This window comes from Apodemus sylvaticus, chromosome 14, assembly GCF_947179515.1.
Source record: "Apodemus sylvaticus chromosome 14, mApoSyl1.1, whole genome shotgun sequence".
NCBI lineage: Eukaryota > Metazoa > Chordata > Mammalia > Rodentia > Muridae > Apodemus > Apodemus sylvaticus.
In genome coordinates, this window is record NC_067485.1 from 84,593,971 (window position 1) to 84,738,149 (window position 144,179).

The 144,179-nt window shown below is 45.0% G+C and overlaps 2 protein-coding genes across 4 annotated transcripts; one reads left to right on the top strand and one right to left on the bottom strand.

Moving 5' to 3' along the window:
- Positions 1–13,482: 13,482 nt before the first annotated feature.
- Positions 13,483–48,917, top strand: Pitrm1 (pitrilysin metallopeptidase 1). 2 transcript variants are annotated; one of them, XM_052157019.1, is made up of 27 exons: positions 13,483–13,574; positions 14,981–15,083; positions 17,611–17,717; positions 18,173–18,324; positions 19,765–19,879; positions 19,963–20,059; positions 20,947–21,107; positions 22,196–22,322; positions 22,570–22,658; positions 24,522–24,650; positions 27,176–27,289; positions 29,012–29,108; positions 30,474–30,608; positions 31,812–31,950; positions 32,864–32,980; positions 35,584–35,716; positions 37,120–37,240; positions 37,355–37,431; positions 37,658–37,823; positions 39,046–39,146; positions 41,422–41,542; positions 43,964–44,035; positions 44,641–44,753; positions 46,313–46,438; positions 47,418–47,563; positions 48,341–48,443; positions 48,574–48,917. In XM_052157019.1, exons 1-27 carry the CDS (start codon positions 13,519–13,521, stop codon positions 48,665–48,667), a joined length of 3,111 nt encoding a protein of 1,036 aa, XP_052012979.1. In that variant the 5' UTR covers positions 13,483–13,518; the 3' UTR covers positions 48,668–48,917. The 2 variants fall into 2 exon arrangements, with proteins under 2 accessions (XP_052012979.1, XP_052012980.1); XM_052157020.1 differs by having other exon boundaries at positions 14,984–15,083.
- A 1,725-nt stretch (positions 48,918–50,642) lies between these two features.
- Positions 50,643–115,680, bottom strand: Pfkp (phosphofructokinase, platelet). 2 transcript variants are annotated; one of them, XM_052156672.1, is made up of 23 exons: positions 115,480–115,680; positions 101,666–101,739; positions 89,755–89,832; positions 86,465–86,654; positions 84,810–84,975; positions 83,435–83,479; positions 83,096–83,204; positions 78,663–78,758; positions 76,854–76,946; positions 76,260–76,385; positions 73,648–73,712; positions 73,385–73,454; positions 73,016–73,162; positions 70,929–70,999; positions 67,937–68,024; positions 67,046–67,198; positions 61,916–62,068; positions 57,170–57,334; positions 55,764–55,825; positions 55,045–55,156; positions 53,940–54,039; positions 51,762–51,864; positions 50,643–51,090 (listed from the first exon to the last, which is right to left on the bottom strand). In XM_052156672.1, the coding sequence occupies exons 1-23, from the start codon at positions 115,589–115,591 to the stop codon at positions 50,946–50,948; spliced, it is 2,523 nt and encodes an 840-aa protein (XP_052012632.1). In that variant the 5' UTR covers positions 115,592–115,680; the 3' UTR covers positions 50,643–50,945. The 2 variants fall into 2 exon arrangements, with proteins under 2 accessions (XP_052012632.1, XP_052012631.1); XM_052156671.1 differs by lacking the exon at positions 61,916–62,068 and having other exon boundaries at positions 115,480–115,678.
- Between the last annotated feature and the right edge of the window lie 28,499 nt (positions 115,681–144,179).

The window sequence follows — 144,179 nt, forward strand, 5'->3', positions numbered from 1 at the left end:
GAAAGAAAGAAAGAAAGAAAGGAAGGAAGGAAGGAAGGAAGGAAGGAAGGAAGGAAGGAAGGAAGGAAGGAAGGAAGGAAGGAAGGAAGGAAGGAAGGAAGGAAGGAAGGAAGGAAGGATCTGGTACAGAGAGCAGCGAGAAAGCCCTGATAAATGTCTCCAGGCAAGGCTGAGCCGCGTCCACTCCAGACTGCCCATTCAGGCCTTTCCTGCCAGAAACTTGATCACCATGCATTTATTTACATAATGCACAAGACCAAGTAATGCTGCATGGCAGAAACTCATTGTTTAAAAACTCCCTTTCACTTTCCATTTATTTACAGTGACATTTGCTTTGCTTCACTTATACCTCTTAAAATGTCAACCCAGCTGGATGAAGTGGTTGTAGGTTTGAGTCCTTGTCATGAAAGCAATTTTAGGAAAAATAAGTAAGGCCTGTAAAGGATGTATTTACTCAAAAGCAGAATCTTTGCCGAGGAGCCGGTGAGAAGGAAAAGATGGCCATCTAGTGGCCATATTGTTTTGTATCAATGAAATCTTGAAAGATTTGGAAACAGACTGACTTAAGGAGCATTATTCTATCAGCAAGAAGAAATAAAGTGTTAACAAAAAATAAGTTTGGTGTGACAGTACATGTTTGTAATCCTAGCAGTCAGGGCACTTGAGGCAAGGGGATGAGTTTGTCAAATTTCTGTTGCTGTCTTTCACAAATTGTAAATTATAAGTATTTAATTCACACTCGTATAACTCATTATAATACTTTTACGTTTAACATCCAGTCATGTGATCACAGATTAACCATGTAATATTAGCTGAAGAAGCAGAGTCCTCCCGCCCCAAATGTCTGACTTGCAGTTTCATTACTGGGAAGAGACACTATAATCGAGGCAACTTTTATAAAGTGGAACATTTCACTGGGGCTGGCTTAGAGTTGCAGAGGCTCAGTCCACTATCATCATGGTGGGAAGCATGGAAGGGTCCAGGCAGACAGGGAGCTGGAGAAGGAGCTGGGGGTTCTACATCCTGAACATCCTGAACCAAAGGCAGCAGGAAGAAACTCTCCTGTAGGCAGCCAGGAGGAGGGTCTCTTCCACACTGGGCAGAGCCCAAGCACTAGGAGCCCTCAAAGTTCACCTACACAGTGACACATTTCCTCCAACAACGCCACACCTATTCTAAGAAGGCCACACCTCCTACGGGCCAAGCACATTCAAGCCACCACACCGAATTTATCTCAAATATATCTCTCAAATTTATATCATACATAATATTATTTTATAAGTTTGAAATCAACTAAAATAAGAAATATATTTTCTTTCACATGATATACACATGTAAAAATCATAAATAAAACGGTAAACAAGAGGACAATTCTTGGCAGGCCTGGTAGCATTCCCGGGTATTTGGGAAATTCAGACATGATTACCTGGGCTATAAAATGGGTCCAAGGCCAGAATGGGCAATGTAGTAAAACCCCATATCAGTTTTTGAAATTTTAATTTTTTACTTAAAAAAGAGGGGTGGGGGAAGAACTGGGGCTCTTGTCCAGTGATAGAAGTCTTGCCTGGCTGGGAAGTGGTGGCGCATGCCTTTAATCCCAGCACTTGGGAGGCAGAGGCAGGTGGATTTCTGAGTTTGAGACCAGCCTGGTCTACAGAGTGAGTTCCAGGACAGCCAGGGCTACACGGAGAAACCCTGTCTTGAAAAATCAAAAAAGAAAAGAAGGAGGAAGAGGAGCGGGGAGGAGAATGAAGAGAAGGAGGAGGGGGAAGGAGGAGGAAGAAGAAGAAGAGAAAGAGGAGGGAAGAGGAGGAGGAAGAGGAGAAAGAGGAGGGAGGAGGAGGAGGAAGAAGAAAGAAAGAAAGAAAGAAGGAAGGAAGGAAGGAAGGAAGGAAGGAAGGAAGGAAGGAAGGAAGGAAGGAAGGAAGGAAAGGAAAGGAAAGGAAAGGAAGGAAGGAAGGAAAGGAAGGAAGGAAAGGAAGGAAGGAAGGAAGGAAGGAAGGAAGGAAGGAAGGAAGGAAGGAAGGAAGGAAGGAAGAAATCTTGCCTGGTGTGTGTAAAACCATGGGGAAAGTACAAAGAGTCTGTGAAACAAAGCTGTCATTCTCAGGTTTACAAACACATACAGCACCCCCTTATTCTGTCTGTAAGGCCATTTCTCAGTGTGTTAACTAAATTTACGGCATAGCAGGAGAGAAAGAGAGTAGAATCCTGGGGGCAAGGTGGGAACATGGTGGAGGGGTGGAAGGTGAGGTAGGATTCATTTCTATCCCGATATGCACAGGTTTCAAAGAAATCCTTGTTGGTAAGCCAGTGTTTGTCTTATTCTCCTCCTTGCCTGGAAAGAATGTCTGAGGAGAGCGCCTTCCAGAAGGAAGGGTCTGTGTTGATTCAGTTTGAGGGCACTGCCATTCATGGAGGGAGAACGCGGCGAGGGAGTAAGGCAGCAGCGGGTCACATTCCGTCTGCATCTGAGAAGCAGTGAGAGGCATGCCGGTGCTCAACTTACCTTCTTCTTGTTATTCTGTGTAGAACCCTAGCCCATGGATCACGCCGTCCATATTCAAGGTGAGCTATCCAACCTCAATCAATCCACTCTACAACCCCCCCTAACTGATGTGACCAGAGGTCTATTCACTGGGCGATTCCGGTCCTGCCAACGTAACATTAACCATCTGTTTATTACAGTAGGATTAGCTTATCAAATGATATAATTTAGGAGCAAAGAAGATTTTAAATGTCTTTTTGGCCCCTTGTATTTTCTACAAAAGTAAAGTGAAGACCAGGGGAGTTAAATAACTTCGTGAAGCTACAAAGCTCAGCAGTAGCGGGGCGTGACGCTGAGCACGGGGCTGGCTTCCTCGCCCACGCTCACCGGAGTTCAAGCCGCTGCTATCTTCAAACTGTAATTTAAAGCTACGATTTTGTTCATGGCCTTGCATGACAAAGCTTTATCGACGTTCAAGTGACACAAGCAAAAATGCCTGCCAAAAATGTAAGAAAGAATAGTTTATTTGTGAAACAAGCTAGGAGATGGCTTATATTTATGGGCCGGCCCTTTATGCTTTCCTCTGTTAACAGTTTTATTAAATTATTTTGAGATGTATTAGTGCTAATCTCCCATACTTGATTTTTTATATAATTTTCTACTTGGCAACAATAACTTATCATGTATAAATGTTCGTTATTGAAAAGTCTCTTCAAAAACAGATAAAATAGCCTATTATATTTAGGATCATCAGGAAATAAAATAATATCTTGAATATGAGGATTATATACCATGTGATTAACATTAAGGTAGACCTACCATTTATATCTTTACAAGCATTATGCTATTTTGTTATTTTTTAAGTGCCAAGATTTCATTGAAGAAATGATGAGTTAACTACTCGCATTTTGAAAACCCTTCAACACTTCTCATTCAAAATGAGGATTATCTAACCTCTGTGTGTCAGCCATGATTCAGGTCTGACCTGATTCAGTCTTCAGAGTAGACCCTTTCAGTGATGAAGGGTCAAAAGTGGGAAGGTGTTGTTCATTGTGAGCATGAGTGTGAGAGAATGAACATTAAAAATCACAGGAGAGTGAGCTTTTATGGAAGTCGGCTGTATTTCATATCCAAGGCAGTTGTAAAGAGCTGTAAAGAAAGACCCTGTGGCTTTTCTGTTAAGGAAACTCACTTACCCTGTAGTCTGTTACACTTGCTCATTTCATTTGCTTAGTCTTTGATGTCCACCATAAATAACTGGAGTGGGCTCATGTGCTGGCTAGCTAATAACTGTTGATCCCAAGTATTTGTGCAATGCCTATGGCATCAAGCCAAATTATAGGTTCAGACAAGCCAGGGAACACACTGTAAATAGTCCAGGGTTTTAGATACTCCTGTTAACTATGTCTTCCCCGGCCCCCAACAGAGACCTAATCGATTCTGGGGAGGGGCTGTGGTACAGCAGACTCGGTGTTTGATTTATCTTATATGTGCAATCATTTAAAGAAATACATTTTGAAACCTTTATAGAAATGCAAAACTAGGTTTTGTTAAATAGAATTCATTAAAGGGATAAAAAATACTCTGACAAAAGCAACTTAAGGAAGGAAGTGTTTATATTAGCTCACCGTTTGAGGTACAGTTGAATACAGCAAGGAAGTCAAGACAGCTGGAAGCACATTATGTCCACAGTCAGAAGAGGAAAGCAATGGACGTATATACTTCTAGCTAGCGCTTAGCCCCTTTCTCAATTTAAGTCCAGAAGTCCAAGGTCTCTGACAAGGAAAGGTGTCACCCTTAGTAAGTAAGTTTTCTTACCTCAATTAGATAGTCAAAATAACCCCTCATACACATGACTAGAGCCCACTTCCCTAATGAATCCAGATTCTGTCGGGTTAACAATCAATATTAACTAATCATCAGAGTATTGCTTATCTGCTCTTTCATTCTGCACAACTGTAGGGAAGTTGTGTTATTCATTTAGTGGCTTTGAAATTTAAAAATATTTGTCTAAGGATGCTGGAGAGGTGGCTCCGTGGTTAAGAACACTGGGTTGCTCTTTCTGAGGACCAACACATAATTCCCGCAACCCACATATTGGCTCACAACTCTGTAACTGTAGTTGCACGGGATCCAATGCCTCCTTTAGACCTCTGCAGGCACCAGGCACACATAGAGATACACATATACAAGTGGGCAACAGATACATACACACAATGTAATAAAATTAAAAAATAGTTTCAAAATTTTAAAAAATCTATAATAAAACTATAAAGCATGTGAAGTAAATTAATCCTATTGCTCAAAAAAAAAGTCTTGCTTCTGCTCTCAGATGCTAGAAGACCTCCTTTCAGATACTTGAAAGCTCTGTGTGTCACAAGATCTTGGGTAATATTGTTTAATTTTACATGAAGTCACGGGGCTTTGGGTCAAACAGGTGTTGATCTTGCGATGCTGACTCACAACCCTGAAGGCATTAGGATAAAAGGGCGTGGCTCTGGGAGGGGGAGTATAACCCTCACAAATGGATCTGAAGTGGAAAGGAGCAGGTTCTCACTCTTCTGTTTCTTCTGTCTTATAAGGAAATAATATTGCCCCTTCCACAGAATAGAGTAACAAAGTACCATCCTGAAAGCAGAGATCAACTGTCCCCAGACACTAAACCTGCTGATGCCTTGATTGTGGTCTTCACAGTCTTAATAAGAAATAACTTTATAGCCTTTATTCAACACAAATGGAGACTTAGACATCTGGGAATGAAGGTCAACCAAGAAGGCAGCCAACCATATATAACTGACCATATCCCAATAAAAATCTCTGGACACAATAATCTAGAAGCTTCTCTGTCTGGCAATATGGCTTATATGTTGTCATATATCATCACTGGGAAAAGTTAGGGCTGTTCTTGACTCCACAGAGAGGTCAGTTTAAAACTCTCTCTGTGAGATTCTCCACCCTTTACACACACACACTCTCTCTCTCCCTATCCCCCTCTCTCTCCCTCTCCCTCTCTCTTCCTATGACTGTTTTTAATCTCTCCCCTTCATCTGCAATAAACTGTCACTAAGCAACAGTCATTTTCTGTGACTTCTGTGAGACCTTCCAGTAAATTATCCAACATGAAGGTAGCCTTGGGGATTTGCAAACTTAAAGTATTATCACCTTCCTGAATATTTTATCTTTTGAAACATTACCTGGGAATAATTTCAAGAATTAGCTAAATGGCTTGGTTTTGCATGTGCTAAAGGTAATCAAGGTAGACTTCTGGAATTAACTTTCAGCTTATATCACTAAGGAGCTGGTTGACATTTCAGCAGCCTGTGGAGAAAAGGTGAGACTATATTCTACCTACCCATAAAGTTTCTTATAAATCCTTTTCTCTGCACTGAGAGTCTGTACGGAAGCCATTGATGTGTTGTGTTAGTTTCCTTGTCTGAAGCTGCCACAAATGTGCATGCGTGCATGTGTGCATGCATGTGTGTGTGTGTGTATGTGTATGTGTGTGTGTGTGTGTGTGTGTGTCATGATTACTGGGCTTGTACTATTTCTGGCTTGAAAGCACCTTGTTGGTAACTGCCTTCTGTAACTTCATGTTGGTCATGGAAGTCATTCATAGTGGGACCTCTTACATCAAAATGTAAAGGCTGCATTTCAGTGCTTCCCATTCCTCAACCCCCAGAGCCAAACACCAAACATTTAGTGGCTTTATATTCATTCTTAATCATTCTATCTCCAGATCTGTTTGCTGAGTTTTGTCTCAAACATGAGCTTGTTAAGCTCAAATTGCCACCCAGTCTAAGATCCAAAACTCCATTCCTGTACCTCCTCAGATCTATTTTTTTTATGCCTGTTATACCTCTCAGCTCACACTGCATGGGAGAAATGTGCTGTTGTTTTCTTTCAGAGGAACCAAGAGAACTTGCTGGGTGAGAATCTTTTCAGATCACTGAGAGCCCACTTGAAGAAGTGTCTCTCCTTGTAAAGAAAGTCTGTTTATAAACAGAACCGTTTTCTAATGATTCCATTTAAAATACTTCCTCAAAACCAGGATAAGTATTTCATTTCTTTAGAAACACATTTGGAATGACACAGTTTATAGCTTACGATTCAAAATGCCTAGATTCTGGCATCTGAGTTGGGCACTGAAATTCAGTCCTCTCTGAGTACTGTATGCTTTCTTTGGGGATGGGACAGAGAATTGCTGGACGAATATGCCAAAGTGGCTTCGTTCTTTGCTTGCTTTGATTTCTAAGCCTAGTGGAGTGGTACTTTAAAAAAATAAAGTAACTACTACAAAAAGAAAATAAATTCAAGTTTATAAAAATAAAGGAACTAAAGTAATTTCAAGTACCTTTACATTTTGTCTTAGATTTGAAGAAAATAATAAGACCTGGAGAAATGGCTCAGTGGTTAAGAACATTTGCTGTTCTTGCAGAGGAGGCAGGTTCAGTTCCCAGCAACTACAAGGCCCCCTCCCCCTCTGGAACTCCAGCTCCAGGGGATATGAGACCCTACACTGGCCTCTGTCCGCACTGCATGTGCATGGCACTCATGCATAGAAGCAGGTAAACACCCAGACACATAAACCTGAAAAATAAAGAGGAGAAGGGGAAAGAAAACATAGTTGTGTTAAAATGCAATGTTTCTATATCATGCAAATTTCACTTCTGTACCAAATGTACTCATTTTCTCAGGTCACAAGACCTAGATTCTAGACGCCAATTTCTTTTTCAGATGTCTTTACTGTAAATCTTGCATGGCAAAGATATGGGCCACCTCTACACAATGACACAAGTACTGTCTCAACCCCAGGAGGCATCCTGGATAGTTTGGAGGGCTCCTTTGTATACAGTTTGCACATTTGTATTTTGTATCATTTGAAGCCAGGTCTATTGAAAGAAATCAAAAATTTTTGAATTTAGTTTCATCTCACATAGTGATGGCTTGTGAACCAACAATTGAATCTGGTGCTCAGATTAAATAAATTTTTCTCTGAATCTGGTATGTACCTATTGAACAGTTCAATATCTACCATACAGTAAATGAACTCTGTTGGAATTACAACATCAGTCTTATGAAGCAATTAATCAGATCACCAATTAGTAGATTCAAAGCAATTACAGTGATAAACAAAAAAAGTACATCCAGACTCACTTATGACACATTTATTTCTTCTAAATCCTGGCCTTATGTGTACTTCCTTACAACTTGCCAAGAACTTAGGTAAGTACCCCATCAGAACAAGAATAAACATTTTGTTTCTCTAGAAATATATTTGAAAAGATACAAATGTAGAGGTCTGTCTGTTTATGAGTGAAAGCATCCTGAACTCCAGGAAACTTTTAAAATCAAGTCCTCTACCTGGGAACCACATGCTTATTTGGAGAACGGAAGTGGGGAGGCTGACGAGTGAATACACAAAGGAGGTGTGTAGAAGTCACGCAGGAGCTACTTCCATGGGAAGCTGTCTTGTTTCCTCTCCTCTTAGAATGTCAGTTTCATATTTCACTTCCATATTATCATGCTCACATCCCTTTGAAGACCTTGATGCTAAAATAGGATGATTCTCCACCTTATTTGAGACTACATGTAAAAGGGTGAGAAATTTGTGTCCTTGGGATTGTTATTTGGCACAAAATCACTGGAGTCAAACCCAAAACATTGTTACTGTTTCCTTCACAGGTCATCCCAATATTATCAAGACAGGAATGACTTAAATGATAACAGTATTGGCAGGTGTTGTAGGGTGAATCTATTTTGAAGATGTATCTTCTGAATCAATAAAAGACTTTTTCTGAGAAGTAACAAAAACAGCTTTTCTCCCATTGGGTTTTATGTTCTGTAAAGATGACACTGCCTGTGACTTGCTTGTACAAAAAAGACTTTTCTTTAATTCCTATCTCACCCTACAAACAATAATGCATAAATGGGTTCATAAATGCTATCAGAGGTGTCTGTTCCTTCCTCTATCCTCTTTCATATTCATAATTTCCCTTTTTATTGCAGACAGGTTTGGGGTTTCAATGCTCCAAAAATCAGTGTCTAAAAATTAAATTACATTCAGGATTTTTGTGTGTCTAATACATCAAATAAAACCAAATATTTTCTGAAAATATCAACAATTTACACATTTAGTCTATATATGAAACCTGCAAAATAGTGTCAGTTGGTAACAAAGGACTACCTTTTTTTTTTAAAAAAAAAGAATCTGTGTGTGTGTGTGTGTGTGTGTGTGTGTGTGTGTGATGGTGGAGGTATGTATGTGTCACCATGTGAAAGAGGAGGTCACAGGGCAACCTTTTCTGAGTTCTCTCCTCTCACCTAGTTGAGGTAGGGTCTCTCTTGTCTCTGCCATGATTCACACTGCAGACGAGCTGGCTAACCAGATTCCTGGACATTTTCTTCTCTTCATGTACCACCTCACCATAAGAGTTCCAGGATTATAGATGCTCAGCCTATTATGGAGGGTTTTATGTTTTGGGATCAACTGAGCTGAGTCATATCCCTGACTCCCAAAGACTACCCTTTTGGAATATTAATCTGCCTGTCTCACTTTTAAATAATAACAAATCAACAAGACATTACCTTTGCTGCACTAACAAACCTCTAGTTTTCACCTCCTGAGAGTGGAAATTATAAGCATGCTACACCATGACTAGATTCTAATCTTTTTTTTTAAGGCTCTTTTGGTATTTTATAAGCTCTGAAGCACTGTAGTAAACAGAACAACATCCAAAGATGTCGGTCTCCAAACCCCAAGAACCTTAACTAGATAAGTCACAGTGATCTGTGGAGGCAGAGCCAAGAGGATGTATGGGGATTGCTGGCCATCCAATGTAGTCAAATCAGTGAGCTCCAGGTTCAGTAAGAGACTCTGTCTACAAAAACGTGAGGAAGATACGCAGGCTCATCCATCCTCCACAAACAAGAACACACACACACACACATACACACACACACACACTACACATAAAACGTAGATACATATTTAGAAGCAGGAAGAAAATCTAACTAATCAAACTAATTTGAATTTATCTACATTTTCCTTTTTTTTTTTTAGAAAGAGTTTCATTAAGTGTCTCAGGATGACTTCACACTCACAATATTCGGCCTCTTGAGTGCTGGATTTACCTAGGAACATATGCACAACTGGACCAAGTTCAAATTAATTTTAGTTTGGAGTAGGTTTAGCAGCAGGGTCTCATGTAGCCCAGGATGGCCTCAAATTCACCATGTAGTTGAAGCTATCCTTAAATCCTGATCTTCGATCTTCGATCTTCACCTCTCAAGCTCTAAGGCTATAGGTATGTGCTACTATGTTGGGCTGCTTCTAATTTAGATTTCTTTTGGACAATATTCAATGGACAAAAAAAAAATAAAACTGAAAATTGAAGTCAGTGTTGTAATCAACATTATAAGTTTCTTTGCTGTGTCATTCAGTTTCATAATAATACAAAATAAAAAAAAATCCAGTAAGCATGGAGGTTTGTGTCAAAAACATGTGAACATTTTAGGTAAGGAATGTTAAAAAAGGAAAGCATATTTCAGATTAGAAATAATTTTATATAATAAAATAAGATTTGATCAGAGAAAAAATAGCTGGTGTGGTGGTTTGAATGTGCTTGGCCCAGGGAGTGGCACTATTAGGAGGTATGGCCTTGTTGGAGGAAGTGTGTCAGTGTGGGGTTGGGCTTTGGGACTTTCCTCCTAGCTGCCTGAGGTCAGTCTGCTCCTAGCTTCCTTTGGATCAAGATAGAGAACTCTCAGTTCCTCTATGCTCCTCGCCATGATGATACTGGACTGAAACTCTGAACCTGTAGGCCAGTCCCTATTAAATGCTGTTCCTTTTAAGAGTGGCCTTGGTCATGATGTCTTTTCCCGCAATGAAACCCTAAGTAAAACAGCAAGATTTTTTTTTTCAAAATAAAAAAGAGGAATGCAAAGGCAGGAAGTGTAAGTAACCATAAAAGGTCACAAAAGATTTGTAAAAGATAAAACTCAAACATGTCCCTTGTATGGTAAACATTGTTAAAATTCCTAGGGTCAAAATCCAGGTCATTGACGTAAAACTGAAACCTGCATTTTGCTGAAAGCAGTAAGGTTTTCCTAAGGTATTTATCTACTCAAGGTAACATTTACACGTACAGACCTAAAAAACAAAGGTTTTAGGGTTTGGTTTTTTTTTTAACATAATTACATATGTTTTGTTCTAGGTTTGTTAAATTTTTATCTATTTAAAAAGTTGTACCTTACTAAAATCAAGATTTATTTAAAAAATCTGTTGATCTTTTTTAAAACTTTGCTTAAATGCTAAATTAAGTTGAAATCCATTAGTTTTTCTGTAAAACTGACAAAACTTCTGAGTGTTCACCAACAAAAGTTTACAAGCCAAATCCACTGGGGCAGGAGGCTAAATAGATAGTCAATCTTCTGGCATTTCTCTCCAAGGTCAGGCCAGACCCACGGAGTGATGAGACTCTTCTACAGGGGTCTCAAATCTCCAGCAAGTCATAGTCCCTTTATCTGAGAGGCTAAGGATGCCCCAGATGCTGATCTCTAATCACCAAAGCCCTGGAAAGGATAAGGCTGGAGCCAAGATGTCTGCCACAGGTTAATTCTGAAGCTATGCTAGAATTCCTGTGTCTGTCCTAGCTTCCGGTGGCTTCCTGAAAATTCTAAACATCCCTTGGCTTATAGAAGCATTGCTGGCTTTATCTTATCTTCACATTGGGCTTTCTTGTGTCTACCTTTGTGCCATCTGAGAGAGAGAGAGAGAGGGAGAGAGAGAGAGAGAGAGAGAGAGAGAGAGAGAGAGAGAGAGAGGGAGGGAGGGAGAGGGAGAGAGAAAGAGAGAGAGAGAGAGAGAGAGAGAGAGAGAGAGAGAGGAGGAGGAGGAGGAGGGAGTAAGGGAGGGAGGGAGGGAAGGAGGGACAGAGGGACAGAGGGAGAAACATAGAGGAATAGACCCTACTCCTTATGCCTTCTTGGGGAGCTTGATGACCTGTGAGAAGCCTTTTCTTGAAACAATGTATTTGGGGTCAGGACTCCCATACCACTTTGTGGCATCTTACATAAGCCTCTAGAACCTCAGTACTCACTTGATTATCCTCATATGCGACAACTTATAATGCTAAACTTATAAAATAACCTACTTGCTAGTCGTACTAAAATAATGATTTCCACTGTGATACAGAACCTGCCTTTTGTAATATAGAAAATTGCAGCTGGTGGTATTCATTTCAATATTGCAACTGTTGTTATTAATAATAGTTGAGCTTACACGCAAGTCTTAATATTAGGCCAAATGCTACCTGGAATAAATATTTATAAATTCTGGCCCTGTGTATATCTAGGTTATCCACAGTGAGGTTGTGTCCTGTGGGAACATACTAGTAACCAGTAATTACTAGATTTATATAGTATCTATTCCTTAGAGAGAGAGATAAACACTATAATACCCACAGCCTCTGATTCCTGAGCACTCAAAACAAGGTTAATAACACCCAACTGTGTCCCTCAAGATCATAGAGTCCATGTGAAGCCTCATTAAAATACATCACTCCAATCCTCCATAGAAGAAAGGCGCACGGTGTGTTTGTAGGCACCCATAGCTTCCCGTCCTCATCTCTGACGAGGTTCATTTGAGTTCATCAACAGGAAGGTGCGTTAGCTGCAGCCAGGGCTGCAGTATAGCATGTTTTGGGTAGGTGTCCTACGGATTTTGAGCCTTCCATGCTTAAGCTGGAGTCTTTAGATGTTTAAACAGATTCCACCTGTCCATTAGCATTTTATCTGTATAAGTGTAGATTAAGGAAAGGGGAGATGCCATTCTGCTTTCATGAATGGGACAAGGGACAATAAGAGGAATGAAGGCCAAAAGCAAAGTTTGAGAAACTGAGGTCTGAAGTGTCCAGAAATTTTCCTAGCCCCACCCAAACACTCCCTAAGCGTAGTGAGTCCCAAATATCCCTTCCAATTCACGGGAGTAAGCCTAGCCTCACGCAGGCATTGACCTCCTCTGGTCTCCTGGTTTCTGAGAAGAGCCTGTTGGGACTTTAGAGACCCTAAGACACGCCCGTGTCTTCTTTCTAAACTCGAAATGAGCAAAGGAACAGAAAGAACGCATGCAGTGAACGACAAGTCCTTGCTGGAGCTCTGTGCTGTCTGGGGTGTGCTGGCGACTGTCTGTGAGGGGAATATTGTTAATGGTGACATCTCGGAGTTGAGGATTTGGGTTCCAGCTTGAAGCGCCACCCCAAGAGGCTGAGACACTGGCTATGTACCAGCTGAACCTTTTCCACCTATCACTCTAGTACTACAGACGGACGAAACAGGTTCACAGCTTCATTTGAGTTGGCCTAACAGGATTCAGGGTTCCCACCACTTCACTCCAGACAGTCCTGCACCGTGCTCCGCCCCCTCATCTGCTATGCTCCCCCAGAATAAGCCCCACCCCATATCTGCACCAACTTGATCCAAACCCTGCACTCCCACCACTCACCTGAGCCTGCCCCGCTCCTTACCTGCCTGGGACCGGTCCCATATCAGCAAAACTCTACCCATCACCTGCACAACTCCCTCTGCCTCCCAATACCTCCTCTTGCCTAGTTCTCACTAGCCCAAGCACCGATCCCCAGCACGCGCTCCGCCCCTTATTTGCTTACGCTGTGTTCTTACATTACTCTGACCCTCATTGTCCTTCATCAGCAAATGCCCAGTTTCTCATTGCTCGGGACTGGTCCCTTCCAGCAAAGGCCCCTGTTCTTGACATCACACCCCTTCCCTCCCCGCTGCCTCAAGCTCGGCTTTCTACTCGCTCCCAGGCTGGTTCTCCAGGGCCGCCCATCACTTATCACCCGCCCACCACCCTCCCTGCATCTCGCTCCTCCCCTCGGCGGAGGACCCTCCCTCCAGCCTATTAGAGACGTCGTCTCCATTCCACCTGTCCAATGAGAGTCTCGAGACCGTTCCCGCCCCGCGCCGTGCGTCAGGTTAAAGGCCCACGCCAGCCCCCAAGCTGGTCACAGGCCATGTGGCGCTTCAGCGGTCGGCGGGGACTGTGTGCTGTACAGCGACTGAGCTGCGGGTGAGACACGCCTGGTGGCAACAGCGGTCGGGCAGGGGCGGGGCCGGTACGAGAGACTTCAGAGTCTCTGCCATCTCTGGGCATGGGTGACAGCCTCTCTGGGGTTCCTGTACCTCCCGACTTCTTACTTGTGCCTCCAGGACCCCCAAACCTGCTTCTGAGCTCCCCAAACCAAGTATTCCTATGTCCTACTTACACCAGAGGAACCCTGCAGGACCTGTAAATCGGTCCTTCTTTCTGTGACGTGGTACACCACACTTTACCCAAGAAGCTGCTCTCCCAACTACCAGAGTTGGGGTGACACTGGTACTCCAAAGGGAAGCCAGGTCCAGGGCACTGTCCTGACCCACTTTCCCTTCTGGGACCTTTGGTGATCTCAGAGAGAGTGGGTGGTCCTGAATGTGGGTTACCAAGACTGTTTGAAGTAAAGATAGGCTTTGATGCGGATTTTAACTGTGTAATAAAAAGAAATTTATGGCTCATTAGTAGATGTGCGCCGACTCATTTTTGTTACAAGGCATCCTTTAGGGCTCCAAGACAAGCTGCTGTTTTGTGTGTAGAGTTGTGCCTCCTGGAGGCGAACATTGTGTGGGGACTCGATTTATGGAAAGAAATAAAGGTGCTTTTAAAGAGTGTTTGGCTTTCATGCTAATCCAAACCCTTATTTCAGAGTGTAGTCAAGCCCCCCACCCAGTCTAGATGAAGAGGCATGGGGTACAGGTTTCTGTGAGAGTGCGGGGTTCAGGAAGCGTTGGACCGTCACAGCAGCAGTTTTATTTGTGTATGTAGCTACCGGAATGTATAGTGAGTGATCCATCCTAGCTTCCTGTTCTTCAGCATGATCATGCATTGCCTCTCCTGGCGATCCACAATTGAGCATCTATATCTAGAATTTTCTGTCCGTGAGGAAAACCAGCTGATTTTAGCATATCTCCCTGAGGCTGCCAGTGGCTGCCCCCCCCTTTCTGCCCTTACAACTTCTAAAAGGGATATTTCTGAGATCTTAGCATAGAAAATGTCATAAAGCATACAATTTGAGAAAAATAATTATTTTCAGTGAGTACATTAATACTAGGCCAGATTGCCCTGACAAGATTGTAACTCTTTATCTGTTTGGGGTAGTCATGTACCCTAGACTTTTTCTATTTGCTTTTTTTTTTCTCTTTTTAATATCTGTGTAAAGTCCTACAGAAAGTTTACCTGCTGACTTGATACCCCGGTCAACTGGAAAAGCTTAACTGGAAATGAGTCTTCAGAAATGTCCAAGATTTTGGAAGATGTAGGATACAAGTTTCTTTTACTCTGTTGGCTTGATCCTAGGGGGTTATTTATATATACCACAAAGGTATCCCACCAAACAACTTTCCATGAGACTCACTAACTTTGAGAACTTTCTTTAAATCCAGCAGGGTGCACCACAAACTATGGAGGGAGAAGAGTGACCAAGCCTGTGCACGAGCCCTACAATATAAAGTGGGGGAGAAAATCCACGGCTTCACCGTAAACCAGGTACCCACCCATCTGTCCCACCATGCTCAGGGTCATCTAGAGGCAGCAGTTCTTGTCCTTGTATTCCCAGGACCTGGTAAATTCTCGACACACGGTGGGTGCTCCAGACAGCCTACGATGAAATGATATCCAAGCCTGACCCTTCAAAACTTCAGTCCTTTCAGACATTAGCAAACGATGCCCCCCTCTCCAGTAGGGCCTCTATGTAGTCTAAAACACTGGTATTTCTGCAACTGAACCTGATCTTTCATTGTGATCACTACAGATAGTATTTGCTGTCCCTAGGTCTGCTCATTGACATTCTGTCATCAAGTATAGTTGCCTTAGATGGACATAGAACCTTTGTTTAACCTATTTTATCTTAGAATTGTAAAGAAGAGACGGTAGACCAGTATTTACTTGATTTACGTTGAAAATGGGTTTTGTTGGCTCTTTTGCTTGTCTTTGTTTTTTTACCTTTAGATTAAAACTTTTACATTACTTTTTATTTAGCATAAGTATTGAAAAACTGGTATATGTCCTTGAGTTCAAGGTTATTTTTAATTATTTAGAAAGTTCATGGCCAGCCTGGGACACCCTGTCTGTCTTCAACACAGACACACACCACACACACACACACACACACACAGGAAAAAATCAACACTTGAAATTTTTGGTCACAGGCTTTGTACTGTGCTGGATGCTTTAACAAATACAAGAAGGCTAGGCCTTTAAGCTAGAAAGCCTTGTGCAACCGCAGCAGATGGCAGAATTTGATAAGCTTGTAGCAATAAGCAAGGTCAGTGACTGAGAGACGAGTCACGGAAGTGGGTGAGCGAGTATGTCATGCACTCTCTGAAAGGCCATACAGAGGAATTGAAGTTTGTGGTGTGAGTCTCTGGCATTGAAGACCTTGTTCAGAATGGTATGCTCTTTTCCTGATGTTTCAGACTAAAGAGAAACTTGAAAGAAGACAAGTTATGTACATGGTCTCCGAGAAAAGAGAATGATAACAGTATAGTTATCATATGGATAGTCTGTGACTGAAGAAAAGAGGACCAGCTGACATGAACATGTGGCAGGATATTGTGTGTGTGTGTGTGTGTGTGTGTGTGTCCCTGTAGGTGCCAGAGGTCTTCCTTAGGGGTCATCCTCAATCACAATATTTTTTTTTTTGAGGCAGGTTTCCATGTAGCCCTGGGTGAACTCAAATGCTCTTGTAACCAAGTTGAGGGATAACTTTCAATTTCTCCTATCTTCCCACCTCCATCCCAGGCCCTGGGATTACATGTGTGCCACCACATTGTGTTTTTTATGGTGCTGAGATTGGAACTCAGGGCTTCATGTACTGCAGACGCTCTGCCGATTGGGTTACATCCACAGCCTTGAGAAAGGATCTCTCACAAAACCTGGAGTTTACTGACTCGGTTAGGTTGACTGCTGGCCAGTGAACTGCACGAATATTCCTGTCTCTGCTCCCTTGGTGCTATGATTATAGACACACACACACCCTATTGTGTCTGGATTTCTGTTGATCCTGGGGTGAAAACTTAGGTCCTCTTGTGTGTTCAGCAAATTGAGATCATTTCTCCATCTGTCTCTTCCGCTGTTCTCTTCCTGGAGACTAGGGCCTATTCATTTTTATTGCAGGCATTTATGCCATAGTTCAGCAGAAAGACCATAGACACCAGGTGGACCTTAAGAGCATAGACACCAGGTGGACCTTAAGTGCCTAGACACCAGGTGGACCTTAAGTGCCTAGACACCAGGTGCTTCCTTGCTCAGTGGTCATTAACTCTGAGCCTCAGCTTTTCTCATCCATAAATGTGGTTGACAGTGTGTCCCTTGCAGTTTGCATGTGACAAGCTTGGAAGACTAGGTAACTAGACAGGGTGCAGTAGTGCACACTTTTAATCCTGGCACTTGGGAGGCAGAGGCAAGAGGATCTCTGAGTTTGCAGCCAGCCTGGTCTACAAATAAGTTCCAGGACAGCCAGGGTTATTATTTAAAAACAAACAAACAAACAAAACAGAACTGTCTCAAAAAAGCAATTAAGACTCATAATAGCACATACTCTCATTAGCCTTTAATTGAGTCTTAATTTCTTTGTCTGTTAGGTCAGGAATTTAGATAAGATGGTCTGTCCTTGCCAGGTTTCCTGGCATCTAGTTTAACACCAAACTGACAGTTCTTTGCCAGAAAAACAAAACAAACAAACAAACAAAAAAAAAAAAAAACAAAGAAAAAAAGCTTGGTGAAATAATTGAAAGAGGACCTAAGTTGGATCCTTAGAACTCATGTTAGAATAAAACAAAACAAAGAAACAAAAATAAATAAATAAATAAAAAGCCAAGGATAGTATCGTGTGTCTTCAATCTAACAGAAGAGGTAGGGAAAGGAATGGGCGGATTCCTAATGCTCGCTAGCTCAACCTAGCTTACTGCGCAAGTGCTGGACCAGTGAGCATGCGCACACATGAGAAGCTGGCGCTCCCATCCTGAGAGCCGTGCTGCGCTGCAGACGTCGGCTCAGTGTCCATCTCCCTCAGGTCACGTCTGTTCCCGAACTGTTCCTGACAGCTGTGAAGCTCAGCCATGACAATACAGGAGCCAGACACCTGCACCTGGCGAGGGAAGACAAGAATAACTTGTTCAGGTGTGTGCCTCGTCTGCAAGCATGTTCTTCAGTCTCTCCATCAGACATAGCTGTGCGCGTCCCAAAATGATAGGAAAACATGCCTTGCCAGGCAGCTCCCCCATAAAGTTGGTACTGGGGAGGCGGGAGCAGGAGGTTTGCTGCAAGTTCCAGGTGGTGCTAGGCCACATGGCGAGTTCCAGGCCAGAGTAAGCTAGAGTTCGAGAATATTTCCACTTCTCCCTCTCGTCCCAAAGAGGAAGATATATGAATTCATCTGAAGATTCTTTCATGTAGATACACTGAAATTTTACAGTATGACTCGGTGATTCACACATGATAGATGCATTTTATTAAAGGATTGCGATGTGAGAATGATGGTTTTTAGTGATTCAGGGTGGCCTCGGGTTCAGGAGTTATATTACAGGATATTAGGCTAACCCCATCACCTGTTCATTATCTTTCCTGACCCTCAGTGTACAGTTCCGCACGACCCCAATGGATAGCACTGGAGTGCCCCATGTTCTTGAGCATACTGTCCTCTGCGGCTCTCAGAAGTACCCATGCAGAGATCCTTTCTTCAAAATGCTCAACAGGTCACTGTCCACATTTATGAATGCCTTCACAGGTAAGAAGGATATCCTGAATCAAAACCACGTTTGGGGGCCTGGAGAGATGGCTCAGCGGTTAAGAGCACTGACGGCTCTCAATTCCCAGCATCCACAGGGTGGCTCACAACCATCTGTAATGGGATCTGATGCCCTCGTCTGGTGTGTCTGAAGAGAGCAACAGTGTACTCATAGAAGTCAAATAAATAAATCTTAAACAAAAAGAAAGCATGTTTGGTCCATCAGACACCAGTAGATTAATTATTTTCTAGGAACAAGAATGGACTTAATGTTGTGGAGTAATTTTTTTAATTGTATTTGTTTTATATCGCAGATGCAGTTTCCCCTCCCTCCTGTTCTCCCAGTCCTCTCCCTCTAACTGCCCCCAATCCCCAGCAACTCCTCCTTCTCCCTCCAGAACAAGGTTGTCCTGGTGGATATTAGTCAGGCCTGGCTGTCATATCAAGTTGCAGAAAGACTAGGCAGCCCCTCTTCTATTGAGGCTAGAAGAAGCTACCTGGCAGCAGGAGGGTCCCAAAGCAGGCAACAGAGACAGAGACAGCCCCTGCTCCCACGGTTAGGAGTCCCAGGATAAGAGCATAGCTGCACAACTGTATCATATGTACCGAGGCCTAAGTCAGTTATCAGTCCTCACACTAGGTGAAAGACATGAGAAGCTGAATTATTTTCGGAAAGATTATTGATTAGAATATTAAAATGTATGTACTAGGGACTGTCAAGATGGCTCAGTTGATAAAGTGCTCCCCTGACAAGCCTGCCGACTCACGTTTGGAACGCTAACACCCGTGAAAGCCAGGCAGGCGTACTGGTGTGTGCTTACCGTCCTAATGCAGGCGAGGTGGAGGCAGAAGGAGCTTTTGACTTTTCTAGCTGGTCTAGCTGAAGTGGCATGCTCCGGGTTCAGCGCAACACCCCGTGTCAAAATATAATGTGGCAAAAGTATAATTGGCAAAAGTATCAACGACAACCCGTGGCCTCCACATTCACACAAGCTCCTGTAGACATGCACCTAAGCATGCAAAACATGTGCACACTTACACATGTGCACACACAATTAACAAGTAGGTAAATGACCTCGGGAGTCTCAAACAATGGTGTGGGAATGTTTCCAGCAAAGTTCGGAACAACTTTGGCGCTATCTCTACAGGCTCCACAGGGTTGTGATTGATGTATTGCTTAAATTAAACCCGTTGCTCAATCTTATCAATTAAACAAATCAAGCAGCCGATCAAATCAAAGCATAAAGAAGGTAACTCAAGATTTGGTGCTGATGTCCATTCAGAGAAGACTTGGGATTTGGGAAAGGTCGAGGCTCAGGGTGATGAGCAGAATGGAAATGGCGCATGCGTAGCTTCTGCTTTCTGCTGTCACTGGAGGGAACTACTGAAGATGTCAGCGAGTGAGCCTTCAAAGTAACGTGTTTCAAAATCTCTCCCCAGCCAGCGATTACACAATGTATCCGTTTTCCACGCAAAATCCCAAAGATTTTCAGAACCTCCTCTCGGTATATTTGGATGCAACTTTCTTCCCATGCTTGAGGGAGCTAGACTTCTGGTACGTAATGATTAGTTCGAGGACTCGTGCTTCGGCCGTCTGCTCAGCTCCGTGATTTACTTATCCAACTATGGTTTGTTTAGGCAGGAAGGATGGCGCCTAGAACATGAAAATCCCAGCGACCCTCAGACGCCCTTGATCTTTAAGGGGGTGGTCTTCAACGAGATGAAAGGGGCGTTTGTAAGTCTTGCTCCTTGTTTCTGCTGTGTTAAGATTAACTTTTAAAGAGATCTGTGTGTTTGTTTGTAGCATGTTCGTGCGTGAATTCGGGCTCTAACATGCCACATGCATGTGGAGGTCAGATGGCGACCTGAGGTGTTAGCACTGGCCTTCCACCTTGATTGAGGTGCGCTCTCCTGTAGACAGTCTGGCCCATGAGGCTCTGGAGCGCAGCCTTTCCTCTACCTCCTGCCTTGCTATGGGAGTGCTGAGCTTACAGTGCGTTGCTAACACATCCAGCTTCATGTGTATACTGGGGATTTGAACCCAGATCGTCATGCTTATGCTTTAACCGCTGAGCCATCCGTTCAGCCCAGCTTTGTCAAGTTTCGAAATGTGCATGCAATATAGGAGACCTGTTGTTATTTAGCATCCTCACCTCCCTCCTTACTGTGAACACAACCCTTCAGTGGCAGAGGGGCCTGGTTTCATTATATATGATCTGGAGTGTGAAGGCCTGCCCTGCTTTTTCCTATTCTTCCAGAAGCACGTGGGTGGTTTGCATACTCCAAGGCACTCTGATTCTTGTAGCCTCTTTAAATAGCAAATTTGTTATCCTTTGTATTCTGCGTGGTATCGTGTTGTTCGTGAGACTCCATGATAGGAACATCTTTTGTCTGTGGACAGAGGAATTCTTGCTTATCTATCCTTCTGCCACCATTACTTTTCTCTCTGACTCAGCTGGGCTCTTGCTGGAAGACAAGCTGCGCAGTCAAGAGAGCCAGTCCTCACATCCCAGCCGCAGATTATGAGTGACTTGAATGCGAAGTTAAACTGTACCTGTGCAGCTCTGGGGTGGCATTTGATTGACAAGTATTTTCATTAACTTACTTATTTTCAATTTCAAGACAGACAATGAGAAGATATTCTCCCAGCACCTCCAGAACAAGCTTCTTCCTGATCACACATACGCTGTGGTTTCTGGAGGGGACCCACTGTGCATCCCAGAGCTCACGTGGGAGCAGCTGAAACAGTTCCATGCCACTCACTATCACCCAAGCAATGCCAGGTAGTGTTGGGTGCAGAGGTTTGGTGGTAGATCAACCAATAGTTGACCTGCGTACATTCTTACATTGAGTGATATGGCTTCATATTTAGTGAAGAGCCGTTTCCTGAACAGATCCATGACTCTGGATAAGACTGGAGTGTTTTAGATTGCCCACAGATCCTACAGGGGGAGCCACTGTAAACATCGACAGCCATAACCCTCAGTTTAGTGTTTAGTGGTTACGAACACCCTTTAAAGTCACCTCTGCTGGAGTCCCAGTTCCCCATCCTGGTCTCTGTCAAGGCTGTCCTATGTATAGATTGTAAATGGTAGTGTCCATTCTGGGACTAATGTTCACCAGACTCAGGAAGCCTTCTGTTGTCTTTGGCAGAATTGAACTTTATTTTTTGGTGTGTGTGTGTGTGTGTGTGTGTGTGTGTGTGTGTGTGCATGCACACACATGCATGAGTGTGTTTTAGTTGGTTGGTTTTGTGTTGTATTGTTTTTTGAGACAGGAGCTCACCGTGTAGCTCTGGCTAGTCTCAAGTTCACTATATAGATCAGGTGGCCTCGAACTCACAGATGTCCACCTGCTTCTGACTTCTCTAAGTGCTGGGATTAAAAGCATGTGCCACCATACCAGACTAATAGTTGAACATTAAATGGTAGCTCTGATGGAGGAGAAGGATTGCCTCTGGTATTTGTAGTCTTTTTTCCAGATGGTTCTGTAAGTGTAGTGTATTAAAAGCATGTCATGTTTTGTATGATTGTAGCCTGAAGTTGAGGTTTTTGAAGTTCCTTATTTAGAGTTGTCAATCTCAGTTACATTCTTATATACATTGCCTATTGTAGGATCTCATTTGGTTTCTGCAGTGCCTTTACAGCAGGTTCAAAATAAAGCTAAATAATTGTTGTTGCATTTAACCAAATCCTTCTGTTTGCTGTATGTAGTCAGATTGCCTTAAAACAGAAAAGTAGTCCTATATGCAGTTGATGATCATGGGAAGATTAGCTGGTATATCCTGGTACCGTCGGTGTCATGCAAAGCCTTTGATGTTGAACGGTGCTCATCTCAAGTGAGTAAGTGCTATGTTTCCCGGACTTCATAGGTTCTTCACCTATGGCAATTTTCCGCTGGAAGGTCACCTGAAACAAATTCACGAGGAAGCCCTGAGTAAATTTCAGAAAATGGAGCAGAGTACAGCGGTGCCTGCCCAGCAGCACTGGGACAAGCCTGTGAGTACCCCTCAAGCTGCTGTCAGTGTTTCGATCGTGCCTGTTACACGCACTGAAGTACTTGGACTGTGCAGTACAATGATGTTTTGAGAAGTTGTCCTGGGCTGCACAGTAAGCTTCTCAAGCCTGAGAGAATGGTTCTTGGTTAAAGCTGACTTACTGCCAAGTGTGTGCCACGTCCAGATAATCTGTGGTTGGTTCAGACCCTTTGTGCTCTGCCTGCCTGAAGTATCATATCCTTTTGCAGAGGGAATTCCATATAACATGTGGCCCGGATTCACTGGCTACAGACACTGCCAAGCAAACAACCGTCAGCATCAGCTTCCTCTTACCAGAGTAAGTATGTGTTGTAAAATGTATGCTTGTAGAAGTAAGGAGATCCACAGATTAGAAGGCTAGGTAATTCTCCAGGGCTAATGTAATGGACAGGTGGGAGGAGGGTTCAAGACCCAACCAAGGTTTATGAATAAAGAACAAATGCCAAGGTTTTAGTAACATCAGAAGTAGGAATGGGAAAATCAATTTTGCCATCCAATCAGAGAAAATATTTTCCTTATTGTGTACACACACACACACACACACACATGCACACACAAATACACATAGAGGCGCGCGCGCGCACACACACACACACACAAACATGGACATACTCATATACACACACATACACACATTCTCACACATATACAAACATACACACATAAATATACATACGCACACATACAAATATGAACATACTCATATACACATACAAGCACACAAACACACACACATATTCTCTCACACACACATTCACACTCACACACATTCTCACACACATATACACACATACACACAAATACACATATATGCACACACATACAAACATACTCATACATACACATACAAGCACACAAACACTCAAACACACATACACACACACATTCTCACACACACATACACACACACAAATATACATACACACACATATAAACATGAACATACTCATACACACATACAAGCACACACTCACACACACACATGCACCCGCGCACCGAAGGATGACCTTGAACTTCTCCCTGCCTCTACCTCAAGTGCTGTGATAATGAGTACATGACTCCACTCCTGGTTGTTAATGCAGTGCTGGGAAGTGAACCCAAGCTTTCAAGCCTGCCAGGGCGAGTACCCACCAACTGTCCCACCTTCCCTTTCCTACTTAGTGTACATTACTGTTAGTTAATTAATTAAATACTTCCAGACAAAGGACTGGTTTTGTTTAGTTTTTGCAGGGTGGGGTGGAGGAAAGTGACTGGTCCATGTCAGAAATAAGTATCCTGTGACTGTTGTCCCAGGAGAATATGCCACACACAAAACTCATGCCATGAAGAGCATGTAAGAAAGGAAAGATAGGGGCTCATATACGCTGCCTGAACTCTGGCTGCTGCCCATAACCCCACCTTCCCCTGTGGTACTGACGGTTCTGTTGCTGAACCTTACATATGTCAAGACATGGTAGACTATCTGGTCTACCATTTGGTACATAACTAATTCTCTGGTTCTAAGTACCCCCCCCCCATCCCATGAAGTTATTGAAATAAAGTAAAATGTAAGAATTTCTAGTAGAAATTAGGTTTGCTGGAGAAGCAGGTGCTAATTTAAGAGTAGTCGTAACTGACTGACTTTATGAGCTCTTAGGGCTGTTGAGATGGCTCCGCAGTAGAGTTTGTACAGTCTAAGCCTAGGAACCAAGTTCAGTCCCAGAGCTTTAAAGCTAGGAGTAGTGAGAATAGCTTGTACTCTCAGTGCTCAGGTGAGGGTGAGATAGACAGATCTTTGGGGTTCACTTTCCAGCCAGCCAAGCAGAATCAGAAACTTCAGGCAAAAATAGAGAGGCTGTCTGAGAAAGCAGGGTGGGTGGCGCCAACGATCAATGCACGGGGTTGGTTTCTGTTATGAGTGTGTGAACATGCACAACTACAAATACACATGTGTGCACATATACATTTTTAATGGAGAAAATATGCTACTACTACCAGAGGTGGATCTGAGGGAGGTGGGAGGTGGGGGACAGGGGAGACTGGGAGGAGTGGCCAGAGGGGGGCTGCAATCAGGATGTGAAGTAGGAGAGACTAAACGATTACATACATACAGCCAGCAGGAGTTGTTGTAATGTTCCCTTCTTGCCGACTGACCATCCCTTATGTTGTCCCTTCAATGAAGTATCACTGATACCTTTGAAGCCTTCACCTTGAACCTTCTGTCTTCCCTCCTGATTGACGGACCCAACTCCCCCTTCTACAAAGCTTTGATTGAATCTGGACTCGGAACAGACTTCGCTCCTGATGTTGGGTAGGTTGGTTGTATTCCTGTGGTTGGATTTGATTGACTGGATTAGTTTGACTTATACAAGTAGGATTCGATGTAGGTGACTAGTTGGTTTGGTTTAAATTAACATAATCAATTTAGTTAATTTGATTAATTGACTGAGATTTGCTCAGGTTGGCCTTGGCATTTTCAACCTCTGGGATAACTGGGATTATAGGCCTGTGTTCCAAGGCCTAGGTTTATTGGTCTTTTACATCAATACCTGTCTTAGTCAGGGTTTCTATTCCTGCACAAACATCATGACCAAGAAGCAAGTTGGGGAGGAAAGGGTTTATTCAGCTTACACTTCTGCATTGCTGTTCATTACAAAAGGAAGTCAGGACTAGAACTCAAGCAGGTTAGGAAGCAGGATCTGATGCAGAGGCCATGGAGAGATGTTCCTTACTGGCTTGCTTCCCCTGGCTTGCTCAGCCTGCTGTCTTATAGAACCCAAGAATACCAGCCCAGAGATGGTACCACCCACAAGGGGCCCTCCCCACCTTGATCACTAATTGAGAAAATGCCCCACAACTGGATCTCATGGAGGCACTTCCCCAACTGAAACTCTTTTCTCTGTGATAACTCCAACCTGTGTCAAGTTGACACACAAAACCAGCCAGTACAATTGACCCCTTGTCAACTTGACACACAAACACATCACTATTAAGCCTCAACCCTTACTTTCTTATTCATCCCCAAGATCTAAATTACTTTAAAAGTCCCACAGTCTTTACATATTAAAAGTTCAATCACTTTAAATGTCCAATATCTTTAAAATTCAAAGTCTTTTAAAAATTCAAAGTCTCTTAACTGTGGGCTCCACTAAAATACTTTCTTCCTTCAAGAGGGAAACACATCAGGGCACAGTCACAACCAAAAGCAAAACTCAAAACTCCAATGGTTCACTGTCTGGGATCCAACTCATCATCTTCGGACTCCTCCAAGGACTTGGGTCACTTCTTCAGCTCTGCCCTTTGTAGCACACAGCTTGTCTTCTAGGCTCCAGCTGCCTGTACTCCACTGCTGCTGCTGTTCTTGGTGGTCATCACATGGTACTGGCATCTCCAAAACACTGCTATCTTCCACTGTAATTAGGCTTCACCAATAGCCTCTCATAGGCTCTTTTCAGGGAGACAAGCCTCTGCTCCTATGCATGACCCCTTCAAGTCCTGGGCCATCAATTGCAACTGAGGCTGCACCTTCACTAATGGCCTTCCGAGGCCTCTCACTGGGCCAAGAGCCTCAGCTGCTCTTCATGACCCCTTCATGCCTTCAAAACCAGAACCATCTGGGTGTCTCTTACACAGTACCAAGTCCAGCTACAGCGCAAAATACAACTGTGGCTATGTCTGGAACTCAGCCTTTGTGCTCTCAGAAAACACTTTCCAGAAGATTTCACCTCAGTGATGCTGGTTTCTTCTTAATCACCACTAATTTCTTAGCTCCAGCTAACCAGCATCAATAGTCCCAGTAACACAAAGGTTTACTTTAGTGGTTCTGGTATCTTGTTAATCACAGCTGATTCTTCAGCCCCAGCTAACCAAAACCACAGAATCTTCACAATCAAAACATGGCCCCTTTAAGAGTCTTTAATCTTCCCTCTGAAATTTCACAAGCCAGGCCTCCATTTTCTGCAGTGTTCTTAATATTGTCTTCCAAGCTCCTACAGAACTTTCCACAGAGCTCTTAACATCCTAATGGCTCTTCTAGCTCTAAGTTCCAAAGTCCTTCCACAGTCCTCCCCAAAACATGGTGAGGTTGTCACAGGAATACCCCATTCCTGGTACCAATTTGTCTTAGTCAGGGTTTCTATTCCTGCACAAACATCATGACCAAGAAGGAAGTTGGGGAGGAAAGGGTTTATTTAGCTTACACTTCTGCATTGCTGTTCATCACAAAAGGAAGTCAGGACTGGAACTCAAGCAGGTTAGGAAGCAGGAACTGATGCAGAGGCCATGGAGGGATGTTCCTTACTGGCTTGCTTCCCCTGGCTTGCTCAGCCTGCTGTCTTATAGAACCCAAGAATACCAGCCCAGAGATGATACCACCCACAAGGGGCCCTCCCCACCTTGATCACTAATTGAGAAAATGCCCCACAACTGGATCTCATGGAGGCACTTCCCTAACTGAAGCTCCTTTCTCTGTGATAACTCCAACCTGTGTCAAGTTGACACACAAAACCAGCCAGTACAATATCACTTACTTTGTGTTTTAAAATTCATATCATTAAGTATTCCTCAAAATATTAGGGCATTGTAAAGCAGCAGTCCATTGTGTCTGGAATTCCTTTATCATAATATCAAAGGTTAAGTAGTACTGACTTTTGGACCTATTTAAAAGGGTATGATTGTACATTTGAACAGCTACGCACAGGAAGCAAGCGCCTGAAAACATTGCTTTAATGCATTCTCCAGTAAGACGTGATGTAAAAGCCTTCAGTCTCCATGTCAGTAAAGTACATCCACCTGACAGTGCTTGCTTCTGATGGTTTGCCTGTTTCTGCTTTCTAGATATAACGGCTATACACGGGAGGCTTACTTCAGCGTCGGGCTCCAAGGAATCGCAGAGAAAGATGTCAAGACAGTCAGAGAGCTCGTAGACAAGACAATCGAGGAAGTTATAGCGTACGTGTGTGTGTGTGTGTGTGTGTGCCCATGACAGTCTGCTTCCATCCTTCCTTCATGAGTGCTCCGTGAGTAGGAGGAGACTGAGCCATCTCCACCGCTGGCCTCCTCCCGATGTCATGGGATGTATGCTGGCTCAGTTAGTTCTTGTGTATTTGAGTTTTATTCTGGATTTCATTGGAGCACACAGAGTTATGGTTGTGACATTTCCATGCATTTGTGTGATTCATTCTCATTTTTCTTCCTCCTCATCACGCCCCGTCCCTCGCTGTTCTCCCTCCTTCCCCCACGTGCATGTGTATGTATATACCTGCAGTGCTGTTCTCCTTCCTTCCCCCACGTGCATGTGTATGTATATACCTGCAGCGCTCTTCTCCCTCCTTCCCCCATGTGCATGTGTATATATATACCTGCAGCGCTGTTCTCCCTCCTTCCTTCCCCCACGTGCATGTGTATGTATATACCTGCAGTGCTGTTCTCCCTCCTTCCCCCACGTGCATGTGTATGTATATACCTGCAGTGCTGTTCTCCCTCCTTCCCCCACGTGCATGTGTATGTATATACCTGCAGCGCTGTTCTCCCTCCTTCCTTCCCCCACGTGCATGTGTATGTATATACCTGCAGTGCTGTTCTCCTTCCTTCCCCCACATGCATGTGTATGTATATACCTGCAGTGCTGTTCTCCTTCCTTCCCCCACGTGCATGTATATGTATATACCTGCAGTGCTGTTCTCCCTCCTTCCCCCACATGCATGTGTATGTATATACCTACAGCGCTGTTCTCCTTCCTTCCCCCACGTGCATGTGTATGTATATACATGCAGTGCTGTTCTCCCTCCTTCCCCCACATGCATGTGTATGTATATACCTGCAGCGCTGTTTTCCTTCCTTCCCCCACATGCATGTGTATGTATATACCTGCAGTGCTGTTCTCCTTCCTTCCCCCACATGCATGTGTATGTATATACATGCAGTGCTGTTCTCCCTCCTTCCCCCACGTGCATGTGTATGTATATACCTGCAGCACTGTTCTCCCTCCTTCCCCCACATGCATGTGTATGTATATACCTGCAGCGCTGTTCTCCTTCCTTCCCCCACATGCATGTGTATGTATATACCTGCAGCGCTGTTCTCCCTCCTTCCCCCACATGTATGTGTATGTATATACCTGCAGCGCTGTTCTCCCTCCTTCCCCCACGTGCATGTGTATGTATATACCTGCAGTGCTGTTCTCCCTCCTTCCCCCACGTGCATGTGTATGTATATACCTGCAGCGCTCTTCTCCCTCCTTCCCCCACGTGCATGTGTATGTATATACCTGCAGCGCTCTTCTCCCTCCTTCCCCCACATGTATGTGTATGTATATACCTGCAGCGCTGTTCTCCCTCCTTCCCCCACATGTATGTGTATGTATATACCTGCAGCGCTGTTCTCCCTCCTTCCCCCACGTGCATGTGTATGTATATACCTGCAGTGCTGTTCTCCCTCCTTCCCCCACGTGCATGTGTATGTATATACCTGCAGCGCTCTTCTCCCTCCTTCCCCCACGTGCATGTGTATGTATATACCTGCAGCGCTCTTCTCCCTCCTTCCCCCACGTGCATGTGTATGTATATACCTGCAGCACTGTTCTCCCTTCTTCCCCCACGTGCATGTGTATGTATATACCTGCAGTGCTCTTCTCAGCATCTCATTTGTTAATTTGTGTGTCCTGTTTTTTAGGAAAGGATTTGAAGATGATAGGATTGAAGCTCTGCTTCATAAAATCGAAATCCAAATGAAGCATCAGTCAGCCAGCTTTGGCCTGGCCCTGACTTCTGTATGTGATCTTGTTTCTGTTTTCCCTCCTGTTTTGATTTTGGTTTTATATTTAGTGGTTCTATATGGTTTTTGTATTTGGGGGGTTTGATTTGTTTTTTGTTTTGTTGGTGTCCTGTATTATTCCTTTTTTTCTTCTCTTATTTATTTTGTAATTTTATTTTAGACAAGGTCCTGCCATGTAGCTATGGCTGCCTCCAAGCTCAGTTCCGCCTCAGCCTCCTGATGCCAGGGGTGCAGGCTGCACCACGATGCTTACCAGAACTGTGGTTCCTGACACCACTGAACATACTGGTCAATACTAATAACTGATTTTCTTCTGAGTCTTAAAATTTCTACTATGCTGGTTCAAATACAAATATATTTCTGATCTAGTTTCATTTTTCTTTTGTTTTAAGGTCTTTTTAAAATGTATGTGTATGAGTGAATGCCTATGAGAATTTATGCTCACTGTGTGCATTCAGGAGGCCCTGGGGGCCGGAGGAGGAGGAGGAGGAGGAGGAGGAGGAGGAGGAGGAGGGTATTGGATCCCCTGGGAACCAAACATGGGTCCCCTGCAGGAGCAGTAGTTCTCCTTAACACTGAGTCATCTTGCCAGTCCTTTTTGGTTGTCTTTTGATTAGCTAGCTTAATTGGCTGACAGTTTCATTTTCTTTTATTTGCTTGGGTGTATATATTTAAGTGTATAGGCATATGTTTGTATGAAGGTGTGTGTGTGTGTGGTGTGTATGTGGAGACTACTAAAGGCAAGCACGGATATTGTCCCTTAGCTGCTGTCCACAATTATTCCTTTTTTTCCTTAAGACCAGTCTCTCACTGGCTTGTCACCTAGTAAGCAAGGCTGACTGGACAGTAAGCCACAGGGACTCACCTGTCTCTGCCTCGCCTGCATGCATCACTGTGCTTGGCTTTTTTTTCTTCTTTATGTTGGTTCTGAACATCCAACAAAGATGGGTGTGTTTGCAGAGCAAGCACTTCACCAACTGAGCTGTCTAATCAGCATCTTAATCGGCTCTTTGGGAATATTATGTTTTTATATAAAATACTTATACAGCTAACATATTATATTTCCTAAGCAAAATAGAGTTAGTAGGCCATTCTCCAAACAAGTAATGACTTATACATTTTGTTATAATCAATATGTCTTGGGGTGGGTCAATAACACAGGGATTAACACAGGGCCTTGAACATACCAGAAAATTGCTATACAAGCTAAAGTATATCTCGAGCCCTTGACCATAGGGTTTTTGAGTAGACACTGCTATCACGATAGCCTATCATGTCTTTTATGTTTATGGGGGGAAGGGCAGCCTAGTTTTTCTGAGGTGATAACAGTGCACCGTGTATTTAAAATTCTTTGTTCTAGTATATAGCTTCTTGCTGGAATCATGATGGGGACCCTGTGGAGCTCCTGCAGATGGGAAGTCAGCTGACTAAATTTAGGAAGTGCCTTAAGGAAAATCCAAAATTTTTACAAGAAAAAGTAGAGCAATATTTTAAGGTAAGAAACTTAGAGAATCTGTTGTCTGTAACTTGGTAGTTAGATTTTAAAATATCGAAATGTGTAACAGTGAAAATTGTGAAGTCAAGATCATAATCTATATAAGTAGTTTCTGTTTATAGATTTTTTAATATGTTTGTATGTTCCTATGTTTATAAAAAGAAATACACAGCTTCAGTCCTATTTTTGAGACTATAGTGCAAGTGTAGTCCTTAGTCACAGTAATATGCATGTATAGAGTTCATTATTTGATGCTTGTCTCCCCGCTTTCTAGCAAGCTGTGCTTAGCTGTCCATTTTCTGGTACACTTTTCATTACCGAGTGTCACAGTGACCTCTTTTGAAAGCTTTCTTGTGATAATTGCTATTGTTTGGGACAGGAATATAATAATTTGTCCTATGATTCCTCTGTGTTCTGTATATCCACCCTTCACACACTTTGATTGATTTGAGCTCTGGCATACACACCCAAGGTAGCTTTGAATTTTTAACCTTCCTGCCTCTGCCTCCTGGGTTTTGGGATTACGGACAAACACCACCACTTTTAGCCATTGTGAGTTCTTCCTGGAATCTGATCCACTCACCTCTCCTCTGTGTAGAATCACAGCTGAGCGTCCCGTGCATATGCTGAACTGTTGAAGGAAATACCAGAACACCTTCTTTATATTTGCTCGATGCCTGTTTTGTCCACATAACTTATAAGCTGATGAATTGTCAGTGGCACATGCCTGATCCCAGAGCTAGGAAAGCAGAAGCAGGAAGATCAGGAGTCAAAGGTTATCCCTTTCTCTATAGTTAAGTTTGAAGCCATCCTGGGCTACTTGAGACCCTGTCTCAAAACAAACAAACAAACAAACTGAAAATTGTAGTTCTAATCTTTCAGGAATTCATAATGTTAGAGAAAAATTAATTTTTAAGTTGTCTTAATTTTAATGTAATTCAAGATATTAGAAAGTGCGGCTTTTCTTTACAATCAAGATGCACATTTTGGGAAACACAGGGATTACAATCGGCCTGATTGTAGAGCAAGTGCCTATGGTTCATGTACTGACCAGAGAACAGGTTTGCTTGTGAGGGTTTCCTATGGCCTCTGTGGCCCTAGCTGAAAACGGCCGTAATGAAGTTCCCACTGTTCTAACTCATTCAGATTTAGTGTCTGCCAATTGTGTCTTAATACGGGCTGTTGTTACCATGGTTCCCACAGAACAATCAGCACAAGCTGACTTTATCCATGAAACCAGATGACAGGTATTATGAAAAGCAAACTCAGATGGAGACGGAAAAGCTGGAGCAGAAGGTGAATTCTCTCTCCCAGGCGGACAAGCAGCAGATCTACGAGAAAGGTCAGATTCGGGGTGATGCGACTTTCTTATTCGACGTGTGTAGTGGATCCCATTTGTATGACTGGCTTGCTGTTCCTTGGGTGTGAACTGAGTCGGGGCTGTGTTCGAGCAAGGCAAGTGCTGTCACTCAGCAATGTGTCCAGCCATGCAGTGTTTATTTTGAGATGAGGTCTTACTTTCGCCCTACCTTAAGGTAGCTGGGATTACTGAGTTGGGCCTCCCTGCCTGGACACGCTGTTAGTGTCATCAGTTGTTCTCAAAGGCCACTGTGTGCATCTTCCCCTCCACAACCACAACCCAGTAATACCAATGCTTGGCAATAGGGGATTTTCGCTTGTTTCAAAGGCCATGTATCTGTCTTAATGCATGTGCATCCTCCATCCTCCATACAGCCCTGGTGCACTTTTTACTCCTAGTAGCTACAGGAAGGGTATTTTTGAACACGTACAGACTTCAGCTATATCATGATGGATTCCAACCATGACATTTGGTTGTATCGGCAGATTGACACTTCAGTTCATTTACTTAGATCAGCTCACAGTTCCAGGCTATGGGCAATCATAGGAGGGAGGCTAAGGTAGCAGGGATGTGAAATAGCTACTACAGCCCATCCAGATTCACCATCAGGGGGCAGTGTACACGCATCCGCAGCTGCCTGTGCTCGGCTAGCTTTCTTCACTCTTGCTAAAACCCTAAACCCTAAAACCTAAACCCTAACCCTAAACCCTAACCCTAACCCTAAACCCTAACCCAGACCCTAACCAACCCTAACCCTAACCCTAAACGCTAACCCTAAACGCTAACCCTAACCCTAACCCTAACCCTAAACCCTAACCTTACAGGCAGGCGGCTTCCTTTGGGTTTTGTTTTTCACTTTTTGTTTCTTTTTCTCTTTTCTTTTTTTCAACTTTAGGTTTAGAATTACAGACACAGCAAAGTAAACATCAAGATGCCTCCTGTCTCCCAGCGTTGAAAGTCTCGGACATCGAGCCCACCATGCCTTTCACCAAGTTCGATATCGCCCTTGCAGGTCCTCATCAAGCCTTTCCCAGGGGTGCTGGGGTTCTTCCATGATGTTAAATAGCAATTTGTAAACAGGCTAGGGCATGTGCTAGATGTTTTCATCTAACGCAGAAAACATCTCAATGAACAATATGAACAATATTTATATAGCTCTGCTGTTTGTATGCCTTGCAAATTATTATTGTATATGCATGCATGTGTAGTGCATGCATGCGTGCATGTATGTACGTGTGTATATGTATGTATGTGTGTGTCTCTGTATCTGTCTCTGCGTCTCTGTGTGTCTAGGCCAAAGGCCAATCTTGGGTTTAATTCTTCAGGTGCCATCTATGTCCTCTTTAGTACTTCGGGTTTTGCAGTTCAGTCAGGCTGGAGATGGAGAGAACTCTCTGTCTCCATCTCCCAGCTCGGGGATTACCAGTGTGCACCTCCACTTCTGGCTCCTTTTTATAAAAAAGTAGATTGTGAAGATCAAACTCAGGCCCTTGTATTCACCGAGCTTTTTCCCAGCCCTTGAGAATTATTTTGACTTCAGTGATAATAGATTTCTGTCTTCGCTAAGAAGCCTTATGTCTTCCCTATGTGTAGATTTGAAGGCATCAGGGGCATTCCGTGCTCCCGGAATCTGGTGAAGATATGAGTTACCCTGTTGTTGAATTTGGAATGGCTTTTGTCGGAATCCTCTAGGCTCTTACCTCTGTCTACCTCTTTAACTTGGCTGTTACCATTGAAGAGGGTGTGGTGGGATAGACACCTGGTGACGATGTTAGGAAGGGAAAGGTGCCTGGGTGCTCTTTACCTCCCATCTCACTCCCTAAGGGACCCAGGGCTGCTTGTGGCTGGGGAGAGACACAGTCACTTCTGTAATAGCATAGAAGAGACACAGTCACTTCTATAATAGCATTTTCCTGGAAGGTGATAGCAGGTAAATGAACTTGTGAGTGGCCGTGGATAGTTTTTATTGATTCAGACCAGGGTTGGGCTTTAATGTGCGCTGTGGAGGATAGGATGGGATTTGACTTGATGTCATCTTGGAACTGAGAGTCTCCTGTATGTTAAGCAAGCACTTGATGACTTGATGGCAACCCCAGGATAGGTACACTGTTTCCGGTGAGGCATCTCTGACCGCCTTGCATATTTTAGCAGTGATTATCTCACTTGTCACATCTGATATATTTGTAATAGATTTGTGTATGCAGCCGAGAGAGAGAGAGAGAGAGAGAGAGAGAGAGAGAGAGAGAGAGAGAGAGAGAGAGATTCTAGATATTGGAGTTAATATTTTGATCTTTTAATCTACAGATTTTTTTTTCCATTTTCATGTGTGGGTACATGTACGTGGTTGTGGGAACATGTGGGAACATGTCATGTGGAGGTTGACATTGGGAATCATTCTCCACTGACCTTGTTTATTATTTATTAAGGCAGGGTCTTTCAACCCAGAGTTGACTCCTGCTAGACAGCCTTTTCTGGGGAATCCCATCTCCAACCTTCACGGCTAAAACTACAAGTGGGCTGCTATGCCCATGTGACATTTTACATGGATGTCTGTCTAGAGATCCATGCTTGTGAGGTGGGAACCTTACCTACTGAGCAATCACCCCTGCCCCTCATATATTTTATTTAGAAGTAAATCTCATTAGGTTTCTCTATTAAGTTTCTGTTTCTTTAATAGGGACCATAAATCAGTCACCAGCAATGTTTTCATTCCTCTTTCACTGTAGGGCACTGTGTTGGGTGGAGATATATAAAATCGAATCCAGAAAACCTGCCTGCAGAGATGGGGAGACACCCTAAGGGTGTGGAAGGGTGGAGGGGACTCTATGCAGGAGAGCAACTGTGTAGAGCAGATGCTGCGATGGAGTCAGGTGTTAGCATGTCACTCTACGTGGACCCAACCATGCTGAGGAAGGGAAGCACCCAGCAGAGGGCTTGGTTGCCGATGACACTGGTGCTGAGATGCTGCTGAAATTAACTGTGGTCAGAAAGACAGGATCCTTCTCCATCTCGGTGCTTCAGCGATCAGTGATAATCAGTGATGTCTTTATACTGCAAAGAGTTTCGGTTTCATGCCCTTATGAAAGTGCAGTGGGAAACCTTTATCAGCTGCAAGGAATGAACTACATTTCTATGCTTTTCCAAGTTTTAAGCCTTCATCCTTGAAAAGCATTAGCATGATATATATCTTAATATATATATGTCTTAGTATATATATATATCTTAGTATATATGTATATATCTTAATATATATATGTCTTAGTATATATATATATCAGCATATATGTATATATCTTTATATATATATATATCTTAGTATATACATATATATATGTATATATTAAGAATGACTAGGGGCTGCAGGTATAGCTCAGTTGGGAGGATGCCTAGCATGCACAGAATCCTGTGTTCCCTCCTCAGCATCATATAAGTAGACCAGGTGTGAGGGCCCCTACCTATAATCCCAGCAAGAGAAGTCCAGAGTCCAAGGTGATCCTTCACCAAAACATCTAGTGTAAAAGCAGCCTTGGATACAGGAGACCCGGATTCCAGCAACAGCAACAAACCCCTTGAAATCTGATTCATTAAACCAAGACCATTGCTTTTGTGTTCCAGCTGGAGACATCCCTGTGCAGTACTGCCCGCAGCCCACCAACGGCATGGTGTATTTCCGAGCCTTTTCCAGCTTAAACACGCTGCCGGAGGACTTGAGGCCCATTGTGCCTCTCTTCTGCAGCGTGCTGACCAAGTGAGTTGTGAGTCACAGTAGATGCATATCCATGCTGCTCAGCGTGCTTGATGTCTAGTATCTGTCTGTCTGTCTGTCTGTCTGTCCTTTATGTATTTGTGTTATGTTCATGCCCTGGTTGTAGTCACCTTGCAGGGAGTCACTTTGTCTCTTAAACTTAGTGTCACAGTACATAAGCTATTTGCTCTCTTATAGTCATATTTTCTTATGTAAATAATGTTACAATATGAATTTATGGAAGGGATAATACTTTGGAAGGCATCTGTGCCACTGGATCTGCACAGATCTTGAAGAAAGGGGAACAGGAGCAATGCAGTGTAAGGAGTGGCTGCACAGAGCTTGAGGATGTCTGTGCATAGTGCGGTGGACGGCGAGCTCTCTGCTTCTCCCCCAGCTACGTGCCCCGGCTGCGTTCTCCCACAGGCCAGGGTGTGGGTAGCTTTGGAATCATGCTTAGAATTTTTCTTGACAGTGGTAAGCTGAGGGAAAGCAGCTGTGGAGCTGTCCCTGTTCTCCACCGTTTTACACCATCTTTCGGGGCCTCTGGGCTCAGGTGGATAATGTTTCTTCTAGACATACCAGCACACAGAATTTCTACATGTATTTCTCAGATCGCTCCCACCCCATTGCCAGATGTTTAAGTAAATGAAGTATGTGTGAATATATTTAGGAGGAAGAGAGTACTCATAAAAGATGTACAATCTGAAGGCTGGAAGGCACCTTCAGCCTGTTATCTTTAGCAAGGGACACCAGCTACCGAAGCGTTTAGCTAGTGTCCTGAGCACTGGACATGAGTTCCTAATGGAGAAATGGATTTCTTCCTCTGTGAGAGGATACTTGAGCTGTGTGGAAGGTTAATGCCAGTGTGTGTTCAAAACCATGCAGTGTACAGGAGGTACAGAGAGTTGCAGTTATGAATTAGCATATGTCACCTGTGGAGGGTTGAAAATGGTAGGCATGGTCGGTGCCTATGGTGCTCCCCAGATGGGCTGTGGCGACTCGGGTGTAGGCACAGTGGGTACCTAGGGTGCTCCCCAGATGGGCTGTGGTGACTCAGGTGTAGGCACAGTGGGTACCTAGGGTACTCCCCAGATGGGCTGCTGTGACTTGGGTATAGGCACAGTCGGTACCTAGGGTACTCTCCAGATGGGCTGCTGTGACTTGGGTGTAGGCACAGTCGGTACCTAGGGTACTCCCCAGATGGGCTGCTATGACTCGGGTGTAGGCACAGTGGGTACCTAGGGTGCTCTCCAGATGGGCTGCTGTGACTCAGGTGTAGGCACAGTGGGTACCTAGGGTGCTCCCCAGATGGGCTGCTGTGACTCAGGTGTAGGCACAGTGGGTACCTAGGGTGCTCCCCAGATGGGCTGCGTGCAGTAACTCAGGTGTTTCTTGCTTGTCAGGCTGGGCTGTGGCATCCTTAACTATAGAGAGCAAGCACAGCAGATCGAGCTGAAGACGGGGGGCATGACTGTCACGCCCCACGTGCTCCCTGACGACTCACAACTGGATACCTACGAGCAGGTCGGCAGCCTTCCACGCTCCATCATGCCGTAGTCAAAGGCTTGTCTCCAGGGTCTCCTCGTTTTCAGTGGTACCATAATTAATCTTGTCTTGTATCTTTCTTTGGTAATACAGGGTGTGTTATTTTCATCACTCTGCCTGGAGCGGAACCTACCAGACATGATGCATCTGTGGAGCGAAATATTTAACAAGTAACTTTACTCACACCTTATATTAATAAGTGGGAGTGTGACATATCTAACTCTGAAATGCTTTACCAAGGGATTTGCCTCACTTGTCAGATTCTAGTCAGGTTTTTCTGGTAATTAATTCCTAAGCACATAGAAACATTTGACAGATACTGTGTTCTTCTGTAATACCTTCCCCGTGGTATCAAGTGGAGCTGGGTCACTCTAAGACTTCCCTCTCCTTTTGTAGCCCATGCTTTGAAGAAGAAGAGCACTTCAAAGTGTTGGTGAAGATGACTGCACAGGAGCTCTCCAATGGCATTCCAGACTCCGGCCATCTCTATGCAGCCCTCAGAGCAAGCAAGACCCTCACGCCTGCTGGGGACTTGCAGGAGACCTTCGGTGGGATGGATCAGGTGGGCACTAGCAAGGCTTCTTGGAATGGGTAATTTTCTCCAGTAAGATGTGATTTTTCCTCAGATAGCTAACCTTAGAGACAGGTGAACCCCTGAGGATTGCTGGCTGGCCAGCCTAGCCTACGGGGAGTGACAGGCCAGGGACAGACAGACAGTGTCTCTTAAAAGAGGTGGGTGGTTCCTGAGAAATGACAGCTAGTTGAACATGCCCTCTGGCCTACACACACACACACAAACACACACACACACATGCACGTGCGCGCACAACCATGAAAATACTTGTACATGCATAACCACACACCCATACACTGAAGCCAGAAGGCTTTCTAACTTACTTCTGATTTCTAGTTTCCAGAGTTCATGGGGAAAAGTATTTGTTTCCTTTCTTCTTTGTACTACAAGTCGTTCAGCTTCACACAGGCTGGCAGTGAACATGCAGGTGCACATAAATCCAGGGCACAGCCAGTGTCCAGTCACCACCTGTGTTAGGGATGTTCGATATTCAGACCTGTCCAGTAAGAAACAAACAGCTGGAAACTATGAAATTACTACTGACATAAAAAATTACACAGTGTCAAAATAATTGCTGTGCTGTGCAAACCTACTTTTCTATAACAATGCTAAATTCCAGAGAATCATAAATCATACTCTTGCATTAGTTATTTATTTTCCTAATAGACTTGATAAAGTACCATAACCAAAGGCAATATAAGGAGGAAGAGATCTATTTTAGCTTATGGTTCCAAAAGGATAGATAGAGTCTATCCTGTAGGGAAAGGCATGGCATCACGAGGCAGAAGCAGACACCATATTTCCCTCTATACCCAGGAAGCTGAGAGAGAAGAGGAAGTAGGGCGAGACTATAAACCCTCCAAGCCCACCCCAGTGTATTTGTATTCTGTTCATGCCCTGATGGTGGTCACCACCCAGGAGTCCTCTCGTTTCTTAACCTTAGTGTTGTCACATTATGTACAAGCTATTTGCTTTCTTATAGTCATATTCACTTATTGTGATAGACCCCGTCCAGCAAGGACTCCCTAGGAGTCCATAATCACCTCAGAGATCACCCTCATCTTCCAGGGACCAAGTGTGTAAATAACTACTTGGCTCTTTGGAATACTTTTTGATCCCAAGCACTGCAGCGATCAGGTAAACTGTATTGGAACTGTGCAGTGTCTTGACTCTCAGTGTGGTCTGACTTGGTGTCTGCCTCCTGGTTCAGGTGAAAGTGATGAAGAGAATTGCAGAGATGACAGACATCAAGCCCATCCTGAGAAAACTGCCCCGGATCAAGAAGTATCTACTAAACTGTGATAACATGAGGTAGGTGTCCTGCCTGTCCCCACACAGCTCTCAGGAGTCACATCAGTTTGTCATGTGTCATTCTTAGGTATTTTTCATTTGAAGATAAAATTACCTGAATTTATCTTCAAAACAGAAAGTTTGTTGGCATAGGTGATAGGTTACAGGATTGACTCTAGACTTTAATGTCCTGAGGGAATGAAAAAAATTGCATTTTAATTTAGTAAAAGTTGCATGAGGCAGACAAGAGGCAACTAATTAAAGTCTAGAACTGCGGGCTGGAGAGATGGCTCAGCAGTTAAGAACAGTAACTGTTCTTTCAAAGGACCTGAGTTCAATTCCCACCAACCACATGGTGGCTCACAACCATCTGTAATCTTATGCCCTCTTCTGGTGTGTCTGAAGACAGCAACAGGGTAGTGTACTTACATAAAACAAATAAATCTTTAAGAAAAAATTCTAGAACTGCAAAGTAGACTTAGGGTACCAACTTAAAAGTTACTTTTTCCAAAGGTAACTGTTCATAAATAAGGACTCAGTGAGGCCTAGAGAAGGTTATCTTACGCAGTTTCAGTGCTCTGGTCGGGGTAGATGCTGCTGTGATGGAACACCATGATCCAACGCGACCTGGCACGAAAGGGCTAGTCACAGTCCACTGAGGGAAGCCAAGACAGGACTCAAGCCAGGTGGCAGCCTGGAGACAGGGACTGATGCAGAGGCCACAGGTGGGCCTTGCCAGCTGGCTTGTTCATTGTGCCTTGCTCAGCCTGCTCTCTTACAGAACCCAGCCCAGGATGGCACCACCCACAGTGGGTCCCCTCTCAGTCACTGATAAGAAGATGCCCCACAGTTGGCTCTTAAAAGCATTTTTCTCAATTGAGATACCCTGTCGGATGACTCTAGCATGTGTCGCAGTGATATAAAGCTTGCTAGGACAACCAGTGTCTTGAGACAGTTTGTGCACATTACTAAGTTATGTCTTGCTACCACTAATGCTGATTTCGTAGTCACTGACAACCAGCAGGACGATGCCTACTCAAAGCTGTTGTTTTGCAGATACCTTTCTCCAGTTGGTTCTAGAGAGTCACTAAGAGATGCCACAGGGCTGCGAGCTGGCAAGATAGGTGTCAGCGCTTCAGCCCTGGGAGCCCCGCAGGCCTGGCTTTTACTGCCTTCTCCCTTACCCCCGGCCAGCTGAATTAAGTTAGTCCAGCCTCCACCATAATTCCCCAGGCTAGCCTGGCCCAGCACTCACTCTCCCATCCCAGGCTAACCTTTCCCAGGGTTCATTGACACCCTAGCACTCAACTCTAGCCTGGGCTTGTTCCTCCTTTGGCCAGCTTCACACATTACTAAGTAAAGCGCCAGTGCTCAGCCAGCACCCACTCTAACACCCCAGACCAGCCTGGGCCTTCCACCACTGTACACTGGCTTCTTCCTTTCCGTAAAACTCTTTTTGCAGGTTTCTTACTTGTAATAAGTTGATAATAAACACAAGCAGTTAGTGTAGAACCTCTATGTAGTTAGCGGTGATTCAGTAGTGACTGATGTGAATTCAACCAACACCCAAAGAGGGAAACGCATGCACTGTCAGGACACGACAGGGTTCTGTGTGACGGGTGAGCTCGGCAAGTCTCTCCAGTTTGAAGAATTTTGTAGAAGTGTGTTTTAAAATGCTTTCGGCACCTTAAGTTTCTGTTCTGTGGGCCAGAGAGGGCTCAGTGGTCAGGAGCCTTTGCTGCTCTTACAGAGAGCTAGGGTTCAGTTCCCGAGCACCCAGCCCGAGCAGTGCCTTACAACTGCCTGTAACTCCAGCTCCAGAGAACCCGCTGTCTTCCCTGGCCTCCGCAGGCACCTCCACACATGCCCCATACCTAGGACGTGCAGACTTGCACACACATATATATTCATTTTGTTTATTCTCCACTTTAGCAGCAAGTGTGTGGTTTCAGATTGTTGAATTCTTTTGTGCATATTCGTATTTATTTTTTAATTTTCCACCTTTTGTTATAAATCTGACGGTATTTATGGAAGCTGTTAGTGTTCTCTCTCTTCTTAGCACCCTTCAGAAAGTCACTGTATTAACAGCTATGCAGCGGTGACGTGTCTGTGTGAGAAGCCCTGCGTGGTTGCACATCTGCCTACTGTCTCTCTTGAACAGCTTCTATGTATTGTGGCAAAAGCACTGTCAGTCACTTCACTGTCTATCTGTGTATGCAGATGTGATAAGGTAGTGAAACAGTGTGTGTGTGGGGGGGGATAGATGGATTTACTGGTGCGCCTTTCTTCCCTGCAGATGCTCCGTGAATGCCTCCCCTCAGCAGATGCCTCAGGCAGAGAAAGAGGTGGAAAGCTTCCTTAGAAATGTTGGCCGAAGCAAAAAGGAACGGAAGCCCGTCCGCCCCCATATCGTCGAGGTAAAGGGACCCTGTGTGTGTCTCACCTTGGCACGTGCCGCCTGACTCTCCGGTTTGCTGTGTAGACTGTGTGTGGGAGGAGTAAGTGCTTGCTGTTGCAGACCGAAGTCTGCTGCGGGATAGCCAGGATTCTTTGATCCAGGAAGATACGGGTCCGGTGGGAAATGACAAACTGACATGACCACAGAGGCGGTTTGAAATCTGAATGTATTTTCGGGTATCTCTCAAAGTCCAATCAAGTTAACATCTCAAATTAATCATCACATACATCTGTAAAAGGCTAGCTAGGCTTTCTCAGGCAATACAGGGTGTTTACCCAAAGTCCAGGGCACATGTGGCTAAACTGCTTCTTCATCTTGGTCTCGATGTCGCACCAGCCCGGGAGCTGAAGAAGGATGATTTCCGTGCCTAGCCTCCTGGCAAAAATGGCGGCATTGTAGAGCTTGGGAAGCTGCCTGGCTCAAGCTGTCTTTCAAGAGGCCTTCTGCCTAGTCTGCCCATGCATTTTTCTCTGTGCCATGCCTGGGGCCACCGTAGGCCCCGGGCAATCAGCTCTGGTGATTAGCTCTGGTAGCAGCCTCTAGCCTTCAACCAGGTCAAACTAACTGGCTGCAGTTTTTTGGGCCAGCCTGGTAAATTAATGGCTGTTAGCCCTTAGGCTCAGCCTGAATGAACTAGCTAGCTCACTCCTCCTCCAAGTGCCTCTCTGAGTAGAAAAATATCTACTGCCTCTCTGAGTAAAAAGTATCTACTGTCTCTCTGAGTCTAAATTGAGTCTTCCTGGGTATTAAGTATAAACTATATCCTGAATCACACTGGGATAAGCTAAGAAGGTTGTTTTTCTCAAGGACTCCCTGGGTGGGGCCTGTAACACAAAAGGCAGTTCCTCATAAACTTCCCTTGCTAGTCAGGTTGGCCTGAATAGAGATAGTCTGTCTGCATAACTAGCAAAATCAAGAGTAAAAGGCGGAACTGGATTAACTTGTGGGGAAAGGTAGCTATGGAACTAGGTACCAACTCAAATGTAAATTCTTTCTACCTTGCCCAATATTCATTAGTATTGAAAGGTTTTTTAGATGTAAATCTCCTTAGTCTGCCCTGAAAGGAAATTACTAAAAAGCAAAAAAGAACCTGTGACGAGAGTTCCAGGAATGCTTTTTCTACCATAATAACATAAATGGTTGGAGCGAAGCGTAGCAAAAATATTTTTGCTACAAGATGGATTCTTACATATCTATATTTGCTTGGTTATACTATGTCCCGGCCATCAGAATTGCCAATTGAGATTTTCAGCTTCTGAATGTAAGAGAGAGTTCCGTTCTTCCCAGGAGACATTTTCTCGCCTCTGCGTGTAAAATGTCATTTTACAGGCTTTACTGGGCCACCAGGGCAACTTGCCTAGCGTCAGCCTCCGTGAGTGAGTTTAGACCCTTTAGTTGGCCTTTGACCCTACACCTTGTGGTTTTGTTCACACTTGGTCGTGAGCTCTCTCCTAATATGCTAGAGCAGAGGTTGGCGTGGGACGCGGTGCCATAAACAGAGCCAGAAACCTTAATCCGATGACCTCGTCTCCTGCGGGTTGTTAGGCTCTGAACCCCACGTGAGCTCGTCAAAACTGTTCCCTGTGTCTCGTGTTTCATGGATTTTATCCTTGCGTACAATCCCTGTCGCAACGATCTCACCAGCCGGATTGATTCGCAGAGGTTGCTCTGGGTTTTACTTTCTGAGTCTGCGTCCCTGGGAGCCTCATTTGTCACTGCAGAAAGCTGTCACTCTACAGCTCTGTGGGAATTATACTTCCTTCAGGGTCATCTGTGCTGCAGGTCACATGCCCCTTTTCCATTTACCATTTGGTCTCATTGACCGCTTCCCCACACCTGCTGCTCTGTGGGCCCCTCTCTAGAGCTCGTCCTGTCACCCTAGTCACCCTAACCTCATGCTTTGAGGATACAAACGTGTATCTAGGTCATTGTTTTTATTGTTCCTGTTACATTTCTCTCTCTCTCTTCTCTGTATGTGTGTATATATGCATGTGTGTGTGTTTGTGTGTGTGTGTGTGTGTGTGTGTGTGTGTGTGTATGAAGGTCAGAGGACAACTTGTGGAATCAGTTGACTGTTTCCAACTTGTGAGTCCAGGCCCATTGAATCGTCTCTCTGGCCCTGAAAGATAGAGTTTTATGACTAGAAAGTACCAAGGGATGGTGGGGGAGGGGTGATTAAAATGCTTTTAAGTTGGTTCAGGGGCTGTCTTCATTAACTATTTGAAAAATGTGTTTTAAGCTTTCATCACTTTACAATCTGAAGGCTGTGCTATATGCCTTACTGACCCATGTCAGGAACTCTATAAACTTTATAGTATCTATGCCTTAATAAATATTTCAAGGAAGTTCTCTTCACTCTTGGATACCTTTTTATTTTCAGAAACCCACACCCAGTGGCCCCAGTGGAAGTGCACATGTCAGTGGGTCCCAGATCATCAGAAAGCTGATAACAGTGAGTGACCCAAGCTGCCGGGCGGGCAGAGCACCCTCTGACTCTAAGTCTTCTAGTGGGACCGTTCCAGCGCTGAGGCGCAGTCAGAGACCTGGGGACCCTGGGGATGCGCTGTCTCCTGTTACCACCCTGAGCCTTTTTCTCTTGAGACAGCCCAGAATGGGTGTCATATCCTTTCACAAGCCTCCACTTAGTGGGCCAGATGGTCTCATCTCCTCTCAGGTTACTTAAGGTAGCATCTGCTGCTTCTGTCCAGCAGCCACATGCAAACGGTTAGGCAGTAGCGTCACCCTCTCTACTTACAGTTTCCTCAGTTGTGATGCTTGATCGGGTCCCTTGAGTGGTAGTTCAATGTGTTCACGGAAATTGGCCCACAATCTGAAATGCCTTTAATGTAATAGCAATTTCTTTTTACTGCATCTTGTCCAATGTGGAGTGTTTCTTGTTAAAGTGTCCTATCACGTGAGGTTCTGCTCTCAGCAGGGCCTCCCTAGGGACTCCATGGAGCAGGAGATGCTGGGGTGGATGCTACTGTCTACGTTTACGCCCCGAGGGCCACACTGGGTTGTGCATCCTGGTCTGACCCGTAGGCCTCTGCCCTGTAGGACCCCACCTTCAAACCCTGCCAGATGAAGACACATTTCGTGCTGCCCTTCCCTGTGAATTACGTTGGCGAGTGTGTCAGAACCGTCCCGTATGCCAATCCAGATCATGCCAGGTAGGAAGAGGTAGGGAAGCGTACCTCCCTCTCACAGCTGGAGGGGGGAGCACATCCCCCTCTCACAGGTGGACTTGAGTGAAATTGTCCATGTGATAGAAGGCAGAAAGGGGACGAGCTGGGGAGATGGCTCTGTTGGTAAAGTGCTTTTTTTTGCAAGTGCGAGGACCTAAGCTGAGACCTCCATTACGCCCAGAAAAGTCAGATGTCCTGCATCTGTGCACAACTCCCATGCCACAGAGGAAAAGACAGGCAGACTTCTGGAGTGCACTGACCAGTGTAGCCAAATCAGCACACTCCAAGTTTAGTTAGAAACCCTATCTCCAGAAATAAAAAATGTTCTGTCAACCATGGTAACAGAACTTTCAATTCCAAATCAGCGAGCTTACTTTGTAGCATATGCCAATTAACAGTAGAAGAGCGAAGAACAAGCAGTTGACAGCAGAGTATCAAATCCTGCACTCACAATGTCCAGCATAAGTGACTGCATGTGCACCGTGGAAGCTCTGAGCTACAGTCCAGGTTCAGAGTCTTTGCAGAGTTTTCCCCCTGGGTGAGGCTCCTAGCTTCTGGAAATGCCTTGCCTTCCAGCTGTTCTTGGGGCACAATGTTTGCCGTATCCCTTGGGCTCTTCTCTTTTCTCCTTGTCGCAGAGCCAGGGGGCCAGCCTACCCCAGGATATAAGGTCTTCAAGGATACTTTGGAGGGGAACCTACGCTGGACACTAAGTCAGCTCTGAGCAGGCACAAGTAGCACATAACCATTTACTGATATGATTATAATAAGAAACTAGGAAGAAAAGATACCATTGATTTCTGGACTATACTTGAGTAAGCACGCCTGCACACGCATACACGTACACATACTCACAACCCTTCGTCCCTGCTGTGACAAGACATCTGACAGAAATGACTACAGAAAGGAGGGTTTATTCTGGTTCACAGTTGGCAGCTACAGTCTTTGAGGATGAGGAGGCCATGGCAGGATCTTGAAACCACACATAGTGTATCCACAGCCAGGTAGCAGACAGCAATTGCTGCTGGTACTTAGCACGCACTCCCTTTGTATGCGGTCGGGGACCCTAGCTCATGGGATGGTGGGCCCACATTTGGGTCTAGAAACTCCTTCCCAGCCATGTCCGTCAAGTTGACTGTCTCTCAGCCATCCTAGACAGAGTGTGAGAACTAAAGCAACATTTTGAAAGTGACAGATAGAGGCACAGGGACAGTGTACCTCAGGGGTCCTTCGGAGAGACCCGCCCACAGGCTGTCCTGAAGCCCCGAGGCTCAACCAACTAGAGGGATGTATTTCTGAAAGCAAGATATTGAAACAATTCCTCTGAGGAGTATTTGGAGTCCGTGCTCTGCTACGTCAGGAGCTTAGCAAGGCCATCGGTGATGGAGAGGAAGTCGGGGCGCTTAGAGGAGGTTGTACGCAGCCGACCCCGAGCTGGTCTTCACCCTCCCTCCCAGCTCTGCACCCAGCTCTAGGCTCTGGTTTTACAGTACGCTCCCTGAGCTATGTTCTCTCTAACTTGTCTTCTGCTCCCTTCATTTCAGCCTTAAGATCCTTGCCCGTTTAATGACAGCTAAATTCTTGCATACCGAAATTCGAGAAAAGGGGGGAGCTTATGGTGGAGGTGCCAAACTCAGCCACAGCGGGATCTTCACGCTATACTCTTACAGGTGAGTTTCTGAGTTATTATGTCTCCCATGTGCGAGCCCCCAAGGTGCAGCCACTGGCTCTCTTCTCTCAGAATGCAATCATGCTCTGCAGATGTTAGCACAGCAACGGTTACATCTGCTCTTTATTTGGTCGCCGTCTAGAACAACTAACCATAGTGAGCTGTTTCTTTCCTGTCTTGCTACAAGGAGCAGACACAGTTGTGTTGTTGTAAAGTCTACATGAGACAAAATTCTAGCTTTATAATCAGCCTGTTTTGGTGAAATGCAATCAGAATGGTTTCTGAACTTACTTCTGTGGTGGGAACGAATTGAGATACAATGTTGGGTTTTCACAGGAGTGAGACTGTTGCCACGTTCTGTGAATGGTTAGTTCCTGAGCCACTATTGGATTCTTGTGCACCAGAGTGCCAAGAGCGAGGCCTGCCCCCAATGGATGCCATTCTCCTCGTCCTGACTGTACCATAGAATTGCACTCTAAACAGAGGGACCCGTTGACACATCCCTTGATGGCGAGCCTAAAGGGCTAAGAGGAGCTTTGTCTTAAACACAATAAAGTGCTCCAGTGATCTCTCCCCCACCTCCAGCTAGCTTCTAGATTATTCTGGGTCTGTCTTAGGGAAGTAAGGGCTAGTTTAATGTGTATCTTCTCCGTGGCTCTTCTATAATGTCTTAGTATTCCTGACACCCCTCCGTTCATGGGACTTCCTTTACAGTCTAGCAGTGAGCTCAGCAGGTGAATTGCAGTATTAAATACAGTGTGTGTTGTGGGGCTTCCTGAGTCAGATGTAAACTGCTCCAGAGAGAGTGCTCTGTCAGTGGGTTATGTAGAGTGTAGACTCTCAGAGGAACTATCTAATGAACTGTTAGGTGTGCTGAGCACAGCAGCACTGCTCTCTGCTGCCTGTGAAGCCCGTGACTGCCACAGATCGGCTCCCCTTGTGATGTAATGCTTCACTACTGGCTCTTTTGGGTTTCCCAGGGATCCAAACTCCATAGAAACACTGCAGTCTTTCGGGAAGGCTGTAGACTGGGCTAAATCTGGAAAGTTCACACAGCAGGACATTGATGAGGCCAAGCTTTCTGTTTTCTCTGCTGTGGATTCTCCCGTTGCTCCATCGGATAAAGGTATCTTGGGTTCTGGGAACCTGGGTGCATGGTTTCCCCAGACAGAATTCCATACAGTGTTCTGAGTCACCTGTCTCTGTGCCCACATGAATGAAACATGGTAGCCACTGTGTTGTTTCGGTTTCTCCCATCTCTGTGTCTTACATAACATGATATTTTTAAAGTTCTTTTTAAGCAAAAATTCCGACCTTGGTTGAATCCATGTAAAAAGCCAGGCACTGTGGTAGGTGCTTTTTTATCCCAGCCCTGGGAAGTTGAGAACAGGCTCAGCAGTCAGCCAGATGACCCTACTTGTGAGCTCTAGGCCAGTGAGGGAGACCTCATCACAACAAACAAGGTGGGTGGGGCTAGATAGATGGCTCATAAATTAAGAGAGGCTATTGCTCTTGCAAATCTGAGTTTGGATCTCAGCACCTGAATCTGACAGCTAACACCCACTTGTAACTCTAGCCCCAAGGGAATCTGAGAGCTAGTTTGAGTAAAGGAAGACATTCTGACACAAGTCTGGCCTCATCATTAGTCAATGTTGCTTTAGTTTGTGGTATTGAAACCTTCATATGTGACCTATACTGAGTCTTCATCCATACTCTGAAAAAGGGAGCTGTGATGGGTCAGGTCCCATTTTGCAGAGGTGGACATCAAGCTTGATCTTCCTTGACCATCAGGCCTTTTGGTTGAAGAGCATACCCTAAAGTGACCCGTGTCCCCATTCTCCTTTGAGTGAAGAGGCTCCTGTGCAGTCTGTCTCCCCAGCCATACCTGTGGTTTAACTTTTAGGAATGGACCACTTCTTGTATGGCCTCTCCGACGAGATGAAACAGGCATACCGGGAACAGCTCTTTGCTGTCAACCATGACAAACTGACCTCTGTGAGTCATAAGTGAGTATCTGTGACCTGCCCTGGCTTCCTGTGTTGGCTCGGGGAAGGCTAACTCAGGAAGGTGAAGGCTTCCTGTTGACCACTAAATGCTTCAGATAGAAAACAGTCCAATGTGTCATCTCCTTTGCAGATACCTTGGCATCGGGAAGAGCACACATGGCCTGGCTATCCTCGGACCAGAGAACTCAAAAATTGCCAAAGACCCCTCATGGATCATAAGATAGTGTCACATATGTTGAATATGTGTAAGAAATCAGAAGCTCTTAACAGCTGAGCCTCTGAGCTAAATTTAATGTAGTTGATCACAAGAGTTAGTTTCTTTGTGCCGAAAATCATAGTTATTTATAAAAAAAAATCCAAAGGTGTTTACTGACTGGCAAAAACTCTTAAGGAAATATTGTGATCATGAAGAAATTCATTAATCATGAATTAAATGACAACAGTAAACAAATTAAACTTCTGAAGTATTACTAAGCCTAGAACACTTATTTTAATATAAAAGCCAACTCCAACCTACCTGGGCTTTAGTCATTATTTCAAACAATAATTTACTACATTAAAATTAATGTTTAGACCCTCATTTAGGAAAAATAACTTAGCAGCTAAAAAGCACTTACTGCTCTTGCAAGAAACCAGGTTTGGGTCATTAGCTTCCAAATAGCAGCTCGCAACCATCTCTAATCCCAGTTTCCAGGGATCTGATGTCCTCTTCAGGATTCTATAGGCACTTCATACATTTGGTGCACAGACATGCATGTAGGCAAAACATTCATACGCATAAAGACAAAGAACAAATAGGTCATTTAGAGTAAATACAAGAAGTGTAGCGCTCTGTGTGGTTGTGTGTGGTTTTGTGTGTGTGTGTGTGTGTATGTGGGGGTCACACCACAGGCCTGAAGGAGAGGGTAAATGCCCAGCTAGCACCCATGAGGTCCTGTTACGTCAGTTACCTCAAGCCTTTGCCCGTCTACTGAGACAGGAAGAAAACTCAGTGTCTGCTTCTTTTATTTATCCTCAAACTCAACTGACTCAGTCATCCCTTTTCTCTGTAAACATTCCCTCGTGACTGCTGCATGGCTATCTAGAGGATGCCTTTAAGCAGAAGTGAGAACATACAGACTAGTGGTAAGAGGCAGGGATGCTTTGCCCTGCAGACAACTCATCAGTCTGGGGCGCAGTGGGGTGGAGTGGATGGGCTTTTGCCAGTGACCTGATCATTAACCCTAAATAGTGAGTTAAAATCTTCCAGAGGAAGGTTGAGCAGAGTCTGAGGGAAAGACCGTCCAGAGACTACCCCACCCAGGGATCCATCCTATATGCAGGTACAAAACCCAGACACTATTGTGGATGCCCACAAGTGCTGGCTGACTGGAGCCGGATATAGCTATCACCTTGGAGGCTCTCCTAGTACATGACAAATACAGAGGGGGAAACTCTCAGGCAGCCATTGAACTGAGCACAGGGTTCCCAATGGGGGAGCTAGAGAAAGGACCCAAGGAGCTGAGGGGGTTTGCAGTGCCACAGGAGGAACAACAGTATGAGTCATCCAGTACTCCCAGAGCGCCCAGGGACAAAACCAGAGTACACATGGAGTAGTAGTTACCCATGGCTCCAGACACATCAGCAGCAGAGGATCCTTGTTAGACACCAAAGGGAGGAGAGGCCCTTGGTCCTGGAAAGACTTGATGCTGTCGTGTAGAGGAATACCAGGACAGGAAAGTGGGAGAGGGTTGATTGGGGAAGGAGAGATGGCTTATGGGATTTTCGGGGGAGGGGGAACCAGAAAAGGGGGCAACATTTGAAGTGTAAATAAAATATACCTAATTTAAAAAAAAAAATCTTCCAGAGGGTGAAGACCCAGCATCTTGGCTGCTTTTGAAGAAGAGGCCGATACCAAATTGTCCTTCTAAACCTTAGTGGCTTTTCTGGTGTACAACTAAGGCTGAAATTGAGAATCATTAATTCATAGTTGTCCTTTTAAAATTCTGTATGTGATCTGATTGGAAAAGATCATAAGCCTAGCTTGGAGTAGTAAGGTGAAGTAGTAGGCAGGGTCCCTGTCTCCATCTGTCCCTGGAGTATCTGTGGAGAGCCTACTGATCTCTGTCCACAAAACTGCTGAGGAATCCTTTGATGGCATAGAAAAAAATCATCTTGAGGTTTCAGACTCCTACATAAAATAATAAACTGAGTACCATGGAAGTTGTAACCAAATGTTTAATCTCACAAGACACACACATGGTAAAGCACAAGACAGTTCCCCACACAGTAGAAAACTGACACTCAGTCAGTCGCATGAGGCTGGGTTTCATGTCTTAGGGTCTGCTGCATCAGTGGTCATGGCAAGGGGTCCTCTCTGATTATTACCGCTGACAGTACTCGGTCAACAATTCTTGCTTGCATAAAGTGCTGATAAATAACTGTTACAAAAAAAGGATGGTCCCTGGAGAACGTTACAGGCTTCCCTAGGTAGGTGTGCAGGTCAGGCGATGGCATCCTCGGTCAGATGGCTGACAGTTCTCCATGGTGGTGCTGCAAGGACTCCAGCTTGCCTGCATCCGACATGTCATAGCTCGCCTTGTACTTAGCCAAGATCTTCATGATGGGCCGTAGTTTCAGCCACCACTGCTTCTTGGGGATACGGTGCCTGTCGGGAAAACAAGTCAGCTGTCAAATGCTATGTCTGCGGAAGACGATTTCCGACTGCTGCAAACTGCCGGTGTGTGTGTGTGTGTGTGTGTGTGTGTGTGTGTGTATCCCTGCAGATTAAACCTAGAGCCCAATACTAGCCCAAACTACGAAAGTGCTCTACTCCAGGCTAATCCGGACTCACAATGTTGTCCAGTCTGACCTTGAATTTAAGACTCATCTAAATGAGGCTGTGATTGCAGGTCTCTTCCACATGTCCTGCTTCACAGAGCAATTTCCATAGGTCAGATGAAACCATTACTTATGTTTTTTTTTTTTTAAATTCTGTCCAAGTTCATGTTCTCCCCCCTCCCTCCCTCTCTCTCCCTCTCTCTCCCTCTCTCTCTCTCTCCCTCTCTCTCCCTCTCCCTCTCCCTCTCCCTCTCTCTCTCTCTCTCTCTCTCTCTCTCTCTCTCTCTCTCTCTCTCTCTCTCTCTCTCTCTCGTCTGTGTGTGTGTGTGTGTTGTATGTATTTAACTAGCTTCTGAAAGGCTCATATGGTTACCTAAGACAGTTCAATAGTGAGTTCCTTACCGTACTCTGGATAGTACTGGTATCTGTCCTCAAAGCTCCTATTTCTCATTCCCCCTTGTGATGAAACTCAGATAAGATAACATGGCGTTGACTTACTCAAAGTCAGTTTCTTTCTTAAGCTCTGTCACTGGTTGAAACAGGATATCTCTCTTGCAAATTCCCAGGACACAAATGGAATCATCACTAACAAATTTTTTCCCTGCAAAAGTTAAAAAAAAAAAAAATCTAAGAGCACTCAGCATATTGAATAAGGGGATAAAAGCATGTAGGAGGGCCAGGGCAGTAAAGGGAGGCAAACCATCAGATAATAAATCCATGTATTAAGGAAAGAGCTGCAGCTCCTCAGAGTCCTGAAGTGTCCCACCTCTGTGCAAAGCCCACTCAGAATGTGGATTATGCCTGAGAAACCACTGGCCCATCTATTGTGGGGACTTTTAACGGTGACCAGGGTCCCTCCCAGATTGCCAGTACAGCCTTTTATGGGCTGTGTCTCAGGCACCCTCAAGGTTCCTTCAGGATGTGATACAAAGAGGCCTGGATTCTGCTGGAGTCTACCTTACATCACACACTTAAAGAAGGGCTGGTTACCTGCCACCCCCACACAGTACACCTACAGTATAATGGCCACCAGTGGGGGCGAACAGTGCTCGTCAAGTGTTTCACTAAATGGTGCAATAAGAAAATGTGACTTAAGTCACAGAAAGATTTCACTTTAGTAATTAAAGCTCAAGGACAAACTGGGAAATGAAATCTAGGCAGAAGAAAAGAATACAACAGCATCAAGTGATGTCAACAAATTATCAAGAGGAAAAAAAGCCAAGAGTTGGGACTCTGAAAATAGGAAAGGTCAGTTGGAACTATTGATATCTGTTCTGTAGGATGCCACTTTTGTAATCCTCATGGTGGACATCAAATAGGTCGATCCTGAGGAAATGACAGCATTGGCTCAGTCATACTCAGCCAGTATGACTGAGAAGGAGGCTCGACATCGGGAGAGGGCATCAAAAGCCTGGCCCAGACAGCCAATGTAAGAGGCAATGCAGTTTAGAAACGCAGGCCTCAAGAGGAAAGAGTATAAAAAGCTTCATGGAAACCTTTTGAAAATGTAAATGAATTTAAATAATTCTAGAAAACATAACTTATAGAAGTGATCGAAGGGGGGAAGCATGTAGTTTCATTGAGCATGAATGGGTTTGTTTTAACAGTCACATCTTTCCACAAAGGAAACTGGAGGTTTTGACAGGCGGTGGTTGCACAGGAAGGGTCTAGTACACATCCTGAAAGCTAAACTCGTATCTTAAACAGACTGAAGGAAGTCCCCAGCTTCAATTCCAAGCTTGAACCTGCTGTCTGACAAAGGCGATGCCAGTAGGGAAACAGCTGGCAGATAGCTTCCAGCACCGAAACTGATGGCCTGCCCCCAAAGATCTGCAACCTGTGAGAGGTCTGGGTGTCAGTCATGGGCCAGGTGGACATAAAGGAACACAGCGTGTCTAAAGAGTGACCATAAGGCAGCGCCTCTGCTGAGCCTACATCCGTGGTAGCTATGGCGTGGGGGAGACCTATGTTGAGTCAGCAAACTCAGAAACACATGAGGGTTAGTTGGTCATCATGCACCTCATCAAGGTGTGAACAAGACATCACACAAGTAGAGAAGTTCGCCATGGCCTTCCCTTCATACAACCTAGAAAACCGACCTAAACTGCACGTCTGAGGATGTGTTCATTTGCTCGTGATATTCTACAAGAAATCAAGGGAATGGCTGTCATCAAATCCTAAGGTTACCTCTGGAGGCGAGAAGAAACTGAAGATGAACAATATGGAGGGTCTGAAGAAGGAGACTAGGACACAGCCCCCTCCCCCAGTCAGTGGTGCATAGCCCCTGCTCCTGTGTAACTTGGCTACGAATCAAACCAATGAACAATTGTTAGCCTAAGTGTAAGGACTTTGGACGTGTTTCATGACACCACAGAAATAAATAAAAGCTCTGTTTTATAGTCTTGCTAATGGCAAGCAGTGTGTGCCAGGCAGTCTCCTAGCTACCAAACAACTTGTCACCCATCGCTAGCAGTAGAAATAAAATAGTTTTAGTCATTCTGTTTAATTATAACCTCTGGACACCATAAATAGTGTCCAGTATACAGAGGCAAGGACAAAGTATAGCATGACAGACATCTTAATGGCAAGTTTTGAGAAGGAGCAACACCATAGCTGTTACAACAAGGTTCTCAGTGAGGCACCAAGGCACATTTCCCAGTCCCCGATGCCCTTTACCTGTGCCCTGGGACCCCTTCAGTTTGGCTGTGATCCAGTCCATAGCTTTGGCAGAAATTTTGGTTCCAAAGTTTCTATCAAATGGAGAAGGTGCTCCCCCCTGTGGTTGGCAAGTTATATGAAATGTAAGTCACAGCAATTTCTCCCGATTTTTTTAAAAAAAGAAACCAATGAAAAATACCAAAACTTAATAACATGCATGTGGTGTTCAAGCCTGCAAACCAGCAAGCAAACCTGGTTTAGTTTTGCGTATCTAGGACAGGAGGGAAACAGGTCTGAAAATCCTGGAGCCTGACCTCAGCCTGCTACATAACCTTGTGGTATTCTCAACTAAACAAGTAAGCTGTCGTCTGTGTTGCTGCCTCTGTGTGTGTCTCTCTGTGTGGTACAGGCATGTGACTGTCACTGTGCTCTCCTGTGCAGAGGGCCGAGAACCACATCAGGTGTCTGCCGCTATGGCTTTCCGACTACTGGCTTCAGACAGGGTCTCTCACAACTAGAAGCTCCCTGCTCAGCTCAGGCTGCCTGTCCAGCTAGTTCTCCGGATCTGTCTCACACCCCAAGAATGGTGTTACAGGCACAGGCAGCCATGCCTGGCTTACTACGTGGGTGCTGGAGATTCAAATCCTGGTCTTCATTCTTGCAGAGCCAGGGCTGTTTACACACTGAGCCGGCTTCCCAGCCCATCTCTCAGACCAGGGATGAATCACAACTCTTTTTACTGATAAAAATCTGTGGGTTCACAAAAATGAGAATATGCATATTCGTACTTACTAACCCACCTCATGACTGCCCTCTACCACCCGTCTGTGGATCCAAAGCGACCAGCTGCCCCCGTGCCTTTCCTGCCACAGCTGGCTCTATCCCCTTAAACTGTGGGCCAACCTAAATCCTTCCTCTGTTATACTGCTTTTTGTCAGGTTGTCTGGTCACTGGCAAGAAACAGGGATGTCACAGACTACACTGAATCCTAAAGGTTCCATACGACTGGAAATTTTGCATACCTACAATAAGTTCAGAATGAATCTGTGCTCATGGCCCACAGAATGGCCCCGTTCTGAGGGGGACCCCTGGGGCTCGGAGATGACGGAAGACTTTGACCTACCTGCTGCATGTGACCCAGCACGTTCTTCCTGCAGTCAAACACGCCCTTGCCCTCCTCTGAGTAGAGCTGGTAGATGAAGTCAGTGGTGTAGTTCACACTGCAGTTTTCGTTTCTGAAACGGATGTGGAGAGTCAGGTTTCCGTGGGGCTGTGGAGAAGGGTTGAGGGCTCTCTGGAGAACCGCTCCAGCCAGCCAGCCTGCCTTGGGGCTCAAGGTAGTCAGTCATTTGCCACATCAGCCTCCTTTATCTCTGCCCCTACCCTGGCTGTGGACATTTCCGTCTCCTCAAAAAGGCCAGGGGGCTCAAGGAAATGAGGTGCAAGTGTCTTGAAAATAATTCCAAGCCAGTCAGTGATGGCACAGGCCTTTAATCCCAGCACTCGGGAGGCAGAGGCAGGCAGATTTCTGAGTGTGAGGCAGCCTGGTCTACAGAGTGAGTTCCAGGACAGCCAGGGCTACACAGAGAAACCCTGTCTCAAACCCCCCCCCCTCCAAAAAAAAAGGCTATAGAGCAAAAATAAAAAGTAAAAGGTATTTTGTTTAAATGAAGACCTGATTTTTTTTTTTTTAAACAACTCAGGTTTCTAAAGAAACCTGTGCTTCTTTAGCATTCACAGAACCAGTAGCAAAGGAAAGATCCTACTAGGGTTCAAATCACACAGCAACTTCTATCCAAGACCCTACACCTAAACTGGAAGACCAGAAACCCTTTCTGTTACCTGAGAACAAGGCCCCTCTGGATGCTGCTCTTCATTTTCTCTGTCAAGTGCATGACGTTGGCCTGGAAAAGATTGTTTAATCAGACAGTACACTCATTTGGCACCTACAATGACACCGTGTATGCTAGAATGCAGCACCGTGTGTAAGCACGTGCAGTCAGCTGTGTGTAAATGTTCTGGCGGTGTGTGTCGCAGTGCACAGGGGTGCAGGGGATGAGAAACGTGACGGAATTAGTAAATCAGACAAGTACGGAATGAGTAAGGGGTATGGCTATGCTACTGGGTATACTTGGTAAATGAATACTGCCCCACCTCCAACCAGGTTTTCCTTTTTAAAATACTTACTCTATACATTTGCCTAATCCACACAGTTTTATTTAATGTTCAAGACCGTGATGGTGAGTGTGCACTGTCAACGTGGTACATCCCTAAACACCTAAGAGAGTCTCTGTGCTGTCTAGATTAAGCTGGGCCTATGGGTGTGTTCATGGGGGTTAATTGTGGTGGGGAGAGGCACTCATTGTGGACGCATCATTCTCTAGGAAGGGGATTCTGAACTATAAGCAGGTGGTACTCAGCTGAGCACAAACACACATGCATGTCTTCTTCTTGTGCTCCTGACTACACATGAGAGCAGCTTCAAGTCCCAGCTTTGCTGATGTCTACACAGACCATGACCTGGAACTATTGGTGAAATCAGCCCCTTCTCCCTTAAGTTGCTTTGGCCTGGGTATTTTGTCATAACAACAGGAAACCAAAGCAGGGCAATGTCAACATTTCAGAAGGCCGAAGGGATGTTGTTCAAAACACTGAGTCCCACTACACAAGTCTTTTCAAGTGACTTAAGCCGAATACTGCAAAAGCAGTTCATGTTTCTCAAAATAGTGAATCATTTACAAATACATACACATACATAGACAGTATGTGATGTATGTGTGTGTGTGTGTGTGTGAGAGAGAGAGAGAGAGAGAGAGAGAGAGAGAGAGAGAGAGTGTGTGTGTTAAGCACCTTGAGAGCACTTTGCTGGTCTTGCAGAAGACCCAGCTTCTGTTCTCAGCGCCCATATGATGGTTTACAACCATCCTTATTTCCAGATCAAGAGGATCTGCCACCCTCTTCTGGCTACTGAGGGTGTGCACATACACACATACACACAAAATACTCACATGTACAAAATAAAAATAAATTTGCACACACACACACACACAAGAAGGGCCCTTAACTCTACCTAGTCATGGTCACCTATCCAAAGAATTCTAAGACTCAAGTACAAGCATCTGGATTTGAAGATGACAACTCTAAAAGGAACAGCTTGCAGTGTTTTGCAACACCATCTCTCCAGCCTTCAGAAAACCTAATGGGGAGTTAGTAAGTCAAGCATGCATGACATGCAGTCATTGACGTACCTGCAAATCTCGGATATCAAATGGCTCTTCAAAGATGTAGGCGGCATCAGCTCCCGCTGCAAGTCCCCCCATGTTGGCCAGGTAGCCACAGTATCCGCCCATGGTCTCAATGATGAACACCCGGCGCTTGGTCCCACTGGCTGACTGTTTGATGCGGTCACACGTCTGGTTGCGGACACAGAGATCCGTCATTTGAATCCAGGACCTTGGCTAGTGCCACACGTGCACCAGCCCAGGGCCTGCCCCCCCTCCCCCAAAACTGCAGCATGTCCCGCCACCAACCCCGAGCATGCGCGTGCAGAAGCAAGCAAGCACTGGCTATAGAGAGGCACAGTGGCAAAACTGCTCAGGTGCAGCCTGCTAGAATCTCTGTGATCACCCTCGGTGGGGCCCTGGCTAGGCCGTTACCCTGGAGACCAGGCACTCAAGACAGCTCACTTCCTGGACTGCTTGACTATGTCTTTGCTGAAAGTATGGGATTTTTTGTTTTTGCAAGTCAATATTTAGCTGATGTGAATTTATATTTCTATGGGAATGTTGATGATCTAACTCCCTATTTTCTCTCTTTACTTTTCTGATGTGAAAAGCTCTTTGTATGTTGGACGTTTTGTTTATCTTGGGTAGATCCTTGGGTCTTTCATATAGAGCAGCTTTGTTCAAAAAGAACAGCTTCTCGGACAAAGGCACCCAGAAACTTCTTCCAGGTACCCTCATATTGAAACTCACCACCAACACTTCTCCAAAAGGACCCAGGTTTAGGACTACACCCACTGCCTCACACCTGTGGCAGCAGAGCAAGTGCCAATTTCCTCAGAAATCAGTGGAAGCCTTCTACCTCCTTCTCTGCATGTGTTCCAAGGAAACTGAGATTCATCAACACAGCCCAAACCTGATGGTGTCCTCTGCTTCTTCGAACCCCCTCAGCACTGCTCGGAAGCCTGCTATGGGATGCACAGCACTGCCAATCCCCAGCTCCATGTCCAGCTCCCAGCTCCAGGCGACATGCTAGCTCAGAGATATGCTGCTCTCTTGACCCTCCCTGGGCTTTCACACGGTAGGTTTCAGGCACAGTGAAGAAGTAAATATAGAAGACCCTAAAGGTATTCCATTCGTACTCCCTGCAACTCCTCTTCTACATCGTGAGGTGGGATTATTCTGGATCATCTCAGAGAGTCTTGGTTGTCATCGTACCATTGTAAAGGAGCAAAAGAAGCCAGTGTACGGAAACTACTCTAAGCTACTTCACAAAGGGGTGAGAGACTTTGTGCCAGCTGAGATGATGCAACAGAGGTTGGGGTTCATGGCCTGCCAGGGCCACAGGTCTCGAAAGCAGAAGATACAGGAACAGCCTCTCCTCTAGAGACTTCAGTTCCCTGACTTCTGCACGTCACAGCTGTGAGCAAATGGCTATTAGGCTAATACCAAGTATACAGCCATTTATTACAATTTTAAGAAACTCACTCGGGCTCTTTCCTGCTCTCTTATCTGCAACCTGTGACCCAGTTAGAAAGTCATTTCCTCAGGAAGACACCATGTGACCTCTCGGAGCAACAGTCCCTCTGGTAAGGGCCTCGTGACTGTGTCCTCCCTTCACCCTAGTACATCTTCCTGTAAAGTGTGCTTATTAGATTTGGATATTTCCTCTCTAGATTGAAGTCCTTGGAGGACAGGAGCCCTGGACGGGGCTAATGGGGGACGGGCACTACAGTTCCTGCCCCAGCCAGCTGTGCCTCCAACACAGAAGATGCTTAACACTGAAGAGAAAAGTGCCCACCCACAGTCAGGAGGGAGGAGGAGAGTGATAACATGAGGGTGAAGGGGCCCTGGGACTGCAACAGTCACAGATCTTTAGGGGACACTGAAGAGGGTCTGCACTGAAGTCGGAGGAGCCATTTGGAAATTAGCACATGATCGCTTCGAGTTGTACTTAACTGATCGTCACACTTATGAACAAACATGGGTTTTAAGAAAAGCATTCCAATCTGTAATTTCTCTAGTGAATCGCCCTCTATGTGCTTTGGTGGGAGGGAAGCCCTGGATTCTCTAGAAACACAGAGCTCAAGGACCGAAAGGGTCACTGTGTGGTCTTTGTTACAGAACCATCCTACAAGTAAAGGAAGAGTGCAGATCTGCTGAGGCAGGTGTCCAGTCCCCCGAGAGGAGCCAAACCACACAGGTTAATGTTCCACTTTAATCTTTCCCAAATGCCCATTGCATTGTCCACTAATCCAGAAAATCACGTTGCAAGAATTCAACTTAATGATTCAAGAAAATTACTAAGAAAGACTCCCTTGGTCCCCAGGACTGATAACACGCATCTCTAAGCTCTGATCCGAATGGGTTGTTGATGAGACATAAACAAACTGATCAGATGAAGCCTGACATGGACAGAGCCTAGGCTTTCTGCTTACCCACGGCTGGAAAAAACAACGGGTTTGGAATGGTCTGCCTCTGCCTGTGGACACTCGTCCTCGACTCTCATTACCCAGTCTGCACCTGAAGTGTGCAGCTCCTTCTGTAGTACTGACATAGAGCCAGGATACCAAGGCCATCTGCCACGTGCTGGTGACACATGGAGGGCTTCCCTGACTTCTGGCCATTTAGGGCTCAGGCCTCATGCTACAACTGCCTCCTAGGCATCCTAGGCTACAACTGAACTCCAAGGGTATCATCGAGTGGTGCTTCTCTGGGGGAGGCCTTTGTGAGGACCACTGCTGGAGGAAGAATGTCTAGCTACAGTTCCAACATCTTGGCCAGTCCACTACCCACACTTGTCTTCTCAGTAACATATTTGAAAGGTGAGGCTGTCACAGACCTAGATCTTTTTTAGAGGGTTATATTCATTAATGTGGGAGCAATCATGTCTTCTTAATAAGAGGCTCCCTTCCCTCTTTGCCCCTGACCCCATAACTTTCTTTCAGAGTATTTCCTGAAGAACTCAAGTAAGTGTTCAGATAGGGAAGGGACTGGGCAGTACGGACAGAGAGAATCCTGTCCTACTACGTGCTGGCAGAGAGAACTGGCTGATCCTCATTTCCTGTCAGAGAAGCCAGTGTGGTTCCAGCCAGTGTCTAAGACAGGAGGCGGAAGCATGTTGGGTCATCTAGGACTTCTACCTGTGATAGACATCACCTGTCGACAGAGGTGTTCGAGGAGAAAGCTCGGGACTGTGTCTGCGCCCTGAGGCACTCAGTGACTAGGGTTCAACCTGCAGGCTTCTTTGTGATTCTGTCTAACATGCAAAGTCATCAAACTAAAGGGGAGCTTCCACATTGCTTACGAGCTACGCCAACAGACAGGTTACCAGGGACACACCTAGAGTACGTCCATCTATTTAACAGTCCCATGCTGCCGGGCGGTGGTGGCACACGCCAGTAATCCCAGCACTCTGATTTCTGAGTTCGAGGCCAGCCTGGTCTACAAAGTGAGTTCCAGGACAGCCAGGGCTATACAGAGAAACCCTGTCTCGAAAAAACCAAATCCAAAAAAAAACCCAAAAAACTAAACAAACAAACAAACAAAAAAAAAACAAAACCAAAAAAAAAACAAAAAAACAGTCCCATGCTAGGATCTTAAGGGAAGATTTGGGGGCTTGCTCCAGCTGTGCACCTCCCCCCTTTTGCTGCCAAGTCATTTAACTTAGAGGAAAGAACTTGGGATACAAGGAATCTCTCTGATGTTTAAAACTCCCTGTAAACTCTAAAGCAGTTCTCAACATTCCTAACTCCATGATGTTTTAATGTGTTATGGTGACTCCCAAACATAAACTTATTTCCTTGCTACTTTATAACTGTAATTTTGCTAGTGTTATAAATGATAATGTAAATATATGATATTCAGGATATCCGATATGGAACACCCAGGGTTGAGACCCACAGGTTGAGAGCCACTGCTCTAGCACCAGCTAAGATGTGAACATCTCAAGAGACCAGCTTGTTGCCTTTGAGTCAGGGAGGAAGGAGCTGAGCATGGTAAGATGTCAACCTCCATGCTTGACCACCACCCATTCGACTGTTGTATAACTACTAACAGCAGCAAAGGACTCAGGGAGCTAGCAGCCATCCCCCTGTCTCAGAAGCACCTAGTGCATTCAATTCATTACCTGTGTTACAAATGTAGACACCAGGACCACACTGGGCACTTGCAGCAGGTGAAGTCACCTTCGTCTCAGAGAGTGACTGTCTTCCTGGAATGCCTCTCAGCTCACTGGGAAGTCATTGTAAGCCTCAGGCTCCTTAGTTGAACATTTATATTGACCATGCTTACTCTGGCCATACTTATACTTACAGGGTAGCTAGATCCAATCCTTTGTGCTCACTCCTGACACTTGTTCTGTAACCTTCCCCCGACATCACAACTGTAACAAAGGGACTTTGGAGAGAAGCAGCGGACCTTAAGAGATGTGATGTCCACAGCTCTCCTGCTCAGATCGTACGGAAACACTACAGAGAGGCCAGCATAGAGCATGTCATGTTGATTTAAAAAAATAAAGGACAAGGATTCTCACCACGAGAAACTAGGAAACACTATCCTATTATCAAAGGTGTGGCCAAGTGGGAAAGATACATTTTGGCTTATTCCCTCTGAAAAACATGAAAGGGTATCTTTTTCAATTTTAGTTAAGGTGGGACCGGGTGAAGGTTAAAGACTACAGGTTGAGAGTTTGAGCTGTCAGGAGGGCTTAGTGCAGAAGAAAAATCCCGTTCAGGCAAAGCAAAGTGAGAATGGAAACAGAAGGTCTCTTACCTCGACAACCACATTCATGCTAGTATCAGAACCGATACTTAAGTCTGAGCCAGGGATATCGTTGCTAATAGTGGCAGGCAAAACACATATTGGGATGCAAAACTCCTCGTGGTTGTTTCGAGCCTCAGCTAGCATGATGGCACCGTGATAACCCTGAAGCAGCAGGGCCATGGCAGTTAGCAAGGTGCTGGTACAACACTTGCCAAGTCACTGAGTGCGGGCAGTAATTCCCAGGATATAACAGGGAGGGAACAAGTAACCAGCAGGAAGTTGGTCCCCATGGGTCAGTGGAGCCCATGAGGGGCCAGGATTGGCATCTGAGCAGGTGATGGGCATGCTTCCACTATTCCCAGGCCACTGGGGGCCTCCCTCAGCCTTGCCCTTCTTGTCCCGCAGGACGAAGAAGACACAAGTGACAAGTCAAGGTGGTGTGAAGCAGGCAGCAGCAAAGCAGGCAGCAGGCTGAGGGGACAGAGGTGCATTATGGGTTAGTCATTAGACGGAACTGCTGCTCCTTTCTCAGCATTAAAGAGGAGGTGGGGGATGAGAAGGAGGTTGGGGCCTTGTGGCACAAAGCCTATTCCAACACTTCTTGGGGTGGAGGTGGACAGTGGGGAGGAGCATGGGGCTGCGAGGGTAACATCAAATGACTGGGATCACCAGTGCAGCTGGCTCACTACACCACCGCCAAAGGCTGACAGGAAAAGAGACATGCACTTCACATTACCTGCAGGTCTACCCCAGGACCCACATCGGCGTCTGTGTGCCCCTCTGCTCACTGTTAGAAATTTGTGTCTCCCTCCTGGAGGGAAATCCTTCCTGGGACTTTGGCAGCATTTACATGAAGCAACATAAATCACTTGGAACTTAAGGCACTGCTTCGAAATGAAAATTAAAACCGCCTGACTCTATTTTAAACCAGAGTATACCAGAGGAAACCTCTGTATACCAGTTAGTCTACAGAGGTTTCCAATACCTGCCTCAGATATTAAAGCTGGGTTAGTGGTCGGGTACAGGTCTACTCACCCACAGTTCCCGAATCCAGGCAGCTCCCAACACAGTATGTAGGGTATTTTTAGATCATAGTGGATAGCAAGTCTGACCCATGAATGAATCTTATTTATCGTTCTTAGTATAATCATCAGTAGAGGTTCCTGCAGAATTATTATTTGACTACAGCATGGGACTCTGCATCCCTACAAGGTGGCTGTGATAAATGTTACATGGTTCTATACCATCTTTCTGCAACTGAATCATGAAATTTAAAATCCGTGTGCTCCAAGGATTTTGGACAGTGGGTTATAGACCTTGGGTATGTTAGTCCTTGGTATGGTCAGTCAATAGGTCAGACTGGGCAGCCAGCACTGGCCAGTGACAGGGTTTCTTTCCTTTCCAGACCTCCACCTCCACTCACAGTTGGCACTGAGTCTTTTGGCTGCTCTCCATGTGCTTTAGCCATTTTGTGCTAAGGTTATGGCTGTTACAACGGACTGCATTCAAAATGGTGCCTACTGTGAAAACCATCTGGGTACACCCACTGGTCAGTGCCCCACACGTTTACTAGGCTCCTCAGAACTTTGCAGGAAAATATTCTTATTTGCTGAGGACCGCGTCTTTGCAAGGTTCCATTAGGAAGAGATTGTACAGAAAGAAGCAATGTCTTTGAGAGGCCCTCCCACTGGAAGTCAGAGGGAAGTAGGCAACATGCCTGACAGACTAGAGCCTTTCCTCTGGGCTGGAAAGGGATGTGGGGATCAGGGATGTGTGAGGAGGGCAGGTGGGGAATGGAGGGGGTTAGTGTCTCAACTTCATTCTGACATTGTTGGTGATGGCTATTCTGTAGCAAGAGCTTTCTTCCCAATCTAACCAACTGAAAGTGAGGGGTGGGGGTGGGGAACCCTACCCAAGGAAAGTAGCAAACTCTGACGAAACCATCCAGAAAGTCTTGCTTTCTGCAGGGGCCACCAACAACTTTGAAAACATCAATAAAGCCACCTTAGACATTTTGGCTGCGCAGACTACAATAAGGGATGGCACACAGTTATCGGGACCTAAGGTCAATGTTCTATAGCCTAGTGCTCACAATTTGGGACACCCTCAGAGCTGTCGTCATGTCACCATCCTGGTGTTCAGTGGCAGCTCCCAGTTAGCATGCCTTGGTTGGGTTTTTTGACTAAAACAAAGCACGAAGCTGATGGTAAGGAATAAAACCAAGTACCATTAAAAAACCTCCCTCAATCCACCAACACCAGACTTCTGACATGCCTGTTTTGACATGCGGTCCAGAGAACTTATCCATTACCTTGAGATACAATCAAGGGACATGACTATACCCGAGTATCATTGCTGGTGAAGAGGAAACAATTTTCACAAGAAATAGTCAGCCCTCAAGGGCAATGGTGTTTGATCAGACTGGAGAAGCTCAGGCTTTCTTACCTCAAGACAGTAGGTAGATATGTTGAGACTGAGTCTCCCCTGTGGTGGGGACTGTCCCCAACACTGTAAGGCAGTGAACAACATTCCTGATATGAAAGATTCCTCTCTCCTACCTCTGATGACACAAAATGTCCTTCACCATCACAGCTGTCCACTAGATGCACCATCAGGAAAAGCTGAGAACCGCCTGACCCCCCCAAACCTAAGGGAACAAACAGCTGGTTCTTTCTCGGAGACAGCCATGGACTGTGAGCTTTGATGTTATCCAGGGACTGCTAAGAGGTTATTATCCTCTAGAAACAGATACGAGCAAAGATACAAGTGACTTATTGGATACCTGTTCTTTCGGATACCTGTTTCAAGCAACACAGTAAGGTTAGGCAGCACTATCACCAGCTCTGCACCAGGGCCTTCCTAGATCCAGCGGCAGGAGGAAATGGGTGTTTTGGGTAGAGTCTCTTCAGGCCCTCTTTTCCTAGACACAGTGAAGACTTTCACTCTGTGGCTGGCCTAGTGAATTCAGGTTGTACTTCAGACTATTAGAATTAACACTTTTCCTTCACGCCTTTTCATGTTCTAGGCGTTTTACCCTTGGGGACGCACAAAGGGACTCTGAGCTGTAGTCTCATCCTCACTCAGCTATTAGCTCCAGAGCAACAGCACCTTCGCCAAGGTTATCTCAACAAGCCTGGCTTTAGTCACCCACCTTGAGGTTACAGAGAAGACCCAGGCCCCTGGTGCATCAGAAACAAAGAGCAGAAAAAACACAAAAACAAAATAAAAAGCGCGTGTGCACACCAACTTACCACGCACGTGCGAGCCTGAAGCCCTCAGGAATGGCCACCTACCTATCTTTCAGCTTTCAGTCTCCCCTACCACCACTGGCTTTGAGAAATGCAAACGAATAAGAAAAAGAGATTAAAGAGAAAACAGAAAACAGCACAAAAACCCTCTACAGGGAATGATAGAAAGGAAGTAGATAACCTTTCTCCTCCCTTATTTTGAGTTTCAAATTTTCAAATACATATATATTATATATTCAAATCTGGGACAAAACAATTACTAGCATTGCAGCTAATAATCATAAATTATAATTATGGGGACATTGTAATAAAAAGAGGGAAACAACAGAGGATCTCATCATGTCTGACAGTGCACACTGAATATCCACAAGGAGATAAATTACCCACCTAGGCAGGCATCTGCAGAGAATCCCACTAAACTGCAAATGACAGTATGCAGGCGTGTCCAACCACTCAGAGTTTGGCAGGACACTGTCACCATCTACAAAGTTCACACTCAAAGCCACAGAATACAGTTTCAAAACTGACTTGCTAAGTTTCCTATTACTTTAAATGCATTTACGGTTGTTGCTTGTTTGTTTGTTTTCTGACTAGGCCACATCGATGGCTTCTCTATGGCACATGTTGTCCAGGGGCTACCACTCAGACACACCTGTAGGCAGGCTTCTGCTAGACATCCAGGAGCTTGTGGAAAAGACACTCTTATAGCTTCCCTTATAAAGTCCTCAATGTAAACCGTAGACTGTAATTCAGCACCTGGAATGCACAAAGCTGTGGATTCCAGACCATTTTGTGACGAGACACTTTTTTTTCCACTCACAAAGGACAACAGGTCCACCAAGAGCCCGACTCCATCAACCACAACGGCAAAAGCAATAAATGGCAGTCACCAGACAGCGCATGCAACAGACGGGAGACGTTAGTGATCAGGAATAGACAAAGGAGACAGACACCAGGCACTCGGCTTCAGTAAGCAGAGGGAAGAATAGTTCTGCCATTCAGAAAAGCAAGAAATCAGCGCTAAGCATTACTTACCACTAGGAGCGTTGGGGCTTTGGGGCTTTTATTTACCAGTACTAGAAATGAGTTTGGTTTCAGGAGCTTAAGAGAAAGCAAAACCCTAGCAAAATTATGTATAAGAATTAGGTCTCCCAGGGAAAATAACTTGAGGGTTACTGAAAAATTTTAGAATTCTGACTTAGTAATCTTAAACTCCCATAGGAATTAACAAGTACAAATTTACAAATGTAACACTAAAATGAATGTGTATGTTCTGTTACTATTTTTTTTTTTTTGCAGAAAGAAAAGTAATAAGAAAGCATCAATACTTTTGATGCAATTTAAGATTACCAATTTATAAAGGGAAAAAAAAATAAGAGTAATAACTGTAGCCAAAAACCTAGTGAAGTGCTGCCCATGGTTGGTTCATGGAATAACATTATGAAATATTTGGTTCAATTTCTAGAGTCAAACATCAAGTACACAATGTTGGACACAGGATTTAAGTGCAATATGTAGAGGCTATAGGCTGAAAGACAATTATATTTGGCCAAAATTTAAAAACCCGACATTTAGTTGAGGATCTGATCAGACAGCACAGTGGTCTACCACGAATTGAGCTAGGATGGTCTGTCACTCCACAGGCCTTGGTAATGGAGCCAGTTCATGTTAGCAGCAACATGGAAGAACCCTCGAGGAAAAATTGGGGTGGGGGCAATTTAATTAAGCATTTTCAGAATCCAAAAGGAACTTTTAAAATGTGCTTTCCTGAAACAAAAATATTTAGGTATCCGATTAGTAAATTTCTATTTCTAGTGCACTGGTAGATAAAAGGGTCCCGGCCTTGGGTTAGCGTCAGCTGCACCTGCTTTGCTGGCACACGGGCACTTACGTCTGTGATAGTGTTCAGAGCCGTGTCTGCCCCGATGCTGAAATCGGAACCCGGCACATTGTTGGAGACAGTAGCAGGAACCATAATCATGGGGACACAGAATGCCTCATGTTTCTCCCGGGCAGCTGCCAGCTCTAGGAGTCCCAGGTAGGCCTGTCAGATAAGTCTGTGTGATTGCAGGGCCAGGGGAGGGGGAGAGGGGCGTGGACAGCATGTGGCCAGGAGTGAGCAGGCACGGGGTGGGGTACACAGTGCACAGGGTACACAGCGAGGAGAACAGGTACCACTAGGAGAACCAACACAGAAGAGTTACGAGCACAGACAAGGACAGGCAACTTCCGGGCATAAAGGGGACAAGAGGTATTAGCATACAGTACGAAGGCTAACTCTCTCACAGTTTTGAGTCTGGTTATGTGAAGTTCCTATCTTTCTTTAGATAAGTTCTTTACAATTTCTATGACATTCATCCCCATTGAATAGGTTGTAATTAAGGACTATAGTCCTTATGAATTTTTTAAACAATATATGGCTTTTTTTTAAACAATCTGAAGAGAAACATTAAGTATATAGCCCTCTTCCTTTTTAAATCATCGGTAAATTTCAGATGGCAAGTATGGAATTATATCTACAGATTGATAACAATTCCGAAAACATCAAAAAGAGTTTCAGCAGGATAGACAAGCTCGGCTAATTTAATTTATCAGGACTGGGCTAGCCTTGGGCTACATCTCGCCACCCTGCTACTCTGTATTTCAGGGCAATGGGGTTGCGTATTAAAACCCCAGTTCACAGGAAACAGCCACTGAGGTGGGGAATATGTGACGCACACCTAGGGCTCCCAATCACACCTCCAGAATCAACAAGCAGGGAGACAGAGACACAATAACATACCTCAAATCCACCAATGATCAGAAGGGCATTGATACTATGGGAATGCATTTGCTTTGCGATCTTCTCCAAGTGCTTTCCAGGTAGAGTGCTGAGGACAGACAGACAGACCAAGAGGTGAGAGGACACCCACAAGCTGACAAACTTTTTGGAAATCATTCTACCCACAGCTGGGGCCCCTTCTCCCACCTTCCACCCATATCTCAGTTCCGTAGTGTGAAAGGTGCAGTTGGCAGTGGGGCGACTTTTCCATGCCTCCACAGCTGACAGCACTAGGGCAGTAGAGTCCCGGAGGATGATCACCAAGGTATCATGTCCCCAAAAGAGCGTTTTTCACAAGTAGGAAGGCAGGGGACTTAGCTCAGTGGTTGCCCTAAGTTCAGTCTATACAGCCGTAATAAATAAACTAGCAGGCAGACAAACAGTCTATAAAGCCATAATAAATAAACTAGCAGGCAGACAAACAGTCTAGACAGCCGTAATAAATAAACTAGCAGGCAGACAAACAGTCTAGACAGCCGTAATAAATAAACTAGCAGGCAGACAGAAAGCGTTTCACTCCAGAAGCATTATGTGGCAGTGTACACCTCAAATTCCAACATTCAAGATAAGAGGTTTCTTGAGTTCAAGACCATCTCGGGCTAAAAGGGACATAGTGAATTGCAAAACAGACTGAGCTACATAATTCTGTTTCTCAAAACGGCCAAAAAGAATTATACTGGCTCACGGAAAAAAAAAAAAAGAAAGAAAGAAAAGAAAATACACAGCCGGGTGGTGGTGGTGCACGCCTGTAATCCCAGCACTCTGGGAGGCAGAGGCAGGTGGATTTCTGAGTTCCGAGGCCAGCCTGGTCTACAAAGTGAGTTCCAGGGCAGCCAGGGCTACACAGAGAAACCCTGTCTTAAAAAAAACAAATCCAAAAAAAAAAAAAAAAAAGAAAAGAAAATACACATTAGCTTACAGTTATTGAGAGTAATCATTTTCTCTTGGAAATTTCCATTCTCCAAATTACACGCCTTTGCATATATACACATGTATATATGTATGTATGTATATATTTTATATATAATGTATTTTATATATGTGTAGATAAGCAATATATATTAAATACAATAATAAGTATATATAAATTATAAAGGATATATGTATATATCCTTTATATAGAGGGATATCCAGAGATATCTATTTCTCCTTAAAACTACATGCACCCACATCCCACTTCTATACTGTTACCTACTTCAAATGACAGTCAGTCAGCAGGAATACCACCAAGCAAAGGAAACCTATTTATGCCCCACTCTAATGTTTTATCTGACAACCAGCCCTAACCTTTCTTTTATGTGTAAAGAAACAAACAAAATGCTTATACTGTTGGTAGACATATGTAAGTTGTAAGATGAAGCTATTTCAACATGGAAAACTGTAGCAAGGGAACATGGCAAACAGGCGAACTTGCTATCTTCAGCAAGTATCTCAGGTTATCAGCTCATCCCACACTGCTTGCAGCCAAGCCCAGCCTGCCTCCCATAAAGCACAGAGCTGGGCCGACCCTCTGCAGAGGCCTAGGGAGTCTGTTTGCATAAGCACCAGTCTACCGAGGCTTTGCCATCCACAGCACCAACACCACGGCACAGAGAAGCAGAGAAGTGATCCAGAAGGCCGGGAAGCCACCCTGGGGGGTCCCCTCTGTCTGTCTGACACCAGAAGCCTTGATATTGAAACAAGCGGAAGTTGACTTGGCTCTTCCCAGACATTAGCCGCAGTGACCTAAGAGCCCAAAACCTAAAAATTGTTTCCCTTCCATATGACAGACGCAAGGTACAATAGTGGCTGGAATTGATACTTGCACCCTGGAAATCACCAAAGGGGTTGGATCCGACATAACACACTTTCTTAAAAATAAATCCCTTAGTCTCAAGTACGGAGCTAACTGAGGGATTTTGTGAATCAGGAGAACATTTGACTTTGCTCAGGTGATTTCTTCAACTGTTCAAATAAGCTTGGAGTCAGTGTGTGGCTCAAACTTCTCCTACAAGGCTGTCGTACGTGCTTGTTGACACAGTAACACAGCACATTCTGTGGTGGTTTGAATATGCTTGACCAATAGGGATAAGTACTATTATGAGGTGTGGCCTTGTTGGAAGAAGCGTCACTGTGGGGGTGGTCTTTGAAGGTCGCCTCCCGTGCTCAGGCTCCAGTGACTGGGGAAGAGAGAGCTTCCTCCTAGTTGTCCAAGAAGGCCAACCTCTCCTGGCTGCCTTCCGTTCAAGATGCGGAACTCTCAGCTCCTTCCCCAGCACCACGTCTTCTTGCACGCTGCCATGCGTCCTGCTATGATGATACTGGACTAAACCTCTGAAACTGAAAACCAGCCCCAATGAAATGTTTGCTTTTATAAAAGTTGCTGTGGTCACTCTGTCTCTTCACGGAAATGGAAACCTTCATAACCTTACAACCAGAGTGGGACCAAAGCTTCCCACATATCGTTTTGCTCTTCAAATAGTTGGAAATAGGGAATTAATGGGAGAAAGGGCCACAAGGTACTGAACTTCTGTTTAATTAAGTACTGGGGACTGAACTTGAGGCCTCACTCTAACCACTGAGCTACATGTCCACCCTAATCTGCCCTCACTTTCCTAGCACCAAGATTAATTCTCAGCTCCCTAAAATACAATTGAGGTTCCTGGGACAATGGCAGACAGGTGTCCCTGCTACATTAGGAATTCATTAAAGAAAATCAGATCGTATCTACATCCAGCCACTCTCTCTAGAATGTTCCTCTTCCCTCTTTGTTAAAATCGCTCAGGAGTTAGAACTTGCTGCTCTTTCAGAAGACCAGGTTTTGGTTCCCAAAACCCACAGGGAAGCTCACAACCATCTTTTAATTCCAGTTCCAGGTGATCCAATGACCTCTCATAGAGCGCACAGATGTACACACAGGCAAAACACTCAGACACAGAAAATGGAAATAATAGAGCTAAAATTCTGAAATTACCGTTTTGTCCCAAGAATGGACCCTCCTTGTCCCGTCCAGCCTCCGACATCTCCCCAGCCGATTTCTTGGATCTAGTGTTCAAACACAGAGTCAGACGGCTGCAGCAGGAAACAAGAGGCAGAATTGGAAGGCTCTGAACGCAGCTTAGGGTTCTGCATGCTCACAGGCTGAGTTCCCACAGAGATGGGTAAGGCCGGAGGTCGGTTTGCAAACCGTAGTGCTGACTCTGCTAAGACACGGCATGTCTTTCTAAGGTTAATCAAAATGCTGAGCCTCGGTAAGGGTGCCCATTCCCTCCAAGTGGGGGACACCCACCCCATAACCCGAGACACATGCCCTCAGTGGACAGGTCAGCTGGCCAGAACCTCTCACTAGTAAAGGGGGTGGGGGGAGAATACCATGTTTTTTTAAATTAGCAACAGTTAAAATAATAAAAATAATAAAGGAAAAAATACAAATAGAGCTTTGCTAAGTAGATGACGTTTAGGGGGCGATTGGGGGTGATTCCCCTGCTAGGTGAGGTATGGGTTAGTTACAGAGCAGAACATGCTGCAAGCCTCCAGACGTGTGATTTTTGGTCAACTTCTTACTATTAATGGATCCTGGTGGGATCTTTAGGAAAGTTAAAGATATTTCCCAACTTGGCATCTCCAATTTCAACTCCTCAGAGTTCCGGGAGAACCAGTACAGACAAGCTCTCCCCATTTCTAGGCCTTTCATCTGGTCAAATGAAACACCATTCCTAGCTTTGTGCCATCTGCATATACATCGTGGACAAACTGTACTGTGTAAGATTTCAAAATGGAACCTGATCCTGGAAGGCATCTCACTGTCTCCACAGCCGCATCTAACACTTCTCACAGTAACTGTAAAATGTTCTTAAACAGTCCGCCTAGTCTGCAGGCTTCTTGCCTCTGTTAGGCATCAGAAAGAAGATGTACCAGCATGCGCTAGCCTGCTCAGGAGCCTTCCACCTTAGCTAGCCAGAAAATCAAGTCCCTACAGATTACCTGGCTCTTGCTTTGTTCTCCCCTTCTGCCTATTTCCTATCCCCCACTACCCTGGCCCTTATCATCCTAAATCATGGGCGGCAGATCCAACCCTAGGGTCTTTGTATCATAACATCTGCCTGGAATGACCAATGCCCACTCCATCCCCACTTACCCATTAGTGGGAGATCTGCTTCCCTCTGAGCACGTGTTGCACGGAACTCATGCAGAGCCTTGGGGACCTGTGGCCTCTTGTAAATATAACCCAGCTCATTTCACTTTCTTATGAATAAGCTATGTGGCTTGTTAGTATAGTCTTCCTCTTGTCACCTCCAAAATATAAAGTCTGCAGAGGTGGGGCTTTTAGTCTGTCTTGCTCACCTGTGTAATTCCACAGGGTTACAAACTGACCAAGGCATCGACCTGACATAGTCCAAAGTACAGCAGTATAGACATGCCTCACCATCCTGTTTCAAATCCTCCATCATGAGAACCGTCGCAAGTGAGTCAATGTTTCTACTCCTCACTTCTCTCATAAAAAATGGTAATAAGACCTTAGATGTAGTGTGAGGTCACATGCTACAAAAAGAAAACAGTGAATGCTCCAGACCTCTGTTGGCTAGCTGCTGCTGCTCTCTCAATGCTGGGGATAGAACCTAGAGCCTTATATGCTAGAAAAGTACTCTACTGCTGAGATATAAGCCCAACATTACTTGTTTTTGTTGTTGTTGTTGTTGTTGTTTGGTTTTTTTCTAATTAGAGTTATTTATTTTTTAAAGTTTTATTTCACTGGTTTGGCTGACATGCACTTTGTCATCTGAACTTAACACAACAGCCTGTGAGGTAAGCATCATTGGATTACTGTGCCTTTGGGCTTTTTGAGAAAATCTGAAAATACAGGATACCCTGAGCTTTATGTAAAGGCGTAGAACTTAACTTAGGGCAGGGTTTCTAAGGGGAAGGTAACCTTTAACCTACAAATCAGTAATTGGCATAATCTCAGCACCAAGAATTGTGATTTAGTAGGTGCTCCGGGAAAGCTGCCCTTCCCAAATACGATAACATTTTAACTTCCCTAGGGACTCCTGGGAGACTCACTTGGCCTTTGGCGAAGCCATCAAAACCATCATAGACTGCAAGCATCTTGTGGCCGTCTGCAATCCCGACTCGGACAGCAGAGCGCACGGCTGCATTCATCCCGGCGGCAGGTGCCCCCACATTGATGATGGCGACATTGCAGTTGCTCTGAAAGGAGAACAGGGAAGTGTCAAGTCATCAGATGGGCGCAAGCCGCCATCTGCTGTGCATTCATAAGGAGTCACACTATGCCATGTTTTGCAGGAGGTGACCATGTCAGGATCACAATGGAGAGGTGAAGATAAATTTCCAGAGACCCACATGGGTAGAGGGGGAGGGGTGTGAGGCCACTCAGGAGACGGGGGTCACTGGCGGAAGCTGGCGATCTACCTTAAGGATCTTCTCATCAGGTTGCTTAATGGCAAGACGCTTGTAGATTTTCAGGTTTCCCTCAAAACTCCTAAAGAAAAAATGACATTGTAGTGTTAACTATGTATGGTGTGTGAGGTGCCTGTAGGGACCAGAAGAGGGCTTCCGATCCCCCTGGAGCTGGAGTTAGGAGCGATTATGAGGTAAGGCATATGGGTTCTGGGAACTGAGCTTGTGTTGTGCTAAATTTCTAATTACATAGAGTTTTATTCACGATAACTCACCTTCCTCGGAGTTTTACTGCTTCGTTAAATCTCCTTTCATCCATTGCCTTCTGTACGTCTTGGGTCTTTAAAGAAAAAATAAAGAATGAATCAAGCCTTCAATGCTCTATGGTTGGACCTTCACAGCCTGATGATACCCACTGGATGGACAGTGGCCCCCCAAGTTGACAGCTAACTCGGCTGTGAGGTTAGAGCCCCAAAGAAGAGGAGGTGACACCGGCTGCTCGTCGATGGCCACAAGATCGTGAAGATGATTTCCACAAAGACAAAGTTCATGGAAATGAGTCCCTTATGAAAAAGCATCTGATTATTCCACGATCCAGCTCAGATAAGGAAAAAGAAAAACACAGCTAGCTAGCTCATCACCTCACTGAAGAAAGCAGAACTGAAGTATGCTTCATGGTGGCTGAGAGGAACAGGGGTTACGTCAGCCTCAAGACAGAGCGAGCGCTCAGGGCTGGTCATCCTGGCCAGCCTCAGTGCACTACTGGCTCTCAGCAAGTGGCTCTCTGTGGTTGGTTATTAATGAAACTTCTGTGTGATGGTTTGAATATCCACACAAATCTACTTGTCCACAGTGAACTCACAAGGGATATCAATAAGCACCAAAGAAAAGGACCACACAGCCTTTTAGATACCGTGAGGACAAGATGTAGCTGCTACAGTATTCTGGTATCATGGTGGATCCATCAGGTTTTGCCAACAGAGGAATCAGATTTAATAGGAGAAATCAGATTTAATAAGGCTTACAAGATTAGGTTTAAGTTGTTGCACCCAGAGTTGAGTTACCATTGTTTCTGCACTAAGTCTGTGTGGTGTTTTTCTTCTCACGTTGATTCGACTGGGTTCCAGAGAGAAAGGTACAGTGGCAAAGTGTGGGTTTGCCTGATGTGCACCACAAAGGCCGTGGGGGCATTGAAACATGGGGCTGGCATGGTATCGACCCACTAGTGGGAACCTAGTAAGCTGGGTGGAGAGATTTTGGAGCTCTGAGTCTGAGAGTCTCCTTGGCGAGACCACTGGGGCAGAGTAGCTGGATGGAGTGCAACTTGGTGATTCCTTTTTAAAATATTTCCCAAAACAGGTGGTGAAACAACATGTTGGGTAAGAATCCACTGGAAATCTATTAGCCTGAGAGTTAGAGTTTTATTTTTGTGAATGAGTAGCTGGGTAGCACTAAAACGAGTCACGTAAACTCAAGCACACATGGGAACATTGAAAAAAAGAAATTGCTCACAGGCTCTGAGGTCCCCTGGGATGGGGAGTGCAGGCTGCACTGCGGCAGACAGCTGGATAATGAAGCTGCCTGCTTTGTGGGGCAGAGACTGATTGAATTATGAATTCATAATATTGGGATTATTTGCTTTTAGGATAGATTTATATATAGATTTTGTCCAAATCATGTGGGGAATTTTGCCTGTGGTTTGGAACTAGGAGAGAGAAAATTAGTCACTGACTCCAAGTAGAAAGGGCAGTGAACGGGTATTAATTAATGTCTGTGGCTCCAGGGAGAGAGCTGAACAGAAAGATGGTATACAGATATACTGCTCTAATACGTCTTACAGGACACTCAAATTCTGTCTAACGTGGGATCCACGGGAATTCTGGGTTTAAATCCTGCTTGGACTAGCTGCCTACTTATAAACAGGTATAGATAGAAGTGTGAATCAATTGCTTCAAAGATGGTATAAAGACATATTGCTAATACGCCTCACAGGATATTCAATTTCTGTCTAGTGTGGGCTCCACAAGATTCTTGGGTTATTATCCTGCTTGGCAAAATAGACAAGGCCTAAGAATAGGCACAGAGAGTATTGTACTTTACTTCATTTGTTTTGGATTGTTTTAACTTTCAAAATGGGTGTGATTTTGAGTTTTTGCTTATATTATTTATTCCTCTGGGATAGAGGTTAATATAAAGGTTTTTCTGGTTACTGGCTCAAAGATATGCTGATTTGAGAGAAAGGTTTTGTCTTTGCCTTTTTAGAAAAGGTGATTAGTGTCTATACACCTTCCAGAGTAATTCGGATCAGATTTGATAGAGGGAGACCCCACACACACACTAGATTCCAGAGAATCAAACAAAAAAGTTATCTTGATGATACTAAAATTTTGTTTTGGGATTTGTATATTACAGAATATCCAGCCTTGGTGAGTCTCCTCGTAAGACATGCTGAACTGAACTGCTTGAACTCCTGATGTCTTGAACTTTCAGTCAGAACACAGACATCAGAGACTAATAAAATCATTGGTGTGGCCCTCTTAAGGCCAACCAACTCCCCTATTTTCCCTACCCTTCCCCTTCCCCACTCCACTACCTATCAAAATATCTCAATGCCCATATTCAGCTTGAAGAAGTTATGAAGAGTTGTTGACCCAGTTCCCTGGGCTTTGGAGATGGAGGGGTTTATTACAGGTTGTCTTTCTAGGGAATGCAGAAATGGTCATAATTGGAACATGGGGCATTAGCTAGAATTGACTGGATAGCCCTCCAAATGGCCACTTTAACCTAGTGCTCACTGAGTCTGAAGCAGGCCACACAGATTGGAGCACCCGCCTGTTCCTACAGGTGGCCCATCTCATGTCCATGGCAACCCAACTCCTGAGCTTACCATTTGCACACACTCCATCAGAGGCAGGCGCACAGCTTGGTTTCCTCTTAGTGACACGACACAGGCTGGGGTCTCGGGAGTAGCCTCCAGCAAGGCGAGGACAGCCTCCACTCCCATACGGCTGGCCTGCAAATGATAATTGCAACCACTAAGAGATGGCCAACCCCTCATTCTATGCACAAGAGACACCGAGCGCATAGCTGGAGGGCAGCGCAGAGTTGACACTCTGCCTGCTTTCTATGCTGTAGAGCAATGATTCAACCAGGGGCTACCCTGCTCTGCCTTGGTCTCCCTACTCATCTCCGTAACAGTAAGAGTATAACTAATAAGAACTGCCACTCGGGACACAACGTTCCTAACTCCTGGCACCCATGTCTTCCACATCAGAAGGTAGTGGCTTCCCACATCAACTGTGACCTCAGCCCTGGAAAACATTCTACGTCAGTAAGTCTCAAAGGACGTTTAAATAAGGATGTGGGCTACTAGCGTCTCCAGGGATGAGCCTGCTGGTCAGCCTCCACAGTAAACTAGTGCTTCTAAACATCGTTTGAAGAGGCCTTACAAGAATGTCTAGTAATTTCAATCTCCACTTACCAAAATCCTGTCAAATGCAGATGGGGTCCCTCCTCGTTGGACATGTCCAAGAATGGTGACGCGGGTGTCAAGGCCCAAATTCTTCATTACAAGCTGTGGAGAAAATGTCCATCAGGAAATACACAGATGAACAGAACACAGTGAGGCTGCACCAGCCTCATAAGGACTGGTTCTGAGCAAAGGGTCCTCATTTCTGTCTTCAGATGCATAAATGTTAAAACTGACCATTGCTTCATTTCTCCTGTGGGAACACCTACCCACAAATCCTAAAATCTATTTTTCCGAGTAATGCTTTCATTGTTAAGAAAAATCTTTTTGATGTTGCTGCTGTTTGTTTTGATTTGGTTTTAGTTACTGGAAACAGTATAACATAGGCCAGGTTGGTCTTGAATTTACAATCCTCTTGCCTCAGTATCCTGAATTTGGAGGTCATACACAGGAATCACCACACACTCACACTACTAGAGATAAAATCTTTACCTTTTAACAAGCAGATAAAAGAAAATAACACAGACTTTGCCACAAAAATGCTATTTCAAATAGTTGTATCTAAAGTATTATTTATATTACGATTATCTCCCTTTATGATGCACAGCTCTGCTGTAAAGAGAAGAATCCAGACAATCCAGCCCCATGCCAACAGCAATACTGACTGGTGATCTACAGAGTCTATGAATCTCCTCGGGACTAACAGATCCCCTGTATATATAATATAATAGGGTCACTTATATCCATCTGTGCACATTCCTTGGTCCAATGTTGCTAGAGATCATCTTAATTTTATTTTACTGAGAAAGAAAACCTCTGCCCTGCTTTTATAAAGAGATATCAATAAGTACTGTTAAATATCTTTCGCTGGCTTCAGTTGATTAATTCATGTTGAGGTGCAGATCTGGTATTAGAGTCATTAAAAACTGGGCTTAGCTAATTAAATAACTACAACTAAACAATGATAAAGAACTCAACGTGTAGAGCTACGGGTGTGGCTCAGTGGTAAAGCACTGGCCAGGCACTCGAGCTCCTGGGTTCCAGTCCTCAGCGCTGCAAAAGACAATGAGCAAGGCGTCATATGGTGGTCACACCTTTAATTCTAAAAAATTGGGAGGGGGGCGCAAGAGGATGGCCAGTTTGAGGCCAGTGCAAGCTACTTAGCAAAAAGAAAAAAGAATAAAAGTCAAAAAACTAAACCTTGCAAAACCAGATTTGTGATGCCTGCGGGCCCTGACTCCGGGCTGAGACCACACAGCCTAGCTGCTGCTTTGTGATTTCCTTAGTCATTCTGCGATCCTGGTGAACAAGGCAGAGTGGAGACTGTGGCGACTGGAGAAACACAGGTTGGAAGGAGTAGCAGAGCAGTAGCCTGCCAGACCCTGCCCTACCTCAGGGCCATGAGGAGGCAGTGACGCATAGCCAAGTAGGCAGTTTTATTGGTGAGAACACCATGCAATTGGTGCTCCAGGTTAGAAGAAAGGCAAAGGGGGAACTGGGCATCGCCTTGTCTATTGTTCCAAATACAGAGGCCCTCAGACTGCGCTGCCTGCCAAGCAGTCAAGATTCCTTACCTTCTGTGCAAAGCTTGCTTAACAGATGGTCCTTTCTAATATAAGAACATCCTTATCCACCCAATGGTCTCACTTCTATTGTTAGTCACAGTGCTGTAAGGACCATTAAAGGCAGGACTTAGGAAATGCCAGCTGTCCAGACGCTCTTAAGCTTCATATTTCTAGTGCTTTGAAAGTGCTTTGAAACTCTAAATCCACTTCCCATCAGTCAAGCTCACTGTCAACTCCTATGTCCATCTCAGCTTACCTCCCTGATTTTCTCAGAGGTGATGGGCTTATTTTGGGTGTCGATTGCTCCTTCAGACACAATGATGATATTCAGCCTCTTTTTTTGGGCACGGTTCTAAGGAGACAGAAAATTAAGACTCTTAAAATTTTTAGTCGTTGTTTAATGACAACAAACCCAAGGAAATGTGTCCTAATCATTGCCTAACTTGGAAATATTTCTCAGTAACCCCAAATGAAGGTGCCTTTGCAAGGCCTGAGAGGGTTTGTAGGCTACGTGACATTCCAAGCATACATGAGAACGTGGCACCAGTTAGCCTGGGTTAAAGTATGGTGCACAGACATGTTGATTATAATGAGCCCCACAATAGCAAGCAAACAGAGGCTGTACTCTCCCAGTGTAGCCTACCCCAAACTATGCTGTCTGTTCCCTTTATGCTAGAGTTCTTTCCAGTGTCTCTGCATGGACCTTCCTGGACTCCCTCACATGAGATCAGCAACCCTCCCTATCACATTGGCTAATACTGCACACAGGCCTGAGTAGCAGGCAGATAGGCAATGGATAAGAAATCCAGAAAGGGTACAGGAAAGGCCCATGGAACTATTGGTTGAGTATACGGGAGATGGAGCCTAGAAGATGTGGTACCTGGTAAAGTGGATATTACCACCCCATCCCCACTCTTCACTGCCCGCCCCCCTGTTTTTTTCCTTTCTGGGCCCTATGAGGTAAATAGACCTCCTCTGTCCTATAACCCTGTCATGATTCATGCTGTCATTCAACCTACCATGGACCAAGACCTCCAAGATCATGAAGTAAAATCAATGTTTTCTTGGCCTTACCTCAAATGTTTACCACAGTAACAGAAGTCTATCAGACATACTGCGCATGGAACAGGTCTGAGATGAACGCAGTTACCTTGATTTGCCAGTTCACACTTGGGGGGGGGGGCGAGGGTGGGTCTTATGTACTCACACTCTGGTACACACTGCCTTATATAAACTCAAGCGGTCACTCAAGGATACGATTAGCCTAAGTGTGCCTTGCAACAATATCATGATGTAGGTTAGCTCCATGGATTTTTCTCTCTATAAAATCCCAAACAAAATATGGTCCCTGAAGATAAAGGTCAGTGTGATGGTCTGAATAATAATGGCCCCCCCCCACAGACTAATGTATTTGAATTCCTGGCCCCTAGGGAGTGGTACTATTAGGAGGTATGGCCTTGCTGAAGGAAGTGTGCCACTGTGGGGGTGGGCTTTGAGGTCTTACATATACTCAAGCTCTGTCCAGTACAGCACCCAGTCTCCTGCTGCTGCCTGCAGATCAAGATGTAGAACTCTCAGCTTCTTCTCCAGCACCATGTCTGCCTTCATGCTATCATGTTTCCCACCATGATGGTAATGGACTAAACCTCTGAAACTGGAAGCCAGCCCCAACTAAATATTTTTCTTTGTAAGCATTACCATGATCATGAAATCTCTAGCTAAGAATAGAAACCCTAGCTAAGACAGTCAGTGATATGTGTGTGGGGCCCTGGCCATGCCTGAAGTAATATGCTGACATTGATCAGAGGTACACAGATAATCAGGGTCACAAAGATTTGTTCTTGGTTATGACAGCTATGAAATGTGCCAGGGTTTGAAAAATGTGTACAATGTGAAGAACGAAGAATGAACACTTTCTTACAAGCATAAAGGTATGAGGAGTACTGGGTAATTACCTTAGCATTCGTTGAAAGAGCACTAGAAAGACAGAATCCATAAATATGGGATGGCTAAATAGGTGTGCTTCAGTCCTGAAGTGGTTAAAAGACAAGGGAATCTGTGGCCTAGGAAAACAGCTTTTGCTGCATGTAAAGTACTTGCCCTTACAAGAACCTAAATTCGATTCCCAGAACTATGCTTTTTAAAAAAAAGTATGGAAAGGCATGATGGGCAAGCTTGGAACTCTAAAGCTGGGCAAGTCAAGACAGGAGTTGATTCCCTGGGACTCACCAATCAGAGCTTGTCTCCAAAGGAGGAAAACAGGTAGAGAGTGCCTGAAGAACAACCCCCAAAAGCGTTTTCTTGCTTGCTAATTGAGGTAGGGTGGCTATGTCCACTGTGGGCAGTGACGCCCTGAGCAAGTAGGTTGGCCTGACCTGCATAAGAAAGGTAGCTGACCGAGATCCAGAGGAAGCCAGTAAGCAGCACCCTCAGCGGTTCCTGCCTCCGGGTTCCTGCCTGGGGCTGCAGCCCTAGGCTTGCTAGATGAAGGACTATAAACTAAAAGAAACCCTTCTCTCCCCAAGTTCATTCTGGTCCAGGGTTATATTACAGCAACTGAGAAACAAACTACAATCCCTTCATACACATGTGTACATATACACACATGAACACGTATGCATGGATGCATGTACACATAAACAGTGGAATCCTCAGTGCATCTAAGGAGGGAGATAGGCTCAATGGCCCTGCCACTAAATGAGCGCCTCTAAGGCTAATGCCTAGACTGGATTAACTAATCACTCACCTTCATAAAATCACTAAGGAATATAATTTCCCCACGTAAGAGAGGACACAGAAAGGTGACATGTGATCAAAGCCATTCTCATGGTGGTATAGCCAATGTCCAGTCCACGGAATTCTGTAACCTTGCAGCAGATTGTTTTTCTTTTTCTTTTTTTTTAAAGATGTATTTATTTATTTATTTATTTAATGTATGTGAGTACACTGTTGCTGTCTTCAGATACACCAGAAGAGGGCATCGGATCCCCATTACAGATGGTTGTGAGCCAGCATGTGATTGATGGGAACTGAATTCAGGACCTCCTGGAAAAGCAGTCGGCGCTATTAACTGCTGAGCCATCTCTCCAGCCCTGATTTTTTTTTTCTTTAATCTAGTTAGTCTTCCAAAACAATGGGGGAAACTTCTTGCAGCATTGTATTGGTGGCCAGTAAAAATAAAAAGACAGATATAAAGATAGCAAAACGTTCTGTTCTAACTCAGCCAGAACCTAGGGGGATGGGAAGGTCTTGTCATACCTGATAGCACAGCGTACAAAGTCTAGACTCTAAGGATGTTCTTTAGATGGAATTACACGAAGAAGTAGCCTTTAATCTAAAGTGAGCATGTAGACACTGAATGGCCATTTTGAACATGCAGACCGACTGTACACTTCCTGTCAGCCAAGCCCAACAGTTACCCCATCCCTGAATCATTGTCCATGGATGTGTGGCCTGTGACAATGTCACTGTGCAATCAGGCTGCAGGCAAGTGAGAAAGAAGAAGACATCAGAGAGCTAGACATGACTTCTCAGAGACCACGGAGGTGACATCCTGTGTGGTAGTAATCTAGTCTTTTGGGTCATACGCAAGCATCAGGAAATGGGAATACTACATCTCATCTCAAGGCTCCAGGTATGGACAACCTGTCCTAATTAGACACCTGAGGATATTGTTAATGTCCCACAGGTCAGTACCAAAGCAAAGAAAACTCCCTCCCAGAGGGAGGGCCATTTTGGTCATCCACCACTATCACTAGCTTATTTCAAGTTAAGATGTCGAGCCTCCAAAGGAAGCTTGTTTTTTCTTACTATGATGTAACTTTAACCAGTAGCCATTCACGTATGTTTTTTTTTTCGGCAAAACCCATTTGATTCATGACTTGAATGCTTTTCCTCCTTTGGGACTGTGACTCGAAAGCAACATTTTATTGCCTACACATATGCAGCCTCTTCTAGACACTGCTTATGTGCTTGCTGGCTCTAAATAAAATTAGTCTGTGATACTATGGTTACATAATTTTCTTGTTGATCAGTTATAAAGATTGCTTCAAAAATAAGGGAGAGAAAAGCAACCTACATATGAAATTCTTGGCTCTGAAAGCTAAGCATGGTCTTAAAGAGGCCAATCCACGCTGCCTCACGCCTTCACATGGGAACATCCGCCCCACCCTAATCAGCAACTAGGCTGTCAAAGACAACATACGACAAACTCCTAAGGAGCGTGGATGGAAATAATTAGGGAACAGAAGAGCCTAAAATCCCCACACAATGAGGAAAGGAATGTCATAACACCTCACGCCTTATTTGGGGGTTGAGGGGAGGAGGCAGAATTTAAAACGAGAGGCCAACAGATGTCTGTCTGAGTTCAGTGATGATGACTCAAATAGCAGCCAAGAGTTTTCTCTGTAATCTTGACTTCATTTAGCCACCACGATTTCATCCCGTGGTCCTGGCATACAAGCCACTTAGAAGCAGAACTACTGCTTTGGATGGAAGGCATCAGTGGTTGCAGCTGTTCTCCATGGCAACGTCAGCCTACACAGGCAGATCCCGGGCAACGGGCTTGACCTTGTTTGGTTTTTATTTTATTTTGTTCGCTCTTTTACGAGCAAAGGAGCCATCCAGCGTGGCCACCCCAAAAGGCCTTGCAGAACCTTACTCTAGCAATACAGCCAGACTCCCAGTTACCTCTGAGAGCTTGAGGCACATGTCTTCCTCCCAACCTTCCTTTGGTGGAGACTCCGGAAGGAACACCCAGTCGGCACCGCAAGCCAAGGCGCTCACCAAGGCCAAGTAACTGTGGAGACAAAAAGTAATTAATAATACCCAGGGAGGAAGGAGCCTGCTTGCGAGGCTAGTGTACCACTTAGGAGCAGAGACAACCCTCAGCAGCTACGGCCTTTGACAGGCCGCAGGGGCTTCTGGGTCCTTCAAGACTGCCCCCAGTTGCAACACATGGTGCAGAGCACCATGGTACAGACAACACTAAGGTTCATTCCTACCAGGACGAAGTCGGCAGATACCTACCCACAGTGTCGCCCCATCACCTCCAGAACGAAGGTCCTCTGGTGGCTGGAAAAGGGGTAAAAGGGCACACGTTACCACTCACAGTGAGAAAAGTGTGCCCACAGCCTAGAGAGATAGATAGAAAGCCTGCTTCTCAGTTCTGGCTGACCCTAAGCTGCCAAGCTGACTCATTTTCTACAAAAAGCAAGCTCCAGCCCCTGGAAGAGCTTCAGAACTAAGGGGTAAAGGGGCTTCAACAGTAACTGCATTGGTGGTGGTGGGGGAGGTGTTTGAAACACGCTCTCCTATGGCCCACAGCTGACCTTGAACTCTGTGCAGCAGAGGGTATATGACCTGGAACTTGCGATTCTTTGCCTCTGCGTCCAGTTGTTAGGACTCCAGGCGTATGCCACCACCTCCCGCTTATGGAGTACTGGAAATTGAACCTGGGCTTCCTGCATCCTCAGCAAGCACTATGCAGCTAAACCATATCCTCGCTACTGCTTCTCCTTGCATATTTTACAATGCCCTTTACTTGTTTCCGAAGACTACACTATACTTTTAAGATGCCTTCCTAGGTAGGCCCTTTTCTAAAAAGCATCTACTCTGAACTAAGTTGAATACTTCTTCTGAGACCTAAGGGTTAGCCGGGATCACATCCCAGATTTTAGAATTTGAGAGGCTATCAAGTTGGGAGTCTAAAAAACAGCCAATCTCATCTACAGAGGGGAAAATAAAGCCCCTCAGGCTGACTATACCCAAGTAAGCACATGAGCCAACACACAATGACTGTCACTCCTTGCAGTTGAAAGAGCCAGTTGCTCTGAGCTGGCCTTCCAGGCCTGAAGAGGTGATGTGGTTTTTCCAGAATCACAGAGTTCAATGACAGAGGCAGCTAAGAAGCAGACATGATACTCAGAAGGGGCCCACGAAGGCCCAGACTCCCTCAATAACACCCATTCCAATGTTCCAAGCTTCAAGCTAGCCATTCACACCGTGAGAGGCACCTGACTGGCTTACTATTTTACTTGGTTTTCAGGGAAAGGCTTTTGGGAACTCTGGTTTTCTAGAAAGTTGTTAGTCATGCATCCTTGTGGGCCTAGATCACTGCAGATAAACTGTTAATGTTCTACTCACAGTCTGGTTCATCAGTACCTTGGGAATCTCAACAGTGACACTAGGATGTCTCAATCCGCTAACAAGTTCACAACTAAGTCACTCTCTCTTTGTTATTCCATGAGGTGGCCTTTGGGGGACTCTAGATAAATATTTTGTTTCCTTGTGTTTTCTAGTTTTTCTTTCCCATAAGCACATTTAGAATAATACTAATATGGGATCTGCTGAATGTTTCCAGAACCAGCAGTAATAGCACGTCAGTGCCTATAAGTCCTTTTACCTCTGAGCAGTGGTCATGATGGCATCAATAACTTCAATAATTCGGTGCAGAGCTGAATCTGTGCCGATGGTCATGTCTGTGCCACAGAAGTCATTGTCAATGGAGCCCACCATGCCCACCACGTTGAGGTGGGAGTGGTTCTGCACCGTGTCTTTATCGATCTCACCTGTACGGGAGACAGGAAACACACCGCGAGTCCAGGAAAAGCCGCCATGTCTCCCAGTGTTCCACCGGATGTGAAAGACAATGGACGTAGAATAGAAGTCAAGAACCCTGAGTTCCGTTTTTTATGAATTTCCCCAGAACTCTTCATACCCCGAATTAGCATACTGAAGGAAAGACAAGTCACGTGAAGAAAGAAGGAACTATACAGGACATAAGTTGGCACTGGACAATTAGTAAGAACACCCAATTCTAAAAATAGATCCAAATGTTGCAAATTAGGATAAGGCTTTGAACAATGTTTTTGAATAAGGATAATTCATAGTTTCAGAATTAAGTACTATAGAAACTTATAATCACCTTCCTGTAGATGTCTTAACCATGACCATGAAACTCATTAGTAAGTATGCTGCTCGCTCTCTCAGGATAAATATACCTTGTCAGGAAGTTCTACATAGATGAACTTAGAGTAGTGTGTAGGTGGGGGCAGGTTTTTAAGTCTTTACTCATGGTCACCAATGGGCTGGGGTTAGAGCACATATGAGAATAAAAAGATGAGTGAGGCCTCTCAGCTCCATTTCCTGAGTAGACTTTTGAAGTTTTCTTAAATGAAAGTTGAGGGCATTCACTTTATCTTGTTTCCAGTTTTCATGACATTGCTGTTTGAGCAACACACTCTTGCGGATGACATTTGATACAGAATTGGAATTATAATAATAAGAGCTTTAAGAAGACAGGGACATAGAGAGGCAATCCTCAGACATCCTAAATAATACCAAAAGAAATGTAAAATTAAGAGAAAGCAGATCAGCAACTTTAAATTAAACCTTTGTAACATATAGCTTTAGAGTCATCCCAGCTTATCAGCAGAAATATAACATGGTGGCTGCAAATGTGACTGCTGGCATCCGAGGGCCAGAATGGACATAGACAATGGTCACAGAGGCCTGCTTCCCCTATGACCTTCCCCTATGACTCCGCTCTTAGATGAGGGTGTACATGATTACTGTCATGAGGATTCCAGAAGCCTCCCTAAGAAAGGGGTTATTACCTAGCACATAGTAGGGCTTACTGTCATTACTGTTCTTGTCTGGGATACAGATTTGAATTCTGCAGTGCCAAATGATAGGAGGCAAAGCAACAGCCACAATTTGGGTATGACTAAAAATGAAGCTAGAACTGGTGATACACACTTTGAACCCTAAGCTGGCAGGAGGCAGGTGCAGGTAGATCTATGAGTTCAAATGCCAGTCTGGTCAATAAAGTGAGACCACATCTCAGAAACTAAAATGAAATAAAAATTAAAAAGATGGCTCAAAAGTATGTATGTTTGTGTCAGTCAGAAATAAAATAACTGTTTCTCCCTCCCCCCCTTGAAGAACGTACAGTGTATTACTTCCCAAGCTCTTAAAAGGCACCAACAGGGAAACCTGAAGCAGGCTATTCAGAGAAAAGCTCTAACAGGGGTGGTTTTAACAGAAAGAGGAACATACCATTCTCAACCAGCTCTTCCAGAAGTCCGGTCCACTCCTTCCGGAAGAGGTTGGCTCCCGTGAGACTTCCGTCGCCGCCGATCACGCACAGATTGGTGATGCCCAAGCGCGCCAAGTTACAGGCGGCTTTCAGGCGCCCTTCACGGCTGCGAAAGGCTTTGCAACGCGCACTACCGATGATTGTCCCACCCTGGAAGGGACATAAATCATGCTCACTGACAGGGAATCAGATGGATCAGAACAGGCCATGATCCACGATACCTGTAGAACTTTCCACGGGTTTTCCTCATTTGCCTCTCAGCGGTCAGTCCACTTCAAAGTCTGAGTTTCCTACTTTTAGTGGAAGCTCCTAAAGGAACACAACTAGCATGGTGCCCATGAAGATGGATGTTAGCCTTCCACTGAATGGACAGAGCAAGTGTCTACAGGATCACTGCAGCCTCCCAGCTTCTTGGGGTCAAAGCTGTCTTGACAAAGGATGAACTAGCACTCCACTGGGCATCAGCCATGACCTGTAGAGCAGACTTGTCCTGCCTCCTGATGATGACCTGGCTCTCCTATGAGTCAGAGATCATTGAACCAAAGGAATCTGAAACTTGTGTAGTTTCGGTGACTTCACCGAATGTGACTTCCCAATGTGGTTGTCCCAGTGAAGGGCCAGGACTATATCCAAGAGTGAGAGTTCACTTGTGCCTCTCAGTAAACCTGCCATTTTTGTTGTGTCACACAAGGGATGGCATCAGCTGCAAGTCACCACTAGTTACTCTATCATTTTATGAAAGCTATATCTTAAGGAAGCTTACGTTTCATACCCAAGCTTCCAAGAGAAAGAAAAATGATTTTCTATACAGTTTTTCAAAAAGTTAAGATCCTAGCCCAGTGCTAGTGGTGCACACCTTTAATTCCAGCACTTGGGAGGCAGAGGCAGGAGGATATCTCTGAATTTAAAGCCAGCCTGGTCTACAGAGTGAGTTCCAGGACAGCCAGGGTCACACAGAGAAACCCTGTCTTGAAGCTTCCTACCCCCAAACCTTCCCCCAAAATTAAGATTTTTTAGAACAATTAGGCACCTTTAACAAATAATGAATCAATTTAGAAAAAAGTTGATTCACCCCTGAGATGACTGTTCCTGACCACTGGGGCTTCCAGGCTGAGTCACGCTGCAGGCAGAGTCTCAGTGCGACGGCTCGTTAAAAACCCCATTCTCCTTCTCGCATGCTAGAAATTTGTATGTCTAAGGCTCATTTATAAAGCTGTAGAAATTTACAATTATACATGGAAATTACCACCATGTTGTTGAGTGAAACCTTAGTTAGAATTACTGGTAAAGCTAAAGCCAATTCACCACCTATACTGATTCTGGGTTAATAGTGCCATTGCTAAGTGTGATGGGCCACACGCAACTGGACATGACAGAGGCAGGCCAGGGGTGGCAAGTGCCAAGTTCAGACAGAGCTGAGCCTGTCTTCAGAACCGTCTGATAAAGATCATTCAGAAAAACATGTGACTTGTTACAACTAGAAGTCGAAGAGAAACACAGGGACTCCAGGGTTAAACAGATACGGTAGAGAAAGCCTCAGGATGAAAACTATGAGCAACCAACTTACAGATGCAATTCACAGATTTACACACACACACATACACACACATACACACAAGAAAAAAACCTTTCAACCACAACAGTGTTTCCTATTTTCCTCTCTCAATCACAACAACAGGATGAGCATGTTCTGTGTTGATCCCGTGCTTGTCTTGAAAGCATTTCTCTGACTAACTTCGAACTTGCCAAAATGTCCTTGGCTTTCTAGGTACGCAGCAAAGCTAAGAAATTCCCAGGTGCAGTCTCCAAGTCTTTGACATTTACTAAACTGCACATGCCCTTAGCACCTTCAGAGTGAGTTTGCTAATTTTACTTATATTAAAAAGTACTCAAGATGAGTGGCAAAGATTAATGCTTAGGTTTTAAAGCCTTAAGGAATAAATAAATTGCTTTGTATGAAGTCTTTTCTTTCTACATCTTCTCTTTACTTCTCAACTAATTTGGACCCTTCATTAAGCCAGAAGGTTCCAGAGTTGAGGTATAAGTTCCCTGGACAGATTTCTTTTAAACTCAAAGCAAGCAACCGTCTTGCCTCCAGTAACGATGACCTCTTCCTTGTGTACAACATAGAAATTAGCTGTGTCTGCTTCAAGCTAGAACAGGGATGAAGTGTTCCAGTTAAATCCACAGCCCTAGGGGCTGCCAGTCAGAATCTTTCCCAGGCTTTGCTTTACTCTGTGCCAAGGGATATGCAAAAACCCAGCAGGCAGAGATTTACCAATGAGTACACAGTGCCAGCAAACCAAATTAACCTCTACTACACTCATCTCATCAAAAAAAATCAGCCAGAAATACCACAATGGACAGTAGCTGAGGTGGAGGCACTCAAGATTGTATTGCAAAGATACTTCCTGAGTTAAGGTCATGTTGATATTTTTAAGACATAATAAAAGGGCCCAAAAGATGACTCAGTGGTTAGGACTGCTTGGTATATAATCATGGCGACCAGATCCTCAGATTCTAGCTACTATATATCAGGCCAGGTTCTCCACAAAAATGGTTGTTAACTGCAGCTCCAAGAGACCCAATATCATCTTCTGGCCTTTCTGTGCACAGGTGCACACATACACACATATGCTCATATAGGTATACACATACACACATAAAGTAAAACATAATTAAATGACACATAGTGTAGGCTGAATGTGAACCCTTGGTCCTAAAGTAGTGATGCTATTTAGGAAGATTATAGCTGCTTTGAGACTGGGTGAATTCCAAGTGGGTTGCTGGGGGTGACCCTCGAAGGTGATAACCATCCCAGCTTCCAGCCCCAACCCTCTGCTTCTGATCTGCCAAGGCATGGAGAAGCCACTCAACAATCTCCCTGGCTCCCAAGCTTGGCCACAAGCCACCCTACATCATGGCCTGAACTGCTCAGCCTCTCAAGTCACCCTGCTCTCCTGACTTGAAGGACTACACATGCTGAACCATGAGCCAAAGAAATCCCCCCTTGGGTTCCTTCAGTCTGATATTTGTCCCAGAGACAAGGAAAATAAGGAGCATGGTAAGAAATGAGTGTTCTCTGGCCTTACAACTAGTTTGAAACAATAAACTAATTATTAGTTTATTATTAGCTAGCAGGGATGGGAAGACATGTTAGAGCTTACTCAAACAGCCAGTGTTTTAAACAAAAACAGGGTCTTTAATATAGAGAGACTTTAATATAGAGAAAGAGCAGCAGGGCACCTACCATTTGCAGAATGCTGGAGACACAGTCCCATTTGGCTTCCACAATATTGGCGCCTCCATCCACCATGCCTTGGTAACCCTGGATGAGAAAAAATAAGCATCTATTTAAAGAGAGGCTGGACTTTACTGTCCATTAATAAAGCCATGAATTATGAAACAGAAACACAATGACAATAAACCTAGTTTTTATTGTTTTAATTTTTAAAAAAGTTTTATTCATTTATTTTATGTATATGATGTATATGAGTACAGTGTAACTGTATAGATGGTTGTGAGACATCATGTGGTTGCTTGGAATTGAACTCCGGACCTCTGCTCACTCTGGCCCAAAGATTTATTTATTAATATATGTAGGTACACCTACATATATTAATAAATAGACACACCAGAAGAGGGCACCAAATCTCATTATGGATGGTTGTGAGCCACCATGTGGTAGCTGGGATTTGAACTCAGGACCTCTGGAAGAGCAGTCAGTGCTTTTAACTGCTGAGCTATCTCTCTAGCCCCTGAACCTAGTTTTTAAACTGTTAGAAGATAGAACAAAGCAACTGCTGGAAAAAACTATTTAAGCACCATTAGTAATCAATCAATCAATCAATCAATCAATCAATAAATTAACCAAAACCAAAAATATCTTAGGAAGGGAAGGGAATGAACAGATAGAACAGAAGTCTCAGTTCACCCTCGGGATCATGTGTCAGGTCCTACTCCCTACTGTGATGAAATAGATCCTACCTAGGGTGCAGTGTCTCCATCCAAACTCACAAGCTGTTGAGCCAGAGAGAACAGTGAAGGATGTTGCCAGGGCCTCAGCCATAACTCCGGAGCTCTCTGAGAAGAGCGGGACACAGTTGCACTCACTGAAGGGCTTTGACACAACATAACACGAGGGCCTGCCAAGCTCCCGCACAAAGGCCCATTGCGATATGGTCTGCACTCAGTGGTAGTGTAACTAAAAGGCCCAAAGAGACAATGTGGGCCAAACTTTCACACTGAAGAGGGCCAGCCGGAGGCCCCAAGCACCCTGAGGTTATCTCGAGGCTAAACAGGTACACCTTTCATGGCATCAATGCCCAGTGGAATCCACACTCACAGAACTGCTCCCCACTAGACCACCACAGGCCGTTTGACTACTTAACTATGCCACACAGTGAACAGAAAGGGCCCCTTTCCTCTTACTTTTTTGACTTAAATATTGGGTGCTGATTGTTTGTTGAGACAAGGTCTCACACACCACGGACTGGCCCTGAATTTACCGAGCAGCTGAAGATGATCTCGAACTTCTGCCTCCCCATCTCCCTCCTACGTACTAGAGCTACAGGTGTGCATGGTTCCGACACACCCACTTTTATTTGGTGCTAGGGATTGAAGTCAGGACTTCCTATGTGCCAAACAAACAAACATGCTACCAACTACCCTACATACATAACCAGCCCAAGATACAGATTTGATACTCTAAAATGTGATTTTTTTTTTGTCTTTTTTACGAAGAGTTGTGCTACTTAGAAAACAAGAAAAACTGTTCTGCAAGTTTTACCGCGTTCTAAAGGTGCCTAGTAACAATAATCTCGATTGTTTTGCATAGTCTAGATATGTATGGGGAAGGAAACAATTTTTTAAAAAGTAGGAGGAGAATGGCTGGATTACTATTGCGTTTAAAGCTGCCATCCCACTGCACCCCTGGGAGTGCACTAGAAAGGCTTGAAGGCTTGGTGTTCATACCACATCAGAAAGAGAGCTGCCACCTGCAGCTTTAAGCTGCCTTTGACTGACTAAAAGGAAGAGACTACCAAGTTAGGAGAACTAATTTTACCCTACTTCATTATCATGCAGAAAGTGAGATCAGGTTTTTTTTCCTATTGAAGCAGAAGGCCAAACACTTGATGTAGCCAAAACATTTTCTAAAATTCCATTTTACACTCTTGCCTTCAAAGCCAGTTGGATGACTCACCTAAGAAAAGATTACTACCGGCTCTGCTTACACTTCAGAGGCTATGGGACCCTGCCTGGCCCCATCACACCCATCCTCCTCGGCCGGAAGCTCTCTGGTCAGACCATTCACTCCCATGAAAATGTGGGCCACAGGCTCTGAAGTATATTGAGCAGCGCCAGGCTGGGCATCAGTGGCTCCCAAGCGATTCTGCTGGTGCTGTATTTAAGGGGCCTTGTGGTTACTCTGCTGAGTCATGTGTTGACTCCACTATAAACAAAGTAAGACTCAGCCCACTCAAAGGGAGTTTTCAAAAATGATCTCTTTTTTTTCCTCCAAAATTAAAAGACCATGTGGAAGATTATCATCTCATGTTAAATCAGGCCTTTCCTTCCTATGTTTTGTTGCATAGATCTATGACTGGTTTATTCTCATCTTCAGGATGCTGTCTCCATGTAAATCCCTGATTATTTTTTGCACTAGAGAAAATGCTTGAGGGCTGGCATGAGAGGCTCTGAAGGGTTATCTAGTTTTATAGTCATGTATCTATATTAGCAAAAATCATTGTTCAAAACTAGCTGTTCACAAAGAAAAATAAAGACAAAAAACAGCCTAAGTTCTCTATGTCTGGGGTTTTCCTTTTGGCTTTACTTTATTTTTAAGGTTTAGTTTTATTTTCATTTGTGTGGATATAGGTGCCCTTAGAAGCCAGAAGAGGGCATCACATGCCCTGCGGTAGGAAGTTATAAGCAGCTGTGAACCTACTGAAGTAATACCAGGAATTGAACTGCAGACCTCTCTAAGAGTTGGAAGCAGTTTTTTATTTACTCTAAGTATATATATTAAATTATCATTTCAAGCCACGTGTGGTGGCACATGTCTTTAATCCCAGAACTTGGGAGGCACAGATGGAGGGTCTCCAGGAGCTTGGGGCAAGCTGGTCTACAAAGCAAGTTCAAGGATAGCCAGGGCTCTTACATACAGAAATCGTGTCCACCACTACAAATAAATTCTTCATTTTTCTCCTTCCCCTCCACTCCCTACAACCCTTCCTTCCTATTGCCCTCTCTCAAATTCATAGCCTCTACATATCTGTGTGTGTGTCTGTGTGTGTGTGTGTGTGTGTACATACTCCTACATATATAAGTATATCCTGATCAGCCTCTGCACTGCTTGTGTGCATGTGATTTCAATAGATATGCTAACATAAAAGAGAGAAACCAATAGAACTTCAACCCTACAGAAAGAACTATAAGGTACTACAAAATTCTGAGATTAAAAGACATAACCTTAGCCAGGCAGTGGTGGCGCACGCCTTTAATCCCAGCGCTTGGGAGGCAGAGGCATGCGGATTTCTGAGTTCGAGGCCAGCCTGGTCTACAGAGTGACAGCCAGGGCTACACAGAGAAACCCTGTCTCAAAAAAACAAAAAAACAAAAAACAAAAAAAAAAGCAAAAGAACAAAAAACAAAAAAAAAATAAAAGAAGAAGAAGACATAGCCTTCCCCAAATTGGTTATCCAAAACCCTGACCAGCCCTGAAGTCATGTACATACAAGCAAATACTAGGCCATCTCTCCAGCTATTTCCAAGACAAGATCTCACTCTACACCCCTGACTTGTCTCGAGGCCAGGTTAGCCTTGGACTCATTGGAATCCTCCTGCTTCAGCTTCCTGACTGATGCATGAATCACCACATGGGTCACCAGTGGTTTTTCAAATTCAGGCTGTTGGCTTGGCCTAACCCACAGGAAAGGCTGGTGCAGAGCCTGAGTATAGTTCTCCTTCTTGACTTGGGAGTGCAGAACCTGAGTATAGTGTCTCCTTCTCGACTTGGGAGTGCAGAACCTGAGTATAGTTCTCCTTCTTGACTTGGGAGTGCAGAACCTGAGTATAGTTCTCCTTCTCTACTTGGGAGTGCAGAGCCTGAGTATAGTTCTCCTTCTCGACTTGGGAGGGCTCGGATCTCTTCTCTCCCAAGGGTTCTGAACTAAAGTAAAATACTTCACAGCCACCCATAAAAAAATGTATTCAATGGCTTAATTACTTCATGGAAAATTCCAATAAAGAAAGAAGCCACAGAATTCATCCTTGGGAAAGCTGGGTCAGCTCTAAAATAGATTAAAGCATGGCACAACATTGTGTGGTCCTGGTCCTGGAGCTTCGACAAACCACTAACACACTAACTTCATTTGTTTAGTCCTTTGGCATTATTAGATTTCCTTAAGCCAAAGCTAACAGTGTACAGTTTCAGGAAAGCTATCAACCTAAGAGCCACAGCAGCAAGGAGGGGGGGTCAGCCTTCTACCATGACAACAATCAAATCTACAGCCAAAGGCTGATTGTGACACCAACATCCTCAATGGGAACTCACTCTGCCTCCTTGGGAATGACAGTGGAGATAGCCAAATCAGGGAGAGAGTCCATCCTCTTTTGCAATTTGACAATGTCTAGGTGGTCTGAACCCCATGCCAGCCTTGATGGCTGTAGGGCCATCAGTCAGGTATCAGGTCAGCAATGGCGCATGGCATATGAATTTAGTATATAAGAGTTTAAGCATTTAAACAAACAAACAAAAGAAAAACACAGCACTAACCCCCGTGGCTATTGCCATTACTCCAGATACATACTAGCCAGTGTTCCCGTGGAAAGGGCAGGCATTAATTATATGAATTGGCCTTTTGTAAATCAGAGAAAGTTAACAGCGTAGCTAAGAGCCATGCATGTCAGTGCAAGGGCAGGACCTTACAGGGTGTGGGCAGGTGAACAGCCCCTCAGGAGAAAATCTGTGGTGATGCAATGCAGCTCCACCCTCAAACACCACTGCTGTTAGTTTTAGGCAGCAGTAGAGGTTAAGTAGTTGAGGTATTAAGGAAGTTTCAGTGTATAAATAGTTAAGTTAAAACTCCCAAAGGCCAGCTTGAATGAGTTGTGGGTAGCACTGCTTCAGGGTTGAAGCACTGACAGGGGCAGTGGGAGCCAGCATGAGGGCAGGAGTGGCATTTGATGACAAAGACGAACCAAGGGATATTTCTAAAAGTCAGCAGTGACACGGTGGCTTATTTTCAACTCAAGGAATCCTACCCTCTGGCTTTGTCAGTGCATGTCAAGAGCATGAGCATTACCAGAGTGCAGCACCAAACCACCTCTATGCTCATTTCTCCAGGTGTGGGTCCACCATCGGGTACCCAGGCCGGGCAGACAAGTAACACTTCGGAATAAAAAGTAGAGTAGAGGCTAGAAAAGGGGTTGTGGACTTTTCTATCACAAGCTTAGCATTGCTCACTTGGAATGCCAGGAGTTGGGAGCTCACTCTACAGGAGAATGATAATTCCAGCAAAGTGAGGGGTGGGGAGGAATCTCCATTAGAGGGGGGAAATAGCGCTGACCCATAAGTTAGCATAAAACCTTCTTCCCTTTCATTTCTTTGACGTTGGTCTTTCTATTTTATTTATTCGTTTGGGGACAGTCTCATGTAGCCCCAAATAGTGGCAAACCTAGAGGATGCCCTTAAAACTCCTCTTCTTCCTGCCTGCACCTCCAGAGTGCTGGGATCACAGGGGTGCTTCCACGTTTACACTGTGCTGGGATCAAAGGCAAAGCAGCAAGCATGTGAGTGAACGCTCTCCCACCTGTGCCTTCATTAGGACAGCCCCAGCCTTCACTAGGATATAGACTCAGGCAGGCCATGGTGCTCAGGGCCTGAAACAAGAGACACTAAAGGGGCAGGCTAATCATTTCGAGATGAGAAACCAGGCCGGTATAAACCAGAAATAGACATGTCAACTGGAAGACACAAGGACAGCAGAGGCCCTGAGGGCTCTGGAACCACAGGGAAGAAGATGGTGTTCCATTTTGGTAGATCTGTGAGGTCATGGCAGTATCAGAATTTGGGATTAAAATTTAGGATAGGAATAAGATGAACTGAACTTTGTTCACAGTGTGGACAGTGAGAGATGAGCTGGGACAATATTTATAAATGGCTGCCAATATACAATATCAAACTGCTAAATCTTTCATTTAAAGATAAAAGCCTAAACTTAGGTTACCTTTCTGTAAAGTCTCTAAGAATGGTTCTTTTAAAGTCTGCAGAAAAAACTTCAACAATAGGACATTAAACCCACACAATAAACTAAAGGCAATGAGAATCCTGCCTTCCTCAGCTAGGTTAGGTTCACTTTTTCCTATCCTGGGTTGGAGCCCCACATTATTCAGTGCAGCCAGCTCTGGACCTGGTCTCTCCTATAAAGTATTTATTGGTCTCGTCTTAACACTACTCAGGAGCTAAGGCTTTCTGTGGGCTGTTAAGGCAAAAACTAAAAACAAACAAAAAAAAAACCCCCAAAATCAAAAACAAACAAAAAAACCCAAAAATCTTAAGAGCAATTAAAACAAACAGGAGGAGAAGAAAGGACTTAACAATCAGCTCACTACATAAGAAAAAGTGGGTTAACCCACCAACCCATCCCATCTCCCCTGGAATGGCGCCCAAGGGCTCCCGCTACACGAACCACACGTACGCCTGACCCAGATCCACGGGCCTGCGAAACTGCAGCCAGCCGGAACAGCTCAGCCTGAGCAGGTGCCAGGCTTTTGCCAGAAACGCCAGGCTTTTCGGGTTCATACATTTTTCTATGCACTTTCAGAAGAGAAGAAAGGGGGGGAAAGGGGAACAAGGAGATAATCATGAAGAGAGGAACAGGAGACGGAAGAAGAGCAAAAGGGAAAGATGGGGTGAAGGAATGGGGAGAAGAACCCATTATTAAGCCAATACTAATCTGTTTAACTATTCCAACCTTCTGGTAACCTTCAAAGTTCTAGGCAAACCGAGAAGCTAGAGCATACATTGTTGTGTTTTAGAAGGGATATGTTTGGTATGGTCCGGTGGAAGGGGGTGCCTCTGCAGGCCCATGCTGAGGTACCCCTTCCCCCTGAGGGACCAGCCTCATGATGGTATAGTATAGAGTTTATTTAGGGTTGAGTTGAGGGGAGTAATAGAGATAGGGAAAGGCAGAGAGAGAGAGAGACAGAGACGACAGAGAGAGAAAATAGAGGCTGGCTATGAATGTGGGATGGGGAATGGGAAGAGAAGAACAGAGGGGGAAGAGGTGAAGAGGGCAAGAAAGAGAGAGAGGGAGGGAGAGAGAGAGAGAAGAAGGGCGGGAGGGAGGGAGTGAGGAGGGGGCAAGCACTCCCTTTTATAGTAAGTCAGGCATACCTAGCTATTGCCAGGTAACTGTGTGGCGGAGCCTAGAAGAAATGCTAACACACTTGAAACAACATGTTGGGATGAATCACCAAAAGATGCCTAAAAACATAATCCTGGGCACCTTTTACAGTCAAATCAAATAGATTGGATTAGCAGTCCCTAGCGAGAGGAGGAACTGTGCCTTCAGGGAACTCAGCCATCTCAGAACGATCTTGACTGTCATAACTATTGGGAGGAGGGGCCTCTGGCATCAAGGGGGTAGAGGCAGGATGGCCCCTAGCACCCTGCAATGCACAGTACTTCCGCTGCCCACCCCTGAATGATCTATCCCATCGCAACCGGCACGCGGTGCTGAGTGAGGTTGAAAAAGAAGCCCCAGTGCTGGGTCTGCTCATGAGTCCCAGAAGGTCAGGGGGTAAGTACATCTGCTCAGTCACGCGCCTGGCCACGAACCAATGGAGTCAAAGGCAAGTATGTCTTCTTGCCCTGCAGTCAGCTAGCAGCCAAGCCCCTTTGGTCCTACTGCTCAAAACCATTCCACATGTTTTCTACCAGTGAGGGGAAGAGACAGAAGATCTTTGCTCTATTCCTTCCCTTTCTTTTCTCCACACCCCTCCACCCCCTTACCTCCCCACCATCTTTTTCTGAGATTTGAAGACAAGACCTTATGCAAGGCTGCCCTGGAACTCACTAGGAACCAAGGATGCTTTGAACTCCTGAAGCTTTCCTGCCTTCATCATATCCAGCATAGACAGATATTACCCCCGAGGGTCCAACGAGGACACGGGATCAAAGGGTTAATGCATTCCTTCCCAGGCCCTGGCTCAGCTGCTTGTCTTGGATGCACAGTCCCCTACCCAACCCTGAAGAGGTGTGCCAGGACTCTAAAGGTTTGGATTGTCAAAGGCAGCGAGCGAGCGTGTGTGTGCCTGTGTGTGTGACTCGGCAGTGGCGGCCATCCCTGTAGGGGTCAGTTTCCTAACAGAAAGGTACAGTCCCTTGAAGCAGGGACACTGAGCCAGGATAGCTTTCAGCCTCATTGCAGGTCACCAGGGCTTTGCTGTCAAGCACATGGGTAATAGTTAACAGATCTGCGGGTTCTATTTGTATTTTAAAATTACAGAAGCACAAGTTTTACATCTACAGGGGATGATAATGATGACGCTCCCCATTGAGTCGACTCAGGCACTGCTTACGGCCACTGAAGGAAGGAATCTTATGCTTGTGCCAAGTCCTATGGCATCGAATGCCTCCCTCTCGTAAGGAGGCATCCAGAGTCTTAGATTGAACATTTACTCATTTCCCCCACCAGTCAGAGGGTTCAAGAGTGCATAAACCAACCTAATAAAGCCTGCCTCACAGTCATATACTGCTGGCTCTGTTTCTCTAAGGAGCTCAGAAAACAATACTGCAGAGGATAAATCTGGTTAACCTCAAAAGAAAGACCAGATGTCTTCCATTGTAGACTGACAAGATGTTCTCCCTCTCGATTCTTTAATCTGTGAAATGTGCAGAGTCTGGTAGACATGGCTGTGGAGTTTAAATATCACCAGAACTCAGACAGATAAGACAGGTCGCCGCAGAGCAAAGCACAGACGCACAAGACGCAAGAACTGCAAATGCAGGGCATCTGAGGGAGCACGGAGAGCTCCTTACCAGTTAGAGTTAGACCCTCACACACATCAGCTTGCAGTCTCTTTCCCACTAACACTCAAAACAGAGTTGCCTCTTTAACAGTGCGCTTCTCTACACTGAGAGATGGGGCTGACTGATTCTTCAAGGTTGAGGACTATCTTGTCCACTTTAAAAGGTGTGGGGCAGAGTTCAGCTGTTAACACCTGCATGCCAGGTACAACACTCTCTCCAACAATGAGATTATCAAAACTGACCTCAAGCAATGGCAAATGTCCTTGGGTATAAGTCAGACCTAAAGTAAGCTTGGGGGTTTGGGGCAATGGGGGGGACGGTGTCACAAGGCTGAGATCCTCCTGTCCCTGCAAAGGACGGAACAAAAACTTGGGGAATGACAACTGTTTGAGGGGCATTCGGTTTGACTATGAAATAACAGAAGTATTTCTAACTTCCTTCCTTCCCTCGTACACCCTACTGAGCCCCAGCAAGATCAAAGCAGTGACTCATGCGGAACGTTCCCTTTCCACTAGGCACTCAGCTGCGGGCACCCAGAGCTGAGGACACCAGGGCTGTGGCCTGTGTAAGAATCACATGGGCTCCTGGGAGAACATTCTGTAGACTCTAAGTCACTAGTGAATTTGAAAGTGCTGCTAATTGTAACAGGAAACCTCATCTGGCTCTGCTCCGACCCCAGAGAGCTCTGAAAGCCACATTTACTTATTAAGAACTGTTCTCCATCAGAATGCAGAGTTTTATCTCAAGGCTAAAGGCAGGAAGGGCGGGGGTGGTGGGGTGGGTGGGTGAGAAGCTACCTCTGTGTTCACAGGCAAGTTCTGAAACAGAAGCAGAGGGAACAATGTAAAGGTCCAACTGGCCAGGTGGTGGTGGCGCACGCCTATAATCCCAGCACTTGGGAGGCAAAGGCAGGCGGATTTCTGAGTTCGAGGCCAGCCTGGACTACAGAGTGAGTTCCAGGACAGCCAGGGCTATACAGAGGAAACCCTGTCTCGAAAATAAATAAATAAGTAAGTAAATAAATAAAAAATAAAAGGTCCAACTGACACATGGCACTGACACATGATGCCCAGAGGCCTTAATGGATGATAAGTCAGTAGTGTCTCCCATAGACCCTGACACACAAATGCAAACTCGCAGGGAAGGAGGAAGAGGAGGAAGAAGGCTTATGCTCTGTGTGGCATGGGTCCTATTCTGTGCTGACACCTCACCGTGCAGAACAAGGCATGGCAGCTGTCAGGATCAGAACCTGGAAATTCACAAGGCAAATGTGACCTTCGCATGTTCTGAACAGCAAACACTAATGCAGTCTGAATGGACTAGGGGTTAGAATCACTGCAAGCTGCCCAAATGTAATAAACAAATATCACACAGCCATAGATTTTAAAAAGCAAATTAAAACTCAAGGGTTGAGGAAACCTTTCCCAAGCAAATGATAAAACACACAACACGGTGCAGCCATTTCACAAAAGAGAAGACGTCTGAGTCTACGCATCAGTGAGATGCTGGTCTGCAGGGATCGATGTGATGTCATCCCCCGGGAGCCAGTCCTGGTCAGAGTTAGGGCTGGAGGGGCTTTCAGAAAATGCCTCACAGCTAGAGGATCCTACCACAATGGTTATGGCTTTTACCCGGTTGATGCCATCATCTATGGACCAAGGCATAGATCCAAATCACAATGTTTTAAACAGTGATGTAGACCTGAAAGTGTTTTGACAGGTTTTTAATCAATGGGCAGCAACCTAAATGGGCCAGTGACATAGGAATCTTACATATCGGGTTGATGGGCCATTACCCCTCATGCTTCTAGGGCAATTCCCCTGTCTCTCTGCCTCCTACCTTCTAGTACTAGATGGATTATAGAGGAGTGTTAGCACAGTGGCTTCTACAAGGCTTCTGTGGATTCACATTTGGCTTCTGTTATTTGTGCAGCAAGCTCTTACCCCACAGAGCCAGCTCCCACTCCCTTGAATTGATCATTTAAAAAACAATTCTTGCCACGCGCGCGCCTTCAATTCCAGAACTTGGGAGGCAGAGGCTGGCAGATTTCTGAGTTCGAGGCTAGCCTAGTTTACAGAATGAGTTCCAGGACAGCCAGCGCTATACAGAGAAACCCTGTCTTGAAAAACAAAACAAAACATAAAAACAATTCTTTTCCTTTTTGAGCTCCATTTTACAAATATAAAAATAAAATCATGCTCCTTATGGATGTGGCCTGGCTCGGTACATGTCGGTTCCTTCCTCACCTGCTACATATTTCCTAAGCGGCAGGACCTCAAGCCCAGGAGACAAAGGGCAGTTACAGTGTGGTTAGCCTTTGTTACTTAGTTTCAGCTTGTGTTAGTACTGGAGATAATGGATTTCATTGTGGCATTTTCATACATATTTCTCCTCATTCATTCCCCTCCTCTCCCTGGAGTCCTCTTACCCCTCTTGCTACCCCTCCCCCAACATATCTCTCTGTGGTCTTCACGTCACAGACTTTTATCACCTTCTTTCCCCTTCCTGGTCTATGCCTTTAGACATCTTGCTGCCACAAGACTTTTATCACCTTCTTTCTCCTTCCTGGTCTATGCCTTTAGACATCTTGCTGCCACAGTCTCTTTTCTAGTTTCATATCACACACATATTTAAAATCTAAGATCTGCAGGAGAACAAACGTGTTCATCTTTCTTGGGCTAGTTTATTTCACTTAACATGATAATTTCCAGCTGCAGTTGTATCCACTTCCAGGCAAACTTGTGACATCATGTTTTATTTGTGCACTAATAAAATTCCATTTAACCCAGATTCTTCCCTATGAAGCCAAGACATGACCAGGCGCTAGGGTGTGGTGTCGGCTTCACGTTAATCATGGAAAGCTCAAAGGGATACCTTTCCGTTTCTGGCCCTAGTCTGTGAAATCAGCCCACAAACTGACATCTCAGAATCATTGACCCAGGAATCAAGACCAGGAAGTCAATCCGGACCTTTGTGCTATCTTATCTCCTTCTCCAGCTCTCTTCTGGCACTCACCCTAGGGAGGCAGGGAGAGAGACCAGTGTGCTCAGGGCTGTGAGCAAGGGGGCGGTGCAAATTCCTGAGTTATCAGTTATCGACAAGCCAATGGGAAGCAAGCACTGACCTCGTATATAAAGTATACTTTGGCCCCGGTGTAGATCCCCATGCGCACCACCGCTCGGACTGCAGCATTCATGCCTGTGGAAGGAACAAAAGCAGATGTCAGTAGGGAGTTTGAGGCCGGTTCACCAAGACCTAGGTGAACTACTGCCTGCCTAAGCTTCTGTTTCCTCTGGGCTGTGACTATGACACAAACCTCAAGGATTAGGATAGTGAATATAAACACCTGGAAACCAGGGTACCCAGCATATGGGGGTTCATGTAGGGCTGGGGCCCCACATTGAAAAAGAGCCTGGGATATTTTTAGTTCAGAATGTCACTGATCAACTTGCTGTGCATTTTCTCTTTTGGAGACTAGCTTGAGGCTGAGGAAAGCTTCTAGCTCCTTAGCCTCCTAAGGGCTAGGATGGCGATGTCTGCTCTGCAGGACAGAACGTTAGGCAATTCCAGACAAATGCTAAAGAAAACAGAGGGCAGATATTGACGGCCAGATTCAAAGAAATTAATAACGAAGCAGGCAATGGGTCTGTGACTTGAGGAGAAGCTGAATAATTATTTTATAGGTCTTGGGCTGGAGAGACGGCTCAGCGGTTAAGAGCACTAACTGCTCTTCCAGAGGTCCTGAGTTCAAATCTCAGCACCCACATCTGATGCCCTCTTCTAGTGTGTTTGAAGATAGCTACAGTATACTTATATATAATAAATAAATCTTAAAAAGAAAATGAAAATTAAAAAAAAGTCTTAATTACAAGTCATGTGATTTTCACTAGAAGAGAAAGTAAGGCAAACCTATAAATCTCCACATGTCCTCTAGAGAGGCCAGCGGTGTTTCCACACTTACAGAGCAGCAGTGAATGACGCCTTAGAAATGGAAAGGCCAGAAGCTCAGTTTTCCTTTCCGCTGAGGTAAGTTTTTGGAAACTGAAAAGTGGCTTTAGAAGCCTGTCAGTGGCTTAATAGTTGAAGGATCTTGCATCATCTTAGCTCAGGGTCAAAGGCCCAACAGGAGAGAAGGGATAAGATATAACAAGAATCACGCCCAGCAAGGATGTGGAGCCTACAGCCTCAGGATGAAAAGCAACTGGGCTCTCAGCCAAGAGCCTCCAAGGCCACCGTTCTCCCAGTTCCCCCACCCTGTGTCTTGAAATGTTGGGAGACAAATCTCAGACGTAGACATGCTATACTACAGAGAGTCAACAAAGGGGCTGTTTAACTGAACAAGTACACAAATGACTCCATCCACAGAGGATGCTACACAGCAGGGGGACCTGAGCTCTGAATTCCACCATCCATGTAGAGAGCTGTGCACCCAGTGTGCATGTATTCCTGATGACAAGGTGAAGACGGGGATTGCTGGGACTTGGGAGCTAGCTACTCTGTCTATATCAGTGAGTTGGAGCTTCATTAACAGACCCTGCCTCAAAAAATAAGGTGGAGTGACATTAACGGAGGCACCAGACCTCTGGCCTCCACAGTAAATGGGTGTGTGCCCACACATACATGTACACACGTTCTCCTCATTTTCACTTCTGCAAATCACTTAGAAATACGCACATGCCTTTATCATGTAAACCCACAATCTCAATTTCACTTTCATAATTTGGAAGGTGAAAACTTAATTTGAGTAGTCAGTCCTCTTTGGCCTAAGATATCCTGTATTGCTGAGCAGTGGTTGCATATTACTCTAATCCCAGCCCTCAGAAGGCAGAGAGTGGTAATCTCTATAAATTCCAGGCCAGCCTGATCTACAGAGTGAGGTCCAGGACAGCCAAGGCTACACAGAGAAACCTTGTGTGTTAGTTAGGGTTTTATTGCTGTGAACAGACACCATGACCAGGGCAAGTCTTATAAGGAACATTTAACTGGGCCTGGCTAACAGGTTCAGAGGTTCTGTCCATTATCATCCAGGTGGGAGCATGGCAGCATCCAGACAGGCACGGTGCAGGAGGAGCTGAGAGTTCTACATCTTCCTCTGAAGGCTGCTAGTGGAAGACTGACTTCCAGGCAGCTAGAGTGAAAGTCTTAAGACCACGCCCACAACAAGGCCCCACCTCCTAATAGTGCCAAGCATAACAAACCATCACTCCCTGTCTTGGAATAAAAAAAAAAAAAAAAAAGATATCCTGTATTGTTAACTTTGGCTTATAATTACACATCAGGAGACAGTCATGAAAGCATCCACACTTTAAAATACTTAGTAAGGCACTCAACTGCTGCACCCTACAGAGTCTCATCCATGTTCTTGGAGTCAGAAAGAGTTTTCTGCCAAGAGAATGACTGTTTCTCCCAGCCCCCCACCCAGAGGTATACATACATGTGCCAAGCTCCTACTTTGCAAGGATCCATGGGAAGGAAACCCAAGCTGGCATGGGGAAGGGAGGACTCCTGGCCACACCCTGAGGAGTCCCCTGCTATCTGATGATAGTGAGAGAACCCTGAGACATCTGCAGTCACTTCAGCAACATCCTGACCCGTGCTCTCCCCCTGCATCCCTCCTTTAACTTCCCAGTTCTGCTCCTCCAGTTCCCTGCCCAGCCCACACAGAACTCCTGCCTCTCTGTTGCCACAAAGGTCTGCTAAAGACCCAAGCATCCCTCTAGGGGAAGGGTGAGTCGTGTGTGTATGTGTGTGTGTGTGTGTGTGTGTGTGTGTGTGTGTTGGCCCTTACATTCTAGGTGCATGGATAAAAGCATCACTTGATAGCTCCTGCAGAATGGATGTGGTTCTAGGGCTTTCTACTCCGGTGGCAATCACCTAATGAACCACTAGGTGCCTGAGCTGTAGGATCCCTGGTAAACGGGTGGTACAGTACCCTGGAAAATGGTACCCTGGACTCTTACACTCCTCTCTGAAAATTTCATTTCCACAGATTTTTTTTTTTCAGAAAGACATTTGCTTGAAAAACCTTGGGGGTTTGAAAAGTGTGTGCTGAAAAGAGGCAGAAAGAACAAGATGGCTGAAAGCTAAGAGTAAAAGGAAAAGGAGGAATGGAGTGTGGTAGAGAAGATGACTCCACTCCTTCTAGACTCCGGGCGAGGAACAGAAAGACGTGGACCACCATGTCACACAGGGGGGATTTTCCCGATGACCTCCAACATACCAGGAAAGAGCATGCTTACACTCTAGCCTCCAGTGACCTCAGGCCCAAGGCAGGCTCCCGAAGGCTGGGGAAGCTGTATCCCTCAGGGGCGTGCTCTAGAGCCTGAGAGTTGTTTCTTCCTGGTTCTTGGCTATCTCCAGAGTCCTTGGAAAGGCACAACCCCAAGTCCCGGCAACTTCCATTCACTTGTAAATTAGTTTTAAGTTAAACACTAGGGACCAACCACCCTGGTACTTCTGGTGGGATTCTCACAACTGTCTCTGAAGGCAGCACTGGACCCAGATCGCCCACCCCAAAAGGTGAAAGGGCCCAGGCAGGACTGAAACCTCCCAGGGAAGCCTGGAGCTCTGGCTAGCAGGGAATAACAACATCTATCAAACGGGAAGTTGCGATTTCAGCTTTCCCTGTGCTTTAGCATAAAGGTTAATTTCCACACTTCAGAATCACCAAAGGCAAGAATGCCTACCGGGGCCAGAGTCCTGTCTAACTGCTGGGACGTTTTTCGGACCCTGCTTTGGAAGAAAGGCAGTCAGGGAGGCAGAGGGCTGCGTTAAGGGGTCCCCTTGGGTGGAAAGCAGAGTGGTGTGAACCCCAGGAAGGTTCAGGGAAGGGCAGACAGAGAGCAAGGAGCGGAGAAAGAAACCAATATATAGACATTCATGCCTTCAATTTGGGTTTTAAAGTCTTCTGGGTGAACATCTGGGTGTAGTCATTTGGCTAACGGCTGTCCTTGTCCTCAGCCACCTGGTCACTTGGGACAAAGAACAGATTCAAGAGTTCCCACTCACATTCAACCTACTATTTTTCCAGAACATAGTCTTCATTCACTCATTTGTTTAGGTTTTAGAGTCTGACCAGGGAATCAAAACAACCTTCCTGAGTGTTTTCATGGGGGAAATGTCATCTTCCTCCACAGCAATAAACTTAGTGTTTCGAAAGAGGTCTAAATCCCAGCCCAGTCCTCCCAGGTTTGGAACCTTCTGTCTGTCAGATTATTAGAACAATGGACCCTAAGGAATTGGAATTTCCCCCTGGACTCTCACGCATAGGGAGAAAGGCTGGAGCTTGGTGCCAGCCAGAGAGGAGTTTTCTCTCAGAAAGACAGGCACACACTTCTGCTATGTTGTCAGAACACTGAAGGTACATTGCACGTAGCAGGGTGTGGGGGCATATGCCTCTAATCGCAGCACTTCTAAGGCAGAGACAATCAGATCTCTGTGAGTTCAAGGCCAGCCTAGTTTAACAAAACAGGTTCCAGGATAGCCAGGGTTATTATACAAAGAAGCCTGTCTCTCAGATAAACCTGAAAGAAAAGGTGAACATCTTGCAGGAGGGACTGTGGCCTAGTCAGAGGTAAGTCACCAAGGGGCGTGGCCACAGTAGACAGGGACTGCTTAGTTTGGCACATTTCTTGTCTTCAATTTAAGCCTAAACCTGCAAGGTTTCAGGACCTGGAAGAGACTTGGGGTATGGTGGGGCGGTCTATGAACTTCTTTGTTTTCTCCTCACAGCTGTGGTCACTTTGAATAAACCTCCTTCATCTGGTTCTCACTATTAGTGTGTTTAATTGGTTGAATGAGGACTGGTAGCAAGAGCCCAGTGTGTCGCCGCCCCAACAACTCCAGGAACAAGTAGAATCTTCTTATAGAACTAAAACTAAGCAAATGTACTGTTGGTGCAATGGTGCTGTTAGGTGGGAGATGTGTGTGTGTGTGTGTGTGTGTGTGTGTGTGTGTATGTGTATCTATGTTTATGTATGTGTATGTGTGTATGTCTGTGTGTATGTGTATGTGTGTATTGTATATGTATATATGTATGTCTGTATGTATGTGTGTATATGTGTGTATGTCTGTGAGTGTGTGTCTATGTTTATGTATGTGTATGTATGTATGTATGTCTGTGTGTATGTGTGTGTATTATATATGTATATATGTATGTCTGTATGTGTGTATATGTGTGTATGTCTGTGTGTGTGTGTGTATATGTGTGTGTGTCTGTGAGCAAGTGTGAGTGTGTGTATAGCTGAACAAAGTGTGATGGAAGGGGACAGACACAGTGTCAAATAGTTTCTCCCTAAAGCACAGTGGAGGAGAAGCAGCAGCAGCCTCGCCCCTTTCCTTGAGTGTGGAGTCTTTCATTCAAAGGCCATGCAAGGATACCTTAGGTAATGGCAGGAGTGGGTGGGTGGGTAAGTGAGCACTCTCATAGAAACAGGGAGAAGGAGGGTGGGATAGGGGGTTTCTGGAGGGGAAACGGGGAAAGGGGATAACATTTGAAATGTAAATAAATAAAATCTCCAATTTTTAAATTTACCTTAAGTAAATCTGTACTTAGGGGATAGATTCAGGCAAGCATCCTGAATTGCAAAGGCTTCCTTTGATATTCTTCTCTGATAACAATTTAAGCTGTGAGGCACACGAAAGAGACTGTTTGACACTAAAGGGCTAATCACCCTCCTCATTCAACCCTGAACATGGCCTACAGATACCTAGCTACCATCCTCGGTCCCGTAAAGTAGTACAAATATTGAATACCAACTAATAAAACAAATTAGGGACAGGAAAAACATTCTATCTAATAAAATCCTATTGTAATTTAGGTTCATCCTTTCTCCATCTTTGGGATTGAAAGAATAGCATCAATCTCCTCACTTAATCCTTCCACAATACTTAAACAGCCATTCACTTAGTGATTTCCATTGTTTTAAATTTATTTTGGAAAAAGAAAGTCAAGGAGGCTCAAGGAGGCTACTAGTTTGTCAAAGACATGGTTGTGAGGAGCTGGAGAGATGACACAGCGGTTGAGAGCCAGCCATACTTCTCCAGAAGACAAGAGCTTGGTTCCGACCGCCCATGTATTATGGCCCACACCCGTCTCCAGCTCTTGGGACCCTACGTCCTCTTCTGACCCCTGCAGCAACCCACACACATGGCGTTCATTTGCCTAGACACACATACACATAAAGCAGAAAGGTCTTTCTACTAGATGGACATAAAACATGCCCTACATTGTTCTTGTTACTGTAGTTACTCATTAATCTCTGTCTCTATATGACGTTGATATGGATGGGGCGAGTATGGAGAGAGGGAATCCAGGAAAAGCCTGGCTCCTCGTGGTCAACAAGCTGGAAGCTACCTCCGGCCTCAGGTCCAAGAGTCAACATCAGATCTATAAGAATGTTTTCATCTGCCTGGCCATTATATGTACCTCCCATATATGTCGATTGAGAGTCTATTCCCTGCCAGGGACTATTGGGTGACTTCACAGATATAACTGGGGGTTGGGGGGGTGGGGAAGGGGTGCGCGGAGAGACCTCTGGAGCTTAGCAGTGTCAGGAGAGGACAAACAACAGCAGTGTAAGCATGCCAATCATACCCACCAATAGGATTTGGCAATTCAGCTCAGGAGTGAATGAATGAATGAATGAATGAGGGGTGGAGCAGACCATTCTGTTGATGAAGAATGGTCCCAACAGCACACACCTGCAAACCCAGCAATTAGTGGATGATCCCAGGAAAAAGGCCAGAATCCGGGGTCTGATAGGTCAGTCAGTCTTGTAGAAATAGTGAGCTCCAGGTTCATATAACATACAAGGAGTGACTTATAAAATAGAGCGGAGAAGTGACCAGGAAAGATTTTTGATGTCCACTCCTGTCTTCCACAGGTTTCCACACAGCAAGAGCACCCATACACACATATGTACACAAAGAAAGACATACAGCTATACAGATACAGACAGACACACACAGCAGTTGACCTGATACTATGCCCACATGGACAGCAGCCACGTCATGACTGTCAGAGGGCAGGTTACAGCATTCCTCCTCGCCTCCCATTTTCACATTCTCTCCTTTCCTTTGCGGCACAGATGGCCCATTTTAGGGAGAATCATTTAATTTTCACTTTACCTCTTTCTATTGCTTTCATTAATGTGGCTACTATGTCACTTATAATTACCTATAAAATACAGGCTACCAATGCAAACCTTGATGTTAGTGGACAGAAGTGCTCTTGAATATATACTCAACAATATGTACACAACTTTCTCAAATTATCAGTCCTTATTAAACACTGGTAAATGCTCTATATCAGGAGCTGATACACAGGAAACTTCCTATGGAATTTTTCAGTGACTTTGTTTTTCTGCCTGTTTATTTGTTGTTATTGTAAGTACCACTCAAAAGGACGCATTCTTCCTAGCCTTCCTATACGAACTTCTTCCATATTCTGTCATTATTGTTTCTGCAGATGAGTTCTTGTCTATCTTGTACCCCCACCTACTCAAAAGCCCTTCTGTTCCTTCCTAGGCTGTGTGTCCACAGTAGCAGGCATCCTGTCAGTCACATGCCCCACCCCACCTCCTCAAGCCTCCACAGGTAACTTCCTGTTCCTTCTGAGTCACTAAACTCCGGTTCTCCGCCTCTCCATTCTACAAAGTGACCTTTATCAGAGGCAGCCAGTAACCTCAGCGTGGCTTCCCCAGTTCAAGCTAGGTAAATCCAAAGTCTACACACAGCCTGTTCTGGCTGGGACCTCACCCAAGACCACTTCCGCCCATCCCCCACAAGGGCTCCAGCTCCCTGGCCTTGGGCTACTTCCTGCCGGCTCATTCCAGGCATTTCAAGGTTGTGGTGGCCTCGGTCAAAAAGTAGCTTACCCCACTCCTGAGTCCTGGTAAAGGATCCTTCTTAGTTCCCAGCAGCCTCTGAGATACACAACTCTTTGCTTCGTGTCATAACACTGCCATCAAGAGGACCCCCGAGGTTCTACCTAAAGTTTCATACATTCCACAAACTGTTCCTGAGTGGAATGGTGACACAAGAGCATACACAATCGCAAGAGTAGTAAACCAGATGGAAAAAATACAAGACAGAATGTCTGTTTGGGGAAACTACAGGTCCACCCCTTTCAATGGTTTCCAATCAGAAAAGCGACTAGGTCACACATTTAGATAATGGTCACTAGAGTACAGAATCCTCTCAGTGAAGACACTGGCCAAGCTCATGAAGTGGTTAACAGAGGGCAACTGGGTTGATGTACATGGAGAGAAGTCTCCCCGGGGAGCCTGGGCTTGCAAACAACCCCTGTTTATTCCTGAGTCTTGTGTCATCCATAGCCCACCTGGGGATGAAGTAAATAGTAAGGAACTCCAGGCACACATTTCCAGCCTTTCACAGATATACCCTATCATCACGGGAATCTTCACGGCATCTTTTGGGCCCTCCTGGGACAGCGCTGTTAGCAGTCCAGAACAGATTAGCCGTTCCCCTTTGACACTATATCCCACTTTTGCCTCAAGACTTTAGGTGATAAGGTGGGGGCTACAGGCTGCTGGCGGGGAAAGGAAATGGAGAAAGACAGAGATGGGAAATTCTGACTGTTTCACCTTGAGAATAAGAAAATCCCCTTGCCACTCCAGGCACACAAAAGACAGGGCCTATAAATAAGTCTTAGTCTATGGAGGCTGTTCCGTTATGTTTTAAAGCGTCATTCATCTAGACGGGCACAATTCCTATAATTCCAAGCAAAATACAAGGTGTCAAAGGTCTACAAATGCAGCGGCTGCCGGGAGGAATCCAGCTTCCAGGGAGAGATTTGGTAACCAGTCAAAAGACCAGTCAAAGCTTGTTGAAGAGAAAGTGACTCAGCCGCTTGCTGAATTCAGCCATCTGCGCCTCATCCCGAGTACTCTATTTAGTGTAATCAGGTAGGGACTGGGGTACTGACTGCAGCTTTGTATGCCAACAGCTGTCTTCACCGAGTGGCAGCCTTATCTTCTTATCTCTAATTCTGATGGCTTTTGATAGCAAATCAATAGATCAAAACCTAAACAGCCCCTGATTCCCTGACAAAAGGCTTCCTCACAACCCAGGGCTTGAGTTTTCGCCCATGGAAAGTGAGACACAGGGCTTCGTCTTACTTCTTATTCCAGAAAGCCAACAAATTTCTAGCTTGCACTGGTCATAGGAACACATGCCACAAAAAGATACTTATCCTCTGAGAAAAATGATGCACCAGGGCTTGGAGAGCAGCTCAGTTTTAAAGACTTGCCTGACTTGTGCAAAGCTCTGGGTTTGATCCTCAGCACCAGGAAATAAACAAACTTGGTGCTGTCATACAAAGTGTCTGCTCTGTGATGGACTTCACCTTGCATTTTTGCTCAAATAATTACATCTTTACTTGGAAAAATCCACTCAAAGAGCAGACAGGCAGAATCTTAGGATACTAAGCATATGTGCTTGGATACTTTGCTCATGCACATACACGCGCGCGCGTACACACACACACACACACACACACACACACACACAGCTGTGGAGGTGATATGTCTACTGTTCAGAAAGTCCTTTTGCACATACCAGTGTCTCACACGAGCACAGTTGGAGGTAATGACAACTAGGGCTCTCGTGTGGGTGTTGAACGAACGCAGACATGCTTTCATATTCCCCAGGAATTGATTTCAAGACCGTTTCAGAAACCAAGCCAAAGAGTCTGAAGTCCATCTATTAAAAAATGACAGATGTTGCTGGGTGGTGACGGCACCTTTAGTCCCAGCACTCAGGAGGCAGAGCCAGCATATGGATCTGTGAGTTCAAGGCCAGTCAGGTCTACAGAGTGAGTTCCAGGATAGCCAGGACTACACAAAGACCCCAAAACAAACAAAAATGACAGAAATGTTTTGGCAGCCTTGCGCGTCCTCCCATAGGGCTTGAAGCACCTCTGAATTACTTATCACAGCTAGTACAATGCAAATGGTTCTCACGCTGTATCGGTCGGGAGTAATGTGAGCAAACCGAGTTGGTATTTTAATACATGCTACATGTAGAAGTATATATTCAACCAATGTCTCATCATTTGCAAACGTGAAGTCTACAAATACAGGAGGCAGAGTGAATATACAAAATAGAGGAACCAGCTCGGCACCTGGGTCAGGTTGGTAGGCATCTCCCGCTTCTAACTGCTATTTTAAAGTTCTTTACAATTTTTAGTGGTTGGTACCTATGGCTCAAAGGCTGAAGGAGTAATTTTGATTAATGAGGGTTTAATTCACCTGAAGACAATTCACATGTCCTCCCTGTTGCTTCCCATGGGTGCTTCTAGGTGGGCGACAATCAACAAATATCATAATGCTTACTGCCTGGCATACCAGATGTTGTAACTACAATTACACTGAGAACTCTTCAGTCAAGAGCACATTGTATCTGGACCCCAGTCAAGAACACATTGTAACTGTATCCAGTCTACAGCCACAAGTTCTGGTCCTGACACTCAGTTCTTGTGAACTTCAGAAAACAAGTCCATCTTCAGCTTCCCTGATTCATACATCAGATGGGGATAATTTAGCACCCAGACTACTTCAACCTACCAGAGAACAAATGGTCTTTAATGGCTAGCTGGCTATTTCCGCAGAACCCAGAGAGATTCATGTAGACTCTGAGAAGGTGTTTTGTAAATATTGTATTAATGTCAATGTCTCCCTAAACAGTAAGACAGCTGAGCCTGCCCATGGATTCTGACTAAACTGAATGCCACCATACACCAGACCACAATCCTGGTGAGGCCACAATCCAATTTTTTAAATTATTATATTGATTGATTTATTTATATGTGGGGAAGGGGTATAAACATGCCTCAGCTTTCTGTTTCCCCTTCCAGCATGTAGAACTCAGATACTCAACTCATTAGGCTTGTCAGCAAATGCAATCTCGCCACTGAGCCATCAGCCCAGAGACCTGCTACAATCTATCCAAAAGCATGATTATTTTTGTACAAGACTTAATACTGCCTGAAGGTCAGTCAGTACTTTGCCATAATAAACTTGCCTATCTAGCAACATGGAGTTCATTTTAGGCTAATGTGAGATTAATGGTGAATTTTCAGTTTCATTTTTTTAATGGTACAATATAAATTCCTTTGGAAAATGGAAGCCTGTTGCTTTTATATAGGGTGTTAGGTTACATGGTTTTAGTACCCTCACTGTTTCTATTACTTAAAAAAAAAATATGCCATTTATCTGCTCTGTTAACAAAGCAGTTTTACAGAGAGAGGTCCAGAGTTCAGTTAAGAGAATTTGGGGATGAGATTTCATAAAGCATCATTTAAGTCCAGCTAGCACGAGGCATGAGCCTCACGGCCTTTCTGAGTAACTTATTTCTTTGTCAGTATCTATCCCCACCTCTTAAATGAAGAACCCCGTATCCTGGAGTCATGTAATGAGGAACAGAGATGAGCTCTGTAAGGCTCTGGCGTATAAGATGTGTAAAATACATACTGCACTAGTGATGGTCATTTCAGTACAATATTATACTATCATTCTGTCAGTATAAGGATGAATTTGCCGAGTGCCTCCCCTCCTCCCTCAGGAAAACGCAGGTACTGATGCAAGCAAGAGAAAATGTGAGAAACTGAGGGGACTATAAACATCTTCCATCCCAGGAATGATGCTCCTCAGTCCAGGTCCTCCGCATATATCTCCAGAGAGAATTTTCCAGAATAAAAATAATGCAGGTCCAGTATAGTACCACAATAAAACATGACTGTTTACTCAAGTTCTTAGAAAATCCAGGCTTGAGAAGTGAGTCGGAGCCTCTTGTCAGTGTGACAGAGGGACAGCCCCTTCAGCCTAAGAGCAGCCTTCTTCCACCGAAATGAGACTCTACTATGCCAGCAATGACCAAATGTTATTTTTGTTCTCAGAGACTCCTTTTCCACAAAAGAGGCCAAATGCATTTAAATTCCAGATTCCCCAGTTCTCACCTGAGGTACATCCAACATAAGCAGAAAAGAAACCGAGTTTCTCTCAGATCCCCTAGAATCTCACAGGGGCTAAATATTTCAGGAACATTTTTAGACAGGGATTTCAAAATGATAAGCCATCAATATTGGTTTTCTAGCTAACCCGGGATGTTAATTCTGAAACAAAACCTCTATTGCTTAAGTTTGCAGCCCTAGGGGCCATACGCCTCCTCTTGCAGTGGGAGTGCCTTCCTATCTTGCCTTAGCAGGGTTCTGTGTAAGGATGCTATTTTTCCAACCTCCCGTGTATCACAGCATCCTCTGTCCCTGGGAAACCAGCCCAACAGGAGGAAACATTTATACGGAGAATCTCCTTACTAAAATCCTAGTATTACTCCGACTCTGCTTTCTGGGGAGGAAGGCGGGCCTAGTGCCCTTACGGTGACTAATGTTGCCATTGGCTCCTTTAAGATAATGGGAAGGAGAACACTGGGGACCCCTCACCGGGCAGACCCAGCTTCCGGTGTTTGTGAGCCTTAAGCTCTGCGCCCCATGCTGCTCTAACCTGAGCGAGCCGGTGTGGGAGACCTAGCCCTGGAGCACACCGGAGATGACGGGCCGGGCATCACGTAGGCTCCCACGCCGGGCGGGGCGGTGCTCTAAGCAGCTCCTCAACCTGCCGCACTAGCGCCAGCCCCGCCCCGCTCAAGGGCGAAGGGAAGGTCATCCGTGGGGTCGGCGGAAGGCAAGGACACGGGCGCTAACCCCTGTGCTGGCTTAAAACGAGGGAAAATAAAACATGGCATTTGGACTCATCTAGGGCCGAGGAAAGAACTGAAAAGCAAAAGCAAAACCGGACTCAGGAAACTGTCTGCAGCTGACGCAAACCTCAAGACTTGGAGGGCATATACACGCTATGAAATGAAGGCCTTGCTTCTAGTAACTGTCCCCCATCAAGAAATTATCAAGAATTTGGAAAGCCCAGTTTTGGAACCCCAGCGCCCCCACGGGTACCCAGGATGATAGGCTGGGGCACGGTATAGTCACCCCGTGGCTCTTACATTTTAAGTATTCCCTTAGTTTATCAAACCCAAGCGCCCGGGAATCGAGTTCCTTCAGCTCTGAAATCAATCCCGTCTTTGGAAGAAACGGGAAGCCTTCAGAGGGTGCTCCCGTGAGGGCTGATGACGTCCCGGAGTCCCGGCTTCCTGGTCTTTCCCGTGCCGGGGAGGCTGGCCCGGAGGGCCTAGTGACCCATTTTAGTTTTCAGTTTTGTCACAAGCAGGAAGGCTTGTGAAAATCTTTATAGATCTCCCTAGTGAAAACACGAGACCCTGCCTGGCAGCCAATGCCACACCCGGAGGGTCCCCCCTGCGCGCCCCCCAGCCGCGCATCCCGCAATGCAGCAGCGGAAAAGGCTGCCAGCATCGCTTGGGAGGCAGGACTGGGCAGGAGGCGCTGTGCGGACCCCCTGTTTTTCCTAGGAGTCCCAGGGATTAGGGTGGGGCGGGTGCTGTGGCATCCTTGTCCTCGCCTGTACCTAATTCCAGGAAAGAACGCCTGGCTCTGTCATATGACCCAGACACTAGACGACCCCATTGGCTAGCTCAAGTAATAAACGTGGAGATGGAAAACTGGTTCATCTTGGGAATGAAGAATCCTACAACCATATCCTTTATCCTCTGCACCTCACCAGGCCAATGGAGCTCCATCCTTTACGGTCGCTCCTCAGACACCCTAGTCGTTCCTAGCTTAGGGTTTTCCCTACTCCTGAGCCACCGGTTCTCCTCGGCTCTCATAGGTAATTTTCACCAAGCCCTTTTCTCATCCTTTCTCCCAGATCCACGTCACCCAACGTTCCTCCTCAGCTCTCCCTCTGTTCCCACCCAGGTCAACCTCCTCTGCAACCCTCTCCGGCCACCCGCCCTCCCTCGCTTCCCGCTCGGCCCCGGAGACCAGCGAGAGAGCCGGTAGGCGCGCACCTTGGGCATCCCCGCCGCTGGTCAGGACACCGATGGCTTTGCCATCCCCAGAGAGGTGCTCCAGGTACTTCGGAAAGGAGCCGCTGGAGTTCGAAGAGTCCTTATCACTCATGATGAGGAGGTGGAGAGACACCGGACGCTCCGGTACTCAGCAAGCACTGAAGCCCTGGCCCACGCGCGCCAGCCCTGGAACCGCTGCCCCGCCTGCACCCGCAGGAGCCGCCCACGCCCCGCCCGAGCGCCAATGGGCTGTGGCGATGGGCGGAATTCACCCAAGGGCGGGGCCTGTCGTGTCTAGGACTCCGGCACGCTGCAGGAGGGGTGAGCGGTATAGTGCGGAACCGCGTAGTGTTAGGGATGCATCGCTGTGGACCCAGAGAGGTGGAGTCGGGTGTGGGGTGCTTTCCCAAGTGGGGGATGGAGGGATCACAGCCGGGTAGGGAGCCCATAAGTGGAGAACAGCGCAGCTGGGGGATGATTCCGCAAGTGGGCGCAGAGCCTGCCAGCCCACCACGTGGGCGCAGAGGCTCGTGGGGCGCCCATCACCCCACCTGCTCTAGCTGTTAGGGTGGCGGTTGAGGGAGCCCAGAGGTCTGTGCAGTAGCAGAGGCACGCGCCTCACTTCCGGCAGGGTTCTTTCCTGGCCTGGCAGTCGGAACTGTAGGGCACTTCAGCATTTCTGTTCAATGTCCAGGATCCTCAGAATCCTCCTGAAGGTTTCACCTCCACTCCGAAATCAAGGAGGAAAGATGTGTGAGTAGATCAAGTTGTGTCACTGACTGTAGAGAAGGGATTGGGAGTAGAAGAATGTCGGAAAGCCATTCTTAAGACACCCTCAGCAAGCAGGCCGGAGTTCTAGATAATTCAGAAGAAATTGGAAAAGGAGCAACAAAAAAAGGGCTTGGCAGGTTCCAGTCCCCACTCAATGGCAACCCTGCTCTTGATTTGTTAGTCAGAACTCCGAAGGTTCTATTAGGAAAAAGAAAGGGTGTCCAACCTGTGGTCGAGAGGTTGAGCTGCACCTCCTGAGGATTCCTGTGCTGTCCTGGGGCTTAATCTCTAAAAGCACTCAGATGCTTTCAGCAAGTTATTCCACGAAATCAGACCTCAAAAGCAACCAAACCCGATCGCTCACAGAAGGAGTGGCAGTGCTGAGCCTCCTTCCTGTGCAAATGATACGTGTTGTATGCGTAGAAAAATAGGAAACAAAGTAACAAACTAAGCAAAGACAATACAGGGAATGTAATTTAGTCTTATTACTACTAGGACAACCCTAGAAAAAAGATGGACGCACGCAGACTTGTATCTTCCAACTTACTCTTCAGGCTTCCAACATTTAGAGGGGAAAAAGACCAATCTACTGTTGACAAGGATGCATGAGGTCTGATCTCTGCCTTCTCCAATCAGTTGAGCAGTTCCTAAACTCCCGTGATCAACAGAGGTTGATTGTCTTCAGGTCTCTCTCTCCTACCCCTCCAAACTTCCGGGAAAACGGCCAGGAAATGCATATTTTTTTAACAGGTTCTCTAGATGATGAGTACTAAGTCAGAGAACATCTGATCTAAGGGCTTGGTACAGGATTTTTCCTGAGCATCATTCTAAAAAGGAAGAGAAGAGTATCACTGGGTACCTTGAAATTGGCTTGAGATTCCCTTGACCTTCCAAAAGCATTGGAGACGAGGTGTCAGACTCGAAGCACCACTGCCTACGGAGGTTTCTGTAGCCCAAGGCCCAAGGTGAAGCTCAGGGAATCTTAAATCATGCCTTTATGTTCTGAAGTAGTAGGTTGATACTTTGTAAATCCAGAGCCTGAGCACTGGTCACTTACTGCTACAAATCTGCGACTTGGCAAGTGTTGTTTATATACTAATAGTTCTAACACAATGAACCAGATAAATGATGGCAAAATACTGACTGGAGGTTTTAAAAAGGCTGCTATAGTTAGGAAAATTAAAAGAGGTTTAGAAAAGCTGTTCTAGGTTTATCACAAGTAGACAGCTGAAGCCAACCTGACACTAAACCATAATCTCTACTTCGGTGGGGCAGGAATTCCCCAGCCAGCAGGTTGATAACAATCACAAGTACATCCTAAAGTCTGAGATGCTGAAATGGAAGATAGTTCAAGTGGAAGGTTAGATCGACAAAAAGTGGGAGGAGCCTTATCTTGAGTCGCACAGGATCAGCTGGGCCGCCCATGACTGCTGGCAGTGCTTCCGGAGGCGGCTTTCTTTGGGTGCTATAGTCCTCTCCACATGCTTGGGGTAATTGGCTCCTCACACACGCAGGGACCATGCCTAAGCTCAACTAGTTTTCTTATTTGTTTATTTATTCACTTTACGTCCTGGTCATTGCCCCCCTCCTGACCACCCTCTCCTACAACCCTCCCCCTCCCCCCATTGCTGCTCCCCTTCTCCTCTGAGAGGGTGGAGGGTATCCCCATACCCTGGCACACCAAGTTTCTGAGGAGTTGGTGCATCCTCTCCCACTGAGGCCAGACAAAGCTGCCAGGTAGAAGAAAGTATCCCACAGAGAGGCAACAGCTAAGCTTACGTCTTTATACCCTGGGAACATATCCTTCTTCAGTTTCCCCCCTCTCTTTCCTAGTATCTCCATTATTCCTGATGTGCAGGCCAAAGCCTTGGGAGGCAGGACAGATAACTGTAAAGTCCTGACACCCAAGATACCAGGGACATTCTGGAGTGTTCTGGGCTGCTCATCACCTTGCTACTGGGGCCATATAACTGTTGCTGCCCCAGACCAAGCAATGGCTTCCTTTCTGGTCCCTGTATTCTGCCCTTCCTCTGCCTTTCTATTGTGTGTCTTCAACACAGATAGCAACATGTATCTATTAAAATGTAATTTAGGGGTTAAAGTAATAGCTCTGTAAAGTGTTTGCTTTGCAAATATGAGGACTTGAGGAGTTCTGTCCCCAGCAGCCATGTAAACAGGCTGGGCATAGGGGCACGATGGGAGACTAAAGTGGATTAGCAGCTCTGGGAGACTAAAGTGGATTCCTAGGACTATCCAGCCTAGCCAGACGGGTGAGTATTAGACCAGAGAACAACCCAAGGAATGACCCAACAGAGATGGCCTTCACACAAATGAGCTTGCATGTATTTATATGAACATGCATATACCTACACATCCAAGACTATTTGAAACATAAATTCAGGGCCTTGTCCCTGACCCAGTGGCACCTGTTCAGTTAGAGTACAGTTTTCTTTCCCGTTCGGAATGCGTCCAGGTTCCTCACCCACTGCGTCCTTGGCCAGCTTAGTGACTCTTGCCAAACACCAGCCACTGCTCTTTCTTCAGCTCCATCCAGATAACAGCTTCTCAGCCTCTGCACCTGCCTTTCCTGTCTCAAAAGTTCTCCTGCCTGCTTGCCTGCCCCCATGCCTTTATCCAGGTCTTTATCCAGGTCAACTTCACCATGAGGTCTTCTGGGATAGCCTTTTGGAAATTGTGGCTTCCATGCGGCTACCTCTCTGATTCCAAAGGACCAGTTGCAAGTCATGTACACCTCTTGTTCATTGCATCTGTTTACTTTGGATTTTGGCGGGATCTCTCCACTGGACTCCAAATACTCTGAACAGAAAGAACGTTATTACTCATTGCTGCTGCCCGGGACCTTCCTACCTGGCCCAGGCAACCCATGAGTACACATTGAACAAACAAACGAATAAACAAATGAATGAGCAAATGAATGAGCACACAAGGTAGGAGAAACAATTCCCCACCTATAAACGCTACAGTGGTCACGCATATGCCTGACGCAGACATGCATTTTCTCATTATTTCACTCTATTTGTGCCTCAGACAACCATATTCTACAGATAGTATGGTTCTTTATGAATTATAGATATTCCAAATATTTAGCGGTATTTCTGACGTTCTTTTTGTTTGTTTGTTTTTTGTTCTTCTTCTGGCCTTCTTTTTATACTGTTTTCCATTTTTGGAATCTTCCACTCCTGTTTCCACAGTGCCATGTCCTCATTCCTGGGAGTCCCTTTGGGGGAAAAGAATCAATGGAAGATGAGATGAAGACATAAAGGCGGAGTGGGGTCGGGTAGCGTGCCAAAGTTGCCTCCTCTCCACCACGTCCGTCCTTTCTCTGCCTTGAGTTGCCCTGTGCGCCCCGCTCAGATACACCAAACATGAGTAAACAGAGCAAGCACTTAAAAGGCTCTCGTGGCTAAGGAGAGCCCCTTGCCTCCCAGCGCTGCCCCACCAACAGTGGGCCAGACTTCCTAGGAACCAGACTTTGCCTCCACCCTGTCTAGCCTGGTTCCCCCTCTTCCAACCATCTGGTGGACTTGGGATGTCTCTGTAGCTGAGGCCGCAGAGGCCCCCTCCCAGGCACCACACCCCCTCCTCCTCAAGTCCTTGTCCTCATCCTTGAGATTTTAGGAAGAAAGACAACCATGTGCTAGTCTAGAAAATGTCTCCTTCAGCCCACGCCTTCCCATCCCATTCCCTTTCAGATCCTGTATTTTTCACTTAGTTTTAAAGGTTTTTATGTGTCAGGGTGTTTCTCAAGAACTGTGAGGGCAAAAACAGGGCAGCGCATTGTTTCTGCTAAGTCTGCCATCATTATTGATTTTAATGTCTCTAGGCCATTACTCTTACTACTTGGATGGATTAACAGAGACCTTCTTTTCTTCCAGCCCCCAGTGCAACAAGGAAGCAGCAATAACCACAGTGGTAAAGTGGACAGAGTGGACTTGCTCTTTCAGGAATATCTTCTGGGAATTTTGGTAATTGCTAATGTCACTTAGAAAATGGGGAGTGGCCGGGTGGTGGTGGCACACACCTTTAATCCCAGCACTTGGGAGGCAGAGGCAGGCAGATTTCTGAGTTTGAGGCCAGCCTGGTCTACAGAGCGAGTTCTAGGACAGCCAGGGCTACACAGAGAAATCCTGCCTCAACAAAGCAAAGCAAAACAAAACAAAACAAAACAAAACAAAACAAAACAAAAAAGAAAAAAGAAAAAGAAAATAAATGGAGAGTGATAACTTTATGGGAGAGTTCCATCTATTTCCATGGTAGCAAATGAGACCTTTTTTTTTTTTCATTAACTTAAGACTTGCAAACAGAAATAGGGGAAGGACCAGAAGCAGGCGGGAGGGGTGGTATAGGAAAAGGTGAGTATTTATATGAGGCTGGGGGTGTGGCTTTGATGTTAGAACACCTGTCTACCATGCAGCAAGCCCTGGATCCCATCCCCTACGTGAAAACAAGGTTATGGTATTGGACTCCCTTAATCCCAACTCTCAGCAGATGGAGGCAGAAGGATCAGAAGTTGAGAGTCATCCTCAGCTGCCTTGGGGTTTGAGGCCAGCTCAACCTGGGAGACCTGTCTAGGTGAGAATGAAGGAGCTAGAAGGAGGGCTAGTGGACGGAAGTGTTCTCTGTGCAAGCTTGACCTTAGATCCCCAAATAGAAAGCTCAGCAGTGTGCCATACATCTGTCATTCCAGTATGTATGAAGGAGACAGCGTCAGGAGAAGGCGCCTGAAGCTTGAGGGCCAGCGAGCCTGGAGCACACAGCAAGGCAGCAGAGACAGGAGACACCCTGCTTTATGGGGTGGAGTGTGGGGGCAAACTTCTGAAAGCTGTGCTCTGACCTTGGGATGTGAGAGGGAGGGTACACAGAGAGCAAGGGAGGGAGGGAGGGGGAGAGAGAGACAGAGAGAGGGGAGGGAGACAGAGAGAGACAGAAAGAGGAAAGAGAGAGGAGAGAGAGGGAGAAAGAGAGGAAAGAGAGAGGAGAGAGAGACAGAGACACAGAGAGGGACAGAGAAACAGAGAGAGAGAGGAGAGAGAGGAGAGGGAGACAGAGAGGAGAGAGAGGAGAGAGAGGGAGAGAGGGGAGAGGAGAGGGAGACAGGAGAGAGAGGCAGAAACAGAGAGAGGAGAGACAGAGGAAAGAGAGGGAGAGAGAAGGGGAAAGAGAGGGAGGGAGAGAGAGAGAGAAATGTTTAAAAAGTACATTCATAAAACCAAAGGACATTATGTGAATGCTTGAGAATGTCACAATGAAACCTATTATTTTGAACAATAAGCACATAAAAAAGTGAGAGTGAAAGGTGATTTTTGACAGTGTTGCAGAGTGATTAAATGTCTCCTCCCCTCAGCTGTGAAATGCTGCAAAGGTATGTGTCTTTGTGTGTGTAAACACAGACCCAGGCACTGTGTTGCTTACAAGTGTGAGCTTGTAGCTACTAGCTCTTTAACTAACTGCTTTTGTACAGGGAACTGCTGTACAATGTGGATGGGAATGAAGATTAATACAGTCATGATGGAAAACAGGCTGGAGGTCCCGAATAATAAAACAGAGTTCTCGTGTGAGGATGGAAAACAGGCTGGAGGTCCCCAATAATAAAACAGAGGTCTCGTGTAAAGATGGAAAACAGGCTGGAGGTCCCCAATAATAAAACAGAGGTCTCGTGTGAGGATGGAAAACAGGCTGGAGGTCCCCAATAATAAAACAGAGGTCTCGTGTGAGGATAGAAAACAGGATGGAGGTCCCCAATAATAAAACAGAGGTCTCGTGTGAGGCAGCAGTCCTGGTACTGGTTCATGTCAGAAAGAAATGAGATCAGTATGTTAGAGAGACTTCTTCTCCTCTTATTTGTGGAAGGAACAGTCACAAAAGCCAAAACAAAGGGCAGCTTAGGTGTGATGAGTGGGTGGAGAAAATGCCACAAAAATAGACACAGACACACTTTTACACACACACACACACACACACACACACACACACACAGTGGAATGTTAGCCTCAAAATGAAAAGAATTCTGTCAATCATGTCAGCATTGTTAAACTGCTAAGTGAGATAAGACAGTACAAGAAAAAACATTTAGGTGATCTTATACAAAGAAACTAAAAACAAAAACAAAACAAAAAACCAAAACAAAAAACCACCCATACTGTAAATTAAATTAATAGGAAGAGACCATAGAACGATTATGATATTGGGGTGCTGGAGGAGACTGGAGAAAAATGGAGCAAAGATTTTAAGCATTAATTTAAATGACAGCAATGTGTTTTAGAGGTGTATCTATTGCCTGTAGAACACAGTGGTCATTGTTACAGCTGAATGTGAAGTTTCCCCACAGGCCTGAGGTTTGGACACGCAGCCCCCAGCATTACCACTGTTTTAAGCCTGTAGACCTTTTAGGATGTGGAGGTTGGCCCAGAAAAACAGACCTCAGGGGAAGCCTTGAATGATAATGGCTCAACTCAGGTTCTGGCCTAGTTCTCTGCATCTGGTTATGCTGGGTCTCCTACCACCATGAAGCTGCTCTGACAGACAACCTTCCCTGACCTGATCCACAAAACCCTCTGACAATGAACCAATACAAAACCTTAGGTTGCCACCATCACAGTAACAACAAGGTAATGAAGTCACTAATGTCCATGTGCCTGCGAACCATGGGAGAACTGTTAGCTGTCCTCACTTCAGAGCAGTACTCGAGGGAAGATGATGGGTATGTAAATTACTTTATTATTTTGCAGTCCTGGCCCAGTACATCTCAAAACCACATGTTGATTTCTCAATTAAATTTCTATGTTTTAAATCAGGTTGCAAAATCACTTGTTCCCTGATGACATTTTCATACATAGTTTGTGTTGTCTGATCTTCTCCCTACACAGAATCTTTTTGAAAGTAGCTATTGTATTTTATTTATAATCATTATTATTAAAAAATTATAATAAACAAAAACATCATACACCAAAATTAAACAGAATCAAAGTCTATACAATTTAATGAATTCATATACTATGAGAACTGGCATTCAAAACAAAAGCTATGGAACCTCACATTAATTTCTTTCACTTTCAGTATCAGATGCAACTCATGTATATACCTACTAACAAAGTTTTCAATGAAACTTTTACTGGGAAAAGCATTTTTTGAAAGCAGGTAGAAGTTTCTTAGTTCACAAACAGAACTAACATTGTTCTTGGCAAATTAATAGAAATATTTGAAACAGAAGCTACAGTAAAAGATTTTTTTCTGAGATTTATTTTATGTATATGAGTATACTATTGCTCTCTTCAGACACACCAGAAGACTGCATCAGACCCCATTACAGATAGTTGTGAGCCACCATGTGGTTGCTGGGAATTGAACTCAGGACCCCTGGAAGAGCAGTCAGTGCTCTTAACCTCTGGGCCATCTCTCCAGCCCAAAAGATCCTTTCATTCTGCAGGGATGTATAGACCTGGAATTAGTGGTACATGCCAGTGTACCTGGGTCCAGTTGGAGATTTTAGCATATCCGAATCTAAGCTTTCAAAGATTCTGCAAGAAGCCATAGACCTGTCCCTTCACCCCAAAGACCATATTCACTTGCTCATCGCTGTTGCAGAGGCTGGCAGACAAGAAAGACTGGGTAAAGCAAAGGCTCAGCATAGGGGTAAGACACAACTGGGGTCCCATGTCAGGGGCAGACATCTCAGTTCTTTGTGAGTGGCCAGGATGCCTGGTAGGATCAGAGCTGGAAGGCCATGAGCCAAGTGATGATAAGAATTTGTCCCAGAAACAAAGCAGGCTGTCCAACAAGTTAAGAAAACAGGCCCTTGAGTTGCATGATTTCAAAAGTGCTCACTTGACAGCTCTAGTTGTTTCTTAAGCAGTGGCCATTTGAAGACTCCTTAGGAACAGATTATCTTGATTTTCACCCCCACCCACACATATCACACCCTTAGGATATGGAGCTTGCCCAGAAAAACAGACCCTCAGGGGAAGCCTTGCAGGATAATGGCTCAACCCAGGTTCTGGCCTAGTTCTCTGCATCTGGTTACGCTGGGTCTCCTACCACCATGAAGCTGCTCTGACAGACAACCTTCCCTAAGGTTGGGGACGTTCTCCACCTAAGAATGAAGCTTAAGGCTTTCATTCTTTCTTTTTTTGGTTTGTTTGTTTTTGGAGACAGGGTTTCTCTGTGTAGTCCTGGCTGTCCTGGAACTCACTCTGTAGACAAGGCTGGCCTCGAACTCAGAAATCTGCCTGCCTCTGCCTCCCAAGTGCTCGGATTAAAAAGGTGCCCCACCACTGCCTGGCATCCCCTTAAGCTTTCTACCACAATGAGCACTATTACTTCAGTGCTCCACACCCTCACTGCTGAGCTGCTGCTACAAAACATCAAATGCAAATCACTTTTCTCACTTAACTTCTGAGTTCCTTCTGATTTGTCCTCCACCTGTCTACCTATTGTAGAACCTATAACCTTTCGGGGAACTCCTTTCTCATTGCCTAAGGTCATGAGGAGATGGCCTGGCTAAGCTGGTCATTTGGGAGGTGAATCACCCCCTCTGCCCTGCCTGTCACACTGACAGGAAAGACAGTTTCTGGGCTTATTTGCATATGAGAGAAAATTTGAATACTGTAGCCCAGAGTAGCTGTGGGAAAAGAGGGAAAAAATAGAAAATAAAGGAAAACAGGCAGAATAAGCAAATGCACAGCATTCCTTGAATTTGCTTCCCATGAAGTTCCCACACTATTTTTGTGTCTCTAATAATAGAAATATTTTGAGATTTATATATATATGGTTTCACTCAATGCTCCTAAAATCCACCTTGTCAAGTTCCACTTCCCTGGACCATCTCCCTGACAGGCTATCAGCTGACTTTCTGAATGACTGAAAATGAAAAAGTTTGAAAACAGTCTACTCACTTCAACTCTTTTCCCCAGCTTTTCAGCATTGCCCGATGCATACTTCATACCCTCCTCTTAAAATACACACACTCCCTGTCTTACATAAATGAAACAATCATTTGCTACGTCCTATTTTTATTTCTCTACATTACTGATTCTCATCTCTGACTTTTCAGAGATTTTTCTGGAAGAAACTCCCTTTAGGAAGAACTCAGGGCCAGTAAGCAGACAGCCTTCTGTATTTCATCACTCGGTGGTCTTCCTAAGCAGACTTTTCCCCCGGAGCCCGTCCTCTGGAGACCCAGTCCAGCTCAAAGCTCAGTAATGCTCTGGGAATGCTTTCAGGATGTGAACACTCGCTGAGTGATTGCAGCTTGTCAGCTTAATTGCTAAGAGGTCAGCCTTAAGACCATAGAGAGCTGTGGACGTAGCTTACTCAGGGTAGAGGGCTTGGCTTCCGTGCAGGAAGTTCTGGGTTTGACCTCCAGCAGTGACTAAAACCAGGAGGCGTGTGTACACCAGAAACGTGACACTTAAAAAGTGTAGAAGATGAAGGCAGGAAGGCCAGAAGCTCAAGGTCACCATTAGTGACATAAATTCAGGGCTAGCCTGGGCTACATGGGATCCCATCCCACAACAAAACACAACACAGAGTGCTTGAATGTTGCAGATTGATTTCTCCCGGTTCTGTCCTGTGAAGTCCTCAACACCTGCTCTCTCTTCTCTTCTGCTGTATGTGTCTTTCTGTCCCCAGTAAGTCCATCAGTCCTGCACAATGCCACAGGGGACAGACATCCACACAAGGTACCTGTTGTCATTTAGAACTGCTCACAGAAGGCTACAACAGAGAGCCACCATCGGCCACTTCCACTTGCCTCTGACAGTGTCTGGACAAAAGCACCAAATTACTTTTGCCTTCACAGAGGGCCAACTCCTGGAACACAGAAACCACCTTGACCTATTCACAAATGAGACTTCTTTTCTTTTCTCTTCTCTTCTCTCTTCTCTTCTCTTCTCTTCTTTTCTTTTGTTTTTTTTTTCAACCAAAGGCTCCTGGAATTCTTTTCCTGACAGATGTTGTCCCCTTTCTCCAAACACCTTGACATCGGCTATCTGTGTCTAACTCAGATGTCATCACTGTCAGCCCCAACCGAAGCCGTGCTTAAGGCCTGGTCACCATCTCTAGTAAGCTTGCAGTAGTTCACACAGCCAGCTTGGAGGGTTCACAGATGGGTGAGTGCTTAGAAACCACACAACAGAAATGAAACAGAAGGTTCCCTGAGTCCTGGTGTGATCCCTGCACTCACATTAAGCCACACACAGGAACACCAGAGTGCCCTGTGTTTCCAGTATTATCTTGTGTTAGTTTTTTTTAAATAATAACTGAAGCTTGGTGGGGGCATCTACCTGCATTTATCATCAAAAAAATTAAAAATCCAGAGCATTTTCTTTTACAAAGTTTAGATTTTGTTTATTGATATTTTTGCTTTAGTTCTTCACCATCACCAAAATCATCATCATCATCATTATCACCAACATCACCATCACCATCTTGTTATGTGAGATAGAAGAAAAGGTCACCTTGCAGCCACAGAGATGGGGCATGCTTTTTTGAGACAGTCTTCAGCAGCCGGGAATAACCTTGAACATCAGGTCCTTCTGTCTCCACCTCCCAAGTGCTGGGGCTATAGGCAATTGCTGCCATGACTAGTTTATGGGGACTGCAAGCGGGGCTTCATGCACACCAGATAAGCACTCTACCAACAGAGCTGCATCACTGGCTCCTGGTGTGTTCCCTCCTTGAGAAAAGGAGAATTAGCCTCTCCCAGAAATGAGTCCTTTATTGATTGTCTGAATCAGAGTGGTCGGCATGGAAACTATCCACATGAATAACCAAATTACAATTCTCCTCTAAGAGCAGTGCATTCGTTTCAGTTGCCCTTTTACCAAGTAGGCCGTCTCACAGTGTCCATGTTCAGTTTTGAGTTTGCCACACGTGTTGATCCTCCATCAGATGCATAGTTGGCAGGACTTTCCTCCCATTCTCTAGCCTGAGCTTTGCCTTCATGGTGCAGAAGTTTCTTAAAGGCCACTCGACCTTACATATCAGTTCCTGATCTCATTTTCTTAGTTATGAGAGATTTTCAGCTAATACCATGTCTAGAAGCATCTTCCCTGCTTCCTCCAACAGTTTCTAAGTTCAGGACTGACATTAAGATCTTTGGTACACTTTGGTAAGGGCATATAAAGTAATGGGTTTCATTATGGCATTTGTGTGTGTGTGTGTGTGTGTGTGTGTGTGTGTTTGTGTGGCCTGAAGGCCAATGAGAAGACACTCCTGAGCCTACTGGTGGGTGCTCCCTTCTCTTCAACCACACTTGGAATGTTTTTGGACAAGTGATCTCCTAGGGTCCTAAGGAGAGCCTCTCTCTCTTTAGCATCTCGTCCCCTTGCTGCTGTGGGATGCTTCTTTGTGCTTACAAAGCTTGTTGTTCCCATGCTGGTCTTCTTTCTCCCATGTCAGGGGTTTTCCTGGACAGTGTCCTCGTGCCGTGCTGTATTCTCCCTGCCCAGTGTCTGAGCTGTAACATGCCACTGCCAGCTCTTCTTCCCATGACTCAGAATGTGAGCATCTTCTTGGCAGATGCGCTATGAAGTAGAAGCCAGCTCTGCAGAGGCAGTCTACTGCTGCCTCTGGGCCTGGCTTCCTGTAGAAGGTGGGTGGAGGCGTGAGGCGATGCTAGGTGCAGAGCAAGCAGAACCCTAACATTGTTTCAGTATTCTGTGATGCTGTTCCTCTCCAGGCACTGCTCTTGTATAGGTCCTTTCTTTCCCCCCCCCCCTTTAATTTGTGTATCCCTGTGTGTGTGTGTGTGTGTGTGTGTGTGTGCATGTACTTGTTTGCATGTGTGCATGCACACAAGTGTGAAGGCAAGAGATTGACATCTTTTTCTGCCACTCCCAGCCTTAACCTTTGAGGCAGGATCTCTCTCTAAAGCTGACCCGAATGGCCAGCCAGCCCCAGGGGTCCTCTTAGGCTATTCTGTGCTAGAAGTACACGCATACAGTGATTGTGCCTGATGCTTTGTTTCTGGTTTTTGGTTGTAGTTGTTGTTGTCGTTGAGATGTGTAATTTTATGCAGCCAGGGGCTAGCCTGGACTTTATTGCCTTCCTGTCCAGGTGTATACACCCCTACACACAGCCTGACATCATTTTGTGCCCTCCTCCACCCCTATGAGGATGAAAGGCTTGGAATTTGAGTATTAGGGCCAGGGTCCAGTCTCATTGTGGGCTGCCTGGATGAAGATGCAGAGGTCGTTTTCCATCCTTTCCTTTGCTTCCTTAGATGAGAGGTCAAAGCCTGTGCTACCTACTACGTTAATCAGCTCAGGCTGCCATAACAGAATACCCCGGGCTGAGTGTCTTAAATGCAGACAGTTTTCTTTTTTTACACAGCAAAATATGGTTTCAATTGACTAGAATTACATCACTTCCCTTTTTCCCCATCCCTCTCTCCAATCTCTTCCCAGCTATCTTCCTTCAAACTCCTCCCATCCCCCCGGCTTTCAAGTTGACAGTCTCTTTTCTTTGATTATTATTTCTATATAACACATGTATATAGGTATGCATATCTATCTATCTATCTATCTATCTGTCTATCTAAAACTTGAGTTCATTTTGTGGGTGGTATTTATATAGTTCCAAAGTTGGCTAATTTGCATTGGACAATTGCACTGGGGAACCAGTAAGGGGGCTCACCCCTGGGAGAGACTAAGTCACTTCCAGGAGTCATTAGTTACCTGCCTAGGAGTGGGACAGTGACAGTTCCCCCCTTCCACATCTGACACGTGTCCTGTGCTGGCTAGTGTTATGTCAACTTGACACACGTCATAGTCATCTGGAGGAGGCAACCTGGACTGAGAAGACTCCTCCATAGCACTGGGCTCTGGTAAGCTTCTTGGGCTTTTTTCTTAACTATTGACCACAGGCGGTCTCACCCCGGGCTGAGTGTCCAAGGTTCCATAGGAAAGCTGGCTGAGCACAGCTTGAGAAGCAAGCCAGTAGGACTCCTCCCTGGCCTCTGCATGGGCTCCTGCCTCCGGGTCACTTCCCTGTTTAGTCCTGTCCTGACTTCCTTCAGTGGTAAACAGTGATGTGGAAGTGTAAGGTGAATAAACCCCTTGCCCCCTGAGTTGCTTTGGTTGTGGGTTTCTTCACAACGTTAGTGACCCTGACTAGGATGGATGTCCATTGGGGTTGCCTTTGTTCCAGTCTTACTCATGTAACTATTTCTAGAAGAGATTTCTCACCACAGCCTTTCTGCATTTTTGGCTCTTAATATTTTTTCACACTTCTTCCCTCATGTTCCCTGAGCTGTAGGTGCAGGAGTCGTGATGTAGATGTATCCATAGAGACCAGGCTCCTCAAGATCTGTTGATCTCTGCACTGTGTCCAGTTGTTTATGTAGCAGATCGTGATTTCTCAGAAACTTCAGTGCAGGCCTGTAAGCCCGGGATCTCTCTTTCTCTCTGTGTGTGTGTGTGTGTGTGTGTGTGTGTGTGTGTGTGTGAGAGAGAGAGAGAGAGAGAGAGAGAGGGATCACCACTCAGATCAGGATACCACACCTGTGACATCATTTAAGCTTAGTTACCTTAGTTTCCCCTTAAAATCTTAGCTTCTAAACAAGTAGTTTAGTGCTTTAGATTTTGGTTCTTTAACAGGAACTTGAGAGGTGGGGGACACACAATTGACTACACAGCAATGATTAAATGTGTATACTGTATGACTTACAGTGTTTCTAACAGATCCACTGATAATGAGTCACAGGTACCGAGAGACATGGGCAGCATGGAATTCCACGTGCTAGCAGGCTACTGGAGCCAGGAGTCATTGGAAAGCCTTGGAAGATTCCAGCAGGGTCCAAGCTGAAAAGGGAACATTGAGAAGGCTGAGCTCATGTGCAGGATAAGACTGGGGTAGGGGTGGTTTCTATAAACAAGGCTCTGTGCTGTAGTTTATTTTTGGTGCTGTGATAGTGTTAATTGTCAACTTGACAGGTATGCAAGTATGTGCATGTGAATTTCTGTACTGTGAGAGTATGTGCAAATGTGAGTCTGCTCATGTGTATGCATGTATTTGTGCATGTGTATACATGTATGTATGTACATATTCTGTATGTGTTCACATGTGTATCATTGTATTCATGCGATTAAGACATAGTGTGACAGACTGTGTATGCATGCATGTTTTCATGTTTGTGTGTGTATATATGTAAATTTGTACATATACATGAATGTGTGTATGTATGTGCATGTTTGTCCATGAGTGTCTGCCTGTGAGATGGGAGTATGTGCAAATAGGTGTGTATATGTGACTCCTTGCATGTGAGTTTTTATATACTTATATGTGCTTATGTATGTAGGTTTGCACAGGCATGCACATAATTATGTGTGACTTTCATGTGTGACTAGTAGTGTTTGTATGCATCTATTCTCATGCACCTTTAAGTATATGTGTTAATGTATAGCTAAGTGAGTATTTTCACAGTTTATTATGCATGTATGTGATTGTATATGCATGTGTACATTTTGTGTATATTGCACATATGATCACATTTTAAAATATGCATGTGTATGTGTGCATCTAAGTGCCAATGTATTTCTGTGAAACTTTTTAAATGTGCTTGTAAGCATGTGCATATGTGCACTTGTTCATATGCTTTGTTTTGTATACCATGTGTATGTGCAGTGTCTTAGTCAGAGTTTCTATTCCTGCACAAATATTATGACCAAGAAGCAAGTTGGGAAGGAAAGGGTTTATTCAGCTTACACTTCTGCATTGCTGTTCATCACTAAAGGAAGTCAGGACTAGAACTCAAGCAGGTCAGAAAGCAGGAGCTGATGCAGAGGCCATGGAGGGATGTTTTCTTACTGGCTTGCTTCCCCTGGCTTGCTCAGCCTGCTCTCTTATTGAACCCAAGAATACCAGCCCAGAGATGGCACCACCCACAAGGGGCCCTCCCCCCTTGATCACTAATTGAGAAAATGCCCCACAGCTGGATCCCATGGAGGCACTTCGCCAACTGAAACTCCTTTCTCTGTGATAACTCCAGCCTGTGTCAAGTTGACACACAAAACCAGCCAGTACAATTGACCCCTTGTCAACTCGACACACAAACACATCACTATTAAGCCTCAACCCTTACTTTCTTATTCATCCCCATGATCTAAATTACTTTAAAAGTCCCACAGTCTTTACATATTAAAAGTTCAATCACTTTAAAATGTCCAATATCTTTTAAAATTCAAAGTCTTTTAAAAATTCAAAGTCTCTTAACTGTGGGCTCCACTAAAATACCTTCTTCTTTGAAGAGGGAAACATATCAGGGCACAGTTACAACCAAAAGCAAAACTCAAACTCCAGTGATTCAATGTCTGGGATCCAACTCACAATCTTCTAGGCTCCTCCAAGGACTTGGGTTACTTCTTCAGTTCTGCACTTTGTAGCACACAGCTTGTCTTCTAGGCTCCAACTGCCTGCACTCCACTGCTGCTGCTGTTCTTGGTGGTCATCGCATAGTATTGGCATTTCCAAAACGCTGCTATCTTCCATTGTAATTAGGCTTCACCAATAGCTCTCATAGACTCTCTTCATGGTAACAAGCCTCTGGTCTTATGCATGACCCCTTCAAGTCCTGGGCCATCAACTGCAACTGAGGCTGAACCTTCACCAATGGCCTTCAGTGGCCTCTCGCTGTGCCAAGAGCCTCAGCTGCTCTTCATGACCCCTTCATGCCTTCAAAACCAGAAAACCACATCACAAAATACAACTGTGGCTATCTCTGGAACACAGCCTCTGCGCTCTCAGAAAACACTTCCCAGAAGATTTCACTGCAGTGATGCTGGTCTCTTCTTAATCACCGCTAATTTCTTAGCTCCAGCTAGCCAGCATCAATAGTCCCAGTAACACAAAGGTTTGCTTTAGTGGTTCTGGTATCTTGTTAATCACAGCTGATTCTTCAGCCCCAGCTAACCAAAACCACAGAATCTTCACAATCAAAACATAGCCCCTTTAAGAGTCTTTAATCTTCCCTCTGAAATTTCACAAGCCAGGCCTCCATCTTCTGCACCGTTCGTAACATTGTCTTCCAAGCTCCTACAGAACTTTCCACAGAGCTCTTAATATCCTAATGGCTTTTCTAGCTCAAAGTTCCAAAGTTCTTCCACAGTCCTCCCCAAAACATGATCAGGTTGTCACAGGAATACCCCACTACTCTGGTACCAATTAGTCTTAGTCAGGGTTTCTATTCCTGCACAAGCATCATGACCAAGAAGCAAGTTAGGGAGGAAAGGGTTTATTCATCTTATACTTCTGCATTGCTGTTCATCACCAAAGAAAGTCAGGACTGGAACTCAAGCAGGTCAGGAAGCAGGAGCTGATGCAGAGGCCATGGAGGAATGTTTCTTACTGGCTTGCTTCCCCTGACTTGCTCAGCCTGCTTTCTTATAGAACCCAAGAGCACCAGCCCAGAGATGGTACCACCCACAAGGGGCCCTCCCCCCTTGATCACTAATTGAGAAAATGCCCCACAGCTGGATCCCATGGAGGCACTTCCCCAACTGAAACTCCTTTCTCTGTGATAACTCCAGCCTGTGTCAAGTTGACACACAAAACCAACCAGTACATGCAGTATGTGCGTATGACTGTGCATGCATAAGTGTATATGTGTAAAATGCATTTGGTCACATATATTTAACATATATGTAATTCAGAAACATGAATGTGTATGAATTTGTGTGTACTTGTGTGTACTTGTATGTGTATGTATGTTTTGTACATGTGATTGGGTCCATGTGTGTGCCCATTTGAAGGTGTGGATAAGCTTTGGTGTACATTTGGACATATTTGTATGTGTGTGTTTGTGTTCTTATATGAGTGTGTTGATTGGTATGTTTGTGTGACTGTGCATGAGTGAGAAATGTGTGAGGGTGTTTGAGCTGCTGATCGTGCATGTGCTTGTGTGTATCTATGTGTGTGTTGGCATGTGTGTATGTGTTCATGTGGGTGAATTCATGTTAATGTGTGTGCCTTTGTATGTGTGAATTTGTATACTCACATGTATCTGCATATGTGTGCATGTGAGTAAAATATAGATCTTTACATGTGTGCTTGCATGTATGTATCTTTGCTTTTCTGTGTGCATGCATATGATTATGAAATGTGCTTTCATTTGTGTTGTGTGCTAGGATGCCTGTATATATGCTTATGTTTGCATTACATGTGTATACATGCATGTGTGAGTGCCTACACCGTATACATGCATATGATGGAGTGTGTGTGTGTATGTGCATGTGTGCATACTTGAGATAAGTTGTAAGGGTGTGTGCATCACCACCTGCATCTTTTCTCACATCCAACATTCACAGATTCATGAACAGACTGGAGAAGTGCAACAATGAGATAATTCAAGGCATAATTTGATGAGTTTCTTTGAAACACTAAAGTAATTTTGAACACTATTAGAATTAATGAAATGTAGTAAGTGCCAATATTCAAAGTAATCACCAACTTCCAAATGCCAGCAACGGTCAGATAGAACAGTTCCAGTCACAGTGGTACTGGTCTTGGAGAGGCCCATGGACATCCGCCTGCTGGGACCTGGTTGTCACATTGTCCCATGTCAGGAACTTCTGAGGTTCAGACCACCCCTCACTCCTCTCCTGGGGCCTCGCACTGGTTCCTGAGCCAGGCAAGAACCCCTTCCCCCTTTGTGAGATTTCCTCACATAACCTCTGAGTCTGGCTCAGATGCCCTCATTCTTCAAGTGCCCCTGTTGGATCGCTGCTCTAAGAAGGCCTTGTTCTCTCCTCACTGCCTTAGGGCTGCTGCCACTTGGTTTCCTGGCTGAGGCTGCATCCGCTTTGGCTTCACCATTTGGGCTAATTTTGAGACATTCTTTTTAACTGTACTCTGAGAGATTTAGTGTTAGTCAGAAAACTAAAACAACAACAAAAAGTGAGGGAGGTACATAAAATGAATGAATCAGAATCGGAGGCAAGCAGAAGGAAAGGTTAGAAAAGCAAAGAGAATATTCATGTTTAATCACAGAATAGTTAGTGTCTGTAGGTTTCAGGTGTGAGCCCAGAAGTCCAGACCTGATTAACAAGAAGGAAGGGAGGAAGAAAGAGAGAGATGGAAGGATGGACAGGAGGAGGGAGGGAAAGAGAGACAGAGGAACGGGTAGAGGGGGAGGGTGGACATAAGCTAACAGAACTGCTCATACCTCACTTTTTGTTTAATGGGTTTTATAGCTTTTTTCTTCTTCTTCTGAGGATTGGACTTTGAACTTACAAAATGAATGGAATAGCATATCTTCCCAGCAATGGGGCTCAACACACGAGTGTGAAAACCCAAAGCTAGTGTGCATGTGCCAGGGCCAGGCTGGCATGTGTGGACTCGGGGCAGAAGATGCTGGGTAAACGTTGTTCCTGCCCAAGAGTCCAGTGTGGGATGGGCACAGTGAGGGGAAAGGAGAAGAAGAGAGAAAAGAAAGAGGCAGGGTCAGGAAGAAGAGAGGGAGAAAGGAGGGGGAGAGGGAGGAAGGAAGAGAGACAAGAATTGTCTAAAGAACAGGGAGGGGAGAGACCACTCCTTAGCAGCTCATGCAGCATAGGTTGTTCCTTTTAGAGAAGGAGAGAGTCAATTTCTTACTCTCCATTTTGAAGAGTAGCATTTACTCTTGTAATGCTTGTCTTTCTGCTTTGTAGCCAAATCCTGGGCATGATTTCAATTTTCTGAGTGCTGGGCCCTCACATTTCCTTCTATGAAACTCACTTCTGGAACCCACCCTTTGGAGCCTAGCTCCACATAGTGTTTATGAATTCCTGAGATTCTCAATGGAAAACAATCAGTCTCCACTGGTCTTACATGCTTATTTCTAGCTATTCTTCTTAGCTCTTAAAACCATCTGCTTCTGGAGCCTATGCCCCCCTTTAAATGTCACGTGGGTGTTACAAATACCCAGAAGTGTGCATTGCATGTGTCTGTGGGCACACCACAGTTGGAGCTTGGGCAAACTTCTTGGCATCCCTTGCCTTCAGGAACCACCTGTAAGTATGGAAGTGTAGGCGATTTGAATTCTTAGCTTGCATTTCTCCCTTGGAGACTTGAGCATCTCAGTCATGCACTAGCCTGTATTTTCTAGAAAACAGAGATAATTTTATGATTTCAAACTGTTCCCAAGGTCTTGGCTCTGTGTCTTAGAATTGCCCCTTGGACTTTTGATACAGTATCTTTATATGCAGAAGTCACTAGAGTCCAATCGAGTCTAAACGTCCCTGGCATGAAGGAGCAGGGACAGATAGCAGAGGTGATGAGGTTATATGGGAGTGTGTTGGAGGGGTCCACTGAGCCCCTGGGGACTAAAGCTAGTTTCCTAGAATCGGTGACCTAAGAGACAGGTAAGTGTTCACAATAAGGGTCTTATCTTTGGAAGCATTAAGAAAGCAAGTATGTGTGGGAAGAATATATCATACCAGGAATCAACTAGGGAAAGTATGGAGGAACAAGGAGAGATAAAGGGAGGAAAGGAGAAGAAGAGGGAGAGGGTAAGTGAAGGAGAGAGGGAGAAAGACAGATGGACATAAGACAGACAGACAGACTCACACACACACACACACACACACACACACACACACACACACACACGGCAGTGGGAAGGAGGGGACTAGTGCCCAGCAGGTGGAGAGAACAGGAGCAGACAGAGAAAATGCATACAGCCTGACAGCTTCCGAATCTGCAAGCACCAGCGAATTTCCAGCTATGACAGCACAGAGGCTGAAGTTTGATCAAAGATGGAGATGATCTCACACAGGGAAGACAAGGCTTCTTCTCTAAGTGAAGAGCAACTTGTAACGTCAAGTCAGAAGTTGCCTGCTGGCAGTCCCAGGGAAGCGAGGGTGGAGCCCCTGCCCTGATTCTTCCAGAAGGAGAGCTTAGATGCTCTTATCCTACTCGACCACTTCCAACCTCAACGCTAACTTTTGCTTTCTGAGAGCTCAGACACTACGTGCTCATTAGTGGGCACCTTGGTCCCTAACAGGACACTATCAAAGCTACCTTGGCCTGATGGCTGGCAGGCATAGGCCAGTGTCTGCTGCTGACTTCCCATTGCCTGGATCAGTAGCTTAGTCATTCCGGTGGGGCCCTGGACTTCCTTTTATGGTCAGACATGTAGAGCTACAGAGTAGTGCCGGTCAGCCGGACGACCTGACCCTGGGGCTCCTGCAGTATCTGTCTGGGCTGCCTTGGGCAGATTCCAAAGAGCAGACAGGCTGGGGAGGAAGGGAGAAGAGCTCTTAAAATAGCCCTGCTTTCCTTTCCTTAAAAAAAAAAAAAAAAAGAACTAGCGCTAGAAGCTCCATGGGCCTTGGAAGAGCGCTTGCTGGCTGGAAGCACACACCAGTCAGTGAGTGACTGTCACATGCTCGGTTTCCTAGTCTACTCGAGATGGTCATTGTTTAAGAAAAAGAAGTAGAACACTACATATCTGAATATAGTATTGCACTGACTGGTTTTGTGTGTCAACTTGACACAGGCTGGAGTTATCACAGAGAAAGGAGCTTCAGTTGGGGAAGTACCTCCATGAGATACAGCTGTGGGGCATTTTCTCAATTAGTGATCAAGGGGGGAGGGCCCCTTGTGGGTGGTACCATCTCTGGGCTGGTATTCTTTGGTTCTATAAGAAAGCAGGCTGAGTAAGCCACGGGAAGCAAGCCAGTAAGAAATATCCTTCCATGGCCTCTGCATCAGCTCCTGCTTTCTGACCTGCTTGAGTTCCAGTCCTGACCATCTTTTGTGATGAACAGCAATGCAGAAGTGTAAGCTGAATAAACCCTTTCCTCCCCAATTTGTTTCTTGGTCATGATGTTTGTGCAGGAATAGAAATCCTGACTAAGACAAGTCCATTTAGTAATTATTGCCTTATGAAACTTATTTTACATACAATGATGATACATTGTATGCATCAAATCAAATTGATTCCTATGAGTTATTATTATTGTTGTCTTTGTTGTTATTGTTGTTGTTATTATTGTTGAAGTTCTGGGGATTGAACCCGGGCCTCACACTTTCATATGTGTGTGTGTGTGTGTGTGTTCATGTGTCTGCAGCTGTACATATACCTGTGGGTGCTTGTGCAGAGAAAGGTCAGAGGACAACCTCAGGTTTTGCTCTTCAGGTGCTTCTCCCCTTGCTGTTTGAGAGAGTATCTCTCACTGGGTCAGAAGTCAACCAGCCTCAAGGATTCACCTGTCACTGCCTGCCAAGCACCAAGCTTACAAACACCTGGCTTTTCCTCTTTTTTCTTTTTCTTTTCTTTTCTGTATCTCATTTATTTTTCTGTACTAGAAAGGACTCTAATATATACTGGGAAGGGCAGAAGACAAGACACATCCTTTCTCTGTTTGTTTTTGTTTTGTTTGACTTTTATTTTTGTTTTTTTTTGAGACTGGGTTTCTCTCTCTGCATAGCCTCCTCTGTCCTGGATCTCTTTGTAGAGCAGGCTGGCCTTGGACTCAGAGATCCGACTGCCTCTGCCTCGGGTATGGTGGATTTAAAGGTGTGTACCACCACATCGGACTACACACTTTAGAGAAATAGGAAGGCAAGAGGCTGAGCCTCAAAAGGAGGGAGCATGGGGGCTGGAGAGACGGCCCAGCGGGTGGGGGCACTGACTGCTCTTCCAGAGGTCCTGAGTTCAATTCCCAACAACCACATGGTGACTCACAACCATTTCTAATGGGGTCTGTTGCCCTCTTCTGGTGTGTCTGAAGACAGCAACAGTGTATTCACATAAAATAAATAAATCTTTTTTTATTTTTTAAAGGAGGGGTAGGATGCTATTTAAGGTTTTAAAACATTCCCTGTAAAAAGCTGGAGGAGTCTCCACGGCTCTGGAAGAAGACAGGACCATGTTTTCAGTATGGAGGACAGGGCGGGGCCGTCTCTCCTCTCACCCCTGTAGATCAGAGGGCTGAAGAGGCTGGAAAGCAGACTCACTTTTGTGGGTTAAAAGTCAGCTTTTAGCCGCACCTGTGCTCCAGGCTCCTCTGTCTCTGGGGCCACCAAGGTGAGTCCTTCTGGGGAAAACAAAACCTGGGACAGAGCTATAGGAGACTATGTGAGAACCGAATTGTCTAAGGTCTGCGTTTGTCTGATGACTTCTCTGTCACAGGCCCATTTCTCCACTAATCAGGCCCAGGGTACACAGGCAGCAGTCCCTGGGAAGAACCAGCCTGCCTCTGTTTTAGGATAAAAAGCCATTTCAGGGCTGGAGCTGGCTCAGCTATTAAGAGCACCAACTGATCTTCCAGAGGTCCTGAGTTCAATTCCCAGCAACCACATGGTGGCTCACAACCATTTGTAATGGGGTCTGTTGTCCTCTTCTGGTGTGCCTGAAGAGAGCAATGGTGGTGTACTCATATGTGTAAAATAAATAAAATCTTAAAAACAAGCCATTTTAAAGACACACTAGCTTCATTCCTATTTATGATTTAAGCTTTGTTTCTCAAAGATTGGGTTATACCCCACCTGTAACCTTGTCTACAAATGGTTCTGTGCAGCCCGTTTTCAGGAATGGCAGTCATGTCTTTGTTTTAAAAGTTTATAACCATCTTACAACCCTACCTTTGTTTCAAAATGTTATATGACCAACTATGTCTACCTTGTTACATTGTTAGATTACCTTGTTACATTGTTAGGACTACCTTGTTACATTGTTAGGACTACCCTGTAACATTGTTAGACTACCTTGTTACATTGTTAGGACTACCTTGTTACTTGTTATGACTACCTTGTCATGCCCACCTTGTTTCAGGAGGGATTAACCTGTTATGCTTATGTTCTACTCCTGGAACCCTGCTTATTTTATGCCCCCCCCCCATTTGAAAGCTCCCTACCCCAGAGGTATAAAAGCCTTGCCATCCTCTTCTTCAATGCTGGCTTTTCAATCCCCACCTTAGGAGTGTGTGTGTGTGTGTGTGTGTGTGTGTGTGTGTGTGTGTGTGTGTGACCCATTCCTACTACCATTAGAATGAGGAGAAGGGCAGCCCAAAGGGGACTAAGAGTTGTGTCTCTTCTGATCCTGAATGAGAATATGCACAACTACACAGAACACTGGATTATTATACAGATGTTCTGAGGTCGTACAGGAAATGAGACTGGTTACTACCAGGCAAGCCAAGTTTCAGTAGGAGCGAAATAAGCTTCTGAAATCAGAGTAACCATGAGACTAGCATTACAAGGGGCAGAGAAGGGGGAACTAGTAAGAGGATAATTTGCAGTGACAAGATAGGAGGCTTTTCCAGTCACCCATTTCCAAGGTAACAGCAGCTTCTGGGATTGAATGAGCAGACAGGTTGGAGAACTTAGCTATTGGAAGTTCTGTTCCTGAACCAACTAAGGAACCCTGTCTTTTAAACAGATCCAGCATCCTTGGTCAGGCTGGGTGTGATTTAGAAGGAGGTGCATTCTAGGAAGCATAATAAAGGTCAGGTGAGGCAGGGACCTCCGGAGGGGACCCCCCTCAAATAAAAACCTTGAGGGGGCTAGAAAATACCTGTCAGCAGCCTTAGGAGCTTTGGGCTTCTGTTTACCTGGTGTGTGTGTGTGTGCGCGCGCGCACACACACACACACACACACACGCTCGAATGAGTCTGTTTTGTGGGGTGGGGGTGTGGTCATAAAGCATAGGTTTCTGCAATTGAGCTTTTGGACCAATATCATGAAGGGGTTGATACAATCTGCTTTGTATAGTAAACAGACCTCTCCTTCCCCAATCATGTCCAGTTAAATATAATCTTATTTGCCAAATGGATCTAAGGGGGTCATTTACTTGTAAGAACACAGGATTACTAGGCACAGGGTTGGAGCAATCCCTCATAATTCCCATCCACACTGACAGAAAGGTGCTGCCATTTGGCCCCCCCTGAATAGGTGTCAATATCGGGTATATCAATCTGGGACAGAAATATTTCTCCTCTTTGTTATATTGTGATATTTTATCTGAGATTTTTAAAATCATCTTCCCAAACCCTGGGTCTTTTTAAAGACAAATCCATATGACCACCATATTTCCCAGGTGACTTTGTTATTTTCCAAGAACTACAACTCTCAACACAGCAGGAAGCTACCTTGTCCCTGGGCAGGTGGGGCTAACAGTAATTTTGGCTCTTATGTTTCCCCCTTGAACTGTATCCTTGGTTGTTTATATTGTGATCCAATAACCATCAGCTTCATGGTGCACAGACAGGAATTACTATATAGCCAGGAGATCAGTGATTCTAGAGCCAACAGTAATTAGCAGAAGCAGAAGGGTTAAAGGCCCTATGTTGGCTGACATCAGAGTTACTACCTTGAAGGAACCTGTAAACAGATGGGGTACCCTTGTATTTATTTCATCTCAGGGTCCTTTTTTGTAAGTTTTTTTTTTAAAGTATGGCCAGATTATAATCCTGTATGGTTTGTATAAAACCAGTATTTTTCTTAAAGCCATGTAATATATCTTTGTTCTGCAAAAAACAGAGGTCTAAGTACCCTATCATACTGTAGAACAATTTCAATTAGTAAATCTGTCTGTTGATATATCTGACCCCATTTGTCCTGGTTTGGCAATTTAGTATTACAGGCAGTCATCTTGTCTTTTATGCCAGACAGTTTCTTTTTGACTTAGCATTTCAGCTGTTAGGGGACAAGGGATGACACACCCTCTTCTATAACTACTTCCAGCTGAAACTAGGGTGTCATGGTCAGAGTCCAGGAAGGCTGGAAGGTGAGTCAAGGTCTGGGAATAGGGAATTCATCAAAAGCACCTGGTTAGCTGACCAGCTGAAGAGGCAGGGAGCAGTCGCGTGAGGCTTGACTCATCTATGCCTGCTCAGTAGCTTGCAGTCCACAGGTGATCCCTGGACGGTGTCTGTCAGCCAAGTGGAAACCTGCTGAGGTAATATAGCCTAGGCATGAAAGTTAACATCTGGGATCTTAAAGGAAAAGCTTACATTTGGAACTTTCAAGCCCACAGTTATAATAATTAGGGGACAGGAGGACTCTCCAGAGCAGAGTAGAGATCCTATTCTTAGAAGACAGGTGAAGAAACTTAGGCTGTACTTATTTGGAGTCCATTTGATCTGTGGCAGGTGGATCCAAGTTTGTGATTCCTTTGACTCCCTGAAGTTTACATGAATTTTCAGTTTATGAGAAGAGAAAGTCTTAGGTGTATTAGCCTTGATCTGTATTGAAAACCACATTGTAAAATAGCTGGAGTGGATTCATGTATTTGAGTCCTAGCAAGAACTAGGTCTTTTAACTTTGAGTTAAAAGCATGAACATTTTTCTCTCTGTCCAGAGAGCTAGATATATGTTTTTAGCTCAATGAGCTGTTTCTTTAAGTCCATAATTAGGAGATGACCATAAAAAATTTAAAAACTTGAACTTGTGATCGAAGAGTAAGAACTCCATTGATCAATGTTAAAACTCTGGGCCTTTGAAATCTTAGTATAACATTAGCATAGCAGGGGTTGGGGGAGAAATAGAAAACTGTAGGTTTAGATTTTCAAAACCTACTTCAAAAAGGATTTTCAAATACTTCGACCCGCCTTCTAGCCCACCATCCAAAGGTAGGGGAGAAAAGATGGTAAATAAGACAAGGGAATGTGGACCTGTTTAGAAGTAGTTCTCTGGGGGCTCCAATCTCAGTTTGTTAGGAAACCAGCAGTCCAGTTCAAAAGTGTCACCAAACACAGATCAGTAATAGTATAATCCAGCAGAAACCACCAGGCCTCTGCTCAGTCACCATAAGTAAGCAGGAAAAACCAGGTTCAGGTGGAATGCCAGGAGTTCTCTGCTGTACCTTTCTCAGGGAAGTGAAGATCAGCAAAGACTGAGACCTTGCACAGCTGGCTATGCACGTGCCCTTTCACTATCTGGTGAGTTCTACTTATACCCTCCCCAAACATCAGGCGTCCTCTCATGGGTCTTGCCTCAGCAAAAGATCATGTGAGTCTGCATCACATGACACAACCAGAAATTTCCACTTTAGAAAACATATCCCATTTTCATGTATATTTTCTTAATGAACTTTCTAAAGTTTTCATATATTCAGAGCACTAAATAGCTTAGAATACTTTTTTAGACCCTAAGAACTTTCAGGGACTTTGGACCTTTTTCTTTCCATCATCTATTTATCAGAGACAGGGGTAGTTATTACTGAGAACAGTCACTGCAAAGTGTGTTCCCTTAGTGGAAAGTTACACCTGAAACCTGTTTGTCTTTTAATGTAAGGCCTCTAAGCAAGGCAAACCTATTTGCCTTTCTTACCAAAAGACCTAGTAGATGTAAATGATCTAAGTCAGTGGCTGAGGCCTTGGGGGAAGGAGCTGGTTGACTGTTGCTGCCAACCTGACAAAACTACATTTCATCTTGTCAATGCCTTCAGAGATCTGAGAAAGACAAATTACAGGAGGAAGCATAATCCAAATGGTCAGTTAAAATGACAGGGACCAGTCCATTGCATAGCCAATCATCCCAGACTCCTGTGGACTCCACAGCTTTGTTTTGGGATAGAGATACCAGGCAAGCATCAGTCCTTGGCCGCCATGACTAGGAGAGGCTTTCCCATGGGGGAGGACACATAGGGGAACTGGTCTCACTTCGTCTAGGCAAAGTGAGATAATCATTTCTCTTGTGTCCTGTTTGTCCAGTTTGGTACTTGCCTACTGGTTAGCATTACCACAATCCAGATGGAGTCACTTTCACGCTGCATTATGTTTTGGAGACATTGGGGGAGGGGATCACTGTAGGGGCTGGTGTCTCTGTCTGACACAGTAAGCTTATATTTCTTAAATGCCATATTCAGTAGATTCTTTTGACAGGTTGAGGACCGTTATCTATTAGGTATATCCAAGATAAACAGCTCTTGCTTATCCTTGTCGCTTGCTTTAGGCTATGCCTTGAAAATATATACACGAGTCTCTAAACAAAGCTTTTCCCCTCTGCAATTCATGACATCAGTATTTTGCATGACTGGAAGTATAGTTCTTATCATCTTAAAGCTTAATCAACTTTAACAGTTTATAATAGAAAAATAACAACTTCTGAATTATGAATAAAGTCTATAGGGAGATTGGCAACTTTATTTTCCTAGTTCTTATGTAGCATGCAATTATGGAATATAACAGTTTCTTGAATAATTCAGTTTACCAAACTATCTACAGCTTAACAATTTTAGCAAAAGCAAGGAGGTTAAACATACATTCGTAAGTCAGTCACTGTTAGCCTGGATAGCCATGGTCCCAATTTTTAGCCTTTTATTTATCTATTTTTTCAAGATCACATATTAATACAAACATATTCAAATATCTTATAAGTTTAAAAGTCCTATAGCATTATAAACTTAAATGGTTTAAAAGATGTTCCTTAAAACAGTAATTAATTTAAGAGCCAGTTTTTCAATAGAGTAGAACAGAATAAAACAATTTTTATTCTCATTTTCTTTCTATAAAACTCCAAAATTTCCCTTAAAAACTTTAAAATCCCTCAATTGTGTGTTCCTGAAATTTCAAAATAAAGTTGTTTTTTTTTTTTTAAAAAATCAAGAGTGAAGACACAGGGCACAAGGCAAAGACAGACCTCCAACAGTGCAAACAATTCAGTGTCTCTAGAACCAACACCGCCTGAGTGACTCCTACGATGTTTGGCTGCCAGCAGTGTATGTTCTCATATAAATTCACCGAAGTGAAGCTTTAATTCCTCATTAAAAAAAACTTTGTTTTAAAAGCCTCTCTTTCTTAAACCTTGTGTACCAGACAGGACAGAAATTACCATACAAAATCCATCCCGATTCAAAGGATCTTGGAGTCCTGTTATTTAGTCTCCTTGGTTGGCCACACCATGTGGTTACCTTTAATTAAGATGGGGTGAAGCCAAAGCACATCCTTCCTCTGCAACCCTAGGAAAGATGGGTGCCAGCCACATGGCT

Coding starts and splice junctions, on each gene's coding strand:
- Pitrm1 (XM_052157019.1), top strand. CDS start 13,519: ATGTGGCGCTTCAGCGGTCGGCGGGGACTGTGTGCTGTACAGCGACTG. Junction 18,325..19,764: donor ATTTATGAATGCCTTCACAG/GTAAGAAGGATA, acceptor ATCTCTCCCCAG/CCAGCGATTACACAATGTAT. Junction 46,439..47,417: donor TTCACGCTATACTCTTACAG/GTGAGTTTCTGA, acceptor TGGGTTTCCCAG/GGATCCAAACTCCATAGAAA.
- Pfkp (XM_052156672.1), bottom strand. CDS start 115,591: ATGAGTGATAAGGACTCTTCGAACTCCAGCGGCTCCTTTCCGAAGTAC. Junction 101,740..115,479: donor CAGCGGCGGGGATGCCCAAG/GTGCGCGCCTAC, acceptor TTCCTTCCACAG/GCATGAATGCTGCAGTCCGA. Junction 78,759..83,095: donor TGTGCCTCAAGCTCTCAGAG/GTAACTGGGAGT, acceptor CTGTCTCCTTAG/AACCGTGCCCAAAAAAAGAG.